This window comes from Arabidopsis lyrata, assembly GCF_000004255.2.
Source record: "Arabidopsis lyrata subsp. lyrata unplaced genomic scaffold ARALYscaffold_3, whole genome shotgun sequence".
In the NCBI taxonomy this organism is placed as follows: domain Eukaryota; kingdom Viridiplantae; phylum Streptophyta; class Magnoliopsida; order Brassicales; family Brassicaceae; genus Arabidopsis; species Arabidopsis lyrata.
The window spans coordinates 2,978,770-3,106,308 of NW_003302553.1; the positions used below are offsets into that span (position 1 = coordinate 2,978,770).

The window sequence follows — 127,539 nt, forward strand, 5'->3', positions numbered from 1 at the left end:
TCTCGTCTCTCTCGCTCTCTCATTGGCGCTGTTTATCTGAATTCGCTACCTTTTTTTGTTTTCTCTTTGGTAAATAAATATCTGATTTCGCTTTTGAATCGACATTGATTGAACAGTCTGACGCCGCTCTCAATTTCTGTAGCTGTGAAGGTATTAATCTTCACGCAGTGTCCTGTTTTTCTCGATCAATTGGTTTGGTGAGATCTTTCTCGTTTACGCTTTTTGTTCTCCTTGGGAAATTTTTCGTTGCAAGAGAGATCTTTGATTCATGGGTATTGAAGCATCCGAGGTAAAACGTATCATTGATCTTAATCAGTGAGATCGGTGAGCTCAAGTTCTGATTTTTCTAATTGGAATTTCGAAGAGATATGTCAACAAAGTTATGGAGATGGGTATTAGGGTTGATGTACCTATTTGCCGTTGCCACGATTTGGATTGCAGCCAGTTTTGTAGTTCAGTCTGTGGTAGAAGCTGGTGTTTCTCCGTTCTTGATCACTTTCATCTGTAATTCATTGTTCGTTGTTTATCTTCCCCTTTTTGAGATTGGTCGATATCTTGAAGATGCATATGGGAGTTTATTGTTTTGGAGAAGCAAAAGGTCGCATTTAATGGAATTGGTCGAATCTGAGAAGGCTGTTTTGCTTGGACAAGATGTTTCAGGTGTGAAATCAGATGCTACTGAGAGTTCTTCAGGGCTTGTTGTGAGAGAGGAAGAGATTAGTGAGGGTGGTAATGGAATTGAATCTGGATTGGAAAATGTAGAGCTTGAGATTAATGGTAGTGTCAATGTTAGTGATGGAGCTAGTGGAGTTTCTAATAAAGGATTAGATGAGAAGGGACGTTGGACACGGATGCGAGTTGCTAAAGTTAGCCTTGTGATTTGCCCGTTTTGGTTTTTGGCACAGCTTACTTTTAATGTCTCTCTCAAGTACACGACAGTTACGGTAAGAACATATTGGAGAAACCTCATCTTGTTGCTCATTCTGAATCTAGTTTTATGTTTAGCTCAAGTTTTTTCATTTTTGTGAATTGCAGTCAAATACCATCTTAAGCAGTGCATCAAGCCTTTTCACCTTTCTTGTTTCACTAATATTCTTGGGTGAAAAGTTCACGTGGTTGAAACTCTTCAGCGTTCTTCTTTGTATGTCTGGGACCATCATTGTAAGTATGGGTGACTCAGAATCCAACTCAAATGCAGTAGCTAAAAACCCTCTTTTGGGAGATATTCTTTCACTGGTCTCAGCTGCGCTATATGCTGTCTACATCACTCTTATACGCAAAAAGCTTCCAGATGATGATGAAAGAAACGGCCGTGTCAGTATGGCTCAGTTCCTGGGCTTTCTTGGTCTCTTCAATTTCTTCATTTTCCTTCCTCCTGCTCTAATACTCAACTTCACAAAGCGAGAACGCTTCAACACACTAACCTTGAAACAATTTGGTTTAGTTGTTGGCAAAGGTATGCAAATCCTATCCCTTGTTTCCGTCATTGTGTCATTTCCGTTGAATCTTATGGTCAATCAATCTCAACTATTCATAAACGCGGGATTTGATGGCGCAAGCAGTAAATTAGGATTTGATGTAGAAATGCTGATTTGAAAGACTCAATGTGTGTTTCATCACAATTGCAGGTTTGTTAGATAATGTGCTTAGTGACTATCTGTGGGCAAAGGCAGTCCTATTGACAACAACCACTGTAGCTACGGCTGGGCTAACCATTCAGGTTCCATTGGCAGCCATTGTAGACAGCTTATCAGGGAACAAACCAAGCTTCACCGACTACATTGGTGCTGCAGCTGTTATGGTTGGCTTTGCAGGGATCAATATTCCCTCAGAGATGTTTTGCAAATCCAAAGAGACTGCTATTGAGTTAGAACCTGGGACTTCGTTCACAGATCCTCCTCCGATTGTGCCGGATAGCATAAGAGTAGATTCTTCATTGACTGTAGTATAATCCTAATTGTTCACAATTCAAAAGCCATAATTTTTTAAAACTGTCTTTCTTTTGTTCTCTTCTCTTTTCCTCTTCTGTGATTAATTTGTAGATCGTCGAACATAATATATCGAAATATAGCTGAAGGCAATAGTGTAATGAAATCGTTCAAGATTCTGGACTCAGTTTTCAATACAGTAAAAATAAAGGGTTTCATTTTGCTTTAAGTATTTACATTGAGTTGTCCATACTTTTGCATGACTCTTTTAGTCGCCATAGCTGCTGCTTCACTTGCTCGTAATGTGCCTTGTGCCATGAGGGCTGCAAATTCAGTTGTAATCTCTTCCTGAATCTTGGCCCTAGCATCACCCAACGGGTCCTCCTTCACCTTCTCTTTACTAGCTGATGGTTGAACAACAGGTGGCACTTTCTCAGTTGCAGCTGAGATTTCCGCTGCCTCAGGCTTAGAGGCTTTCTCAATTTTTGGACCTTCATCTTTACTAAAAGCTCCAAAAGGTTGTGGCTGTGGCCTAAACTGTGGAACTTGAGGAACAGCACCAGCTTTTAGAGTTGTTTCGAGGCCTTGTAACATAGGCACTGCATAATGGGGATACGAAATTACATCAGTAATAGAGCAGAGTAAAAGGGGTCCAAGGAGGGTGTCACAAGTTATCAAAGACTTACTTATAAGACCACCCATGGGGCTGTTTAGAACATCATTGGGAAGCTGAAGAATGTAGTCAGGAATCCCTTTACCCACCAAAAACTGAGCAACCTCGTTGCTGAAGTTGTTGCAATTGTGAGTAAGTAGATTGTAAGATTCAGCGGTGTAACGAGGACTGATTTCTTCCAAATACATCTCGAATACATCTTTAGGAACATGTGATAGACCCAACTCTATCGTTCGAATTGGTGTTCCATATGGAGTTCGTCCAACTGGCAAATGCTGTATTCCTCCTCCAAAAAAGTACTCATTTCCATAGACAACTATTCCTGTATGCCTGGGAAACGGATACACAACTCACATGTTATTTTACTGGTATAACATCCAGGTATATACGATGAAGCAGAAGATTCTTATCCTAAAAGAATACAAAGCGAAACAATTTAAGAATAAACAGGTTCATCCATATTGCTCAAGGAAAAAACATACTCTGGTTGATATTAAAAGCAGAAGCTTAGACACATTCAACTACTCTATAATTCTTAACGCATACATAGAACCAGTCATGCCAATATCTACATTGGGTTAATCGCAACCATGTTCAACAGTTAAAACAATATCAAACCCCATGAATGTGGCACTACCCAGGACAAAAGTTGAAAACAAATTTGGCCTATATAAGATAATGCAGCACGTAACAAATGAGATACGAACATGTCCCAGAGATTTTTCACTCACCATACACCTTCGATAACCTTCCCCAAGAGTGATTGCGAGAGCTGGCGTGCCAAGCCTTGGCTTAGGTCATAGACATTCAACGTTACCTTATGCGCTTCCTGCCATATCACATATTTCACCTCTTTCAATCAAACTAACAACGAGGCAATGCAATTTACTACAAACCAGATATGAAAAAAAAGAGATCGTACCTCAGCCATTTTCGAGTACACAATAAAAGTCCTTGAAACACGTTTACTACCTGAATGAAAAAAAAAAAACAAATCAAAATCAAAATTCTCGCACAAGAAGATTTACAATCGAACAGATCTAAGACCTGAGCTACAAGAATGATTCCGAACAAACAATAAGACGTTAAAAAGAGTTTCCCCGAACAAGAATTCGAAAATCTTAAAGACCAAATCCAAAATCGATTCCGTACAAAACTAGTATCCGCAAATAGAAAATCCAAATCTAGAAACCACGATCAATTGATAAAATTGATAGCGATAAATGAGGGAGATTGATCACATACGTAAAATCGCCGCCGTACTTTGTATCTCCAGCAAGCTCGGAGAATTGTCGATATGCGCAAATCTGGAAGATTTCTTGGACAGCAATGGTTCATAGAGAGGTTTATAAAGGCAAGAGCGATTGGGAAATTCGAAGATTCTTCTACGACGTCGTATAAGCAACTTTGACCCCCTATACCGACGACCGTCTTTATTCTGTAACGTTCTAGAATGTACCACCCAATAAGAAATTAACACGTTTCTTCTCCATCTCAAACCGTCCCGGTTCAACCGACCAGAATCTTTTTTTTTTTTTTTTTTTTTTTTTTTTTCACTCCGACCAGAATCTTTGAATCAGAATTATAGCTGTTTCTTCGTTTTTTTCCCGCATTAAAATAAAAGTCTAGTTGCTTAAGCGCAAAGCCAAAAAGTATTCGGTCAAAGTTCATGCTTAATTATAAAAATGATTTATTTCGATTACCTCATATAAGCTAGGAGGCACCTCAAAATTTAGAAAGATAAACAATAACAGATAGTATAATTCGTATATCCAAATGCTGATTTTCATCCCAATGAAAAGTTCTCATAAGAATATATTAAATTTGAACAGAAGCCATTTTCTTGTTAATAACCCTAATTACGAGATTCATGAACTGTAACTCCCAAAATAAATCTAGTACAGACGCACAGCAACAAAAAATTCGAAAGAGAACCAAAAAAAAAGGCAACAAAAGATTAAAAAACGACTAATCTTATGGGACAAAACCATTCTGGTTAGGCAAATAAAAGCCTAGACTTGAGGAAAAGGTCTACAGAAAATAAATGAAGAAAAATCAAAATAGCACTTCTTTTTTCCAAAACAACACATTAAGGCCCAAGGAAGCAGGCCGCCATGATCCGGCTTAAGTAGAAGATTTTTGAGCTCAAGAGTTCTTCATGGTTACAAAGAGGTGCATCCTGGCATCCAAGAGTTGTCTGAAAATAAAACCGCTTCATAAGATGCGTCGAACATGATTCGGTACTCTAAGCATGTATTGGAAGTGTTATGATGGTATTTTTCCTTACCATTGCAAGCTATCTTAGTTTTGTTGAACTTGGCGGTGAAGTTGTAGAATCCAATCAACATAACCACTCAAACCGCCCATCTGGTCCTCAATGAGATTTCTGAGGAGAAGGAAGCCTTCTCGGGGTTGTTCTCCTTGTCTCACTAGAAAACACATGGGGTGATATGAAGGATCACTCTCCCTCAGTTTCTTTACCAACATCATTAGCTTCTTCGACATTCCATTCTCTTGCTCTTGAAAGGTAACCTAAGAGACCCAACACGAAGAAAGATAAGGGATTCATACAGAATATGATGTTTCAAAGACAGAAACAAAATCAAGGAACCAACATCATGAAAAATACTAATGATGCATATACATCATCGAATATAACGCCTGTTCATATATTCATATGTAAGGATATATGTGGATAAAAATACATACCCTTGAGAGCTCTGCTGCAAAGTCGCCCCCAAGAAGATTTTTAGCAATGTCAGGTGAAAGCATCCGGCCAAACCACAAAACTAATCGAAAACCATCATCATATATGTAAAGGCCTCTAGAATCCAAACTCTCTGCAGCCAGAGGCAATCTCCTTAATACGTCCTTAAAGTCATCGTGGTCTGTTGATGGCTGCAAGCATGTGAATTCACAAATTAATTACTATTTCTTGAACATTGATGTTTGATAATGGACAATGAGATAAAAATACACAAACCTTTAAGAGCCATTCGTCAACACGGAATAAATTGGGATACAAAAGCTTCAATAGCTTTTTGACAGGCAGAGCCATCATGGTGAAGCCTGCAGCACAGCGCTCATCAAGAGAAGTATCAGCAGGCCCACCTAGAAGAGGAGTGGACTTAGTAATTGCCAATCCGTACAATGGCAAGAACTTCAGAGACTCTGGGTATATTAATCTGGACCCCAAGCGATGCTGCACCGCGTGAAGATTACGATATTCTTTGAGGGCTTTAACAATCTTTTGCTGTATTGCATTCCGTGCATCATCCAATTTTGCGGACAAAGATTTCTCAATTGCTGCAGAATTTTAAATTTTCATTAATAGTATCAAAAGTAGCATATGAAAAAAAATTGAATGTAGCTTACCTAATCTAGCATATAAAGACACAATGGAACCAGTGTCTGCTTGTCTATACATCTCCCCAAGATCTGTAACCACTGGTGCAACCGATGTGTGTACCCTTATACGTCTCTCTCCGCAAGAGGCAGTATATCTTAGTTCTGTTAAGGATTACTAAAAGCCACATGATGCGTTGTACCAGCTGAAAATTAAACTTCAAACTCAAGTATGTTTAAAAAATCAACTATTCAAGGATACAGCAAAGCCACTTGGAAATATACAGTCTGGGATGTTAGCAGTGTCTCCTCAAGAGATAGCTGCATTGCATACGCTTTGTCACAGTCAACAGCAGGAAGAGCAAGCAGGTCAGTAGACCTTAGCATGAAGTTCCCATGGTAGGACGAGAAACGAATTCCTGCGTACAAATATATAAGATCACAAGTAGCATACCAATGCATTTAGCAAATATTGACATAGCAGGCAGCAAAAACGAATATACTATCATAAACTATTAAACCTTTTCCACATCTTATTCGCATAACCGCCTCCCACGCAGTTTCCCTTGTAAGGTCTCTAGCCAGCTCGTGTCTTAACTTATCTCCATGAACAGATGATTGGAAACCTGGATAATAGTACACCTGTCCTCCAGTGTATTTTGCCAGAGTCCCTTCAAGAAACAAAAAATTGTAATTACAGGCTCATCTTTTAAAATAGCAATATTCATGGGAGTAGAAAGCACCACTAACTATCACCCATGACTCCAAACACCTGAAATAAACATCAACTGATAACCTTAACGTTCACATACCTAAGGAGGCAATATCAGTGTACTTATCACTGAATGCATAAACATTAATTCCTATCTGGAACTTGGTACAATCGGCAGCCATTTGCTTGTAGAAGGGATCTTCAGCTACCCTTAATGCATATTCTTTGTCAGTTCCATAGACACGAGGATCATCTCCCCGCAACTTTAACCGCCCAGCACCAAGAGAAGGTAACGAGTTCTGGAAAATTAGCAACTTGCCCCCAAGTTGGTTCTGAAATAGAGAGAGAAACAAAGTCAACAAACTGATCCAAATTTCAGATGAGGATTCAAATACGACACCTAACATCAAATGTATTATATGATACTTATTTTGCTATGGCAGGATAGTAACTAACCATAACCATAAATGCCGCTCTGAGAGCTGGGCCAAAAGCCGATTCCACATTGACATTATCTTGAAACATCAAAGGTAGACTGTCCAAAAAGGCTTCCACCACAGTTCTAGATTCAGATAGATTGACAAGGAGATCATCTGGCAATGGGACAAATATATCATCTAGATCTGATACAACCATCATCTGCGGCTGGCTCAAAGATGACTGCATTGCCAAAGTCCACAAATATTAAATGATGGAGGCTAAAGAATTTCAAAACAAAAGTTCCTGTGTGTTCCAAATTCTCTTACCTTCATGTTGTAAAAATGTAACGTGCTGTCATAAGTAATAAATCCAATTTGAGTTCTGGGATAACCAGGCAGGTTATCCAAACAAGACTTAATCGTTTGAGCAACAACCTGCAAAAGGAGCAAAAAGGGAGTGTAAGATCTATATTTTAGGAAAGCTTCCATCTAAAAGAGAGAGAGCCTCTAAGCTAGACAAAGAAACAAGAACAGTCTAGATGATCCATAAATAGTTTAATACGTAGTATATTCAGATAAAATCACACAAGAATTAGCACTTACTAATTATGGCACAAAAATGCCCATATCCAGCAAAATTACAAAGTGGAATATTCAAATCAATCATGCTTACCTCAAGCATCCCACTTTTAGAAGCTGAAATCGAAACATCAATGAGGAAGAAGTAGATAGGTGGCATCGGAGGCCGGACCATGTATTCAGTTGGAGCAATGATTTCAACACTGCCCTTAGTCAGCTCAGGTCGTTGATCCATATCCATTCTTCGGCCAGTAGCATCCAAATGTGAGAAGTATTCACCAGGTACTGAAAAAGAAATTTAACCCATAACTATGAATAATCATCTTATAAACATATGCCTGAAAGTATTGAAGTTATAGCATCATCGATCAAATGATTTATGGAAGAAGAAATTTTGGAAAAATTACCATCATTAAGCATAGAACATATATTACACCGCCACTTTCTTCCAGAATCTGTGAAAGTCACATAAGGATTCACATAGGTACGGCATCTTCTGCAGCGGATGATGCCGGTTGAGCCAAAATCAATAAGTGGTACCTCCTCCTGAACAGATAAAATGACAATTTGCAAAGAAAGGAAAAGTTATATGTGGCACTAGAAGAGTCCCAGATAATCAAAACATGAAAGAATCTAGAAGACATTCTTGTTTAACAATAACAGAAACTAACCCCTTCAGGAGTCTCGGCAAGTGGACAAACCACAGCTCCTAGAGGTAAATGCCACCTCGAAGCCAGAGACTGGGAATTTGGTATAGCACTAGTCGTCAGTCGTAGATATCTAGAATGACAATTCATTGGGTACATTTCAGCAAATGAACTTGGCTCCACATCACCATCCAATGGCCTTGGGAATGATTTATGATCAAGTCCTGGTTCCAGCGATCCAGGAATAGATGAAAGAGATAGCGAGTTAAAATCTTCAGTCAAGCCTTGTACGTTACTGGGAGGAGGTGCATAGCTTGGATGTAGATTCTGCTGTGCTACCATATTTGGGCGCAGAGCAAAACCTCCTGTGTGAGGAGGATATGATGAGACTGGAGGGGGTCCCGGGGGACCTTGAGATGTCTGGAATGGCATTGGAGCCTGCTGCTTGCTGGGATAACCAGGAAAAGATGGCTGTGAACCGCCCACGCCAGGATAAGACGGAGTAACTGGAGCCATCGACTGTTGAAAACCAGGCCTGGCAGGCATATGATAATCTGTAGCAGGGGGAGAAGCATTTGCTCCAGGTAGCCCAGAAGTCATACTTTGTGGAGGAGGTCCCATTGTTACAGGTGCCATTGGTTGCTGTGGGCGAAGAGACGGTGGAGGAGATAAGTGACCTGCAAGAGTTTGAGGTGGTGGTGGACCCTGAGGAGGGTTTTGTGTAGTCGGGAATTGCGGGGATGGATAACGCTGAAAAGAGGCACCACCAGGAGGACCATATGCTGTAGAAGGAAACGAATTCGATGATGGCGGTGGAGGTCTACTCCCTGGAATCTGAGAAACAAAAGGAGAAGGCTGGCCAGGCCTCATCGCACCCACTGGTGGAGCCGGAGGAGGACCAGAAGCTGTGAAAGGTCTTGTAGGTTGGGATGCAGATGGTGTAAAAGGTCTAAAGCCAACCGCCTCTGATCCAGCGGGTGGTCCACCGGATTGAGGAGGAATCCCCGGTGGCGGAGCAGATGCGAATGGAGAGGAGGCAGGTCTAGCTGGAAAATTTGGATAGCCCTGATTCTCCGTACCCATTATTGATCACAACTTATCACCTACAACACTTGTCAAAGTTATAGCCAAACAGGAAGCAAAGAGACCAGATCAATACAATCCCAGATTCTCTTCAATGAGTACCTAGAATCAGATTCATTCACGGAATCTTCATATCCTCTGGAAAAAAACTAGTGTAGTTCTCTTTCACAGTGCCGACCTAGACAGATCCGCCTCTGTCAATCCGTAGCTTTCTCAAGTGATCTAATCAAAATTGGTAACTTCTGAAACACTGTTTCGTCCTTCGGATCAACAACAGATATTTGAGACGATCTTGTACGATGGTTTAGATCTCTTCAAAAACTAAGCCCCTCCGATTCACAGTTCCTTGATTCGATAACTAAGCTTTTCAATTATTTTCGAGCAAGACGATCTTACCAGGTGATAGATAATCCAGTGAGAATCTTCTACGAAAAAGTCCCTCTCCGTAAGTGAATTTCCTTCTGAAAGATCTGGATCAATAATAACCATAGAATATCAGCTAAAATTCAACATCAACATCAATCTAACATGATTAGGGCGCGAAGACTACCTTAAGTGAGAGGAAACTCGAGAAACTGCGCAGCACGAAACTGATTCTACAGCGATCGGCTTCAGATCGTCTGACCTGAAGAAGATTTTCGATACGGAATTGGAGAACCACCAAGTGCAGCGAAAGAGACGATGTGATATATTATTGGGCCACCAAGTGTGGCTATCACTTTTATATCTCTGCAGCCCATTTAACAGTTTCGTCCTATCACTATTTTTTTATAAATATCCTTTTTTTTTCCTTTTTGATGAAGAATAAATATATAAATATCATTTCATTAATACCTTTTTATAATTTATTATAAGCCAAAAAACAAAATTAATACTAACAGTTAAACAAAACTAATACTAACTCTTTCTGATTATGTTTTTCGGAATGAATTAATAAATTTCTACAAATACATATTATCAGTTCTATAATGAAAAAAGTTATAGTTGTACTTGTACAATAAAAAAAACCTTTTCTAAAAATTAATGAGGAATTCATTGATAAACTCTGCCAAATATTTTATCGATTTATTGTGCATACAGATCATGCTAAAACTATCCCAAAAATCAGTATGAGTATAATGCATGACTAAAACCAATTCTGCATATTTTCGAAGGAACTAAGGCAATGCCACTTCCATACAAAAATTCTGATTAAAAACTTCCATAATTAATTTTATGATTTTAAATGATGTCTTCTTATACAGAACAATAATACAGAGAGAGATAAAAAGCAAATAATGTTAACCATAGTCCACAGATATCTTGATTTCCCCCAAACCACAAATCGATTTTCATGGAAATGATGGAGTTTTGATGTAGAATCGAACACCAAGAGCCAAAACAAAGATGAGAAGAGGAACAAGAAACTGAAAGAGCTTAATCAACCACAAATCAAAGCTCCTGTTATCTTGATTTTGCTCGGTCTGATTCGGGGTAGCAGTAGTAGCAATATCATCACTGGCCTTGGTAGAGTCTATGTCACCCACATAAAACTCACTTAACATGACTTTTGCAGATGAACTGTGACCCACTTCTTCAAACTCATGCGTCGCATCTTTCCCTAAATTAGTACAAAACATGTTTCATCACTTAAAGAATTCTCTAGTCTTCACTACCATAATATCATCAAGAGATATTTAGCATTTATCACCTGTAGCAGACAAGAGTACATCATCTCCACCAGGATGGTCCTTCAAGAACTCTGTCACATCATAGACCTGTTTCTCGCAATTAACACAAACTAAAACTCGACTAAATCGAAGTTCCAACAAAACTAAGATACATAACAAAAAGGTAAAGAGAATGTTTTGAGGACCTTTCCTTCGATTAGGAGCCAACAATCATGCCGGCTACTGTGCTGGGAAAGCTCCGACAAGTTTAAAACTTTTCCATTTCCGGCCATCTCTGATTATAGATTTTTCCAAGGTTGTTGTGTCTAAAATTTCAGGGAAAGAAGAATGCTTTTTTATGTTGAGACTTGAGATTGGCTCTATGCCTCTATCATCAACCGTTCCTATCGTATGAGTTCCAGAATCCACGCTTGTCTTGTTGTTGTCACACAAACGCACGTAAGTGAAGTGTATCTTTTTCTTCTTCTTCTTTTCTACTTTCACAATTGAACCCCTATAGTTTATATTATTTACTATCTGCTTCACCCTATAGAGAGAAAAGATGGGCCTGATTATCTTAAACTACATAACCCAACAGACAATTATCACGGCCCAATAAAATGATGCAAAAGGACACCGCAAAACCCTAATTTCAAAACGCTGCTCACTTTTAATCACCCCGGAGAAGTAAGCTTGCGGCTGATCAGAGCTGAGTGAAAATGGTGTCTGGATCAGGAATTTGCGCGAAGCGCGTGGTGGTTGATGCTCGTCACCACATGCTAGGTCGCCTGTCCTCGATTGTGGCAAAGGAGCTTCTCAATGGCCAGAAAGTTGTGGTTGTCCGTTGCGAGGAGATTTGTCTCTCCGGTGGACTTGTTCGTCAGAAGATGAAGTACATGAGGTTTCTCCGCAAGCGTATGAACACTAAACCTTCTCACGGACCTATTCACTTCCGTGCTCCCTCCAAGATCTTCTGGCGTACCGTTCGCGGGTTCGTTACATCTCTCTCTCTCTCTGTTTTTATTATTTTTAGCTAGTGATTCGAGCAACGATATTACTTATTTAGTACTGTGAATAATGTAGCTAATAAAAATATGATTTCATTGAAAATTGCTCTAGGATTGGTGTCAATAGTAGAGAATCCACTTTGATGGTTTTGTAGTTTTATAGAAGTTGGAAATTGAAATGGGTCAAATTCAATGTGGATTTGTTGTTGGAAATATTTTTGGCTAACTTACAAGAGTTTTTATTTGGTGGCAGTATGATTCCACACAAGACTAAGCGTGGAGCTAATGCACTAGCCCGCTTGAAGGTCTTTGAAGGAGTTCCTACTCCATATGACAAGATCAAGAGGATGGTCATTCCTGATGCTCTCAAGTTTGTCCTTTTACTCTTTCATTTTCATTTATTACGTTTCTTTAATCTCTATTTACATGTAGTAACCATCTCTTAAACGTTGAATCTTCCTCTTTGATCAGGGTCTTGAGGCTGCAGGCTGGCCACAAATATTGTCTGTTGGGTCGCCTTTCTTCTGAAGTCGGATGGAACCACTACGACACCATCAAGGTATGATTCACTTCGCTTTTTATTGATCTGGACCTTTTTGGGCATAAGCTGATTTGCATATTGCATGAAAAGCTATTAAGAACACAAGTTCTTGTCCTGTGTGTATTATAGCAATGATATCCATACACCGCATGAATTTGTTGTTTTAGGATATCATAGATACGCTCATGTTTAAGTTAGAACGAGGGATCATAAGCTATGAATGTGTGTTTGATAAAAATGAGCAGGAGCTGGAGAACAAGAGAAAGGAAAGAGCTCAAGTTGTTTATGAAAGAAAGAAACAACTTAACAAACTCAGAGCCAAGGCCGAGAAGGTTGCTGAAGAGAAACTTGGATCTCAATTGGAAGTTCTTGCACCAGTCAAGTACTGAATTCTATCGGTTTATCGTTTTTGAATGTTTCCTCAAGTTTTGCTCCGACATTATACTATCATCTTACGAAGTTCTGTTGTATGCGATTTTGACTTTGTTTTTTCGTAAGTTTCGACTTTAGTTTATTCCTTGAGTTTTTTCTTTCCATGTTTGAGCATGTGCAATAACATGTTTGACTATATCAGAGATCAACATCATGATCATATGCTCCTCCCAACCGTTGCGTGGTTTTAGTTTTTTTCTGCACGTATCACCTCTGAATTGGATCAGTTTCATGCTGGTGTTAAAGAACCTAGAGGGTTTGATTATCGCTAATACTTGGGTTATGTATGCGAAGGCAAGTGTAATGTGATGGATCTGGTAGTTTGTTTTGTGTGGCCAGGTTGAGTAAAAAAAATTTAAAAAGGTTTTCGTCAACAGCAGGGTTCGAACCTGCGCGGGCGAAGCCCAACAGATTTCAAGTCTGTCTCCTTAACCACTCGGACATATTGACTGTTTTGTTAATACAACTTATATGTTAATACATATATCTCAGAAGAACTTAATTTTGACCATTCTTGGATTCTAATGAAATGGTCATAGTAAACAGTAAAAAGTAAAAGCACGTTTTGTTATGTGTCAAATATGAAGAGGCTATATAATTAACTGGGAGTGACGAAGTGTTAAATGTTAGTATGATGAGCAGAGGAGCCAAGTAAGGTTTCAAAATCTTGTATTGTGTGATCACCAAGCATCTAATCAAGCATCCTATTTCTCACAGATATGCAATCCACGATTGTTCTAATTTCTTGGGTTATATAAGTTCATAACAGTTCTCTATCACTTCTTTACTTTCCTTTGCCAAGTGTGTTGCGTCCATCTCCACAAACCTAATTAAAACCGGTTACTTGTGTTATAAACCTTGAATTACATTTTCATACCAAAAAAAAAAAAAACCTTGAAGTACATTTTGATCATCAAAAATAAAATATTGAAAAAGAACTTTCTACCTTCCACAAAAAGATTATAGGGTAATCCTTAATTTAGATCATTCTATTTCACCTAAAGACTCGTTCTTCCTTACTCTTTCTTCTCCATTCCAAAACACTTTTACCCACAAGTTTTCTTTCAATTTAAGGAGGTAAACAAAACAAAAAAGCAAAATTTACATGATAAAAAAGTTAAAACACAATTCCAAATTTTCTACCATTTTTTTTCTATCCATTTGCAAAATACGCAAATCACAATTTTCTTCTTAAATTTCCAATAAGCAAATGCGATGTTTCCCACTCTCTAAATCGATGCAAGAGGTAACATTTCGATGCATGGAGTTAAATGTCGGCGTTAAAGAGCCGTAGTAACTCGTTAGCTGGACTAAGTCTAGACGCTGTGCTTGGCGGCGAGATCGTTATACAACCGTCATCTCCCCCATCGCCACCACCTTTACCATCAAAATCTCTTGTACCGCACCGCGCAACAAGCCAAACGCTTTTTGATATCATACGTGAGGAATACGCCAAAGAAGGGCACAAAGATCGTACCACGTGGCAGATTTTCCGTGAGAAACTCCGTCTCAAACGAACCGGTTCTGCTTGGACCTCGTCTCTTCATATCCCTGCTTCGGATATTCTTATCCCTAATCCCAAACACCTTGGAACAGCGTTCCGATCACACTCCGCCGGTTTAAACATCCGAGATCTGGTTCACGCTATACCGATGTCTGATCCACCTGGTTCTTCAGGACGCGCTATGTTCACACGCGGATCATCAATGCGGGTCGGGTCGAGCAAAAACCCGGACGATTCGCCTGACATCAGCGTTCTTGGAGATGGACCACCGTCTAGGAGTTTTAAGCCGCAGTTATCACGGCACGATTCCGTTAGAGATCACAGTGACGGCGAAGAAGATAACAGACGACGTCATCCGATCGTCACGTTCGTGGAAGAGAGGCAAATGTCGGCGAGAGAAGCGGTTGCTGCTCAAGAAGCGGCGGAAGCTGAAGCGGCGGCGGCTGGAGGAAGCGAAGACGAAGATGACGATGACGAAGAGGATGATTCAGGAGAAACAGAGGAGAGAAAATCATCTTCAGGTTCTGAACCGAAACAGACGATGTCTCTGATGGATCTGTTGGAAGAAACAGATCGACAAATGGGATTAACAGGATCGAGATACGCCATGGATGAAGATGAAGAGTACGAAGAAGACGAAGAAGATGAGAATTACGAAGAAGAAGGAGATGGTCAAGGAGGAGGAGAAGGTGAGCTTAGTTGCTGCGTTTGCATGGTGAAAATCAAAGGCGCTTCTTTTACACCTTGTGGTCACACGTTTTGTAAGCTCTGTTCTAAAGAGCTTATGGCTCAGAAAGGTCACTGTCCTGTTTGCAGCAGCTTCGTCCTCGAGTTCCTTGAGATCTTTTAGAAACTAATTTTGAAACTTTTTGTTTATTTTTGGAGAAATTTTTAAACTTTTATTTTTCTTGGGAGAAACTGTTACATGATCAAAGTCCTAAATCTTTTATTAGACCATCTCTGTTTGAACTTTGAGCTTAACAATGGTTAACAAGGCGGTGGTGAAGCGGACATCGATCAGGTTGTCTGACAATGTAAATCTGATCTCCGACTTGACTGCTCGAGTCTTGATTCCTATACCATGTCCATAGTGCCCATGTCTCGTTCTTCATCTACATAATCATTTTTTTTTTCAATTAGACTTAACGCTAACCTCTGTTTTTATGCGTTTACGAGACAAATGAAACAGTACCTCTAGGATTCCATGGCCAAAGCTGCTTTCTCTCATGGCACTATAATCAGGTTGCCGATCCCAACAGAATTTACCAGACGGGGTGAAGTTCCACGCGCAAAACCCACCCATGACTGGATCCGGCGTGGTTAACGGCTCAGGACATTTACCGGGTTCATCGGCGTGCTCAATCGCCATCTTTTCACGGTTACCTCCATCACCAACCACAATGTAAACCGGACCACACGGGTCCAGTTCGTAATTGTAAACTCTGTTCGAACGTTCATAAGCATGAACCTGGAGAAAAGTTTTCACAAGAAAGCAAAAACGGTCAATCATTGCAAAAAGACAAAGATAAGAGACACAGCTTTTTTGGGTCGGGTCTTACATGTCCGTTAAAGACAATGTCAATACCATAAGAGTAAAGTAATTCCTCCATAGCTTCTTTCATACATTCTGCTTCTCTGTAATGCGCTGTATAAGAACTATACCAAGGTGGATGCCAAGAAGCTACTAACCATGGAGTTACCGATCTATCCACTTTAGCCAAATCTTTCTTTAACCACTCGTATTGTTCCGCTGCAAAATACAAGACAAAAAGTTGTTAAAAGAGAGTGCAAACAGTAAATCTAGAGGTCAGAGTTTGAGAAATATTAAACCTGATTTGTCATAAGCAATGTAGGCACCGAGCATGACAAAGTGAATCCCGCCAGCGTTAAAAGAATAATAGAGCGTAGAAGAAGAGCCGCTTTCTTTAAAAGGGAAAGCGAATCTTGAACTATAAGCTTCAAAGGTCTTGTTCTCGGCTTGCAATTCGATCTCATGGTTCCCTTCAATGACCATCAAAGGAACTTTAGAAGTCAGATTCTCCATAAACCTACCCCAGTAGTCCCAACGTGGCTGATACGTCTCATGTATAGGTGTCTCAGGGAAAGAGCAAGAATAACAATCGGAGCTAGTCCCGTTTGTTAGATACAAGTTTGCATAACTCACATCGCCGATCAATAAAACAAGATCCGGAGAATTATGAATCAAGTGACTAATTGTATCAGTTGTGTTATAAGTGAGACCAAGATCACCCACAACCGCTATTCGACCAGGATAACTTGAGGGACTAGAAACAGGCATTGTCCTGAAATGGTGTATCTTACTCATAGCCCGTCTTGAAGGATCTCCACATCGATAGTAATATATAGTACTTGGTTTCAGCCCTGCGTTTCAGATTCCAGTCCATAATCAAGAATCGAGGCATATATATAGCTAAAATGAAAAAAAGAAAAAAAAGAAGATGAACCTGTAATGCGAACATGGTGTATGATTCCAGAAGTGTAATTAAGGAGACCGTCGAAAGGGTAAAGTTGACTATAAACAAGTGAATGTCCTTTAGCTTCATGACTCAGTGAGTGCCTCAAGGTCCCGAATTGGACAACACTCTTGATACTTGTCGGATCTAATGGCTTCACCTTCTTTCCGATTTGGAACTCACCTTTCAAAAACAACATTTTCTTAAGAAAAAACAAACCAAATTATCTTATAAGTATTTATTATTACCAGCTTTCATCAAGTCACAAGATCCTAACTTTTGGTTGAAGTAACTAAAAAAGAGTTGAGGATAAGATTCTTCCTCTTATGTCAGAGTTAGCATTTATTACATGATATAATACAGTTCTTTAAAAGGAAGAAGTTAAAAAAATAAATATAGAATTGAATTGAAGAGGATTGCAAATTACGTCATTAGCCAAGAATCACGTAGTTTTCAGTAAATAATAAAGTCGATTAAAGGAAGGTAGTAAAATGAACCTGTGATCCAAGAGACCCAGATGGAATCATGATCGGAGGAGAGGGAGAGAGAGATTTGCTCCGGCTCGAAACCGGTGACACGGCGGCGGACGCGAGGATCGGTATCGGGTAAATCGATGGCTTTTCCCCGGAGAGAGGTGTCTAACGGCACCGTCACCGGAACGAACGGTCCGTCCAACGTTGAAGGGATAGAGTCGGCGAAGAAGATTGCCGGCGAGAGAAAGCAGAAGAGCAGAAGTAGTAAAAACGTCATCGTTTCCACAGAGTGGTGGTCAGGGGCGGAGCCAATTAAGAGGGAGGGGGTCAGTTGACCCCATAACATTTTAAAGTTTTGAAATTATAAGGTAAATTATCTAATGATTTTAGATATTTTGGTACAAAATTTTCTAGTTGACCCCTATGTCATGCCATAATTTTATGTCTTTGACCCCATTCATATTTAATTTTTCATTCAACATTAATTTTCTTTCTATGTTTGTTTTGTTTTTTCCTAAAAAATGATTACAATTCTCTAATAGTTTTTTTACATATTGATTCTTTTTCTTTGTATCATCGGATATCTTGTTTTTTTCGTTCTTTTTCTCAAAATTGTTTTGACATATATTTCTATAAAATATCATAAATCAAGATAAAATATATTATTTAATATTAATATGTAATTAAATAAAAATAATAATATATATGACCCCTATAAACAAAAATTCTGGCTCCGCCACTGGTAGTGGTGGCGGAGCTTTTCATTGTGGTGGGCGGGTTTCGGCTTTTTGTAATTTTTTTAATGTTGTCGTAGGGGTATTTTTGGAAACTTGTGCCCGATTAAATAGTCATTATCGTTAAACTAATCATGACTCTCTCTACTGATTATAAGTTTCTTAAGATCAATAATTATTAAGGGATTTAATGATAATATAGTTTTCTGTGTATGTAGTATATAGTACTATTCCAATCTTCGATAAATTACGTGCAGCCGAGGATACCGTGACGTTTTTGGTTTTATGAATTAGTATTCTGATCTATCTTGGATAGTGGAGAAATCTAACCATAATGTTTTGTGCATTTCTGCTTTGTAATTTTTTAGATAGTGGATATTTCCTAGTCTCCCTTCCCAATACGATTATATTTTTTATTGGAGTAGCATGCAGGTCCTAGTTTATTGCATATTTAAGTAAGCTTAGTGTTGTTACTCGATCATTAATTTTTATTACGTTCTCACAACATGGTGGTATTCGTAATTCCTTTATGATATGTAAATCTCAATTTAAATTTCATTGTATAGATCCAAAATCAAAGTATACTATATCTATAATAACAATATTTGAGAAGTGTTTTTGCTGACGTGTCGGACTCTCGGCTCTTGTTGAGCCCTTGATTTTGCGTAATTACTTAAATACCTTCTATTAAATTAATTCGAATATTAATTAAAATTAAAAAATTAACTGACCCTAAAATATAAAAATTCGATATATTTTACATTTAAAAAAATAGTAATATTCTTAAACACGAAAAAATGAAAAAATAAATAAATTTGGATCAAATGTAGTTTACATACCTTTTTTATGACGGTTTATCGTTCGACCAAGAACATCCAATGATTAATCTCCACCAATCTAATCATGGTCGTGAGTCACATACAATTACGTCGGAGAAAGGATTGGTCGTGTCTTCTTATTTTCTCTTCCTTTTCCGTGTTTTTTTTTCCTTTTTGGTTCTTTTTTTTTTCAACAAAGGATGTGTCTCATAATTAATCGTTTAATTATATTTTTGATATATTAATGGTAAATTTATGTTGTGATAATTACAAGCCAATTGTTTTTAAAAGTAAAATTTACTTTTCTAAAATATATAGATATTGCCGATAATATCAAAACAACTATCATATATTCTTTAAATTCACAAATCTGATAAAATAAAAGAAACTTTCTTTTATATTTTATACCGATAATGATGGTGTATCTAAATAAATGTCAAATATAATTGTAAATCTAAAAAAAATTATGTTATTGTTCCATTTTTTAACAAATAAAATAAGGAATATTTTTTTATAATTAATATCCATAGTAGTTATTAATTGTTTTTAGGAATATTAATTGTTTTGATAAAGATTTGATCTAACACAATATATAAATCTTCATTTCTTGTTGTTGTAATTATCTTCAAAAATTAAAAAAATTAGATCGTACACCGCCTTTCAGTTTAATATAAATACCTTCTGTAGGTTTCACTTTCAAATCATAACTAACCCCATTTTTTTTGCTTTTTTTTTTTTTTTGCGTTTTATTTTATTTGGCTTTACACATATGAATTCATGGTGTTTATGTATTGTTATAGGTTACGGATGCAACGTCGTTAAACAATTCCAGGACAATTAAATTGTTGATTCAATCGAACATATGGTGAGTTTTTCACTTTAGTACTTTCATGTTTAATATTTAAATTATGTTTGGTGTATTGAGAATTCTATAAGCTTTCCCATAATATTTTGCGAGCAGCTTAGATTTCATATTCTTCACTAAAAAAAAAAGAAACTTTGATTTTATATTTACCATATTCTTCACTAAAAAAAAAAGAAGCTTTGATTTTGTATTTACATAATTTGATATCAGTTTGATTACTGGTTCCATCATGATGCAAATTACGGCCTCTCAACAACCCCAATAGACTATAATCGTTGGGAACTCTTCTTTTTCTCTTGCTTCTCTCTGATTATCTTTCACCAGGAGTCTCAATTATTATTATTTCTTTGTATTGATGCGATCAGAAGTTTTATCTCTTTTTTTAAATAATGATCTCTTTATGGATTTTTCATTTAGGTATGAACATGGTTTGTTTCACGGGGTGTTTCGGTGTCTTGCCTTGAATCAAGGCGTGTAAAAACGTAAAGCTTGCTTTTATCTATCTTTTTTTTTTGTCACGTCTTTATCCATCTATGTAACGCTTAATCATCAATTATTATATTAAACTTCAATAAAGGCTGGTGTACCAAATTCATGGTTTGTTTTATCTGATTAGTGTACCAAATTCAATTGGAACTATATCAGATCCATGAAATTATTGATTATTGATACATGCAGGTTATGTGTGATCCTTATACACCAGCTGGTGTTCCAATTCCAACCAACAAGAGGCACAACGCTGCTAAAATTTTCAGACACCAATCGTTGCCTCCGAGGAGCCTTGGTATGCTCATCTTCTTGTTTTTTGGCTATACATATTATTTTCGTTACTATAAATTCTAATAGTGTTTGTTTTTTTAAACGATTGTATGTTTTGGATGAATGAAAGCAACCACGATGCATGAAGAAGATTCAGGTGATGTTTCAATTGATCTTTTATCTTTAATTTATCGATTTTCTAATTTTACAAAAATGTTCTCACCGAGTAGAATATACTTTTGAGTTTTGAGTTAAATCTTTCACAGTGTTGTGGATTAGCAACGTTTCAAGCCATATTAACTATTGTGTTGTGGCAGTTCGAAAGATTCATATAAATTGGACTATTGCTACAAAAAAAACAGAATCACAGGTTTAATTCTATCAAAGGAGATAAAGCCTCTTATCTCTACTGTCTTTGAGGGTAAAGATGCTAATGTCATCGCCCACGGAGCAAGAAATTGCGGAAAAACATATCTCCTACATGTATTGAAAGCAATCCCATTAAGGTATTGATTATCAGACATGATACTATAGATGAAAAATGCTAATTATTGTATCGCATGGGTTGTAGGGAAATGATTATGCTCTGACGCTCAAAGGAAACAGACACCTTTGACTGTGTCTGCTACTTCTAGAAAACAGACAGTGCTAAGGGGAAATGTGACAGAGAGAAAAGACTAAAATCAAAGCAAGGTAAATCTTTCAGAAACAACTTTGTATCAACTCTAAGCCTCAATATCCATGATATACCTGCATCTGCTCTGTTGTTCAGTTTTAGAACATCAAATAATGATGATTTTTTTTCTCAATGTTTGAAAGAAACTGTTCCGCGAAGCAAACGATTCAGTGAAATGTAAAAATAGTATGTTGGAAAATTTAATTAATACGTCATGAAGTGGAATAATCTAGATTCTTCTTTTACAAAGAGGTAAAACAGAGGGTATAGAAACAGAGACTAAGAGACCAAGAGTCTTAATTAAGGAGGTTTGGTATACCACTTAACCCTAATCAATCCACTACTTACTTGATAAAGACATATTCTCATCATGTATATTTGATTAGATTAGCTAGGCTCGTAATATGGGACAAAACCCCGAAGATGAGCAAGAAATGCTTTGAAAGATTTTATCGTAGCATGAGTGTCATATCTGCACCCTTCAGTGCTCCCTTGTAAAATCAAAGTATCTGAGTATAGATACTTAATAGGTTTAAGTGTTCTTCGATCTTGGACGATATGTTCCAACTTATACTGATACAGAGGTTATACAGATTTTTGGTTTTTCTAATAAAATAAATTGTTTGCTGAAAGATTGCTATACCTTTAACAATTTTATTTTGTTTGTTAGGGTCACGACATACATACTATAATTGATAGAGAGTATTATCGTCATCGTGGATTCAGGTTTTTCCAAGGACGATAGATACATGGCCGGCCCTATAGACATCAACAAGAAACTTTTGATGTAACCCAAATTTTGTTTCTGAAATTCTTCAACAAAAATTATTTATGAAACAGACCTAATTTTATTTATTTTACTATAATTGGCCCTAAATTTTAAAACCTTTCAAAATAACCAAAAACTTTTTTTTGAGTATTTGGCCCTTCAAATCTCAGGGCAGGCCCTGGATGGATAACACTTAGAGATTTTGATTCATGTTATCGGTTTGCTTAGTCATACTTTTTATGATTTTAAAATTCATTGGAATTTATCAATCTTTGTTTCACATATACCTTCCTTGGGTGCGATTGATTACTGCGCATTCGCATCTTTTAGGAAAATTGATACTTAATTTTGAGTATGTTTATTTCCCTGGTCCCATAATATCTTTTGTTTGGATATTTTATTCTTTGCATTGTTATGGTTTGATCTATTAATTTAAATAATTATATTTAATTGGTTGGGTCGTGAGTGTTAGCAATATTGAAGACGGAAAACCAATAATAAAGTGTGGGATCAAGTTTATGTGGAATTAGAAGATGAATTGTAAGTTATTAATTTAATCAAAATTAGATTTGTTATAGTTTAATTTGGGTAGTATGCTAAAAACTTAATTTTATAATAAATTTACGTCTATAATGTCGACTACATGGTGGATACTGTTGTAAATTTTTGAGAGAACGAAGTAAACAATGTGATAATATCACCATATTTATCATGACATTCACTAGAATAGAAGTCACTCGAGGTATTCGAATATTGTTGTTTTTCATGTATATATAATTTCTGAATATTTATTAGTCGATCACGTTTTTATGATATTGTTTCTTATGGTTTTGGCTACTATTGTTTGCAATGGCACCCGAATGATGCTAAAAATATGTGTGCTGAAAGTTGCAGGAATGCAGAGTTGTTTTGTGCTAAGGATCACAGAAATTTTTATTAGTTACTAAGCTTATCTATTTTTTTTGTTTCCATTTTTCCGAATTATTTTTTTCCTAAACATGTAAATATGATCTAAAATGAAGTTTGAGGCTTTACAAAAGATAAATAATTACACAAAAGCAACCTTGGCAAAAAAAGAGATAAAAACAAGACTACAGTAGAGTAAAGAAAGATTTGGAAATAGATAACGAATCCAAATAAGCATAAGCTTTGTTCATCTCGAAGTGATGATGTTTCATAGCTCCACTCCACCATCTTGAAAATGAGTTGAGCAGCAAGCCGCAAGGAGTTATGGAGAATGTTATTACGCTGTCGCCAGAACTTATAAACCACCACTTGAGATGCTACTTTTCTAAGCAAAGAAGGCACATGACTGGAAGAGCGTCAGGTCCAAGAAAATAGCTCAATCCAAAAGCAAAACAACCTTTGTTTTGGAAAAATCCTAGAGAAAACTAAATTCCACACCTGGAAAGAGCTCACAAAGGAGCAGAAGGTGATCATGAGACTTCGTTACAAAAATGCAAAGACGACACTCATCAGATTGAATTTGTCCTCAAGAAGCCAGTCTTTGACGAGTGGGCAATTATTTAAGTGACTCTGGAGAGGAAGAGCGTTAGGACAAAGAAAGTAACTCAGCCTAAGAGCAAAACAACTTTTGTCGAGAACAAAGCCTAGAGAAAACTAAATTCCACACCTGGGAAGAGCTCATAGAGGAGCATGAGGTGATACCGAGACTCTGTTGCAAAAGTGTAAAGACAACACTCATCAGATTGAATTTGTTCCCAAGAAGTCAGTCTTTGATGAGTGGGCAATTCTTTAAAAGTGTAAGGAGAGGAAGAGCGTTGGGTCCAATAAAGTAGCTCAGCCCAAGAGTATAACAACCTTTGTTGAGGATAAGGCCTAGAGAAAATCAAATTTCCCACCTCAGAAAAGCTCATAGAGGAGCAGGATGTGATCCTGAGACTCCGTAGCAAAAGTGCATAGACAACACTCATCGGATTGAATTTTTCCTTAGGAAACCAGTCTTTAACGACTAGAGAGGATGATTGGAGATTTATTTAAGTGTCTCAATAGAAGAAGAGCGTCAGGTGCCAGAAAGTAGCTCAACCCAAGAGCAAAACAACCTTTGTGGAGGATAAATCCTAGAGAAAACCAAATTCCACACCTTGAAAAAGCTCACAGAGGAACACGAGGTGATCCCGAGACTCCGTTGCAAAAGTGCAAATACAACACTTGCCCCCAAGAAGCCAGTCTTTGATGAGTGGACAATTATTTAAGTGACTCTCGACGGTTCAAGAAAGTAGCTCAAGCCAAGAGCAAAACAACCTTTCTCGAGGACAAAGCCTAGAGAAAACTAAATTACACACCTGGGAAGAGCTCACAGAGGAGCAAGAGGTGATCTCGAGACTCTGTTGCAAAAGTACAAAGACAACACTCATCGGATTGAATTTATCTCCTAGAAGCCAGTCTTTTACGAGTCGGCAATTATTTAAAAGTGTAAGGAGAGGAAGAGCGTTGGGTCCAATAAAGTAGCTCATCCTAAGATTAAAACAACCTTTGTTAAGGATAAGGCCTAGAGAAAATCAAATTTCCCACCTCGAAAGAGCTCACAGAGGAGCATGAGGTGATCCTGAGACTCCGTTGCAAAAGTGCGTAGACAACACTCCTCGAATTGAATTTGTCCCCAGGAAACCAGTCTTTAACGACTGAAGAGGACGATTGGAGCGAGATTTATTTAAGTGTCTCAACAGAAAAAGAGCGTCAGGTGCCAAAAAGTAGCTCAACCCAAGAGCAAAACAACCTTTGTGGAGGATAAATCCTAGAGAAAACCAAATTCCACACCTTGAAAAATCTCACAGAAGAACACGAGGTGATCCCGAGACTCTGTTGCAAAAGTGAAAATACAGCACTTGGCCCCAAGAAGCCAGTCTTTGATGAGTGGGCAATTATTTAAGTGACTCTCGACGGTCCATGAAAGTAGCTCAGGCCAAGAGCAAAACAACCTTTGTCGAGGAAAAAACCTATAGAAAACTAAATTTCACACCTGGGAAGAGCTCACAGAGGAGCAAGAGGTGATCTCGGGACTCCGTTACAAAAGTACAAAGACAACACTCATCGGATTAAATTTGTCCCCAAGAAGCCAGTCTTTTACGAGTCGGCAATTATTTAAGTGACTCTAGAGAGAAAGAGTGCCGGATCCAAGAAAGTAGCTTAGTCCAGGAGCAAAACAACCTTTGTCGAGGATAAAGCCTAGCGAAAACTAAATTCCACACCTAGGAAGAGCTCACAGAGGAGCATGAGGTGATCCCGAGACTCCGCTGAAAAAGTGCATAGACAACACTCATTTAATTGAATTTGCTCCCAAGAACCCAATCTTTGACGAGTTGACAATTATTTAAGTATCTCATGGGTAGAAGAGTGTCGGTCCAAGAAGTATCTCAGTCCAAAATCAAAACAATCTTTGTCGAGGATAAATCCTAGAGAAAACCAAATTCCATACCTCGAAAGATCTCACAGAGGAGCAGGAGGTGATCCCATACTCTGTTACAAAAGTACAAAAACAACACTCATCAGATTGAATTTGCTCCCAAGAAGCCAGTCATTGACGAGTGGGCAATTATTTAAAATAGTCTGGAGAGGAAGAGCATGATATCAAAATTAACGTAAGAGTTTTGACATCAATATCTTTAGGATAATGGAAGGAGTTTCCAAATGAACATAATCTTTAAACTTCAATGTCTTGTAAAAATTGAAGGATTTTGTAAGTTAACATAATATTGTCGATGTCACATTATTTTCATTGTCACATTATTAAATTCGAAGTCAAGAACTATTGGTACCTTCGAAATTTCTGTTGTTTGTAGTTGTGAGCGTCTCCGGTGTCGACTACCGTGGTTTTATGTCAATAAATTTTTCGCTGAGTGGAGGCAATGTATTGATGACATTACCATATGTATATTCAGATTTGCAAGAACTGAAATGAGTGAAAGTATTTTGTTTTGGTTTTGTTATTTAACATGTATTTTTGGGGTTTGAGACATTGAAACTATATTCCTTTGATAATTAAGGTACACGAAGAGGTACTGCTTCATACAAGTGTTCGCAGATTCTATTCAATCATTCTTGTCATGATGTAACGAGGATGCGAGATATCTTTTCCAACAAGAAGAAAGGACAAATGTCACACATCCAATTTTGATCTTTTGATTATCTTTGGTTGTTGATGAGCAAACCAAGACTACTAAATTTATACTTTCTGGTTCTAATGATTTTAGTTTTCTGTTTTGCATTTTACTATATTCAGAGGATAATAATCACTATTTTCTCGCAATAATATATCAAACGTTATGGCGTTTTACCATAATTCTATATTAATGTCGTTATAAAAACTATACTCTTGACAAAATTAAATCAATAATTGTCTAAAACTTATAACCCTAAATGACTAAATCTGGTTTTAATCAACATATAACCCCGCGCCGGGCGCGGGGACCTCCCCTAGTATACAATAATACAACATAAATTTCTATATAGAAATTTGAATTCTTTCATATCCAGTTAAATGCTTGTGACTGATTACGAAGAGTCAAAGATTTTGTTTGGCAAACTGGACGAAGCCCAAACCTTTCGAAGCCCACTCGCCTACAATCCCATTAAAATATCAAACCGAGAGTAAACCAGACCAAACCGAAAATCACAAACTCACAGATCCCAAACCGAGAGTAAACCAGACTCCGATTTTGGTCATCACTTGATTCGTTATCGTTCTTCGCCGGAGCTCAGCGTTAATACTCTGTAATGCTCGATCCGCGGTAACACAAGTCAGTGACCTACTCCGGCGTTCCGATTATGGCTAGCCTTCTTCGATCCTTAATCCTTTTGTTAATTGTGCAATCGTTTTTGTTTGCGATCGCTTTTGGGTCGAACGAAGTTGAAGAATTCAGCGAGGCATTGCTCTTGAAGCCTTTGCCTGATCGAAAGGTTTTAGCTCACTTCCATTTCGAAAACCGAGCTCCTCCTTCAAATTCCCATGGCCGCCATCACCATCTCTTCCCGAAAGCTATTTCTCAGTTGGTAAATAACCTCTTTGTTTTCCCCATAATGTGAACTGAGATTAGCAATTAGGGAGACACTTTTTCTTATTTTAGTTGGGATGCAATTAGGTCATCTCAAATTAGCTGTGTCCTTATCTTTGATCCTTTGCAATTTGAAAAACGGAGGTTTAAGATCTTAGGTGAAGATTCTAATTGAATGTACAAAGTGGTCCAAATTATCTTGTTTAGTGACTTGTTTACCTGTTTAAGTCTAAGTGTTATGCTTATATGTAATCTCTGAAACAGGTTCAGAAATTCCGGGTCAAGGAGATGGAGTTATCTTTTACTCAGGGTCGTTGGAATCATGAACATTGGGGAGGATTTGACCCTCTATCAAGTATGAACGCAAAGCCTGTTGGGGTGGAGCTTTGGGCTGTGTTTGATGTTCCTCAGTCTCAGGTTGATACTTCTTGGAAGAACTTAACACACGCACTGTCAGGGCTTTTCTGTGCTTCCATCAACTTTCTTGAATCTTCCACTTCATATGCTGCTCCTACATGGGGGTTTGGGCCAAATTCGGATAAGCTGAGGTATGGTTCACTGCCACGGGAAGCTGTTTGTACTGAGAACTTGACCCCATGGCTAAAGTTGCTTCCGTGTAGAGACAAGGATGGCATTTCTGCGTTAATGAATAGGCCATCTGTTTACAGAGGGTTTTATCATTCTCAGAGATTGCATTTATCCACGGTTGAGTCTGGTCAAGAGGGATTGGCTTCTGGCATAGTGCTGGAGCAGACTCTTACTGTTGTTCTTCAGCCTGAGACTACTTCTGTTGAATCAAATATGCAGCCAAGTTGGTCCATCAGCTCCCTCTTTGGGCGAAAAGTAGTTGGGAGATGTGTTCTTGCAAAGTCAAGTAATGTGTATCTTCAATTGGAGGGTCTTCTTGGTCACGAATTAAAGAACGTGGATACAGAAATAGAAGCACACGAACTCTGGAAGAATGCAGAGTTTGAATTATCTCTTAAGCCAGAGAGGGTTCTTCGAGAAAGCAGCAGCTTTCTTTTTATCTTTGATATTGACAAATCAAGTGACAGCGAGCCATTTGATCTTGGCCTTACTTGGAAGCTTCCCTCAAAGTGGTCATGTCAACAAGCTCCATTACACGCAAGTCGGTTTTTGATGGGAAGCGGGAACGAGAGGGGTGCAATAGCCATCTTGTTAAAAGCGACAGAATCTCAGGAGAAGTTATCAGGCAGAGATCTCACTAATGGCCACTGTACAATAAAAGCAAACATTTTCCAGATTTTCCCATGGTATATTAAGGTTTATTATCATAGTCTACAAATCTTTGTTGACCAACAACAGACGACAGACAGTGAGGTCTTAAAGAAGATCAATGTCTCCCCATCTACGGATAAGGTGTCATCTGGCATGATGGAGATGATGCTGGAACTACCATGTGAAGTGAAATCTGTAGCCATATCAATCGAATATGATAAGGTGATCTTTCGTTCTCCATACTTTCCAATTCACCTAGCATAATCTGATTGTCAAATTGATTGATCTCGAGTGTCTGAATACTGTTTGTGGTGCACTAATCTGTGTCTGAAAATTTCTCAACAGGGTTTTCTACATATAGATGAATATCCTCCTGATGCTAATCAAGGATTCGACATTCCATCGGCTCTGATAAGCTTCCCCAATCATCATGCTAGTTTAGATTTCCAAGAAGAGCTCAGCAAATCCCCCTTATTATCAAGTTTTAAGGTAGAGGACCGATATAACACTCAAAAGGGTTAAAGAAAGTTTATCTGCCTTTGTCACCTATTTCAACTAAAATACTTTCATTTGTCTTCTGGTCTATTGCAGGAAAAATCTTTAGTTCGCTCTTACACAGAAGTATTGCTCGTACCATTGACAACCCCAGATTTTAGCATGCCTTACAACGTAATCACGATCACATGCACCATCTTCGCATTGTATTTCGGATCATTGCTCAATGTTCTACGTAGACGAATCGGCGAAGAAGAAAGGTTTCTCAAAAGCCAAGGTTAGTCACCAAATGATCTGCGGCCAGATTCAAGATCAGTTGAGGCTCAATTCAGCTGAGAAAACCTTGATTCTAATGTCAAATTTATGATTGTTTCTGTTTTCTCCATCAGGAAAGAAAACAGGTGGGCGGCTTAAGCAGTTATTATCGAGAATCACAGCCAAGATTAGAGGGAGACCAAATGAAGAACAATCATCGTCAGAGTCGCCTGCAGCTCAATCTTCGGTCTTGTCTAGTAAACTTATCTTCAAAATCATATTAGTTGCAGGAGCTGCTGCAGCGTGGCAATATTTTTCCACGGACAAGTAGACTAAACTTTGAAGAAATACCAGTTGTACCATATGTATCAACAAGGTAATTTTTTTTGGACCGTGTAAGATTTGGTTAAGAGTTAAAATTTTGCATTCTCGTTTAGTCAAATATTTAGGGACAAAAAGTATTACAGCCTGCTCATCTTATCTTCTTACAAGATGCAGAAGCAATCATATCATCGTCTCTTGTCCTCTTCAGACCATTATCACTTATGAAACTGCATTTCAACGGCGTTTTAGAACCGCTCCCTCCAAAACTATCATCCATGTTGAGTTTTAGTTTCTTGAGCGAGTGAGAATCTTGAGACAAAAGCTTTCTCTTGTTGCATCCAGAGATGGGTGATTCTTCAACTGATGGAATTGAAAAGTCAGATTAAACTCGGACACGTAGTACTAAAACCACATGATGTGACAAAAATCCTCATACCTGAACACTTATCTTTCAACTTCTTCGTTTTGATTAAGTCCTCCTGAGGATCAGAGTGTGCCCCTGGGAACAGGAGATAGAAATAATATTATCAAAATTGAAATTTTCTTATTGTTTTTCTGGAGAAAACTAAAGAAGAAAGAGACGCACTTTTAGTACCGAGTTTAGAGAGCTTGCCGTGAACTAGCAGAGCATCGGCTTCGTGTTTACCAGTAGACAAGCCTCTAGCAGAGAAGAAAGTGAGCAAAGAGTGCCACGTCACACAAGTGGCGATTAGATCAAAACCTCTGCTAATGAAGTGACCATTGAGCTTCACCGTCGATGGTTCGAGCCCAAACGCTGCGGCTATGGCTCTAAAGTCTATTTTCTCGTCGTTCCAAGCAACCCACTCCACAATCTTCGATACCGAGGGACAAAAAAGTTTGATCTTCCTCCGAGCTGTGTCTCCCGCCATCTCTCTCTCTCTCTCTGCTTAGAAGCTCCAATAACGAATTCTGGAGTTTTCTGGTAAATATGCTCACTGCCCCAACGGTACCTCTATAGACTTCTGAGACCTTCCGACTAGAACCTTCTACTTCCGCCAGCGATTTCTTTCAGAAATTGGAATTAGGTCCCCGTTTTTGGTTAGATGGGCCTGTAGAATAATTGGGCTTTTATTTCTCACGGAATTAGTTATATAACAAATCTAAATTTTTAATCTAAGCCCTAACCACCAACCAATGCTTCCAAAAACATTCAAAGGATCCAAATCACGGATTCGTCAACAACACAGCTCAAACATCTTCCTTCTGAAGAAATACACTTGGATCATAATTTAATGAAAGCAAGTCGAAAATATAACATGCTCGACAATGACTGGATCCAATAATTTTTTTTCCTTTTTATTCAAAACTGCATCCATTAATTATGTTTAATCTTTTACCCTTAATCAATAAATTAACTGTTCCTTGAATCACTTTTTTCCGAAGGCATTTTTACGTAATAACTTGAAGATTCTAGGTTATGTGTTACAAAAGTCTTAAAAAATGCCTAAAACTACAGATACGCTCCCATCATTTTCTACTACTATACTCGGAAAACTAAACACAAATAAATGTATGAGAAACATAAACATATAAATAACAACACTTCCATAATGCCAAGCTAAATGAAATTTTAAAGACCAGAATTGGGATTGTCTCCTGCAAGGATAAGAGAGATCTCCAGACCGCGGCTGAAAGCTTGGTTAAACATCATACGTGTCTGGAAGGTCGACACAAAAGGGAACCACGCGCAGAGAGCAACGGGAAGAAATATGAGCATTCCCATTAATGCATCATATAGCCTTGCTAGGGAACGGATCGATTTCCACATCCCCATTCGCTTTAAAACTGGCTTCCAAGCACACGCAATCTACAACAAGAGAATATTTGTTTGTGAAATTACGAATCTGCAGAGATGAGAAAGTAATGAAGGTATCTGAGGTGAGCAAGAAGAAAAACTTACAGAAAGAATGCCCCATCCTGTCGGTATAAAAGCCAATACGCATGCAAATATGTCTGTCACTGACAACTTTGTGAGCACAACTGCTACGATTATGCCAGCTAGAGCCATCAATAAGGATAGACCTTGTATAAACCTCAGCAAAAGCTGGAAATTGACAGAAATCTTCTGGCTGAAGGTAAAGACCTATTCATAGTTCAAAAGAAAAACATGGGAGATATCTCAGATCATGTAATCAAATTTAGTCAGAGGATCAAAGGTTATTGGAAAATGAAGCATGCTGATGGAATAAACTAACCTTGAAAAGTACTATACTCATCGCAAATGCAACCCATGACCAACCGTACACCTGCAGATAGACAAGTGATATTGTTAAGCACAGAAACTAGCAGACTAAGATACAAGTAGTCAATGAAGGGGAGCGCTGTACCGCAAATGATGTATCTGATCCTTGTAGCTGCAGTTTGTAGACAATACCATACTGGAAGATAAAGAATCGTAGATAAAGAATCGTAGACTTAAAATAGTCTCCATTATTCTCCCACTCAAGGTCCGAATGTGAGACTGTTGGTTGACACACACATATAATTATTATTTTCTAAGTCAGAAAAATTAGTTCTCAGACAAGCAAGAAATTCTTCTGAGAAAAGTTCTTACCATTTCTTCTTCCCACCATGCTTCCCAGCTTTCAGCTCCTTTCACACCAATTCCACCTCTGTAAAAGAGCCAATTTGTCCATTCTTTGAAGTCCTCCACGACTCTGAAAGCATAATTTTATTTTTGTTCAATGAGAGACATGTTACTCAACAAAATATAAATAAGATAGCACCACTTACTTCTGCCACTCAAATCCGGCAGGGTTGAACAGGTACGGAGCAAACAGCCAGGAAACAGCCAAAAACCAGCTGCTCACAGTCAGAAGAATGTAGGAAACCGCACCAGCTTCATCATTGCCATATGCAAGGTAGACAACCAATAAGAGAATAACTTCCATCCTAGAGAAACGAAAAACATATCAATGAATTTTCCATCCTTTACTATGGCTAAACAGGTATACATCAGAAATGTATATACATAAGAACTAAGGAAGAGAAGATCACCCTTTGACAAAATGACTTCTGGAATAAAGACGGTAGTTTTCAGAAAATTTGATATGCTTCACGACGAAGCCTCTTCCAGTGGCTTGGTACTGTTAACATACACTGGTTATCAAATTCCAGACAATTTAGGGAGATTTAAGAACCGAGAATGAGAATATACCCTTGCACCACCATGGAGAATTGTCCGTCCAAAATAATGGGTTCTTGTGCCAAGGGAAAATGTGAAGAAGACAGTACATAGCTGAAATTGCATTGTTATGAAACTGACGATGGCCTACACAATGAAAGATGGAGAAGATTTAAGTTCTATTACCAAGCAAACACACAAAAAGTAAATAATCATTTTGACCAATGACACTATGCCCATATCCAGTAAGGATCTCCTTTTAGATAATCGAGCAAATGAATATGATCATTCAGAACACAAAAGTTCCATCTCCAGAATACAGTGCATAGCTGTAACTGACAATGCCCACCACAAAAGATGGCCTAAAGAGAGACAAATTTCTAACTAACAACAAAACATCAGAAAGAAAACATGTCAATGGATGATCATAAGTCGACTTATAATCCAATCAAAGTATACTGTAGATAATCAAGTAAATGAAAGAGCTAACTCAGTATACGTGTCAGTCTCCCTGCCAATCATATCAGAAAATATGGCTTAACAATATGATATGACTAAAATGGTGGGGAACCAGTACCTGGAGAAAACCCTGTTCCAAAATAAACCCCAAAACCATTGGTACAGCAGTGAAGACACCAATCTGAAACAGAAACTGAGCATTCAAGGCGGCGCTAAGTGCAGTGTCATCCAGAAGAATAGCTCTCTCTCGAATAGTAGCTCCAACTCCAGAAAGTGCCTATTATAAATCAAACACAAGCAGGGTTATAAAGACCTTAATCCAGTATATGCAAGAATTAATCGTACAATAATCATTCATGAAGACAGCACATGCGTCATAACCAACTTTAGTTCACCAGGCTTACCAGATATGCCCTCCCATATAAGAAAATATACACAGTAAGCACTGTCAACTGCAAAAAGCCATGTAAATGTCAATAAATCAGCATGATTTACTGGAAAATATACTTGGAGAAACTTAGAACTTATCAGTAATAGCTCCAGATAAAAGGGAAAAAATAAAGTGACCCACAGAAATTAGCAATGCAAGACTTGTCGTAAATTTCTTTTCTAAAACTGACTGCTAACTGCTAAGTATTGTTACAAAGGTAAAATAAGACCCATGAAGCTAAGACTGCGCTATTTAAACCAGGTAAACATTCAGGAATTGGATGCAGGAGTTAACTTGAAAACTATGGTAAGAGGCAAATAAAATCACTATGATTCGAAAGAGGGTCCACATACCATTGTACATAAATAGAAGCCAACGGTTGTAAAGAAGAATGACATCATTCGGAAGAAATCAAGGAGCTGGCCAAGTCTGTATACATCTCGACTAAGAACCTGTTCACCATTGCCACCAGCAACCTTCCCTTCAAACAGAGCTATTTGATTGAGCCCAACATCTCGCCCTTTGCCCACCTGTATATAGAATTAATGCATATATAATTTTTATCATTTTAATTGTAAAGAGCTAAAAACTACGGACCTGAATATACTCATGATGAGTAACATTCCCTTGACGTAGAGTTGTGTTGAAACCTGGAAGCCATAGCAGTATAGAATCAACATCCATCATGTGTGGAAGAAATTGAGATAAAAAAAAAATGGCTCAACATTCAGAATTTCACTTTTCATCATTCATAAAACATTGAACAGTTTTGAAGGTAGTCAATTATTAAATCAACTTTACCAGCAAAAATATCTTCACTAATATTGATGACTCGAGAGGCCTTGCTGATACCACCACGTGTAATATGAAAAACTCTGTCAAAGACATCTGGATGACCATAATGCATGCGGATCCTAGAATTCAGAAATAATATAAGGATTCCATGTGGGTTCAAGTTGTTCATGGAAGATAAAAGTTATTGGTAGTAACTTACTTTAAGGGTTTCGCCAATACTCGTTGACCTAGAGTTACAAAGCTGGTTTCTTGATTGGACATGAAAGAGGCCAATGAGGAGACACTGCATATTATCGCAAAACAAGTATGTAAGGTAATGATAGAAAATAAGTAAATAGATATACGACTCTCTGGTTCACACCTTCCAGTAAAGACGTGTTCCCTAACTCCAAGAATGGTAGGTGGTCGAATTCCATGGTCCCGGTCAAATTCCTCCAAAAGATTTCTCATCTTTAAGGCTTCTTCAAAATAATTATCCTAACAAATAACGAAATGAAAAAGGTTGAACATGATGCTAGAGGTCTAAAAATGTAAAGGATGTAAAGCACACATGTACACATGAAAGAAGTTTCAGGTACATTCATTCAATGGTAACGAAGATCGAAGATCGAAATCCCAGTTAGGAACAATTCTCTGTTAGAGAAAGAAATTGAAGTATTCCTACTCCAGATGTGTTTAATTTTGAGCGTCAAACATAGAAACAAGGCTAGGAACCACTCTTTGTCAGTGAAATCCATATTGAATGTACTTGATGAAATTATGTATTTAGATTTGGCAAAAATTCCACTTTGGTCTTAAGGAAAGCGAAATTTTGTTAAATCTAAGTTGAATGTCGCATGAGCTCAAATTATGCTGAAGTAAAAGTCTACATAGTGGCACCTAAGGTTTTCTAGTACCAAGAGGAAATCTCGTCAATACATCCAAATAACATGGATTGGACAAGGTATTGAATGATACTCGGTTAACCAAATCAAACTACAGCCACATATGATCAGTTTAAGCTGAATTATCCAATTCTCAAACATCTTCTACTATCAGATGTCTCAACTAGACATGTGCATGAGATATGAAGGACTGTTGTTCTCACGCCATATTTCTAATTCTAAGATCTAAATTTGAAACTATTATTCTTACTAATTTTTACAAAGCCAATGCATTTCAAATTTACTTGATTGAACTTCCCCAGAAACTTAACTATAACAAACCCCACACAAGATCACGAAAGAAGACATTTAAAACAAAAAGATGCCAAGAGACGAAAGAAGAATTGCATACTAACCTGATTCATATCAATAGTTTGGATAGCATTTCCACGAGTAAACACAATGGCATGGTTTTGATTCTCAGGTTTGCCTTCGCCAAGTTTTGGGTCCCCAGGCAACTTTATGGAGTAAATTTCCTGCATAAATAAAGAACAAAGTGGCCATTCCATATAACAAAATAGAAAGACCAAAGAGGAAAAAGGGGGAGGAAACGCAAATTCCCTTTACAGCGTAAGCACAGCTTATCCAACAATTAAAGTATGATCAAGTGTTTCAAACATTAGTGAAACAAGAACACTAGTCTTATGACTGGGTTCACAGATAATAACAGATTACCTTATCTTTTCCACTGATGTCGGCCTTCACAAGTTTTGAATAATATTCCGTATGAGATTTACCCTCTTTTGGAGTATCAACAACATCAATATAAGCAATGCGAAGGGCTTCATTTCTGACAATAGAATGAAAGAGATTAGCCTAATTATACAATATATATAACTGAATGATAACAGACGCACTAGCCCTGGGATAGAAAAGTCCATCTCCTTAACCAAGAGTGGACTTCAGAAAAGTGTCTTCTTACCTTTGCATTAGCAATGCAATGTCAACAGCTTCAGGTTTTTGATCTTCTTTCTGTCTTCCATATATCTGGCATGTGACGACATATGTAAACTTCAGATCTGCCTGGGCCCTTGCTTCTGGAGATAACTCAAAGCCTTCAGCGTCTGTTGCGTCCTCATCGTCTGTAATAGTGAGATAGCCCTAAGTAAAAGTTTGGCCAAAAAATGATATAATAAAAAGGTCTTTAGCCTCTTTACCTCTTCCAGCCTTTCTCTCCAGATAAGACTGAAGCATGAGGGCTTTCCTATAATACATCATCCCGCGAACTGCAGGTATAATATTACTTGCAATGTGAGATCATGAAGTGAATAGTGTATCCCCAAGACAAGAGGTGTAGAGATGCGTTTATTTTACCTGTTCTAGCTAACGTTTGTCCACGGTAAGAGGCCCAAAATCGAAGTTCAATTATGTCTCTTTCATTATCTAGATCGCCTTCTAACGCATTTTCATCCCGTCCTATGCGTGCAAGAAAATTTTTCCACTCATCTGCAACATATCAAATATCGACATTTTAGGCACCTACTATAACGGTAATACAATTAAGTACAGAAAACATACACAAGCAAGTCAACTAGCTAAGATAACAACCGTAAGTAAGAAACATAAAAAACTGGGCAAGAGTCACTAATCTTTAAACGGAATTCACAAGGCTGATATACCTGGATATATTTTCTGAAGGTAAAACAGGATTGATATTCCATCCTCATTTCTCTTGGTGAGTTCAGCCATGCTGTATAGCACAACCTCGGAATAGTATGGAGTGAAGACACTGAAAAATAATACGAAAGAAGATAGTAACTTGTGAAAAGTTTGCTCAGATACTATGCCCAAAGTACGGAGAAAGAAATACCTGAAGGATAACATCTTGCGGACAGACTTAGGTGGTGGCACATCCATGAAAAGAGAATTGGTGAAGAATTGCAGTCTGCGTCTGGCCTCAAGATTTCTAGGAACATGCGCTGCAGAATCTTTGATAGTAAATAAAGAGTACAATCTTTTGACGAGAGCTTTCTGCAAATCAAAGACAATTATCAGACTGACGAAAAAGAATGAATGCACTAATAGCATTGACAACAAAAATCATCATTATACCATCTCAGGATCTTTAGGCCATTTCAATTTTGTAAAAAGCCGACCTTCATTCCAGGCTTGAGTTAATATGTTCCACGTTTCATAATGACCCCTACACAGAGTAACATAATTTAAAAATATATCCTTGTGAACAAGGAAAAGAAAAGAGCGATTGGATTGTTGCATAAAACAAAGCCAAATCATCAACTTTGTATGCACCTCATATTAAAAGTCAATATGTCAAGCCGCATAACATCGTAGAGATCCTGAAGTGCTTTGATGGCCCCTTTTTCATGCTCCGGTGTTTCATTTTCTTTCTGTCCATGCAATTGAGTACAATTTAAAATCAAATATAGAATATCATGCAAGGAAAATAACAAAATAAAACTCTGTCCAATTGATAAAGGGTGAAGAAACTATGGCACGCTCCTCCCACTAATAGGTAAGGACGCCTATAATTCACAATAATCTAACTTTCAGCATCATACAAATTACTACTATTATCATTAAGAGCCGGTAAATAAAGGCATTTCTGACAGACACATAATTAGCAGTGGCAATGCGAATACCAGGATTCCCAAGAATGCAGTCACTCTCGTGATAACAAGGGAGAGCTTGTTCAACTGAAAATCATGATGTATATTTCTCTCCTTTAAGCTGGCCTTGATATCATCAAAGATTCTTTCCACCCTACAAAAATTCACAATAAATGTCATCTTTTTATCCAGCAACAATCGTTCTAAGTGATTTTAGGGCCACAAATCCATTACCACATCCTCCCTTCGGCTTCCAGAGTTTCGGTTAGGACAAGTTTGAGAGTGTGATAGACTTCCTCAACAGCATACTTCATATAGTCATCCCTTTCAATTCTCTCCAGAATCTCCTCTTGCGAATTACTCTCAGCAGCAATCTCTTTGGCCAATAATATCTACAGTAGATTATCAGATAATAATTGTCACTCAGGCGTAACCTCATATGTAATTTTTATGGAAAGCAATGAGGCTAGCGAGATAACACATTAAAACGTTGAATTTAATACAAACGCAGGTAAAGTAACTAACTCACCTTGCTCGAAAGAAGAAAAAGTGGCCATTGAACCAATTCGAGCCTACCAGAATTCTTGGGCATCAAGAGCAACTCCATCTCACTACAAAATGATTCCAGATGAGAAAAATTAAGTAAAAAAGAAAATATATAATTGCAGAAGCTTAGAGAATTACGCACACAGCATAGTTACTGTAGAGCGTAAAGCACTTACAAATCAGTGATGTAGTCTTCCTCTCGTAAACTTTTAATTATTTGGTTCCAAAAAGGAGCAAAGTGTGCTGCATCTACTTTGTTCTTATCCACAGCCTTTGAATTGATAATGACATGCAAATATGAACAACAATAGTGAGAAGAAATAACATGCCAGTCCCCTTGACTCAGCGGGGACAACATTTTTACGTACATTATTTAGCAAAATAGTGATTCATATAATGTAAAATAAGCCAACAGCTATAGAAAAGAGAAGAGGAAAAAAAAACATCACTACCTGATGAGAAGTATCAGACGTCCTGCACATGATATTGAATTATAGGCAAAAGAAAATGAACACGGGAAAATGTTAATATTTAACAAAGATAAAGGGAGAAATAGAGGAAAAATGATGTTCTTAGATAGCAGATGGAAAGGAACCTAACCGATTGGTAAGAGGAACATGAAGAGCCCTCATAAAGGCCCCTGGAAACTCCTCAAAGAGTTTGTGAATTGCTTCCAAAGATCTTATCTGTGCAAATTGCAAGGAAAGTATCAGAAACGTAAGGACCTCTTACAAATAGTGTTGTAACAGTTTTAAATATCTGAATTTTGGCATTTATAAGACAGAAAGGAGTGTAACCACACTTACCTCCCCCAAACGATCTCTTGCACCAAGCAAGAACCCCAAAAATGCAGAGACAATGGTGTAGAATATATGGATGTCTAACAGGTATATCTGCGTTAGATGAAAGACAAAGTTACAATACCATGAGGGAAAACTTCACTGTGAATCCCCAACAGCAACATTCAAAACTTCACCAATTTCAGAATAAACTTCACCAAAATTGGTGAAATAGTTTTAAACAATATCCGCCTATAACTGAAGTAATTCTCCAGAGACAACTACTTGATTCAGCGATTGATGACAAAACCTAGAACAACACAAGTGCCAATTCTCATGAAACGACCATTGAACTTACAGCTACCACAGGAGCCCATAAACTGGCAACAGTCAGCGCATTGTAGTTTTCTGCATCCAGGTAAAAAAGAAAATCAGAGTATGCGAATTTTTGTACACCAAAAAAATTTCACGGAGAATGATATATAATTCAAGATGATCAGAACAGCTATTAACACAAAACCCAATAGTAGAGGTAATAACATCCCTAGAAGGACCTTACTGATGTTTTTGGAGTTCGGCTTTGATATCCTATACCGAAAATAAGCATAGGTGTACAATTCCAGAGAGAACTAACAGACTACACCACAATCCTTCAAGCAACTAGCTTACAAACAATTAAGCATCGTACATGAAAAAGCGATGTCTATGGTCGACTCTACTCACTAAACAAAATCTACAAATTCCATACTTACTTCTTGACACAAAATCATGCCACGAGTACGGAATATTGTTCTGTTTCACTATCATCCTTGTGGGGCTAACAAGCGGCTCAATCTGCAAATTTATCAGCATGAGAAAAATAAGTAATTCAAGTCGTACTTTAACTGCCCAAGCATCTTGCCATGTTTATCAAATAATTACTTCAACATGTGACTACAAGAGATCACAATAAAGAGAAATATCCGTTAATTCTCAGATGAATATTTTTCTTATTGTATTAAAAAAGTCAACGCCTGCATTCATAAATTTACTTCCAACTCTAAGAATTCACCGGATTTGAGCTAGAATCTATACTGAATACAAAAGGATATTCTAGATTAACAGAGAGAAGAAACATATTTGGTACATATGTAGTATTTTATGCATGTAACATGTTAAAATTATGCTTCCAGCAAGAAACACCAACCTGAAGAAAGTACGCAAACGAAAACTTTGCAGACAGAACGACAAGCCAAAATAGCAAGTACCTGTATTGTAAAATTGGGTGAGTAAATTCTTCAAAAATTAAAAACATAAAGACAATACAGGGTTAAGTATGTTGGTATCAATTAAACAAGTATATCTGCTGCTTCTCCCACACAAGTAAAAAAACTACAGTTTGATAATCATTAAAGTTTATCGGAAGTAAGCTTGCCCAAGTCTTAACCAAGTCTTTCTACTAGCAGATATTTCTAGATCAACTTTTGAAATCTCCAGAAAACAGAACTTAAATAAGTAAATGAAAATAGGTGAAGAGACTACTTTATAAAATCAGATGTCCTTTCATACATGCCACGCCCAACATAGTGTCTCTCCTGAAAAAAAAGAAAAAAAGTAATAATCAGAGATTAAAAGAAATTATCCAAGTTTCAAGCATTAAAAACGAAAGAGAAACATAGGCTCAAAACCTGGCGCATCCACTTAAAGAATCGAATAACGGGCCACCGATCACATTTATTAGCAATGTTGTGACAAGTTGGGATGCGCATCAGAATACTAAAGAAGAACTGAACACCACCATAGATGGCTATGACGATCAAATAAAGCTTAAATATGGGTGAGTCAGAATTTGGTTCTTTAAGTGCTTTCCTGCACACACAAAAAAAAAAACTATCAAACAAAGTAATGCAAAAGCTACGCCAAGATAAAGGAAAATAGCAAATGCAAAATGAAAGCTGAAGAAGGTACAAGAAAAGAATGATAACATACACATAGAGGAAAGAGATGAAGACGGAAGCAAGGCCAAACCAAATGAAACGAAGAAAAATGCGAGAAACAGCCAGACGTCTTGTTGTAGAGTAGGCACCATACATCATGATAACATCCAGAACACCTATTAACATTAAACATATGCTTATTCTTCACTAATTCATATCAATAAATGAAGTTAACGTAAAGCGTATGAGATTTAAGACTGACTCTCAGAAAACTTCATCACTACAAAAGTCGGACCCAGGCTGAGAATTTCACGTAATGTCTTTGTGGAAGTAAGGTCATCTTTATTGAACGCAATTATGGCTAATGCCTGTAAAGAAGTTTGTTAGAGTAGTAGCAGGTGAACCCTTGCTCGATACGATATAATCAATACTACCAAAAATAGTTAAAGAGCAGGTTAAACCAAAAATCTTCATAGATAACGCAAAGCAGCTATAAAACAACACAGTCCCAGAAAACAGCAGGCCACCAAGGATAGGCGTTGACTATAAGTATCTTCTGAGGAATATCGCGAAAGATCATTACAACAATTAAACGGAACCCTGAGTCGGGATCACAAACCTGAAACATCATAGCAAGAAATATCCATAACCGATGGAAACTGTGGTAGAGATGCAAAAATGTCCGGTGCTCAACAAAGGAAGTTTTTCCTCGATGTTTTGCCCTGCCGGTTTTAAGCTCATACTGCAACGAAAAAAACAGTCTAATCAACATCAGATACACCTATGAGAAAAAATAGAAGTTTGTATCTAGATTTAGAAAAGGACATTTCTCTAATGCACGTAGCCATTTGTAACCTTCCTTAATGCGCATAGCCATCGCGAAAGTAACAAATGGCTACGTGCATTATAGTAGCAACAAAACCAATATGTATACAAAATTCCTATTACATATATAAGGGGGCATTGCAGACCTTTTTTCTCGGTATAGGTTTCTGAAAGAAAGATGAACTGGTACGCCATGGCCAACCAAGCTCAAAGGAATGAAGCGACCTTGAAAATATAAAATGTAAGCCAGCAGAGGCAATGAAATTCACAGAACAGGCAATAATATTAAATTTTTACCAAAAATATTCATTGAAATCATCATAGTTTCTCCAAGCTGAATGAGGTGCTCGGCCATTGTCATTGTTAAAAGCTTCCTGCACATACCCCATTAAATAACATGAAGGGAGCGGGAAAGGAAAAAATCCCAAGAAGTCTAGGGTGAAAGAATATTACAGAGGACATACCGCTGAAACCACTCCATACAGCGGAGCAATGACATGATCAAGGAATGATACACCATCATCAGAGCCACGACTATCGACTGGCATACAACTCTCAGCTGGGCGAGCAACCTGCTGGCGTAGGATCTCATCCATTTCTCTAACCATCTGTAGAAAATAATTAGCATCAGCACAAAAGACCAAACGAACAACATATTATGATAAATGAATCAGTAGCAAGTCAGAGCGATAAGTAGTTAGGAGATTTCATTCATCTTAAAACCTGTTACATATGGAGAAAAATAAACAGTCAGCATAAACTTACATGGTGGAATATGTAGCACAAACATTCTGGAAGAAACCGTATGTTGGCAGCTTCTCCCCAAATCAGGAAGTACAAAGAGAGGAATAGCAGTTTCTTCTCTCCACTGATGGCTTCTAAACTGCATCTTACGAAATGTTCGGAGTAAGTATGCAAGAGTGGTAGCAGGGAAAATAGAGAAGGGAGAGGGGATCATTTACTTGCTCCACGCAGGTTGAATACAGAGGTAATCACACCACTTAATGTAGTTTTCCAGGGACTTTAAGAACACCTTATGCACTGCAGCGTCATCCAGTTTCTGAGCATAAGAAAATGAAATTATTCATCAGATCTTAAAATTCAACTCATTGCCTTCTAAATAAAGTGCAGAGCACAATTACCACGCATAAGTTTTTAGAATGAACACAAAAATAATTGACTTTAAGTTTCATCAGCTAGAAGTTTTTGCTTTAGTAATATAAACAAACCCAATATGATGAATAATTACTTCGTATCCAGAAGCTTTTTCAGAAAATATCATATGAAAGTGAAATAACTTTGGTACTTACAGGTTCTGTTTCTTCTGGAATATTAAGACGGGATTGCTCATTAGCCAGAAGAAGAACTATATGTTCACGCTGATTCGAGACACTGTCTTTCTGAGGCCATGAAAATTGATATCTTAGAAAATGAAAAACAAAAAAAGCTTTCATGTGCGATATGAAACTGGATAAACGCTTTTCAGATATACAAACCTGAAACCCAAATATATAGTGGAGAAAATCAAGCATATCAGCAATCCTTGTAACGGGAATGGGGAAGTCAGCAGGCAATTTAGGCAAGCCTGGAAAATACTTCAATGCTGCAACTGCAGCTTGAACCTGTTCACATTTTTTGGTCATAAAGCAAGACAAGCCACATAGCGCTGTTATATAGAAAATACCTCACCTCAGGGAAAGTAGTAGTGGCATTTGTCGTGACAGGAGCATCAAGAGGAATAATGTTATATGCAATTGTGTCTTCACTCATTGCAGCATCTGAATCAATAACATGCTTCAGCTGTAGAGGTAAAAAACAAGCAATTATTAGCTGAAAAGGAGTTTAATTGACTTTTTTGGAGAAACATTTCATCCTCACGATTCTTTTTGAGTTCAAAAAATGTAAGAATGAAAGAGATGTGCTAAAATAAATCTACAAAACCTCTTCAGGAATCTCTTTTGCCAATTGCTCCAACACACTTCCCAGAACTTTCAGGGTGGCAAAAACTCTTTTCCTTTTTACTGTTTTCCGTTCCAGCCTGGAAGCCAATATCAAACCATATGGACAACAGTTAAGCTATCTGAGTAATGGAAAAAGGAAAAGTAAAAAGCGCATAGTCTATATACATACTCGTCAGTGAAAGCCCCCGACTCACGGAGCTGCTTTTCCTCCTCCTTCAACGTGTCAACATTGTTCTTTTCTCTGTATAGCCTGTAAAATTCTTGTAGTCGGAGAATATCCTGACTTCTGTCTATGTTCCCAACCTCTCTTTTTGCTAATTTTTGCTACAATTAACACGTGAGAACAAAACATTTGAATGCAAAACCATGGGTAAAAATCACATAAATAAAATTCAACGAAGTCAATCTATAATTCACAAGCAACGCATTTAAGTTTCTAAAAAACAGCTTCGAAATTCCAAATTATCTGCCACACATTAATCATCTAATACAAACAACAGCTATAACAATGACATCAAAGGATTCATGCAGCTTCCAATGACATAATTAACATATTCAATGAAGTGGTCGGTTACAAACTTGTGGATGACTGTATCTAACTTAGAATATACAAAAGAGAAACATACCTTAATAACAGACATCAATCCAGTTTTGAACTGTAAAACACCTCTGCCTTCACTATTAGGATCAAGATTCTGAGCAAGTGAGTAACCATGCTCACATACTGCAGTAAAACAATTGTGAAGAAGATCACAACAGAGTCATTGCACAGAGAAAAGAAAAGCTAAACCCGCTAAAGGAAAAACCCCAAGTAAGAAGAAGAGCTTACAGATCCTTGCAATGTTGGGATCCTCATCCTGGATCTCATCTGCAGCTCTCAGAATGGCATCTATGTCCCTATTGTTCGATAGTGACGAAGGGACATAGCCAACAATACTGCTTTGGTTACCACCAGCAACTCCTCCTGTTCTATCTCTCCGTAAAGCAGCACTCACTAGCCTCTCCCACGATGACTCAGCTCGAGACATTTTCTACAAACAAATTACATCAAAGAACTCAGCCGAGCGCCAACACTATGTAAATGAAATGCAATCAAATCAAGGTATACACACAAAAAAAAATTATACAGATTCGGACAAGTGACCTAGGCGCAACTGAAAATGCAAAATAACCGACCGAAGTTGTAGAGAACAAACGAAACGTTGTTCTTTAACCTGGGACTAGTTGAAATCAATGGAACAAAAGAAAAACAAATATAGATCCTGAATCTGAGCTTCACGCGTCTCAAGTTCCTACGATTGAAACAAGTAGACAACGAAGACATAAAGAGGGGATAAAACCCCCAAGAAATCAAAAGCGAGAGTTACCTAATCAGACGTCAAAAACCCTAGATATGGAGTCGAAGCAGAATTGGATCAGTCATAGAAGAGATGAAGAGAATTAGCCAAGAATTTAGCGAAGAAAGCTTAAGAGCTAGCTCGCTTATGTCGTCGTCTTTCTGAGTTTCAAAACTTTTTCGTTTTTAGGGATTTTTTTTTTTTTTAAATCTAAAACATTACAAAGAAAGGAATCTGGATGTTTTAAAAAAAAGTGAACCTGACAAAACAAGAAAAGGAAACTAAAAAACTTAACCGCGTGTTGACAAAAAAAAAGGAAATTAAAACTTAACCGCGTTGTCAAAGATAAAAAACGAACCGAAAAGTCTTTTTAATTGCCGGATTAAACCGGGTTGAATCACAGATCAATCAATAGATAACCAACACAAACAACTAACAGTCAAACCGGTTGATCGTTTCTTTGTTTTGTTCGGAGCGCATAATCCTGATTCTCGACCCGACCCGACCCGACCCGTTACTTGATTGGATGTTAATTTCCCGATTTCTCTCAACGTAGATCCTCGTGAAGCCAAAGGCGTCGTGTGAAAAATCCGCAGTTTCTACATTAATGGATTGTTTCTGTTCAAGAGCTCCTCTTTCTTCTCTGTGATTTCTGGGTAGATTCTAGGGTTTCTATTTGCATCTCTAACCTGGGAGCTGCTAATAGTCCACACAACTTTTTCGTTTGTGGGTTTTCCTAATTTAGGGTTAGGACAAATTTCTGTATTTTTCATCCAAGAGAGATAAAGGATGTATGCTGATAAATTGGAGGCTGAGTCTGGAAGCAGGAAGGTCGTTAAGGATCGTATCAATGGCGGTTCTGGCGACATCTCTTCTCGCGTGCGACAAGTGACTGGGAAGAGGTTCTAATCTATCTCCCTCTCTCCGTCATAATTCTATTGAGATATAACTTGCTTTCCTCGAGGATTCTTCAGTGTATTAGCTGGGACTCGAAGAATCTTTAATCTATATAGCTATATGATAATCTTCTTTTTAGCAGCCCAAGCTTAGCTCTATGAATTAGAGTATGGAATCCACTCTTTTTGTTAGCTTAGTAGGATTCTCTGATTTGCCCATTTTGAATTGGTAGTTTCAAACAACTTCACTAAATAATCAGATAGATCAGCTTTATGAGCTTCTCTGCTTTGAGTCCCTACCTGAATAGTTGAATCCGATGTTGTTTTTGTTGATGGTTGGTGATTTGATAAGGGTTTTAAGGCCATTTAATTGTGATGAACTTTGTTTGCTTTTGCGTTGGGGAATGGTTTATATTCATCTCGTTCTGTAGTCTTCATTGTTAATTACGTATCAGTTTATCACAAGTTTCTCCTTCCTCGTGTTTTCAGGCAAAGGCAGGACGACAAATGGGAGCATGATCTTTTCAGTAGTGACAAACCTCAACTTTCAAGTATGTTTTTTTCTCACCTATTCTTCTCAGTAGAAAATTAATAATGAGAAAAGTATTTCTGTTTGGTTGTTGATTCTCTGTCGGATGGCTTATTAAGATCGCAGAGTTGATCCTAGAGATCTTCGTTTGAAGCTCCAAAAGAGACATCATGTGTCTCAAAGTGGGCGAGAAGCTGGTTCAGGCGTGCGGGATTTACGGGAAAAGCTCTCTGGGACAATGAATCTGCAACCAAAAAACAGTGATGCGCCAAAACCTAAAGTGGAGGCTGCTAGACCAAGTATGAAGAGCGTAGCGACTGAAACAGAGACTAGAAAAACTTCCACTCAAGCTACCAGGAAGAAATCACAGCAGGCAATATGATTCACTTTTCTTCAACTCTATTTTTCCATCAGTACTTTATTCCTTGGGAGAAACCATTCTTCTGACCGGTGCGAAAATATAGTTAGACTCATAGCTTACAATGTCTCTTCCCTTGTATACATGCCATCCATTAATGTTTCTTTGCTTGTCATCTTTTGGTTCAGGCTGATTCATCGGTTGATAGCTTTCTGGAATCATTGGGTCTCGAGAAATATTCAACAGCTTTTCAAGTGGAAGAAGTATGTAATATCTTCTATTAGGTTGATATTTGTGTTATGTTATTGATGACGCATATATAACGTTCCTATCCTTTTTGGTCTTTCACAGGTTGATATGGATGCTCTCATGCATATGACAGATGATGACCTCAAGGCTATGCTCATACCGATGGTAAGCTTCATATTCAGTTGCCTCGCAACATTTACTCTCACTCACCGTTATATCCTATCTTACACAGATTTTGAATGAAAGCCAATTTCTCTGTTTTGTTTGATCTGTAACACGAAAAAACGACTGATAAAAACTACATTCAGTCTCTTTGTTCAACATTATTACGCTCTCTTTTGACAAGATGTGTTTTCGTTGCAGGGTCCGAGGAAGAAGATACTGCTTGCTTTGGGATCTAAACCCTAAGAGCTTAGTGACTTCTACATGATGGTTTGAAGCTCAGGTGAATAACCTCTGCAGTTGTTACATTAAGAATGATGAGAAATGGTTCCGGATTTGGCTCTCTTTTTCTTGATTGTATTTTGCCCATCTTAAGAGCTTAGAATTTTTTGGGTTAGACATCTGTAATCTTAACATGGTGACACATACACTGTTTGATTGCACGACTTTTGATGTGAGAGAAGCCTTGAGATAAATGCGCCGGAAATCTAGAGTTCCCTTCTCAATGTAACATTGTTATCATAATTTTGTATTCAGTCAACCAAAAACTTAGAAAGTTACAGAGAATCTGTAGTATGCTAAAGAGTCCTAGGCCGTCTTCTTTCTGGTTAGCCATGTCAAGTACTTTGCCTTCTCTTGTTTGTATCTCCTCCATTCTCGTAGTGCTGCAAGGACAACGTGTCCTGCCACGGGCAGGAAAAATGGCTATCCAGGAAAGCAGATTCACATTAGACTCAGAGAAACAAGAAGATGCTAATAATAATAACAGTAGTACAGACAAGGAATCTTACTGAGTACACTGCAAAGCAATGTTCATAAGAGAAGTAGCTGACGGACATGATGGATGGATGGAAGAAGGCATTCTCGGCTAGAGACCTTGCTTCTCTTGATGAACCTTTATGGCACACAAAACCGCAATATCTTGTTAGATTCACCAACACTAAGGTAGAACAGAGTATTTTGAGTATAGGTCAAGCGTCACATACTGGCTGAAGAACTGTATCCTCCCAAAGAAGCATTAGACTGAGCCAACTTTGCTGCTTTCAGAGAATATTTCACCTGGTTTGGGGGAACACAATGGAATGATCAGAACAGAAAAAGGTTTCCAGAAAAGGGTTCTAGTTGAGAAACTTACTTGTTCTCCAATTTCATCCTTGATAATCATCCTGGGGAGTGACCGAACCTGCAAGTGCCAAGTGATGAAGATTAGAAAAAATTGAAATGGAAACACCATGATGCTGCAGCGCGTGCTATAACTATACATGCGGAGTTAATAACACACCAATCTAGAGAGAGAACCGAGGGTTGTTGAACAAGAATGGAGATTGAAGCATGTGTGCTTCCGTGACAAGACATCCAATTCCCTGCAAATGATACACCAGGAAAGACAACACCCATCAATATCCATTCCTCATTAGCATCCCTTGCTTTACTTTGAATCCTTTTTGTCCATAAGCTCACATCAACTTTAGGTTTTATCACATACTTACCACTCTGTAAAGCCTCTTTCACTAGGTAAAATCTTGTAAGTGCCCAATCCACTGGTATAAATGGCTTCAGACTTAAAGCCAAATAGTTGTCGGAATTGTCCCAAGAAAATTTCAACTATTTGCTCGAGATCCTGTTTCAGAAAGTGCAAAATCAATGATAATACTTCAGTGATCGTCCAAGGTTCTGCAAATACTTAAATTAAAAGTGAAAAGGACTATGAAAGTAAAAGTGAGTGTGAAAATATCAAACAATATATAATTGGTGTAAAGCATATTATGACTATGAAAAGAGAACCGGACCTGAGGCGATATCGTGTTCCGACTTGGGCTTTCAGAGTCCTTGTCACAATTTCCCGGGTTCCACACAATCACACCGCCCCACATCTATAGAACAAAATGACAAGATGCCATTGTTTTCACAAAGAAGGTCTACCAACAGATTATGAAAAGGAAAGAAAATATTGATGTGTGGAAACTAACCGGAGATATGAAGCCATTTGTTTTAGATATCTCCCCATTTGGTAACTGCAAAAGAAGAGGGCATTCTTTTCCGGATGGAATATATCTGACAATATGAGGAAAGATCATAGAGTTGAGATATTTCTGTGCAAACATATCTGCTCAGTTTATCAGGAAACAATATAGTATAGTCACAGCATCAAGCAGCATAATAAGCAAGGATGGGCAGAGTAAAATAATATACACCACAAATTGCAGTATTTTGGACCGTCCACTGGCTCCAGCAGAAGTATCCAAGTGCCATTCGTTCGAATTCACCTGGAAAAACCATTTAAGATGATCTTTTAAGCAATCAGTTATATCCAAATTAGCCATGGAGATGGTGAGAAAGGGTACGTACGAAAAAGGGAAGATCACTGGTCCTAAAGATGTAGCTCTGAAGTTTTTTATCCCAAGATGAAAAAGAAGACTTCGGTGTATGATACAAAACCTAAAGACAGAGAAAACATAGATCAGTAGCTCGAGAGAATAGTAAAGATGCCAAAGATTAGGGTCCCGTGGCGAATGCTACCTGACTTTCAACACTTATATTAGCTATAGGTGCTAAGGCCTTAGTCACTGGAGCCAACAATGCCTCGTCTATCCTTTGAAAGTCCCTGTGAACAGAGTGCACAGACAACAGGTCACAGGCAAGTACTTAGTCAAACAAAGACCGGCAAAAGAAACGGTAAACACAAGATTTCTTCAAGGCTAAAGCTGAAATGAATGTTATGATGGCAATACATATTTCGAGAAAAGCTTCAAGTGTATATATATCCAAAACAATTGTGAGAAAGCATAACACTTGGATCATTACCAATCGTAGACCCAATCACGTGGATTAGAATTTAATAGACTGAACGAAAGAACAATCCTCCCATCTGATCCAACAGGCATAAACTCTCCCTGAATTGAGTCTTCGTCTCTTCCACCAGTCATAAACACCTTAACGAAAATCTCAGAAACTCTAGCCACCATGTCACCATATCTTTCTTCTAATCCATTCCCCACAATCCACGCATGCCTTCGCTTGCCCACCACAGCTTTTACCTCATCCCCACCATTGGCATTCTCTTTATTCACCACAACAACACTGTACACTTTCCCACTCTCCTCAGAACAGCCACTAAACACATCATTCAAAGACTCATCCACTGTATCATCCACTCCAACACCAAAAACATTTCTTTTGATCACTCCACAACGGTAAGAGCACGTGGTAGAACTGTGAGCAAGTGTTTCAGAGCATTGGTCATCTCGGTTCTGAACGGTGACAGAGAGGGAAAAATTGCAGGAACCACATTGTGAATTTTGATGAGTTAACTGATTTATACCATCTTGTATCTGAGATCGTAAGTTATCCGGATCCGTCGATGGGAAACCGACGAATACAGCGTGGAAATTGCAAGGGAAACGCAAAGGAGTAGACTCAATTTGATCGGAGAGCGAATCGATGTCGTGGAACGGTAACGGAGAGCGATATATTTCCACTGACTTCCACAGAAATGGCACACCTGAAACCTCCGATATCGGAATTAAGTAAAGGAAAGCAAAGCAAGTAAAATCGAAAAGTCGGAGCTCAAGAGATGAAGAAGACCAAAAATAAAATACCTAAAAGGAATGAAAAGAGTACAGAGGTGGTGATGAAGAGACGCTTCAATCCAGGTTTGGTAGAACGCATAGTCTTCGGATCAAACTCCGGCGTGATTCCCGGATTCAGACGATCGGAGGTTTCTTCCATCGCTGCTTTCCTAGAGTTGAAGATGCCACAACAACACTTGCTCTACTCTCTCTTGCGTCGATTTTGTCAGTGCCTGCGATGTAAAATATACAGTCTTCTCTATGAAGTAGGTACTATTGTTCAAATGGCCGTCTTAGCTCAGTGGTAGAGCGCGTGGCTTTTAACCACGTGGCCGTGGGTTCGATCCCCACAGACGGCGTTAGATCCTTTTTTGTATTCTCCTCTACTGATTGTTCTTTGCTACCTACTATGAAAGTTTCATTGTTTAGATGGCTTCTCGCTCATGTTGTTGATTTTCGTGTAAGTTTTTAACATCTGGAAGACATCATCAATGGGTGAAGAACCAAGAGCAATTCCATTACCTTCCAGCAAAAAATAAACGAGTACAAGAATTCCTCGGATGCCATTTCCGCATTAAACTATTACAACTTACGAGCCATTCGTTTACAAACACTCTAAAACTCTATCAAAGAGTTTCGGGGATTATTATTGTCTTCTGTCTGGCTGCTGTGATCAGCTCTACAATCCAAGGCTCTTAAGAATCTTATATCACTTCAGGTTTTCTTTGTTCCTACCAAAATCTGGCTTTGGAGATTCTGGTTGTCTTCTAGCAATCTGTCATACTCCAACAATAGCTCTGAAGACTGCTTTTGAAGAGCTGTGACATGGGCTTCAGCTGTTTCGAGCTTTGTTTCTTTCTCTTTGGATTCCTTCTCTGCTTTCTTCAGATTCTCTGAAACACAGGACAGTTTTTCTTTCAGCTGCTTAATTTCCTTGGATGTCTTCTCTTCTTTCTCCTTCAGTTCGGTTCTCTCCTTCCTAAGTTGTTCCAGTTCTCCTTTCGATGACCCGACATTGCTTCTTAAAGTGATAAGCTTTTCGAGGTAATGATGTGTCCGGTCAATGATGAAGCCGAAAAAGAGCACAACACCTGCAAGATCATGAGGTCAAAACGTGATTCCAATCATCACAACAAATTTCACTCAAATCCTCCCAAATTTAGTGAACATCAGCAGTATCAAGCACAACTATGGAACCACTGGAATGGACACAATCATAGAGATCCCCCTTGCCAAAAGATATGTATCGCACAAATCAGTTAAATACTTATGTAGGAAATATACCAACAAATTGTTCTTAGTTTTTTCCCACTCACTAAAATCACAGCAATCTTAATTCATTCTTTGCTAATAACTACTAAGATAAGAGCAAGAGCTGAAGTGGGGATTATAACTCTGGGTACAGGGGAAGAAGATAACTAAATTTACCCCAATTTTTCTATCTAAAACATATCTATCTACACTGAGAATCAATCAAAGAAAAGAAAAGAGAAACTGACCCATAAGAGAAGCCTCAAGCAAGTGTGTTCTCCAGAGGACTTGATCCATAGGAGACATTGTCCCAAGTTTGGCACCCTTGTTCTGGATCTTAATGATATTCATGAGATTCGACAGGAGGATCACAGACATGGTTCCAGCGATGGTTTTCACAGTAGCAGGACCTTTCCCCAATTTAAGCTGGTCTAAGCTCTTCATTACAAGCTCCCTTAAAGGACCAATCTTCACCAATAGTAAGAACGCAATCGCACCTTCTACGAACAGAACCAGGAATAGTAACTGAATCATGTCTGATTCCCCCCCTTCCCAGTTCCGACCAAAAGGTAAAGTTTGTGCCTTTAAATCAAAAATTCACTCGCACTGTAAAAACCCTAAACTCTCGTCCTCAATAACAATTCTGGGCATGACACCTTTGGAGCTGAAACCCAATTCCCAGATCGGGAAACGCTAAAACAAAAACAAAATTGGGGGCTCTCTAAAATTCAGTTGCTTCTAAACGAATTCGGCAGCTATATCGTTTGGTACCTCCAAGAAACCATGGATTAGAGAACAAAAAAAAACTTAAGAAATTGACGAAGACGATCAGTATCGCACACGGCAGGGCTAAGGATGTGGAGGAGGTCAGCAGCGAGTTCATAGAGTACGAACGAACCAAGTGTTATTTTGCTTTAACCTTTAGAGAGGTCAATACATTTGTGATTACTGGTTTGACATAAACTTGAGATTATTGTGGGTCTGTGACCAGTCAAAAAGTGGAATTGTACATGTCCGTTGAGTAGAAAAGAAAACACTAATTGTGTGACCACTCTTGGAAAGATCTAATTCTTCTAAAAAACTCGCATTCTTCTTATACTAGTTTCTTCATAAGTTTTTGATATATTTACACTTCTTCATAAATTCAAAATCGCTTTTATGGTAGGTTAAAGATAGTAGTAGAAATGGAATTATGGAAGTGGAGTGGGTATTATAGTTTGGGTATTAAACTTGTTAATCAATGATTTTGCATATTTCGTCGATTTTTGATTACTTACTACTTACTAGCAGTAATCGAGGCTAGAGTATGCGTGTGACCGCGCCATCCCAAACTCTTCTACCACCAACCTTTATTTTTTTAAGTAATGGAGTACCTAATTAATTACACTAAACAGTATTTTCAATATCCGAAAACAAGTGGTTTAAATTTTTAATGTGATGGACCGCTAAAGTCAAATACTCAAAACATATTAAATTTGGTGCTTTTACAAGTTGGGTTTTGTAGCCTTTAGGCATAATACATAGACAGTCATTGAAGTCGTCGTCCCCATTAGGGCATATGCAAAGGTATAATACATTGAAGATTGTTCTTAGGAGAAAAAAAATTAAAATATTATAAAAGCATTAAGTAATTGATTATTGGTAGAATATGTTTAGAACATAGGAAATAATAATTTAATAATCAAAAACTTTAAATGTTTTTTTTAAATTAAAAAAAATATTTGAAATTGAAAACATTACAAAACTAAACACTTGTATTTTTTAGAGTTGTAATTTTTGTTTTGGTATATAATGTACATTTTAGACCGGTTTATTTGTGTGATTGGATTGAAAAAAAAGCCCAACACTTAAAAATGCTACCCACTCAGAGACGGACACGTCACCCGGAGAACACCCTTAAAACAGTTCTCGCCTAAAATCACTTCTTCAGTTCTTAACCCTCGAAACCCACTTTTAATTATTAAAAAAACTGTAAGAACAGGCCCAATGTTTCTCTCATACATCCACGATTGAATTTATATATATTAAAAACATATATACGATAACATATATATCATGTGGTAATTAATTAGATACTAATATAACAAAATACAATAATTACAGTTGTAATCATGTTGGCATTCACCCGCTAACCTCAGAGACGCCAAAATAAATTAATACGATACTAGTTGTTTTTTTTTTCTTTTCTCTCTCTACTACTACATGCTAACAAAATAGTTTATTTTAGAATGCCTCGGATAATCGTACTTATCAATGGGTGTTTAGGAATTGTAACTGCGTAGTTATTTCATATCGAACTATGACCCCAACGTCATTTTCTGCCCGCCAAGTGGTGGGCGAGTGGTAGGACCAGTTCGGAGTTGAGGGTGAAATCCCCGAATCTGGGTTCGATCTTCCTCCCTCGCTGTTATCAACACTTTGTTGGGAAGTTTGGGCTTGGACTTCGGCCTAGACAGTTTACCTGGTAGTCTGGTAACAGGCGATCTAGCTACCCCCGAGCATTAGTCGGAAAGCATTCCAAACTCGGATCAGGCAGTGTGGTAGCCCATCCCTCGGGGTGGTAGTGAGTTCACTCTGTAGCACTCTGGTGCGTTCTTACCGAGGCTGACCGGATCAGCCGATCGGGTATATCTAAAAAAAAAAAAAAAGAAAAACTCACTTCCAATTTAAACATGAAAGGTAGTTAATCATGTGGTTCATGTGAAATCCCTAAATTTTGTTCGTAAGGCGTCTCTCTGGGACACGTGGAAGCGCGTGGCCTTGAGACGCGGCCAAGCCACGTCACACGCCGTAAGGTTTTGAAGGAGTCAATGTAGACTACTAGACTATGAGAGAAGAAAGGGAGACATTCAAACTTTACAGAGAGTAACACGAACCGTCAACGCCTTTATATATACACGCACATTTTATGTATCTCTCTGATATCTCTCTCTGTTTCCGACCTAACCATTGTTGAAGCTTTTCTTCATTTCTCGTTGTGGATCAAGAAATATGGCAGTAAGTTGGAAAACTCTTTTGTATCTAACAAAACTGTGTTATCTCTCCCTCTCGTTTGTTATCATCTCAAATCTTTATATCAAAAAATGTTTATGATGAAACCATCAGAGTTTGTCGGGATTTTAGCTTATCGATCAGAATTTGCCCGTTCTTTTCCCAATGAATGTTTAAATAAGTTGTTTGATCAGATCAGAACAGAGATCTGGGTCTTTGTTTCATATCAGTTGACTTTCGTATATATTCTTCTTCTGAATTCAATCTGTTAAAGTATGTGATGGGAAGCTAGAGCTAGTTCCCATAGTTCTGATTAGGGTTTGTATACATGTCGATGTCTTGTACCCCAAGTTTGATATTTCAAGTTGTCTAAGCTCAGAACCCTTTTGAGTCTTTAACCATTTTCAATGTTGAATGATTGATTGCAGAACCGTCCACACGTTCCAAAGTTTGGGGACTGGAACAACCAAGACCAACCATTCACGGTTGTCTTTGACAACGCAAGGACGAACAAACGACAAGACTTGTACGAATCTATTGAGAAACCTGAGACCAAACCTCAAGAACAAGCTCCTCCGCCTCCTCAGCCTGCTAGTAGAAATCAAAGACCGGAACCCCCAAAACCGGTCAAGGAGGACACGCCGAGAGCACCTCCACCAGCGGAAAAAAACAGAGTCAGAGCTCCACCGGCGGATCAACTCTACGGAGGCGGGGGCAGCGGAGGCGCAGGCAGGAGTGGAAGTGGAGGCGGAGGTGGACTATATGGAGGTTATGGAGGCGGATCAGTCGGGAACCAGCGGCAGCCACCAGCTCCTCGTCCTGCGCAGCCTAGACAAAATCTCAGAGGCGGCAACAACGGAAGGGTATGAACACACACACACACTATATATGAACTTCGATCTTGGTTTGCATTTTGCATTAACATGTTATTATATGATTGAAGAAGAGTCACATAATAATATAAGATATATGTGATATGAATGAATTAGTTTTGCTAATAGTCATTATTATGTTTTGTAGGGAGGGACAACGATACCGCCATTCCCAGGATCACTAGGTGCAGGGGAGAACATGAGTTACACACACATTTTCGACAAAGTCAAAGAAGAGAGAAACGAAGGTGTCAGACCCTACGGCGGAACAGCCGGCAACACTCCTTCTCGCCCCATCAACAGTCAACATGATCCATCTCCCAAACAAACCTCCTCCTCCATGGTAATTTGTTTATTTGCTATACAATGTGTAATTAGAAACACAAATAATCTGATATCGTTATAATTAATTTGTGTTTTACTGTGAATTGGAATGTGCAGTTCTGCTGCTTCTCATGGTGCCGCAAGGGATCTAAATATTGAAGACAATGTACATATTTATGAACTTCTTCTCCTTTTCCCTATTTTAATTGTTTGGGATACATCTTTTTTTTCTTTTGTAACAAAAAGAAAGAGTGAAGGTTTTGGTGACAACGTTGGAGCTTCTACAACTTATTTTTAATTATTTAAAATTTGTTTCTCAAGTATGGATGGTAGTTTGTTCGTGTTGTGTAATTGAATTTTGTTATGAAAAAACTAAAAAGAAAAGAAAAGAATTTTGTCTATTTCAGTTACCGACAAAACATCTTTATAAAAAAAGCCCACGGGCCTTGGTCAATATTTGGGAGGTGTAGTAGTAAGTAAGGCCTTTGGTCTAAGTAACCAACGAATAAAAACAAGTGTCCTTTAACAAAGCGACGACTGTACGATGTGGCATGTGAATTAGTTTGGAAAGTACAAGTTAGGACTAATCGTGGAATTGATGATACTTGATAGTGGTCTCAACCACACAAAAAAAGTGTAATGGAGTCAAAACAAATCTCATACTACTAAAGTAGTGTGATCCAGTGTAACCATATTTCGTCAAAACTCTTTTGATAATTATCCTTTGAACCCTTTCGTTTCTCTCATCTCACTCACTCTCCAATTCTGCTTCATCTTCCGCATTTCAAAGGTACAAGCTTTGAATTTCTGCCTCTCTATGTCTGGGTCTGTCGATTGAGTTCTCTATTTTTGTCTCTTCTGTTTGCTGCTTTTGTTATTTCTTCATGGGTTTTCACTTCCACTGTCACTGGTGGTAGATCTTCCACGCTCAAGTAAACTTTACCGCCTTACTGATCATTTTCAAGTTTGAATTTTTTTTTTGGTTCCGTTTGACTAATTTTGACAAAAATCTTGAATTTTTTTCCCGAGTTCTTATAATTCCTGGGGAAATCTGATGAAATGTGTCAAAATCTTTGATTTTTTTGTTGAGAAGTTAATCTTTGTCCTTTTTTTTGTCCGGAGATGACCTTGACCTAAACTTGAGAGTACCCTAATTCAGTAGTGACTCATACTATTTGTGACTGTAAGGTTGGCTTAACTCTGTGTTGAAAGATGACTTCTCGGGTGGTGAGGACTAATATGAGACTTCGAAGGAGGGATGGTGTGAATGTGTCTCAAAACGAACACCAGGAAGGGACTGAACAAGCTCCAACGGTGCCTCAGATTGTGTCTACTCCTCCTAGGGTTAATATAGTTGCTATTGAAGATGATGATGATGTTGTTGAATCAACTGCATCTGCTTTTGCTCAGGTCTGCTCTCTTCCTTTCCTTTGTTTTCCCCTTTTTTCCAAGTCATGGTGTTTATGTAGAAGATTATAGATCTGTGTTTCATTCTTATTCCAGGCTAAAAACAAATCGAGAAGTGCACGCAGAGGACCTGTAGTAGTTGATGTAGAGTCAGGTGAATTAACATCTTTTACTGTTCTTTTTTACATAGCTAACAGAATTTGAATGGCTCATTTGTGGTGCAGTATCATGTCTTATATAGTTGGGAGAATACAATTGTGTTTGTTTGTTCACTTTTGTTACTGTGATGGTATGAGTACAGGTGGTACTAATAGAGGGACAAGGCGTCGCTCTGATCAAACTAGTGCTGACTCGGTTGAGCTTAACAAGCCGGTAAGAGATGTGGTTGTTTATTTTTTTAAGTTTTGCTGTTTGGAGTTTGGCTCACCAAGTTTCATTTTTCTTGTTCAGAGAAAGTCCAAGGCTGTGGCTCCTCCTGTAGAGGAACCAAAATTTAATTGTCCAATCTGTTTGTGTCCATTTACTGAGGAGGTTTCAACGAAGTGTGGTCATATTTTCTGCAAAGCGTGCATAAAGAATGCGTTATCTCTCCAAGCTAAATGCCCGACATGTAGGAAAAAAATCACTGCTAAGGACCTTATCCGGGTATTCCTTCCAACTGCCAGATGAATCATACAGAAACATCACCAGTACTCATGTAAGTCTAGCTAATGAGATTTGTCTTTTGTGTTGAATTCTAAAAAATGCGCCATTCAGATCCTTTTCTCTCTTCTCTCTTGCAGGGTTAATGGTCTATTGATTCTATCCTCCAACAATGAAGAGATGTTATTGATTCTATCACCCAACAATGAAGAGATTTTCAGTAGTTGTAGTTTGTTATATCAATATCGTTCTGTTTTGTAAGAGAATTATCTAGGAGTCATGGAAGACCTATTTTTCTAATGGAGATCATTCATTGGTGATCTTCATTATTTGAGTAGTTCCTTATTGCTTAGTGATTGTTGAGATATTTTAGGGAAGATACAGTATTGTTGAATCTTAAGAAAACATTCTACATCCTGAGCCTCTGGTATGCGCAGTTATGTTCTCACTAAGGTTCACTAGAAGGCAGTGAATGGCATCTGCACATTTCTCTGTTGGTCCACAGTTTCCTCAAATATTTATGTGATAAGTTTGCACTTTGTGTTATCATTCACATGCAATCATTGACTCTGCAGATCAAAGAACACGCCCAAAAGCCGTGGCCATATTTATTGATCATTAGCTTCACTGTTCATGATAATTGTTTGCAAATGCTCATTACTTGTTCCTCTATGGCCTTAAACAATAGACCCTAACTATGTTCTGATAGCAAAAACGAAAGTACTTTTTAACTTCCAGGAACTCACAATCAAAGATTGCTTTCAGGGCTTAAACCCGATTGATTCAAGATTATATGTTTCCTATTCGTTGTGTTTTCTTCAATATGTCTGCACAAGAGTTAAAATAAATTTGGTTATACAAGAATGAGAGATATCTAAATCTAAACAAAGATGTTTCTCTTTCTATGAAGGTGTGTGTAGCTTTCTCGGGTCTGTATCGACCTCAGAACGCCCATCTTGGTGAAGAACTAATAGCTCTAGGTCTAGGTACCGGTTTGAAAATCTGTTGCTCTGAACTATTGTTCCTTTTCTTCATGATGGATGAGACAGTTGGGCTGTAATAGTCATTACTCCTCTGTGACATTGCTCCTTGTGAATGCATCTTCTTTCCATGGACGAAGCTTCTCTGTTTCTCCAGCATTTCTCTTCTACCATTCGAACTCTTCTGAGGAGTTCCCCATCTGCTGGAGCTCACACAGCTTTGGCTCCTTCCAACTCTCTCATGATGAAACTCGCTTTTTCTTGGAGGAGTTGGGTAGTTTCGGCTTTCTGCTGTTTCTGCAGAATACATCGTCTCTTCCTCGCTGCTGTATCCATGATTGTTATATACATAGTGAGCTGCGGCTGGTGGTGAACTTGAGATGACCTCACTGAGATCACCGTTTACTGAACCTGTCGAAGCAATCTGCGCATCTGATCCCTCAGAGACAATCTCAGCCTCTTCCACTACGTGGTTACCCTGTAGAGAGTTGAGCTCAGGAAGAAAGGTTGTAGCTTTAGGTATCCGTGGAGGAAAGTTGATGTCCAAAAGGTGTACTTGACCAGTCTCATTTCTTAAAGGACCAGAAGTCAACTTTGGCGATTCATATATCTCAGGGGTCGGGATACCCTGTGCATGAGTAGTAGTTCCGCCACCTTGTGGATTGGTTTTTGAGGTTTCTTCTTCTTTTTCTTCCTCAGCAGCTATAGAAGAGCTCGGATGAGTTTGATCTCTAGTGTTAGATGAAGATGGTGTTCCAACATCAGCAGAGTCGTTTGGCTTGAAAACACGGCGCATGGTGAATGAAGTACAAGAACGCTCACTCTTCTGACCAGAAGACATTAACCGAATAAGAGGCAACTTGGGCTTTGAAGAATGTTCATCCAAACTACCTTCCCAATGCTGATTCAGCCAGTCACAGATTACTGGTATTGGTATACCAAACTGCATCATCAGTGGCTTGTTGTTATCTTTCTTCAAAGACGAAGAGGAAGATGTCGAGGTTGAGGTTGGTGATGTCGATAGTTTCCTCGGATCACAGATCATGAATGCGAGATTCCCTTGAACATCAAATCCAGCAGATCCAGGACTCCAAATCATTTCATCAGTCGAGAGCTTGATGAGATTGTCGGTAGCTACAACTAACTTTCCCTCACCGATCTTGAGTTCATTCTGATTGGCATAGCCTAAGAGGTACACCACACTCCCTAGATCCAGGTTTGGTTTGGAACATGTCTTCAGGTAATGTGGCTGTTGGGTTTGGCTCTGGGAATTTGAGTCTCCATCAACAAGGTCTAAGCCAACAATAGTGAGATCAATAACCGAACTTGTAATGAAAAACCTGCAAACGGCACCAAATAAAGATGACAACATTCATTTCTCATAGCTTAAGAACAGAAAACATCATCATTGACCAAACAATCCACAATTCAGATTGATCTAGAGCTTGTTCTTATTATGTTTGATGCAATCAAGAAAATTCCTTTTTGGGAAATATCTGAACAAATGAGTTTTCATGTTCCAATAATTACATAATGGAATATCAAATTTTTGGTTTAAAGTTTATGAAATTAAAATCAAAACTTACCCAAATTCAGCTACAGATCCAGAATCATTACCATATAGCGTAAGTACAGTATAAAGCTCTTTTCTTTAGGTTCTTTTTTGAAAAGCTATGAATTATTTTTTGAAAATTTGAAGAAGAGCCAAAAAAAATTATGGCATTGAATCAAAATTTACCCGGATCGTGCTACCGACAATACATGAAAATCAAAAATCAAATTTGAATCAAACTCAAGAGTAAAGAGAGAGGTGGGACCTGTGAGGGAAGAGAGCGGCGGCGACGCCGTTCTGGAGGCGGACCTCGGCGGTTTCGGTGGCGGAGATGGAAGGGAGATTGAGGTGAGTGGTCAGAAGAAGATTCCGGTGAATAAGGAATCCCGTACCGGAAGTAACACCATTTGGTCCGGAGACAGAGATTCGAGCCATCGCCGGAGCTTTGCCGGAAAAAATGGAAGCTTTCATCTTCTCGCTTTTGCCTACTCCTTTACAAAAGCACCATGAGTCCAATATCACTCCCATTGATTCTGCTCTGAGATGGGTTTTGTTTCAAATTCCCTAATTTGGCAATCTGGATTTTGGGAGAGTGTTTGGATCTGAAAAGGATGGGAATTTAGGAGATAAGTGTGAATTGGTGGTGAGTTAGTAATAATGGGATTATGGAGACACAACACATGTATGTGTCTGTGTCTGTGTCTGTTTGTGCTGTAAAAACATCAACTTTCACCGGATTTGGTCTCGATGAAGACCGGAGAATGGGAGAAAACTCAAGAAGAGGCAAGTGAGAGAGAAACAAGAGACAAGGGAATCGTGAAATGAGTAAAGAGATGTGCTTCTTTAAGCTGGGGACTTCTTCTTCTTCTTCTATCACTTTTATTTTTTCCTTTAATTCAAAAGAAAATGTATAAAAATTGGGGAAAATGATTTCTTTATTTGGTTCAAGTGTGCCATTTTGTAAGAAGAAGCAAACAGAGGAAAAGTCTAGAGTGACAGACAGGTCAGGGAGGATCTTGGTCCATGTGATGAACATGGATGGACTTTTTGCTTATTATTTTTGATTAGTGTCTTTTTTTGCTTATTATGATTAGTGTTTTTTGCTTAACGTTTTCTTTGCTTGTCAATTTGTCTAATCATGGTTTCATTCACTTAAATCTCTCTTTGATATCAATAGATTTGGACATTTATCCAAATTGTTACCAGTTTAACCATTATAGCAAAAAAAGTAAAATCAAAACAACATTTCCATTTCAGAAATCTAGCTTAGAAAAAACTTGAAATAGTTAGATGTTGTTAGATTGATTCAGTTATTGTTACAAGTCAATTTATTATCAGCATTGAAGTCAAACTTTTTTACTTCATAACAAACCAAACTAGAAAATCCAATTCAATCAAATTTTATTTGAGCATTTAAGTTATCTCTCAAGTAGTTTAAACCTAGGAAGCACGGAAGCTCCGTCCGTAGTCCGATTCCCGCTTCGGAAGCTAAAACAGAATCGGAAGCTTCAGGAAGCGCCCGGAAGCATGGTGGAAGCGCGATTCCGAAAAAAAGGAAATCGGAAGCGTTTTGGAAGCTATGATTCCGTTTAGGAAGCGTTCTATTTTTATGCGATTCTGATTTTGGAATCGTTATTAAGGAAATATTTAGGAAGCGTGATATATTTTTTGTATTTCTTAATTAAATATGAAATTAGAAAACCCTAATTACAGTTTACTAAACAAGAGAATATCAATTGTGGCTAAATTTCGTCTTTGGCAAAACTCTTGTTGGGATTGACCCATTTGATTGGCCCTGCAAAAGAGAAAGCTAGGTTAGTGATGATGAAGAACAAGGAAGTTCTGAAGTAGAACAAGAAGAAGAAGCTGTCATGGTTGAAGAAGAAGAGAGGTCAACTAAAGAAGAAGAAGGAGTCAACGTAAAAAGAAGATGTGTTTTGAGTTAAGAGATGGAGTGGGCCTAAGTGGTTAAGGTGTGGCCCAACAGAAAAAAGGTGTTGTCTAATGGGTCTAACTAAACCCCATTCGTAGAAGTAATTATAATGTCCAAGTATAACTAAGCGTTAAGTGATTGTTGAGAGTGTTTGCTAATGGTGATGAAAATGAAAAGGAAGACGATAGTCCAAATCTTTGACTTATGCGTTATGTTTTTTTTTTTAATCTCTAATCAACTTAATTAAGTATTGGATCTCTTTTATTTAAGACAAGAGTTATTTAATCACATTTGAGTTATTTAATTACATTTGATTATATATATATATATATATACACGCTTCGTATCTATATCGTAAATTTTTGAAAAAATCGTTTCCACGCTTCGCTTCCCCGCACCTGCTTCTGATTCCATGCAACTTAGGTTTAAACTTTAAAGGCTAGTCAGCTACAATTTTTGAATTATACCAAGTAACACTAGTTGGATTCACAACTTATTTATTATATACACGAGAAAAAATGTTACAAACGATATTCCAACAAAAAGTCAATTAACTCGAACTTGTCAGAATTGTAATATTGTTCAATTCAATTCATCATGTTTACAACACAAAAATAAATCCAATTGCAAGTCCTTTGCCTTTAGCGCAGAAGAAGTCTTCTGCCTCCGCCATATCCTGCAATATAACAATAGCACCTAAACAAACTAGTACATAATCAACACTAAGAACAGCAAGGAGTACAAGCACTAAGCAATAACTTAATTTAGCCTTAATAAGCTATAAGAATTCGAGTTAACAAAGACAGAAAAGAGTAAAGAAAGTACATGCTGCAGAAAAACTGCTTCTTTAGGACAGGTAGGGAGCTGTATTAGACCGATTCCAACCATTAATAGACTATAGCATCCAAGGGACACTACAAAGTATATAGGTAGCTGGTGCAAAGATATACATTAGTAATATTGACTAGCTCAGAATAGCAATAAGCAAAAATGAGAACAACAGAGTCATTACTCGCCAACAATGTATGGCTCCGAGCAATAATTGCAGCCTACAAAAGAGCAACCAAAAGGTAGAGACTGCTACCAGCAGGCTCAAAATCTTTACAACATGCTTCATTGTCCTTGAAACAAATCTTATGTAAGATTTGAGTATTACAGTGTTAAGGCTATAGATACCTGAAAAGAGGACTAAACTAATGCATTCTCACAATTTCTTGCATATTTGGAGCTGGTCACTAACTCAAATTACTCAACTCAAAATGATACTAGTAAGAGGGTGCCAATAAATGAGATCTTAGAAGTAAATGAGATCTTAGAAGTAAATGACCTCAATGATTCCTTCAGATAACAGAATGCTAATCCCAATCCACTAGGCATAATTTCCACACATCAAAAGCAACGTATGTACAGACCAGAATATAGCATAGTCCTGGTAGCTCATAGAACAATACACTGCAACCCAAAACATCAAAATAGGGGAACAAATTCTCAGGGGCTCCTCAAGCTCCAAATTTTGTCTCAAATACTCCTCAATGGTAGAAAGACAAAATTACCCTTAATGAGGGTTGATTTCGGGTGATAAAGGTTAAATACAATTAAATCGGTAAATGTTCAACGAAAAACACAATAACTCAGTGGTTGCGAGCTCCATGCGCACGCGCGCCCCCCAGAGTTCGAATCCTTTTATTCGGGTTGTAACTGGTACAACTAGGGAATATTCGGGTACAACTAAGTTGTGGTACAACTAGGAGGAGGTACAACTAGGTGGTACAACTAGGTGGTACAACTAAGGTCTGGTACAACTAGGAGGGTACAACTAGAATACCAGTTGTACCACGTATACCTAGTAAAAGGGTAGTTTCGTCCTTTCATTAAAAGGAGGAGAGTATGTAGATTAGAAGAGAGTATATAGATTAATTCTTTGACTCTGAGGAGCAATTGAGATTAGTCTCCAAAAAAAACGACTTCTCACAGTTTCTTGGATCACAACCGTCAGGAACTCAATAGCAGAACCTGAATACATGACTTCTCATAGTTCCTCAGAATTACAACATTCAATCCTCAGGAACTCAAAGCCATTAGACAAAAAATTTCAAAACATTTAAGGCTAAAAGAATTGAAAACCTGAATCCTAAAATTCATTAAGCTGCCCCAAAACCAAGCTTCTACTAACAAACAAACTCCAATTAACTATCCAAATCAAATCATGTACCCAAAAATCGAATTCAAATTTGATATATCTAGCAATGATCAGCAGCCATCAGAATGAATTATTAGAAAATGATTTTGTCACGGTTCATTCAGATCAGAGTTAACCTCCAATCATCCGAAACTCAAAACCCTTGCGCAAAATTTTCAATCATCATTTGGCAACTTATCGATCAAAGCCAACAACGAAAATAAACACAAGACTCATTCTGTAAAACAAAAAAAAAATCACCACCAAAAAGCTACATAAAACCAACCGAGCCTTTCTTCTAAAGCAAACGAAACCAAAACATTCAAACAATCAAAAACATGCACCACTATTTGCGGGAGAGATCGAACCTTTAAGCTCACAGATCTCGCCGCCACTCTCATAGTTTCCACCTTTCGGCTGTTTTAAACAGTCGTGTCATTAGGGTTTTTATTCAGGTCTTAATATCATGGGTATAATCGTCATTTCACAAAATAAGCCTTTATCTTGGATAAGCTAAACCGGTTTCCAAACAGATCTTGCTTCGTTTCAGAAATTATTACGATTGCAATCCCTAATCCCTAATTTAGAAGTCCCGGTGCGCTTTTGATCAAATCGGCGAATTTCACGGCATGGCTACGGCTGTTGGAGGCGGAAGCGATGTGGAGGTTGGATTTGCTAAGCTTCAAGGTGAGGATTTCGAGTACTATATGCAGTCGTACTCCATTATACTCGGCCGGAATTCTAAGAAAGCGACCGTCGACGTTGATCTCTCATCCCTCGGCGGCGGGATGAACATTTCGCGCAACCACGCTCGGATCTTCTATGACTTCACGCGACGCCGCTTCTCTCTCGAGGTCCTTGGCAAAAATGGTTGCCTCGTTGAAGGTGTCCTCCATCTCCCTGGGAATCCTAACGTCAAGCTCGATTCACAAGACCTTTTGCAGATTGGTGACAAAGAGTTTTACTTTCTCCTTCCGGTTCGGAGCATTTTAGGTGGGCCATTGGGACCTAGGCATCACGTCTCAGGGCAAACTAGTGTTGTTCCATACCATAATTATCAGTCAGGTCCGGGTTCTGGGTCGGGTAAAAAGGGTGTCAGGAGTAGAGAGTTGTATGAGTACGATGATGAAGATGATGATGAAGATGACGATGGGGAGGATATCAGAGGCAGTGGAAAGAAAACAAGGAGAGATGGACATGAAGTTTATGCTTCCGGAGGTAAAACCAGATTGCTTATGATAGCTTAACTTCATTGTGTAACTAAATAGGTTTCAGGTTACGATGCTTACTTGATCAGATCATTCATGTTTTAGACTTTTGAGTAAAACTTGTTGTGATTGCTGATTGAAACTTCTTAAAGTTGGATTGCATGATATTGTATCTGCTTCATGTGTGCAGAGAAGAAGAGAGAGGGAAGATCAAAGGTAGATCGTGAAGCTGATGATCAACAAGTTTTGCAGCTGGAGGAAAAAGATGTTGTATCATCTGTTGCCACTGTGCTTTCCGATTTGTGTGGTCCGGGAGACTGGATGCCTATGGAAAAACTTCATGCGGTGGTTAGTTCTTACCTGAAATTTCCATACCTTTTTCTAATACAGAACGTAGTACGAGTAATTGAAACAAGACTTGTGTAGTATCCAGGTTAGAATAAGTGTGAAGCTATGTACTTGTGTTTAAGTCTAGAAAGTATGTCAGTTACTCCACAGATTTTGAATAACTTCTTTGTGATTCAATATAATGGCTAATGCATGATAGTGGGTTGGTCTGTGACAGATATTAAAGGAGTATGGAAACGTATGGCATCACAGTCGAGTAAGAAGATACCTAACACAAGAAGACTGGGCTATCCCTGAAGCAAAGGGTAAACCATGGTACGGTTTGCTGATGCTGCTGAGAAAATACCCGGTGCATTTCGTCATCAACACTAGATCAAAGGGAAGGGTTACCCTTGAATTCGTTTCCCTCGTTACCCTACTCACATGAGAACTTGACCTTAGTGACTCCGATTGTTTGAGATTTAAGAAGCTTTTCTCTCTTTTCTTTGTTACATATGTAAAATATTTTGGCACTGATTAGTAACACGCTGTGTCGGTTTTCTGCACCAAAAACTCCAACTTCTTCTTGGTCGTTGCAGTTGAGGGATTTTGATTTTCTTTTTCTTACTAACGAACGAACCATCGAGATTTTTCTTTCGTCAAAGAGCAAAAATAATTCATGCACATCAGGGGAAAAAATAAACGTACGGATGCAATTCAGAAATCGTTAAATGTTTAGTGGAGTTGGGCCATAAACAGAGAAAAGGCCCAAACTGGCTCAAGTACGTATCCAGACAATATAAAATGGTTGGAATGTGGAAACTTAGGGTTATGCTCGTTTCTGTTGCAGCCACTAAATCAATATTCTGAGATCGAAAAAGCTTTAAAAAAAATCTGTGATCGAAGCTTAACGAGAGAGTAGAGTGAAGATGATCTATGATGTGAACTCTGTTCTGTTCAGATCCTTCCTGAGCCAGAAGGGTAGCTCGTCCGACAAAAGGTACAAAATCTTGTCTTGCCTGATCCAAATATGAGATGATCTCGATGTTGTTCCTAGATCTATCTAGTGATGTTTCATTCTTCTCTTCTTCTTAATCTCATCATCATCTTCGTATGTTTAATCAGGAAAATGGAGGACAAGCCAAGAGAACAGAAGCCCAAAGCCAGCGACAACAAACCTGTTATGAATGAATAGAGTAGATCTTCTTGTAATTTCTCTTTACCTTCTCCTGGTATTTCAGTTGTACGGATCATTTTAATGAATTAAGTTTCTTTCCTTGCAATTGCCATTTGCCAAATGGATTGGCTTCTTTGGGTTATTTATCAACTGAGTTTAGTGGCCAATTTCTTCGAGTCAAATCCCAAAATTCTCATCAAAATATGTCTGACCATTGATACCACTAAAGGAACCAATACATTCGTTTTCTTTTACTGTAACTTCTTGGTCTACTCACAAAACATTCAGTAAGTTCATCTATTGATCATAACGAGTTTCTTTGAGTCTAATTGCAAAACACCAAAAAAAAAAAAAAACCTTTCAATGAATCCTAATATCTCTGAACGTTGTTGTCACTACCAATAACCAAAACTGAACAGTCAGTTGGTAAAAATCACTAAAACCATATATGTGAATGTAAATTGCAGGCTATTATCTACATAACTAGTCAGGTTCAGTTCTGTTCCTGCACTCGCCGAAGCTTCTTCTGCACTTTAAGCTTTCGCTGACCAACCCATAGAGGAGATGCCTGAATAAGATTCATGCAAGCATTAGCAAAGTCAATCTAACACTTATGGCTTCAAGAGATCAAAGCACGTACGTACCTTTACTGCGCTCTCGGCAGCATCTGCGTGCACAAACCACACAAAACCAAACCAATCGTCCTACCAGTTTCATACAAGTACACAAAATCAGTGTTTCCATTAAAAAGAAAAAATGCTTGTTAGTAGATTACTTAATTACACTTACCAAACCAGGGTTAAAAACTTGAACTCCTCCTCTTTTGATTGGTCCAAACTGCTCAAATGCATTCTCTACCCAGTCAGTGGTTGCATTTGGAGGAAGGTTTCTAACGTGAACTGCACAACTCTCATATAACGCTGATACAAACAAACAAAAAGGTTAAATACAGTGATTCATACATCTGCAACTCAAAAACAAGACCAAAAACAAATCAAAGGTATATATTTTACCTTGAGACTCTTGATTATTCTCATTTCCAGTATCATCATCCTCTGGTTCATAAACTCTCAGTGATTCTTCATCTGCAACTTCGTTACCTCCATTTCTTAGACACTTGAAAATATGGAGGCTGCTTATAATAATCGAACTGATTGTCTTGTTACCCACCATTATTACCAGGATCTTTTGTTACGCTCATTTCCTCGCTTCTGTATATAATTCCTGGTCCAGGGGATGGAGTTTCCCAGTAACCTGATTCTCAACCAAACAAATCCGGATCCTTGAGCACAATTCTTTGACAATTAACCGAGACTATTATTTACTAACACTCCCACAAACTCACCTATATAGTCAGGTCGCTTCTTCTCCACGTAAACGCTACGCCAATCAAACATTACAGGAGAAGCCTGCATAAGATTCATGCCAAGTGCCAACAGTATCAAAACCAATCAGACAATTCTAAAATTGAACCCCAAGTAGTCAGACCAAAATGCTAGCGTGTACCTCTATTGCTGCCTGGGCGGCACTTTCTTCCTTAAACTCCACAAAGCCATAAGAAAAGCTCTACCAGTTTCAAGAACACAAATTAGTGTTTTTGTTTACCCCATTAACGATGCTTGTTAGTAGATTAGTTAACATTTACCCTTTTGTGCCTAACTTCAACTCCACCTCTTCTAATTTCTCCAAACTGCTTAAATGCATCCTCAACTAAGGTAATGGTTGCATCAGGAGGAAGTTTTTTAACGCAAATGGCTGCACCTTCAGTTATCGCTGGTAAATAAACAAAACAAAAGGTTTTAGATAAAGACACCGAAATATTGAAGCTGCTTTGTTACTCACCATCATTAGCCTCGGAGATGATGTCAACAAACTTGAACATGTCAGTCAAAACAAAGTAGCCTTTTTCTTGGGGAGCAAGAAAGAAGTTTTGTGTGAAGTTCCTTGCAGGTCTCTCTTGTGAAGTGAAGTAGCCATCAGCAACGACGAGGATACCCCCACTATGAGATTCTTGGGAGATGAAACTGGTTACCTCAACCGTATCAAAATCACTAGAAGATAGCATATCAAGATCCTCAATCATATCCTGTTCCAAGATAAGGAATCAGTAACAGACCAAAGTTACTTGAAAACGACTCAGGGTCAGGGATCATGAAAAGTATATAACCTGTAGGGTAGAGGAACGCATCGTTCCATCAAGTCCAGGCCGTGTAATCTTACTGACATCTTTATAGTAGCGAGGGAGAAGCTTCGGGGAGTTTTGCAAGGTCTTATAGTAGTTCTCTGCAAATCCATCCCCTAGCTATACGTTTTATACAGAGAGTTATAATCACAAGAAAATGAAATCCGATGGAACAGAGCATACAGTTGATTAGATTTACTATACCATTTTAGCAGAATGTTGTGCAGCAGGATCCATTGGTTCAGAGAGTTAACCAATGCCCTGAATCTAAAGATCAAATGCCAAACTCAAGATCCTTAAATCTAGCCAAGTACATAAGCATATAACCAAAGAATCCAATCTTGAGCAAAAGATTGTTAAGAAAATGAAGGAAGAAGCAAAGATTTTGCCTTTACGTTTCACCGAGGTCTGCGACACCAACTTCAATGGCGGTTTCTAGGGTTTATTCGCGAGAAGGAAGAAGCAGGTAAGAGACGAAGAGCGTGAGAGAACTTTTTTTTGATTTGGCTTTCTCGTTTCGTTTCAGTCGCAGAGAGTCCTATTTATGCAATTTCGTAAGATGTACATATTTACATTTGTTGCCACTGAGTCTGAGAGCAGCGCTAAAACGAGTCTACGTCTAACCGTTGACGCGTTGACCGTTTTATTTTGAAGGAATACAAAAAAATATATTCGATGTTGTTGGTTATATAATCTGTAATGTTTAACCGAATATGTTTATCGGTTCAAGGGCCAATGCTCAAAAGGGCAAATGACTTCCGAATTTTTTAATTCTCCTAAAACGACTAGAGAAACAATTTATCGTTAGCCTAAATTTATCTCCTTTATTGGTCACACATCCAGATTTTCAAGCTTCTCTTCTAAAACCTTAACAAAAATCCCATTCATTGATTCAAAATATGTCTTCAAGAACCAATATCTCTACGTGTTCTTTTACTGTAACTTCCTAGTCATCTCACAAATCAATCATTATAATTACATATCTAGTTTTGATCATCTTCTTCTTCTTCTTCCTCCGGAATTTGACCAGCTCCTCCTGTTTCTTTCATTTGCTCCCTTGTATATCTGTTTTGATTGTATTGTCGCCCTTCTTCCTCCTGAATCTTCCCCTGTTCCTCCGTTAAAGTCTCCCAGTTTTGGTTCTCTTCTTCTTCTTCTTCTTCCAGACCAAATTCTTCTGTTCCTCTCACTTCCTCGCTTGTATATCTGTTGTGATTGTATTGTCGTCCTTGTTCCTCCTGAAACTTCATCTGCTCCTCCGATTGATCCATAATCTTTTGCCAGTTGTGCAAGTCATAAACTTCTGTTCCTCTCGATCCCATCATTAACTTCTGCCAGACGTCTGTTTCTCTCACTTCCTCCATCATCTTCTGCCAGTTATAAAAGGGGTTACCTAGTGATCCTCTCACTCCCTCGCCTCTGTGTATGTTTCCTGGTCCAGCGGATGGACTTTCACAGTAACCTGATTCCAAACCAAACAAAACCGGAGCCTACTTGAGCACAATTCTTTGAACGTTACAGAGACTAACTAATACCTTCCACATACTCACCTTTAAGGTAAGATCGATTCTTCTGCACGGTAATTCTGTACCCAAAAATACTTAGAGGAGACGCCTGAATAAGATTCATGCCATCATTATCAAAACACCGATCAAACAGTTAAACAAGGGTCATCAAGGTCCAAAGCGCCTACCATTATTGCCCTGTTGGCGGCCTCTGCTTCCTCAAACTCCACATAAGCATATTTCCCTTTATATCTCTACCAGTTTTATACAAGTAGACAAATTAGTGTTTCCATGAAGAAGAAAGTGTTAAAACAAAATGCTTGTTAGTTGAATAACATTTTACCTTTTTGCTTCTAAGTTCAACTCCACCTCTTCTAATTTTTCCAAACTGCTTAAATGCATTCTCAACCAAGGCAACGGTTGTTTTTGTAGGAAGCCAATGAAGATAAATGCATGCCTCAGATACCGCTGGTAATAAACAAACCAAAGGTTAAAGAGAGTGTATAACTTAAACAAACAGGATAGATAAAGATAAAATAGGAGAAAATCAAATTTTTTACCTCGAGACTCCTGACTGTTCCCATTTCTAGGTTTTATCTCTGGAGAATAACCACAAGACGAAGAATGTTGATGATTGGAGTGTCCACTTACAACCGAGGCATGAGATAGCTTGGGAACATTTTCAAAACCTTGACTTGGTTCGGAAACTCTCAGTGCAGCTTCCTCCGTTTCTGGAACTTTCTCCTCCGTGACTGAACCATTCACATTAAATCTAGGTCTTAGACACTTACTTCCTTGCAAAGCAAAACATGGAGGCTGCTTAAAATTGAACTGTTACTCACCATCATTAGCAGGTGGAATGGCTGCATTAACCTCGGGTATATCAACAAACTTGAATATGTCGGTCAAAACAAAGTAGCCGTCTTCTTGGGGAGCAAGAAAGACACTTTGTGTGAAGTGCTTTGCAGGTCTCTCGTTGAAAGTGAAGCAGCCATAAACAGCCACGAGGAAACCCTGCTCATGAGAATCTTGGGACGTGACACTGGTTATCACAACCGAATCAAAACCATCAGAAGATTGCATTTTAAGATCATTCTCATCCACATCCTGTTCCAAGATTAGGACTCATTCAGAACCAAGATTTCACCAAAAGTTACTAAGTCGATCAGGAAAAGTATCTTTACCGATAAAGTGAAGACACGTATCGTTCCATCTAGTCCAGGCCGTGAAATCGTACTGTTATCTTTATAAAACGTATAGAGATTCTCCGGGGAGTTTTGCAAGGTCTGATAGTATTGCCTTGCAAATTCATCCCCCACCTACGTTTTATACAGAGAGTTACAATCACAGGAAAATATAAATGAAATCCGAAGAACAGAGCATACAGTTGTTGGATTCTATACAATACCTGTTTTGCAGAATATGAATGAGGATCCATCGATACAGAGAATAACCTGTATCTAAAGATAAGTTCCAAACGCGAAATCGTAAAAGAAATGGTGAGAAGCAGCGGCTAACACAAAAGAAATGGCTACTTGTTAAGAAGACGAAGAAAGAATCAAACAATTGTAAAGACTGTCTTCGCGTTTCTCTAAATCCCCACAACCAAATGCAAAAGATGCCGAAATCGTTGAAAGAAGACTCACCGCGAGGGAGAGAGAGAGAGAGAGAGAGATGTTTGTGGTAGTGAAGAAGATTGAATATGAGTAGCTCCAAGTTCTGCGAGACCCACGTTAATGGCGGTTGCTAGGGTTTATTCGCAAGAAAGAAGTAGCACAATGAGAGACGAAGAGCGCGAGAGAAAGAAGCTGACAACTTTTTTTTGATTTGGCTTTCTCGTTTCGGTTTCAGTCGCAGAGAGTCCTATTTATGCAATTTCGTAAGATATACATATTTACATTTATTGCCACTGAGCAGCGCTAAAACGAGTCTACGTCCAACCGTTGACCGTTTTATTTGGAAGGAAGAGTAAAAAATAGTCAACGTTGTTGGTTATATAATCTGTTATTATGGTTAACCGAATATGTTATCTATGTAATTATATTTATGCTCACATTAAACGTAATTAAAGTTTCTATGTGGATTATACTACTGTATTTAGCTTAAATTTATCTCCTTTAATGGTCACACACCCAGATTTTCAAGCTTTCTCTTCTAAAACCTTCACACAAATCCCGTCCATTGATGCCACTTTAAGAACCAATATCTCTGCGTGTTCTTTTACTGTAACTTCCTAGTCAACTTACATATCAATCATTATAATTACATATATAGCTAGTCAAAATTAGTTTGGATTCTCTTCTTTTTCCTCCGGAATTTGACCAACTCCTCCTGTTTCTTTCATTAGTAGCCAGTTTCATCGAGTCAAAATTCCAAAATTCCTCATGAAAAATCCCATTGATTGATCCATAATAAGTCTGACCATTGATGCCACTAAATTAAAGGAAACAATCAGTAAGTTATTTTATATATACTGTATGATCATAAAACACCCAAATAAAAAGCCTCAATATCTTCTACATAACTAGTCAGGTTCAGTTTTGATTCCTCTTCTTGTTCCTCCAGAAACTTCCTATGTTCCTCCATTATCTGCTCATAGTCCCAAGAATGAACAACTTCTGTTTGTCCCGCTTCCTCCTGAAGCTTACTCGCTGATAAATAAACAAAAGATATATGTCAAATAGAGTTGATAAAATATGAAGGCTGCTTACAATTGAACTGATACCATTATTAGCTTCGTGAGCTTCTGTTCCTCTCACTTCTTCACCAACTCCTCCTGTTTCTTTCGTTTTCTCCCTTGTATATCTGTTTTGATTGTATTGTCGCCCTTCTTCCTCCTGAATCTTCCTCTGTTCCTCCGTTAACTTCTCCCAGTTTTGGTTCTCTTCTTCCTCCAGACCAACAACTCCTTCTGTTCCTCTCACTTCCTCGCTTCTATATCTGTTTTGATTGTGTTGTCGTCCTTCTTCCTCCTGAAACTTCATCTGCTCCTCCGATTGATCCATAATCTTTTGCCATTTGTGCAAGTCATAAACTTCTGCTCCTCTCGATCCCATCATTAACTTCTGCCTTACGTCTATTCCTCTCACTTCCTCCATCATCTTCTGCCGGTTACAAAAGGGGTTACCTAGTGATCCTCTCACTCCCTCGCCTCTGTGTATGTTTCCTGGTCCAGCGAATGGGCTTTCACAGTAACGGCCTGATTCTAAAACCAAACAAAACTAGAGCCTTCAGGGCAATTCTTTGATCGTTACATAGACTAACTAATACCTCCCACATACTCACTTTTATAGTAAGGTAGCTTCTTCTCCACGTCAGTTGTATACCCATCAATATTTAGAGGAGACGCCTGAATAATATTCATGCCAGCATTATCAAAGTCAATCTAACACTTGTGGTTTCAAGAGATCAAAGTGAATCCTTAACCAAGATCAGAGCAAATGTATAAAAAAGGTCCAGGTCCAAAGCACGTACCTTTATTGCCCTCTCGGCAGCATCTGCTTCCTCAAACTCCACAAAAGCATACCAATAGTTCTACCAGTTTCATACAAGTGTAACCAAATTAGCGTCGTTTCCATTAATAAGAAAAATGCTTGTTAGTAGATTACTCAACACTTACCGACTTAGCAGGGTTTCTAACTTGAATTCGTCCCTTTTTAATTTGTCCAAACTGCTTAAATACCCTCTCAACCAAGGCAATGGTTGCATTTGGAGGAAGGTTTTGAACACAAATGCCTGCAGCTTCCTCAAATTTTTTACCTTGAGACTCCTGACTGTTCCCATTTCCAGTATCATCACCTGCATCAGCTTTTATATCTGTAGAATGATCACAAGACGAAGAGTGTTGACCTGATTCTGAACCAAACAAAACTAAAGCCTTGAGAACAATTGTTTAACAGTTACAGAGACTAACTAATACTCACTTTTGTAGTAAGGTTGCTTCTTCTCCAAGTAAATTCTGTACCCATCAATACTTAGAGGAGACGCCTGAATAAGATTCATGCCAGCATTATCAAAGCACCGATCAAACAGTTAAACAAGGGTCATCAAGGTCCAAAAGCGCCTACCATTATTGCCCTGTTGGCGGCATCTGCTTCCTCAAACTCCACATAAGCATATTTCCCTTCATAGTACTACCAGATTTATACAAGTAGACAAATTAGTGTTTCCATGAAGAAGAAAGTGTTAAAAAAAAATCTTGTTAGTTGAATAACATTTTACCTTTGTGCTTCTAACTTTAACTCCACCTCTTCTAATTTCCCCAAACTGCTTAAGTGCATTCTTAACCAAGGCAATGGTTGCATTTAGAGGAAGATTTTTCACACAAATGGCTGCACCCTCAGATACCACTGGTAATAAACAAACCAAATGTTAAAGAGAGATTGTAAATAAACAAACATGATAGATAAAAGATATAAAATGGGAGAAAATCAATTTTTTTACTTTGAGACTCCCGACTGTTCCCATTTATAGGTTTTATCTCTGGAGAATAATCACAAGACGAAAAATGTTGACCTTGACCTATTCGTATTTCCTTCATCACCTTCACGTATTATTAATTATATGAGTACCCAAATCCCGAAGTTAAACATGTAGATTATTGTGGAGTGTCCACTTACAACAGAGGCATAAGATAGCTTGGGGACATTTTCAGAAACTCTCAGTGCAGCTTCCTCTGTTTCTGGAACTTTCTCCTCTATGACTGAACCATTAGCATTAAATCAAGGTCTTAGACACTTTCTTCGCAAAGCAAAATGTGGAGGCTGCTTAAAATTGAACTGTTACTCACCATCATTAGCCTCGGGTATATCAACAAACTTGAACATGTCGGTCAAAACAAAGTAGCCTTTTTCTTGGGGAGCAAGAAAGAAACTTTGTGTGAAGTTCCTTGCTGGTCTCTCGTTGAAAGTGAAGTAGCCATAAACAGCGACGACAATACCCTTCTCATGAGAGTCTTGGGACGTGACACTGGTTACCTCAACCGAATCAAAACCACCAGAAGATTGCATTTTAAGATCATTCTCATCCACATCCTGTTCCAAGATTAGGACTCATTCAGAACCAAGATTTCACCAATGTTTAACTAAGTCAATGAGGAAAAGTATCTTTACCGATAAAGTGAAGACACGCATCGTTCCATCGAGTCCAGGCCGTGAAATCTTACTGTTGTCTTTATAAAGCAGATAGATATTTTCCGGGGAGTTTTGCAAGGTCTGATAGTATTGCCTTGCAAATTCATCCCCCACCTACGTTTTACACAGAGAGTTACAATCACAGGAAAATGAAATCCGAAGAACAGATCATACAGTTGTTGGATTCTCTATAATACCTGTTTTGCAGAATATGGATGAGGATTCATCGATGCAGAGAATAAGCAATGCCCTGTATCTAAAGATCAAGTTCCAACGCAAAATCGTTAGATCTTGCGAACATAATCATAAAAGAAATGGCTTATCTGTTAAGAAGATGAAGAAAGAAGTATAAAGATTGTCTTCGCGTTTCACTAAATCCCCACAACCAAACGCGAAAGATGCCGAAATCGTTGAAAGCAGACTCACCTGAAATTACACCGAGGGGGATAGAGAGATGTTTGTGGTAGTGAAGAAGATTGAATATGAGTAGCTCCGAGTTCTGCGAGACCCACGTCAATGGCGGCTCCTAGGATTTATTCGCGAGAAGGAACAAGCACAGTAAGAGACGAAGAGCGCCAGAGAAAAAGATGCTGAAATTTTTATTTTTATTTTCGTTTCACTCGCAAAGAGTCAGCCCTATTTATGCAATTTCGTAAGATGTTTTTTTTTTTTTTTTGATAAACAATTTCGTAAGATGTTTATATTGACAATCAGTTATATACTTAAATCTGTTATGGTTAACTGATTTTTTTTTTCGTTTTCTTTTCGTAGAGAAGCCGAAAGATTTTCAAGTTTTTCATGGGACCAATTGCCGGAAATTGTTAAATCTTTTAAATGTTTCTTTTACCAAAGAATATTTGTTGACGAATTCAATCAAATCATATGAAACCGAATAGACAAATATATATACTCCCTCCGTTTTCGAATAGTTGTCGTTTTAGAACTTTTTTTTGTTTTAAATTAGTTGTCGTTTTAAGGTAATAATGTAATTTATGCCAATAACTACCCAAATTACTCTCATTTTAATTGAACACAAATTATTTGTAAATAATTATTTGTCATTTTTATGAGGTTAATATAGTCATTGTATACATTTTCTTAATTTGTCCAAATACAGTTAAAACGACAACTTTTAAAAAACAGAGGGAGTATGTAACTACGAATTCTTCATTTTTACTAATGCGTTAAGAAGACGTGACAATGCAACAAAATTAAGTGTTAAATTAGTTGAAAAATGTTAAGAAGAAAAAACAAAAATCTAAGAAACCACCGATAGAGATGAAACTCAAAATGTCCATCAGTGAAACATATATACATAAAAAGTAAAAAACACAAGACAAAGAGTATAAAGATGAAGCTGTAGTTCACAAAGTTGAGGGAACAACAGTTATATGCCTCAACGGATGTGACACATTAGTCCCACCGGCGTGAACGATGAACTCAGCCGGCGAGAAAGACGTTCCATGGCAGACACAGATTATACTGATCTCTGATTTTGAGTACCGGTATAGAAAGCCATTTACGGTTTTGCCCTCGGGACCGTTGCCGGTGCTAGTCACGCAAGGCATCTGAGCAAACGGAAGCAAACTGCCGTTACCGTTACTGTTGGTATGCGGTTTTGGTGGCTTCCCAGTCTTTTTTGTTACAGAGTTGGACAATGCTTGGGTCTCCACTACCACCGCATCTTTTGAACCGTCTGTGCTATGCACGGTTTGCTCTGTACCAATCCCAATGTTGTTAACCGGAGGTCCAACCGGTTTGGTTTGGCCAGATTGTGCCCCAATATCGCCACTTCCACCTGAAGATTAACCATAATTGATAATTCCGAATCATCTTCATGCACATACCATAATTTTCGTGAATCAATAGAATCAACAAGAACTGTAATATCTTTTGACCCAAAAAAAAGCTATAATAACGTTATATAATACTATAAAAGAGATGCTAGGAAATATAATTTTTGTATTTGTTGGGGTTAATTAATATTAAATCAAATTCAAACCTCATCAAACATTTTGTTATTGACAATTTTTTTTCTTTTTCTAATTTAAGTTTTGGAAAGTAACATTTTAATTAAAAAGATTGCAAATATAAACGAAGTTAATTAAAAACATTGTCGATAGAAATTCAAAAATTTTAGTGTATACTTATATGTATCCCTTTCAAATAATCATTAAATATAATTAATCTTATTTTCCTATAGAATCCCGACTTTGTCCAAATATTTATAGAGATACCAATTAAACATTAATTATAAAAATGTAGTTATATACCTTCGTGGCGAGAAGAGCTGCTGGGATCGGATACGTCGGAGGAGGTGCAAATGGGTGACCCAATCGTAACGTCTTTACGGTTTTCCTTAAGTTGACCCGACCCGTAACCGTTACCCATTTTGCTAAAGCTCAAATCCATATCCTCGCCGTTAGTAACTCCGTTACATTCTGTTCTCATCCTCTTGCACTCTTCTTCTTCTCCGCTTCTCTGCTGCTGCTTCGCCTCCCGCTTCTTCCGCGTTTCCTTTATCCTCGTCACATTCGTCGTTTCATCCTCAAGATTAACGCCGGTACCCTTTGCGCATTCGACGGATTCAGATGGTCCTATTGGTTTAGATTTCTCTGTTTTCTTGAAAGGACCTCCCAGGGAAAGACATAGCTCTAGCTCGACGTCCACATTCTCATCTTCTCCAAACTTCGTTGTCATTGATAAAGATTCAACAAACATATAATGTCAAAAAGAAAATCCAAAAAGAAATGGTTTCTTGTCTTCTGCAAAGTTGTTCTCTTGAAGGGTTTTGAAGCTTCGCCAACTTTTTGTAAGAGAAAGGAATATTATAAGAGGCGGAGATAATTAAAAAGAGAAGGGAAGGCTTTGGAACATGACACATGTCCGATAAGGATAGTTGGACATGGGCGGTTTCAAATTACACGTAAGATTCATAATGAATCTGTTAATTAGGAGAAAGGTTAAGGAACTATATTAGCGCTACAACTTCGGATTATCGATAAACGCTTTCCATTTATTTTGTTGGTTTTCTATTTCCAATGGTTGTAAAAATCAACGTAAAATTATGACGAAAAGTACCAAGGCCGCCACGTGTAACACGTGCATGAAAACAGTTAACACGTGTACTTTGATATCCTGCTGGCTTGACGAGGACACGTTTGAGTTTTCAGTTTCTCTGTCTCGTATCTGACTCCGCGAATCTCGAGCACGAACACGACTCCGTGATTGACACGTGTCGAGCATCTTCGATAGACAGTGTAATATGTTAGACAGTCCAGGTCAGCAAATGACGCCGTTACGGTTAATCTCATCTGATGTGTGTCCACGTGGTTCATGTTGGCCGGATTCATGGGCACGTGGTAGATGACAAATGGCGGTAAAGAAACTATGTGGTGATAAATGACTCGTGTCTTGCTTCGAATCGTGGAACAGCTTGTTGAAGTTGCTTATAGCTTAGCTATCAAAAGTTCCAGCCTTCCTCTTGCATGAATTGCACCTGGAAAGTGGAAAGAAAGAAGATTCTTTGAATATATATTCGAAAAATAGCAAAGTTAATGTTCTTTTTCTTCTTGTGATTTTTAATTTTATTTTTAAATTGCAAACAAAGATTTTAGAAAAAGAAAACCATGCTTAACTTTGCTATTTTTTTACCAAAATGTGACGGTATTTTTATGACCTTTCTGTTTCAAAAAAAAAAAAAAAACGTTTAATTAGCTAAGGTTTTCGATTATTATTATGCTTGGTCTTTATTTATATCATCAAGTATTCAAGTCCTTGATTCAATTGTCTTCTAGTATAAGTTTGCTTTACCCGCGGTTGATGCTCTATATTCCTTCCAATTATCACATGATTCATATTTCATGTCATGCTTAGAGCATCAGCAGTGCGGCACTCAAGAAGATAGACGTGAGGCAAATTAAATTAGTAAAATAAAGTTAGAGAGGAGAGAGGAGAGATGAGGAACAGAGGAGGAACACAGAGGAAAAATGAAAAATTGTTTTCATCGAAGGAACAGAGAGGAGAGATAAAAACAAATTTTTAATATAAAAAAATCAGAACCAACCAAACAAAGACACCTGCCCCTCACACTCGGTTGTAAACTAACACTCGCATACATATTCCAAGTGCACTGTTCTCTTACTTTTAATTATTTTAATACTCACACCCATACACAAAATTTACCATTGTGTATGCTCTTATCAGATAAGGTTTGACAAAATATTACAAACTAATAAGTCATGTGTTTATGGACATTAAGGGGGGTGTATTGGAACTATAATTTTAGAAGATTTGGTGGAATTTGAATATTTTAGGTTTTTGAGAGATTTGATAAGTTTTAAAAATATTTGGGTTGATTTGTTAGGCTATTTATTTTTTTAAATGATTGGTGATTTGGTGAGATTTTGAGGGGAGTTTATTATTTAACTTTGAGTGATTTGGGATACTTTAGAACAAAAAAAAACAAAAAAAAAAAAAAGAAAAAAAACTAACTGGGTTTCACGAACGAAATTGTGACCAATCAAACCCCACCATTGAATTGTTTTTTTTGGTGAATCCACCATTGAATTGTTTAAACGGTGCTCTGCTCTCATGATCATCTTCTCCTCTCCGAGGATTATTTGGTGTTTGTGATGTTGTTGTGGCGTTGATCTCATGTGATGTGCCCATTGAGATTTTTAATCCTACATATTCTACCAACAAATATATCGGAATAATGTTTCAGTTTGGTTGGGTTTCATAACTTGTGTGGCTTCAATTCTGTCTCGTGAAGCAAAAGATATAAACATAAAACCAAATGAAACATCATAAGAGAAACCACACATAGGACTAACTCAAACTTTAGATGTAAATATGCAACTTTTGAAGCTAAGCAATAGTAATTTGATATTTGACATTGGTGCAATCTTGTGTGGCACCAAGATTGCATGTTTGCTAAAACGTCACCATGTCTGCATAAACAAAATAACAAGAAACCCACAAAACCAGCTTCTTAAATAGTGCTCTGCAAATTTTTTATGTATCCCCTAAGGTTTCATGCACCTTTAATAAAAAAGAAAGACCTGATAACATTTGAGAATCAGAACTTAGAGAGGGAAAGACCATTACTGATTTTGAAAATTTTGTATCTTGATGAATTATATCTGAACAAAAAGTTACTTAGGGGAAGTCAAACAAGCAGTTGAATTATCCCCTAGTATATGTTATCTCGTAGATAAGAATCAAAACAAAAAGCTACGAAACTTCTAAAGACCAAATCAAAACAACAAACCAAACCTTCGGAAAAGCTAAAGGACGACTGACCTGAGTATCCTTTCCTTTTAACTATATACTATAACACCATTGAATTGTTACTACAGACAAAAACATAATTGAACTTTCACTGAATGAAGTGAAAAAGGGAGCAAACAACCATTTGTAATCTCTGATTCGTTTCCAATTTCGCAACATCAGTCAAGAGCTTGACACCAAGTTCATCGAGAACCGTTAATTTCAGAGACTCTTCAAAAAACTTTATGAGTTGCTATCTCAAACTTCCTATGAATGTTCACTTGCTGTCACGAAGTTACAATAACGAACGAAAAAAAAGATCAGAAGGAAGAAGCATAAAGACAAGAGCGGAGAATGATCAGAGTTTCTACATTCTCGAGTTTAGATTTTGCCTGTGAAAAACACAGAATTGGTTGGAGAATCGGACACTAGGGTTCAATCGGAAATTGAATTCGTGTATGGATTCGATTACTGGAAGCAATTAGTTTTTCACAATCGATCGATCAATGCAGAATCAGAGTGTGAAACCCTCTTTTTCCAAGAATATGGAATGAAAGACAAGAGAAGGACGATGAGGATATGTTTGCAGAGTTTTTCTGTGAAATTTTAATTTTATCAAATCCTTGTGAATAACACCTCTAGAGGTGGGATTTTTTCGTGCTATTTTTCAACTAAAAATTTATCCAAAGTCACCCAGAATCAGTGATTAGTATTTTATTAAAAAAAAATTTGTTAAGTTTGAATAACAATAGATTTGATATGAGTTTTATAAATTCTTGATTGAATAACAGGAGATTATGAGTTATTTTGAATGATTTTATATAAATTTCAGTTTTAATAACAAAGGATTTGAGAAGATATTTACAAATCTCAAGTTGAATAACATGTCATTTTAAAGAAAAACCAATATCTTCCAAAATCCTACTTCCAATACACCCCCTAAGATCCGGTTGAGTTAATGGGCTTATGTTCTTAGCGAGGCCCAAATAAAGCTGTTTCTTTTGTTGGGTATAATAATAGTCATTTACCTGAAGAATATTTTTTCCTTTAACCGAAAAACATAACTAAACTGACTATCCATATCCAAGATAAGCTAAATCGGTTTCCAAACAGGTCTTATTACGATTACAATCCCCCAATTTGACGGTCTCGATCCTTTTTGATATCTCCGACTTCAAAACCGATCAAATCGGAGAAATTTCCCGGCATGGCTACATCCGTTGGAAGCGGGAGCGATGTGGAGGTCGGATTTGCGAAGCTTCAAGGTGAAGATTTCGAATACTATATGCAGTCATACTCCATTATACTCGGCCGGAATTCTAAGAAAGCGACCGTCGACGTTGATCTCTCATCCCTCGGCGGCGGAATGAACATTTCTCGCAACCACGCTCGGATCTTCTATGACTTCACTAGACGACGCTTCTCTCTCGAGGTCCTTGGCAAAAATGGCTGCCTCGTTGAAGGTGTCCTCCATCTCCCTGGGAATCCTAACGTCAAGCTCGATTCACAAGACCTTTTGCAGATTGGTGACAAAGAGTTCTACTTCCTGCTTCCGGTTCGGAGTATCCTAGGCGGGCCATTGGGACCCAGGCACCACGTCTCAGGGCAGACTAGTGTTGTTCCGTACCATAACTATCATTCGGGTCCAGGTTCCGGGTCGGGTAAGAAGGCCGTCCGGAGTAGAGAGTTATATGAGTACGATGATGACGACGACGATGGGGAGGATATCAGGGGAAGTGGAAAGAAAACAAGGAGAGATGGATATGAAGTAGTATATGCTTCCGGAGGTAAAACCAGATTGCTCATGATAGCTTAATTTCATTGGGCAATTTCAGATTATGATGCTTACTTGATCAAATCAGGCTTGTTTTAGACTTTGAGTATAAGTTTTACTGTGGTGATTGCTGATGGAACCTTGTTAAACTTGGATTGAATGATAGTGACACCACGACATTGTATCTGCTTCTTGTGTGCAGAGAAGAAGAGATCAAAGGTAGATCGTGAAGCTGATGATCAACAATTTTTGCAACTGGAGGAGAAAGATGTTGTATCATCTGTTGCCACTGTGCTTTCCGATTTGTGTGGTCCGGGAGACTGGATGCCCATGGAAAAACTTCATTCGGTGGTTGGTTCTTATGAGAAATTTCCATGCCTCTTTGTTATTTTACAGGATTGTTTAATAGGTCTTTAACAATCTATACTAGTTAATGGGAACATTAGGAGCATATCACTGGTGGGATTTATCCATTCAAAACAAGCTTGCATGGTGTCCAGGTAGATTTGTGAGAATTAGTGCAAAGCTAGGTCCTTGATCAGTTTTCCGATGGAATTGCGCTACTTACTTTTATATAAGTCTAGAAAGTGTGTTAATTACTCCACATGTTTTGAATAACTAGATTTGGCAACTAAGGCCTGTTTCTATAAATCAAGCTCTTTGTGATTCAGTATAATGGCTAATGCATGGTAGTGGTTGGTCGGTGACAGATATTAAAGGAGTATGGAAACGTATGGCATCACAGTCGAGTAAGAAGATACCTGACCCAAGAAGACTGGGCTATCCCTGAAGCAAAGGGTAAACCATGGTACGGTTTGCTGATGCTACTGAGAAAATACCCGGAGCATTTCGTCATCAACACTAGATCAAAGGGAAGAGTTACACTTGAATTCGTTTCCCTCGTTTCCCTACTCCCATAATCACCAAGATGATTATGCTACTATTGTTATTGCAGGATGATTGTTAGTAGTATATCTTTAATGTTTCCACGAAATGAGTGTAGAAGTGGGGTTACTGTTTTGACCTTGGTGACTCGTCGGATTATGCTTTTCTCTCTTTTCTTTGTCACGTTTTATATGTTAGAATGACTATGACATTTGATGAGTAAAAAAACACTCTCGGATTTAACTTTTTCTATCTTTTCTAATACAAGAGATAGCATAAGCTATTTAGTATTTACAGCCATGCTATTCAATACCTTTTAGTTGTTTCTGTATGGAGAAAGCTGATTTAATTTGATTAGCAGATTTTCTACTTTAGCGATAACGAAAGGAAAAATAAAACGAAAATATATCACAATCCGAAAGTAGTAAGAAAAAAAAAAAAAAAAAAAAAAAAAAAAAAATGATTTTGTTTCACTTTTCTTTCAACGATCGGCACGTCAGCTTGCTGCTGCTTGTTACTCTAGAGGATCCCATGTTACACACAACACATCAAGAGAGATATCCCAGATTAAAGTTTATTTTACAATTTACAAATTCGAGCCTATTAAGTTTTAGCCTAATGAAAACGCTTTATTCAAACCCAAAAACCTACTTTCTTCTCTTGTTTGATCGTCGGTGGTCAAGATCTTAAGCTGTTCGCAATAACATTTGTTTTTTGTTTTTTTTTTTTTTATTTTAACAATTTTGTTTCAGTTATAGTTTGGCGCTGCTGCACCAACTTGCGGTTTTTTTATACATGGTTTGGCGCTAGCTGCTGCACCAACTTGCGGTTTTTTTATACATGGTTTGGCGCTAGCTGCTGCACCATGTGTCTATCAACTTGCCTTTCTTTTTTTTTAACTTAAGACTTAAGAGCAATAAATAAAGAAAACTCCTTAGATTCTTGTTTTTCTTGATTGCAACTGGCGCGCAGTGGGACAGTACCGCAGTGGCATAAGTTTTTCTAAAATTCGTCGAAAATATTAGATAGAAAAAAAATGCAAACATGCAAGCAAAAAGCCTTAGATAAAAAAAAAACTATAAAGTAATAGATTTTACAGTTTTCACTCAAAACTATTAACAAAAGATAATCCGTTTTTCACCGACTATATATTTGTAAATTGTAATAATTGATGTGATTTATCATGAATCCATTGAAAACATATATAAAGTCTTTGATTTTGAACATACAGAGTTTTTATTATCATTAGTGACTAAAGTTGTTGAAATACGTTAACAATAATCCATATGCTTTACAATAATTAAAGAACCATAACCTGGGTTTTAGTAATCCTTGTTTTCTCCTCCAAATTATTAACGTAAGATATTCTATTCATTGTTAACGTAACATAACCTCGATATTTAATTACTGTTTAGTTTGGTCAGATTCTTTAATTTTTGGAAAATTTGGAAAAATAACCCACATAATTTTATAAATTAGGTAAGTAACTAAAAAAACAAAAGTGATATTGCGTGTATAAATTGTAAATCGGACTCTTTTACCCTTTTCTCTTTTCAGATGCATATATATACACAACACAATACTATACATGTCCATTTCTCTCTCCATACTCCAATGCACACCAAAACTCAATTTCACACTCATACAAAAACAAACATTGCACAAGCCTCTCAATTTCACGTTCATGGTTTCAGCTCTCTTTTGTTTTACCAGAAACTCTCACCAGAAGGTCAAATCTGTTACTCACCTCACAATTTCACCACCACTAACAACATATTTGCCAGATTGTGTCCATAATCTTCACTTTTCCACTAAAGTAATTATGAGGATTGTTAGTTTTAGAGATCCATGAGTATAAAATTAAGAATTTGAAACCACTAAACTAATGATGATGAAGCTTACGAAGCTGAAGTCGCCGCCACCACCACCAATTGGTGGTCCACTACCGCTGTTGTTGTCGTCACCATCGCCACCGACGCTATTGCCGTTACCATAGCCACCACCACCACGCTAGGCCACGCTTCTCTCTCTTCATGCGTGTCCACAAACCGAAGCGAGTGTGAAGGATCACGTCACTCTCCTCTTCACGCGCGTGTCCTCATGCATTAACGAGGAGTTATTTGACTTTTCATCCCTCTCTAGTGTTATTTACTTAATTTTGTACACAAAAGTACTATATTCTTAAATTTTTTATGAAAAATGGTTATTTCTGCAAACCATTCTTAATTTTTCCTTTATAATAATAGAAAAAGACTGATGCTTTGTCCAAAAAAAAGAAAGTAAGGAAAAGAAAAGAAAAGACTGATGCATGATAAACGTGAGTGCGAAAGTTGGTGTTTAGACCATTTCTATTGGTCATTTTTTTTGTAAGTGTGTTTAAATTTTTTATAATTAATTTTAGTGTTATTTATTGATGGATGTCTTTATAATGTGTAAAAGCTATGTTGTATGAAAATGGAAACGGAAACTTGGAAGCGAAATGTTTCAGAAATGGGAAACGATTTTTTTCTAAAATTAAGGATTTGGAAACGTATACACATACATATAAAATATATGTATATATATATATAACATTAACATAAAACTATAAAAATGGTTTAATTAAACAATACAAATCCAAAACATTAATATTAAATAGGTTAACTAAAATTCTAAAAGATAAAGATTAAAAGATTCAAGTTCAAATATTTAATTAGACCAATATTTTCATTCTCATTTTTATTAGTTTCATCATAGATCATATACAGATGTTTCCAAATCTAGTTTGTCGATAGAAAGATCTTAAAACTCAGAATCTTCCAAAATTAGTTATATGTATTATAAATCTTAATATTTTTAATTTTTATTTATTAAGTTTCCAAAGTCAATAAAAAGAATTTGTCGCGTGAGTTTCCATCATATTTCCAAACATAGATTTTTAGGAAACGTGTTTCCGAAGAGTTTCCGTTTCCAAAACGTTTCAGAAACGGGAAACGGACCACGAAGAGAGTTTCCATGCAACATAGTGTAAAAGTGTCTTTAAATGTCACATTTTCACACACTTTAAAGAAACACAACAATAAATAATATTAAAACTAATTAAAAAAAAAAAAACTAAAAACACTCATAAATCATCACTAAAAATCTAATATAGTTGCTAGTAGCGCCTTTTGATCCGGTCTTTTGTGTTTTAGCCTTCGTCTCGTTTAGCCTCTCACCAGATGTGGTGGTTGCTTTAGATTCTATCTGGTTCGATCTCTTGCCGTTTATCTTGTTCGAGTGTGATCTGGATTGATTTGGTTCTCCTTGTCTCTACTCTAAAGATCTGGTCCAAAATCTCATCTGTTCATTGGTTGGTTTCTTTCGAGGCGTTAAACAATCATATTCTTTGATTTCGCCGCTTCCGAGAGTGTTGGTGTGATATTGATGTCTTTGGTCTAGACCCCCTCTTGCCGGTATGGATTCCTTAGAACTCGTCTATGTGAGGTAGTAGTCTTCATCGTAATAGGTAGTACCGCTGTCCGTTTGGTTGGAAGTTCCTTACCCCCTACGGAGTGGCTCGTCGTAAAGCTTTTCCTTTATTTTGTTTGGTAATGGGATTGACGAGATGTTGTGGTTAAATGTCGGGTTATATTGAACTGCTTCTTTGTTTCAATTTCGGAATTGTTTTCATGTTTTTCTAAGGCTTGTTTTACCTTGTTGTTTTCCTTTTCTTTAGGCTTTGCTTCCGAAATTATCTCTTTAATCGTCTGCTTAAGTTTCTGGGGTTATTTGTTAACCATCGGCTTAGTGTTTCATCCTTGTATTTTATCTTGATGGCTATAAAAATCTTTCAGACGAAAAAAAAAAAAATTTGTTAATATATATACATCTGCTTTACAATCATTGAGTAAAGTTTTTTTTTCAATCTTCTGCTGCAGTCACAAACGTAAAATGATTGCAAGATCGAAGTTTGTTTACAGACTGAATTACCCTTGCTATAAAATAAGATTATCATCAAATTTAATTAGTATATAAAGTAGGTTTTGATAAGATTCTTTTGTTTTCTTTTTTCTTTATCACCTCGAGATTTCCAATTTTATTTGATTAAATAAAAAGGATATATAAAAATTAGCCTAAAACTGGCTCCTTTAATTATTATTTTATCACACATTTTTAACCATTTTGAACATAGTTGCTTCTATCTACCTAATTAACTCAATAATTAATTACTATTATATTTCTTTAGAATGTAAATGAAAAATTATCATAAAATAACATGCAAATATTTATGTTGATGCATAAAAATACAATATATTTTCTTATTTGTCAAAGATAAAGTAATTTTTATACACACTAAAAAAAAATTAAACACCATTAAACTTACTTTTATGTAAATGATATCTAATCATTAAATGGTATAGGTGGATAATGGTGTAGATATATTAAGATACTGTCTTTATGTCTCTATATAGCTATATATATATATATATATATATATATATATATATTGATTATTATTTTAGTCTTATTTCTGTCTACATGTCTCCATATGAATGCTCTCACCAAAATAAACTCTTCTTCCTTTTTTTCTCAACACATTCCTTATGAACTTTGTATACTTTGGCTATATATATCAACTTAAACCCAAAGAACTAGAATGCACAATATAACAAACCATTCTTCTGCCATGGATATCAAAGGTACTTTCCTGGTCCTATCTTTCTTCATTATATTACACAATCTTTTTATACATTTGATATTTACAAATTAAAATGCATTTATATGTAAAATCAGTATCAATGCTCTTCCACTATCGATTTGGTAGTTTTTCTTCTCCAAACCATGTTGCAATTATATATAGCTTTGCAAAGAGAGGATTATCTCCATATGTGTTTGAAAATCTGTTAATCTTTTTTCTTCCTACATTATGGTTTTCTCGGTGGGCTTGAGGAAGACAACGTTTTCCACTTGATCTAATAAAATATTCATCTCAAGCTAACAAGAGAAAGCTTTTTTTTTTGTCCTGAAACTAAGACTTATTGAAATCTCTAATGATTTCTTATCCATATACTCGTAAACGTATAACAGTAGAAACTTATGATACAAATAGTTTGTTTCTTTGATTACTTTGAAAAAATGTTAGTTTGAAAATTCACTGATTTTGCTTAATCAATGCTGAATCTGGAATTTTGTTTTGCTTTTGTTTACATATAATATCGTTTGTTTCAGTTAGAGTATACTACTCCCTCTGTTCCTAATAGTTTGATGTTTTAGAGTTTTCACGCATATTAAAAATTCAATCATTGTTTAATCATTTGAACATTAATTTTAATATTACATATTTTAAAATAATTATCAACCAATAGTAATTTAAGAAAGTTAATTATTTTCAATCATTACGCCTTGAAGTTTACGATTTATTATTATAAATCAATAAAAATAAAGAAAAAAGCTAGAAAATCAATCTTTGTGGAACAAATAACAAAAGCTAGAACATCAATCTTTTAGGAACGGAGAAAGTAATAAAGTAGAGCAACGACTGATCTAAAGCTAGTCTACTTCAGTAGATTGGTTAGGTAGAGTCTTTAAACATAATCTTGCAATATTGGAGATTTAAATTGCATTATACATAAAAAGAATTGGTTTAGAGATTATGATAGTTTTGTTCCATCTACGGTAATAGATTATTTAAACCCACATGGAATCCAATAGGTGAAAAGGGAAAAGAATCCACTAGGTTGGTCGGTAATAATACTCCACTAGATTATTAGGGATGGGACAAAACAAGTTGAAAGGTTTGGTGAATTCGAAAAGTCTTCGCCGCCTTACCTTTCTTTTGAATACTGTACTAATTAGGCAAAAAAAAACACATTTATTTACTGGCAGATGCTCTGAAAATTACGCTTTCCGATATCGCGAGAGCTCCTTAATTAATGCATATTATAAAATGAACGATTTTACGAATCCACATATTCCTGGGTCAACGGGAACCCTTCGTTTCTTTCTTCCCACCCTCGTATTATCCTGTTTCTCAAATTTCTCAGCTTTCCGGGAAAATTCACCTTTTCTTTTTTGTTTTCCTGGGAAGGGAAGATTCGTTGTGGTGTGAATTTTTGTGGGCATCTTCAAATTTTCGATTTTTATTCCTTACATCAAACGAGTCACCAACTTCTCTCGTTTTGGGGATTGATTGGAAACCAGCTTTGGATCGAGATTATTTGCTGATTTTTGTGATTTTATTGTTTTTGGGTACTTTCCCTTTGTGGATCGGATCTGGTTGGTGGCTTCTCAATGGGCGCTTTAGATGAGGGACATTTGAATCTGGACCTTGACATTGGAATGAAAAATGGCTGCATTGACCTTGCTTTCGAGCTCCAACCTGAGACTTTAGCAATCCAAGACGCTGTCAAACTTCTCTTGCAAGCTCTTCATGAGGATGTCAATCGGGAAGGCATCAAAAAGACTCCTTTCCGTGTCGCCAAGGCCCTTCGAGAAGGGACCAGAGGTAATCATATGAATCTCTTGCTCTTTTCTTCATCTTATAAGTTACTCTGTTCTTGGTTATTGATGTTCCTTATAGTAGCTTGTTACTTGACTGATTTGTGGTTGAATTTCTGTTGTTATGATCTCCCTTAAGTTATAATGAGGAAAGTATCAATCTGGTGGCTTGTTTTCTCAGGTTATAAGCTAAAGGTGAAGGACTATGTACAGAGTGCTCTGTTTCCAGAAGCAGGGTTGGATGAAGGAGTTGGGCAAGCAGGAGGAGTGGGAGGACTTGTCGTTGTCAGAGATCTCGATCATTACTCTTACTGCGAATGTTGCTTGCTTCCTTTTCATGTGAGGTGTCACATAGGTTATGTCCCATCGGGCCAACGAGTGTTAGGACTGAGCAAGTTCTCTCGAGTCACTGATGTTTTCGCCAAGCGGCTCCAAGACCCTCAGCGTTTGGCTGATGATATTTGTTCAGCTCTCCAACATTGGGTCAAACCGGCTGGAGTCGCTGTTGTTCTCGAATGCTCTCACATTCACTTCCCGAGTTTGGACTTGGACTCTCTGCACTTGTCGAGCCACCGTGGATTTGCGAAGCTACTGGTTTCCTCGGGCTCAGGAGTTTTCGAGGATGAAAGCTCGAATCTTTGGGGTGAATTTCGGAGTTTCTTGATGTTCAAAGGTGTAAAAACGCAAGCTTTGTGCAGAAATGGCAGCTCCGTGGAAGAGTGGTGCCCGAGCGTTAAAAGCTCGTCTAAATTCTCACCTGAAGAAGACCCGGAAATGGTTTCTGCTGTTGTTTCCATCCTGAAATCACTGGGAGAAGATCCGTTGAGGAAAGAACTCATTGCTACACCAACTCGATTCCTCAAATGGATGTTGAACTTCCAAAGAACCAACCTCGAGATGAAGCTAAACGGCGTTAACTCTGCCAAAGTCAACGGCGAGGTCAAAGAGAAAAGGCTGCACTGTGAACTGAACATGCCCTTCTGGTCAATGTGTGAGCATCATTTGCTTCCTTTCTATGGAGTTGTTCATATTGGCTACTTTTGTGCTGAAGGATCCAACCACAATCCTATTGGAAGTTCACTCATGAAATCGATTGTACACTTTTATGGGTTCAAGCTTCAAGTGCAAGAGAGGATGACTCGACAGATCGCTGAGACGCTATCGCCTCTTGTTGGCGGGGATGTGATTGTTGTGGCGGAAGCTGGGCATACTTGTATGATCTCTAGAGGAATTGAGAAGTTTGGAAGCAGCACTGCAACAATCGCAGTTTTGGGTCGGTTTTCGAGTGACAATTCCGCAAGAGCCATGTTTCTAGACAAGATTCATACAACTAATGCCTTGAAGACAGATTCAGGCTCTCCATTTTGAGATGGTTTCATGTCTATTTGTTGTCTTTTTTATGCTTCTGGTTGTCTTTTTTCTTTTCTTGTATGATAAACACTTTGGAAGTCTCTAAACTTCCGAAGCAAACCAATGATTTCTTGGTTTTTGATTCTTCTTCATGGCTTCGTTTGTTTCGACATGGAAAATGAATATCTATCTTTATGTTAGGTGTGACATTCTCTTAAAATATATATAGATTTTGTTAGCCATACTGTTACTATTGGACTTTGTTAGCCATTTCCCTATCCTGTCATGTTTCCAGAGCTTTCAATATAAACGTCTCTCTTTCCAAAAATGGCACTAAGACAAAAAGGATAAAGACAAAGTAATCAGTACACGAGAGAAGATCAAGATTTGTATGGATTCCAAGAATACTTGCGACCCAGAAGGGAAACAAAGTAGATACAATTGTAATGTATTAGTGGGTAATTTATAAGATCTCTCCCCTATTCTCTATATCCTCTCTAATATACAACTTAATGCTAAATCCATCTTCTGATGATGACACAGCCGAATCAAAACTGAACCAAAAGTCTATCAGATGCTTACCGCAGATCTCATTTCCAACAATCACACTCTCGAAAAGATTTTACTCTAAAACCTACACAGCCCTTACTAACTTGAATTGTTCTACTAAGGAAGCCTTTCTCATCTCATGAAGCCAACCAGTCATACCGCAACATCTCCCATTCCAATTGTGCATCAACCATCATTGGGATGCTTAACCGAGCAAAGAGTCACAACAATGTGATCTGAGGGTGGACCTTTCTCGTGTTGAAATCAATGAACACCACTAGTCAAATCTAGAATGGAACAACATAGGGAAGAGCTACAATATCAGCAGATTCTATTCCAAGAGCCTGGTTCCAAACTTGCGGATTCTCAACCAGTGAAGTATCAGAATCTGCTCTTTGCTTTTTTAAGAATTTACCTGACTGACCAAATAGCCATTCTTGTTCAGCATCATCAACCTCATGCAATTCCTCCCTTTTTGGTACGTTCAAAATCTGATCCAAATACTTTAAGTCTGAATGAGGCCGCTTCTTTGCAGATGCTTCATCGTTTTTTTTTACTTTCACTGCAGAAACCGGTGGATGGCTTTTGGGTTCTTGAGAATAAATGAATCCATTAATCTTGTGCTCTTTCACCTCTGGATTAGACACTGTTTCGTGCAACTCAGAAGCAAGCTTTGGATGTGTTTGGCATGCTCCAAAATTTCTTCCGTTCTCCACGGATGATATAGGAGAAACAACTGGCTTATGTATCTTGTTTTTCCTAGATCCATTCTCTGCATAACAAAATTAAAGAAACTCATGCTAATAGACTTTTAACATAAGTAAAACACATTTCCATTTCATATTTAGCACAAAAAACAAAACCAATAGTCCTTTCATAAACACTGAGTGAAAATGAATATACTAATATATATATATAGACATAATGAGTTATCAAGAGTAAGATATAAGGAACATCACATATAATTTTTTCTTTTTTTGGACGACAAGGCATATATATTATCTATCTCAACTGAAAAAGAGTTGGATCAAGGAAAGGACTCACCATACAAGAATCCATTTGTCTCAAGATCCTTTCGTTTGCCAAGAATTCCCTCAGCAGTAAGGTTCTTGATGCCCGCCCTTGAAAACTCCTGCTCTCTAAAATCCCTAGTACCCACAACGTCTTGTTCTCTCTCTTTTAATCTGGGTTCTCCCTCTACAAACTTTGGTTTCTCCTGAACATTTTTCTTTATCATCTCAGTTTTCTCCTCTTTCTTCTCTTTACCACTTACATTTGTTATGTTTTTTGGTTCACTTTTCCTTATCCCTTCATTATCCAATGGCTTATCACTCTTTGTCACACTTTCCCTGCGGTGATTCTTTTCTTGTGGTTCCCTTTTCTTTGCCTGATCATTTTTCTCCACTGGTTTAAATTTAACCTCAGCTCCTTTCTGATCCATGCAAGATGATACTCGGAGAACCGCACTTTCAGACCCTTTTGAAATAGCAGAGTTTTTATGGGTACTGTTTCTCTTTTTGTCAACTTTCGTATGATTGGTTTGAGGAACTGGGCAGGAATTGTTAGTCTCTGTAACTCCACAAGGAAAATCAATCTTTCGTGTACTTTGACTTTCTGTAGCTTCTTCATTTCTGATCCTTCTTGCCAGGTCCTGTATAAACTTAGACTCTCCGTTCCCATTATTCTGCAAGGTATTTGTTACAAGTTTTTCTCTGTCCCCAGTGTTCGGCAAAGCAACAGCAGTTTTTTTGTCCTCCGAAGTTCTACTCTTTTCTTTATCTCGATCTTTGTCTTTCCTATCTTTATGTTTCTCTTTTTTCTCCTTCCGTTCCTTATGTTTATCTTTGCTTTTTTCTTTATCCTTTTTCTCCTTTCCTTCTTTCTTTTCTTTATCCTTCTTGTGCTTCTTCTCCTTGTGCTTTTCCTGCAGTTTAAGTTATATAAGTGATGATTAGAAGAAAGGCATACAAAGAATTAGTTACCTTCACTTGTCAATTCTTGGGTCAAACCTTTATCAAAAAAAGAGTCAATTCTTGGGTCAACTTAAATAAGTTTTCAGAGAAGAAACTTTCAAGACGGACAACCTCCAGTAAGTTGCTAGACTGATATATTTAGCTCAACATACTAATTCTTAAGCTCCTTATACTGCTCTTCCTAATTACATTTCCTGCAGCATCTTAAGATGCTACACAAGCAACTACTCCTCGGAAAGTATTCCCTCAAATTCAATAAGGAGTTGACAGTAAGGTTCAGGTCATATAGACAACCCCTTACGCCAGTAATCATTGGAATACAATTATATAACATCCAACAAAACCACCAGCCACAGAAACACATATTCACTTCAATATTATATGTCAGCATCTCAGCATTCTAAGTTAGTCAAGGATCCTGCAAAGCTTGCTGTGTACTTAAAACAATCATAAGAAAAACAAGTGGAAGGGCACTTATGGTTCTCTCATATGAGGTAGTTTAAGTCCATCAGCATTGATGATTCTCATTACAGGTATCAATTCCTCTTATCACTACATAATTGTTTTGGGTGACAATATCTAAGACTCCACCAACTTAAACAGAAATGCTACATTTATAAAAGAAACTTATCCTGAAACAGTCTCTATGACCCTAACTCCAACAGTAAATATTTCCTAGAAAACAACACAAAGGCACCAACAAATGCGTCCATTTATCAGAACCTCTAGTGTCATGATTTGCTAAAAAGCCTAGAGGCAAAACGTGTTACCTAAGTACTCTAGTCACTCTCCAACAAAAACAAGCTTAGAAACACCAGAAAAGATCATTGATTTTCAAAGAATGTAGAACCTTTAGTAAAGAGTCTGATGCCTCGGTTCTAATCTTCTTGTCATATCCTGGAGGTGGAAATGGGAAGCAACGAGACATGACCACTACTTATCCGTCAAAACACGTTAAAGTGGTATACTTTTAAACCACTCAAGTTACTTTCTCGCTCCTTTATCCCAGCTCCTGACCAGATCAGAATCTATGATCCAGTCCACCATATCAATAAAATCACTTACAAGCTCCAAACTTTCTTTATCATCTCCCAACTTTCACTTTAAATATCCTAAATACACTATAAAATTAGTAATTTTGCACCTCAGAGAACCTCAAGATTTGTCGATAACCTGCAAGAGAATCAAAATCATCTCTCAAATTTCCTAACTCAAATTAAAAACTTTTGGAGTTCATAAAGATATATGAGCAGCTCAAAGCACCTTTTTATCGGAAGCCGACAACAAGTTGGCCTCTTTCCGATTGAATCAACAGATACAACACTTATTCCAATTTTCAATCCCACAGACTCTTTTGACCGCAATTATCAGGGCCACGATCCAATCAAACCCTAAAAAAAAAACAATCGCAAACCAAATCACCAGCCCAGAAGAGAAATTGGTAAGTGCACCAATTGCACACGCAAGAAGAGGTTAAGTAACAGAATTAAAAAAAAAAAACGAAATCTCCAGATAGCACTAATAACGTAAATTAGCTCAAGTATCGTCGGATCAAAATTTCAAACCTTTGTGGGGAAAGACAAAAATCTGAGTTTTTTTATTTTATTTTCAGCTAATGGAAAAATAGAAATCGACGGTGTTCTTTAAAACGCAGCTTCCGTTATTTTTATTTATTGAAAATCATATACAAGAAAGAGAGAGAGATTGGAAATCTAGATGAGAGAGAGAAGAAGAAGATATACAAACGAAGAAGAAAGTGAGAAATATCTTCTCTTCTCTCTCTCTCTCTCTCTCAATCTCCATGTGTTGGCATATGGGTGCGTATATATATACCTTCTCTTTCTGTATATATCTGTAATGTTCTTCTGTGTCTTTTTTTATATTTACGGGCTACTCTTTTATTTATTTGTTCTTCAACGAGAAGAAGAAGATTCTCTCTCTCTCTCTCTCTAAACCCCAGCCAATCAAACTGAAACTTTGGTCTGAATTTCGCAAAATGGGATTTATATTTTATTGCAATTCAACATTTGGGCTGACCCGAAAGAAAGAAGAATGGTAACACAATGGTCAATGGGAGAGGATTTTCTTTTTCTCTTCCGTATGGAGTTTTACTAATCCACATTGACCCGAAAGAAAGAAGAATGGTAACACAATGGTCAATGGGAGAGGATTTTCTTTTTCTCTTCCGTATGGACGAAAGAAAGAAAAGAAGAATGGTGGTAACCTAGAGAGGCCAATAAGGCTTCCCACATACATTCCAAGGCTTTGCAAAAAGAATATTGTAACTTACGGTCCAACTTACCGCTTTGGTCGACAATAGCTGCTATGCTTTGCCAACGCCATATATGACTTAACCAGCTCATCCATTGCAAACCACTCTTCTTCCAGCTCATCCACTACGTCCTTTGGCACGCCACTCTCTGCTATTCTCTTCATGAAATAAGATCTTCTCCTCCTGAGAGCGTCTCTTCTCTTACAGGAGGAGCAAGTACCGGCCCCCCCAAATACATTTCTTGTCTTCATTCCCCAACGAACGGCCCAATGATTACAAAAAGCGGGTCTATTTTTAATATCTTCCAGGCCCAGCCCAACTAGGATCCTAAGTACTAAACTTTCTTCTATTCAACAAAATCAAGCACACGATTGATTGATATACATATACTGTACGAGGTTCTCATCCACACTTATACATTCAAAAGGATTATCTTCTTCGTACAAGCAAAAAAAAAGCTATACAAAATCTTAAAGAGTAATAGTTTTAGAAGGTGGGTCTTTCTCTGCTGTGCAATTGATCCACCAAATCTATGACTTCACTGCAATCACCAGTTTCCATGAGACACTCAACATAAGGCAACACTCCACTTTTCTCTACAACTCCATTCGAGGTAAGAAGCTCCATTACGAGCTCACGCGCCCGCTCTGTATCTCCTTCCTTCTTCAAACCTTGAATCACTAGGCAGAAAGATTTGAAACTCGGGACAAACCCGGATTTGAGAACAAGTGTTATCAGCTCCACACACTTGGTGTGTTTCTTCTTGCTGCAATAAGATTCCATGATGATGTCGATGGCCTTCTCGAGAAAAACACCGCTCTTGAGTATAGTTTGGACTAGACCGTTGGACTCATCCGTTCTTCCCTCTTTGCATAACCGTGTGACCAAGAAAATACATAACCCGCTGGTAGACCCACCAAGTTGTTCTACCACAGATATGAGTTCTTTGATACATTCAGGATCGGTTTCTCTAATACCTTTTTGAGATAAGACAAATCCCCGTAACAAAGAAGAATAGATACGGTCATTTAGTTCATATCCTCTTTCAACCATTGCTCTTACTGTTTCAAGAGCACGGTCTAGTTTTCCATTATTGACATATCCTTTCACCATAACGGTATAAGTAACATGGTTTGGTGAAACTCCTGAATCTTGCATAGCAGAAAGAAGCTTCTCTGCTTCCTCGACTCTCCCAAATTGACAAAGACCATTGATGATGATTGTGTATGGATAGACATTCGGCAAACAACCACTTAACTTCATCAGTTCTAGCATCCTGAAGGAACCGCTAATATCACCTGATCGAATCAACCCATCAACCAATGTTGTGTAAGTCACTACAGAAGGAACTAAACCAAGCTTATTGATTTTCCCAAGCATTGCTAATTCCTCCTTCAGTTTACAACCTTTACTGAGCATATCAAGAATCACGTTCAGGGAGTGAGGAGTTGTCAACATTCTCATTTTAACCAACGTCTCCAGGATAAACAATGCGTCACGGGTTTTACCGACATTGCAGACACCATCAATAAGAGTTGTACCTGTTACTTCATCTAGGCTTATTCCTTTTCTAAGCATCAAACCTAAGAATGCGCTAGCAACGTCAGCCTTCCCTTGTTTGCAGAAAGCATTTATTATAGCGGTGAATGTAAGACAATCAGGCTCAAGGTCAAAGGAGTTCATCGAGGTAAGTAGCTTGTACGCCACATTCATATGGCCTTCTCTACAAAGCCCATCGATCAAAACATTATAGCTCACAATGTCAGGTGACAGGCCATTGTCCAGCATTCTCTTCAAAAGGTGCACGGCCTTGTACGGTTTCCCAACTCTACACAACCCTTCCATAAGCTCGTTAAAAGTTCTTACATTTGGTTTGCAAGCCCTCTTCTCCATTACAGTAAGAAGCTCAAAAGCGGGAACAACCCGTCCATCTTTGCAGTAGCCATTTATCAACGCATTGTAAGTTATTACACTGGGAAATATCCCGTCTTTAACCATCTTTCGACAAACCCCATTAGCCTCTTCAATCTTTCCGTCTCTACATAACCCATCAATCAAAACGGTGTAAGTGTGAACGTTTGGTTTGCACCCTCTAGCAATCATCTCATCAAACAAGTTAAAAGCTTTATCAATCAAACCTCTATCGCACAAGGCTTTAATAAGCACAGTATATGTACGTGTGCTTGGTTGGCAACCTTTCTCACCCATTTGATCTTTTAAGCCAAAGGCTTCTTCAAGTCTCCCTACTTCACACAACCCGTGAATCAAAATGGAGTAACTAACAGAGTTTGGTGCACAAGTTCCCTCCCTAGACATTAAATCAAACACCTTGAGTGCATCTCTAAGGTTCAATCCACGGCAAAAACCCAGCAACAGAGAAGTGACTATATGGGAATCTAACAGAAACCCAACTTTAAGAATCTTACACATGAACATCTCAGCGGCTTCCGTGTATCCATTCTTACACAGAGCATTGACAATGGTTCTATAATCAATCATACCAACAACAAATCCGTCAGCTTCCATTCTTCTGTAAGTCACGTAAGCTAAAAATCCTAAATCAAGTTTAGCCAAGGACATCAAAAGAGAGCTGTAACAAGGGTAATTTAACCGGAACCCAGAAACCTCTCTCAGCTCATCAAAACAACTTATTAGTTTCAACATCTCTTTCTCGCATCTACTACATTCCCTGATCAACGCAACAATAACATCATGCGCAACTCGAAACAATCCGGAAGAAACAATCAGTTTCAAAAGCTGATTTTTCTGAGTTGGGTCAAAACAGTACGACGAATGCTTGCAGACCCACATGAAAAAGCGAACGCAAATGTCATTGTCACTGCGTTGAAGCGAAATGACCTGTGAAGCGACATTTGGGCTCATGTGAGAGACTAGAGATTTAAGAGAACTGTTCTTCTCCCAATTGGGGCTTTTTAGTAAAGATGCAACATTGTGAGCCGCCACTTGGTCCGAGGAAAACTGAGAAGGTCGAGAAGAGACGGAGAAGAACGCATTATAAGGCGGAAAAACATGACGCCTCAAAGCTAAGATCTTTCGAGGAATTCTGATATGTATCAGCATACACAGATTGAAGGAGCCGGAGAGAAACAATAAAAGTGATTACTTTAACTAGTGGGTTTAGGGTTTTATCGCTCTGGCTATTGAATGAAGAACAATGGGGGTTTTTGCAGGTGTTGTCTGTCTGAATCTCGATTCTCACGGAGACGATATAGTGTTCCGGTTATGGCTAATTGAAATTGAACCGCACCGAACCAATGCTTCATCTCATACTTATGAATTTTTGGTTTTCAATATTTCCATGTTTTTTTTGAATTTTAGTAACTACTTTGATTTTCTCCTTCATATTAGAAGCTAAGTAAAATTGCACCCAAAACTTTAGTTAGTTAAAAATAAGATGTCCTGTCCACCTCCGGTGGTAATTCTCGTATTTGCAAATACAAAAGCCAACGAAAGAAAATTCTTGTGTTGAGGAAAAGTATATCAAGTAACAATAGACACCATTGAGACTGAGCTAAAGGAATTACCGAATTATACTCCCAAGACACGGCAAAAATAAACTTGGCCTGACAAATTTCAGACACAAAGATGTTTCTCCTTCTCTTTCACAATCCTTGAGCAACTGTTTTTGTGCAATGTACATATATTCTTCAATTGTGAATGACCGACTATCATCAGACTGACTCTTGTATAGTTCCCACCAAGTGACCAAAAACTAATCCTTTATCGCTACATCACCAAATCATCAGCAGAGTAATAGTCCGCAATAAGACGGTACATGTAGGATGGATTGTGTCCTCCCCTGTAACCAAAAAGGTAACGCTATCATCAACTCTTTATCCAAACAAAGTAATGCCATGAAAATGGACCAACCTAAAAATATAGAAAATAGAGGAAACCAAAGATATATATATATATATAGGAGACTTACGTGTCCGTTATAAAGAGACTAACAAGGTTTGGTGGGACATAATCGAATGTTGGGTTGACAACTTGAATAGACCCGGAACCCGCTCCAAAATCCAGGCAATCAGAGAATTCACCAAAATCCAGCAGTTCGGATGGAGATCTCAGCTCATTTAGTAATACTTCCGGATTGTGAGGGTAGAGTGGACACAACTGTGATTACATTAGAAACCAGAAGTCAAGTTTTGAGAGCAATCAGCAGTTCGAGAAATTAAACAACAACTCCAAACCAACCTTGTGACTACCGGCTAGAACCACAAATGGGACTGCGTGCTTTTGTGCTGCAAGAGCAGCCATATTGACACCAACAGGTCCTATAACCCCACCATTAGCCATCACTGCATGAGCTCCAATTATAACCTGTGCATTATCACATCATTTGTAATTTATTTAATGGCCAGGGAAAAGAAAACATAAAGTTGGACAAAGATTGTATCTGTACCATATTCACTCGTGATATCATCGCAAACACTGCAGAATCAGTGATCACAGTGGTCTGCAAACCTCTAGCTACCAATTCTTTTGCTAAGAGATGGCCCTGATACCTAATATAATACAGCTGAGTTAGATGGACATAACAGAGAGAACATGAAATTGTTGTGCAAAGCAGAAAAAACTAACAGTGGTAAGGATGAAACATATAGTAAAAGAAGAAACCAAACCTTGGAGCACCTTCGGCGACAAATACACGAAAAGATCTTTTTTTCTCCTTGGCAGCACACATAAACTCAAGAACTGTTCTTGAGCTACCCAGGGTTAGGATCACCTCACTGACAAAACAGAATTTAGGAATACAAAAGTTGTCATCATGTAAAGACACTGACAAACGACCATTTTCGTTCTCCATGTATTGCATGTTACAGATAATGAATGCTATAGAAAAGAAAAGTACTTTTGATGTATATGCTCTATAGCTTGTTCAGCGATCTGCTCATGACAACCAGCAATCTCATGAATAAGTTGATTCACTCCTTCGATAACATCATGCTTCAGCTTCCGAGTTAATGAACTTTTATCAGCAGCTAAATCAAGGGTAAAGTACACCATTAATATCAACCAGAAATTATAACTTATTTTTGCTGCCATATAAAATTTTGACCTATGCTTCATTTAAGATAAAATTCCAATAGAAGTGAGACGAACCACCAAAAAACAGACTGATAAGAACAGATATGATTCCCATTTATCTCTTTAACTCAGTAACACAACACAAATTCACCGAGAATTCCAGCAACAAAACGACAGGTAATAGGGTTTACAAATTACAAGGTCCCAAAGCAAAACAAAAACCACTTGACAGCTAAATCTGTCTAAGATGGCTAAAAAGAAAACCTTATGTATCTGCTTGTAAAAGAGACTGTGAGCCAACATTATTATATTCCTGCCATAACACTTATCTTCATGGCTTACCAATAACATAACTAAAACAGGCGGCATAAGTAAGGATCTAAAAACAGCATGTGGAAAGGAGAGCCAAAGGCAAGGAAAAGGTACATTTACTTTTGCTTTCGGAATCAGCACCGGATGAAGATGTGTATGGAACAGTTGCAGATTCAGGAGTACCCTCGAGAAGCGTTTGCAAAGATGGAGGGCGTAACGTACTCCTAGCTGCAGCTGCAACAACTGCTGCAGACATTGCAGGATACCCAATTCCTTTGCAATTATCTACATCATCATCATCACTTGCATCCAACAAGTCCAAACCACCCATAGCTGCTGTAGTGAGAGAAAGATCTTCCTCCCTTATAATATGCAAAACCCGTCTAACTACATTTCCCACCGCAAGCTCTACAAAAATCATATCCGAATATATCAATTCCTTTCAGACTAGAAGAGAAGAAGCAAAAAGAGAATTTTAGAAAACATACCAACAGGATTAGCAGCGACCAATTGCTCACCAACGGCTTTCACAGCATCGATAAGAGCAGCAGCTTGGTTTGCGTGAGGCACCCGCTGATGCGAAATCACTGACCTAAGTAGCTCTACGGTGCATTTGGCTGTAGCTTGTGAGCCCTCAATCTTACTGTATCATATAATGATCAAATCAGCAACCATTTTCACAAAGGGTTTTACGAAATTAAGCCGCAAACAAAGAATTTACCGTTTTCTGAGCTTGTTAACAAATTCCACCACCGTTGATTGGACGTCCGGCATCTTCCTTATCCGAAATTAACGAGAAACTTGAAAGAAAAAAGCGAAACCTGAGGCGTTAGATTTCATAAACCCTAATCACGCGCAATTCGCGGCGGGAGGAAGAAGGAAATGGGAGGAACCTAATGTTAGAGATGAGGAAGCAAAATGGATATGCTTACTGGTGAATATGTGACGGTGGGGGACGATAAGGAGACGAAGTAGCAAGAATATTCCGGCGAGAGAGAAACGGTATTGATAAAAGGAGACCAGATTTTTACATTCATTCGCTCTAGTGAGAGAATTGAAGGTTTTGGTAGGTCTAAGTTTTGGGCCGAAATAAGGTGTTATTTGGGCCGGAAGAGAAGAACAAAGCCCAAAACGAAAGCACCTTTAGGTGTCTCCTTCCCTTTGAAAAGCTTCTTTGGGACCCAAATTTTAGTCTTGTTTTCGAGTGTTCGACAGAAGGAGAAAGATCAAATTGAACAAGGAAACTTAACAAAAAAACATATAAAATTGAACCCCACTTTCTCTATTCCTTATAACCACCACATTATTATTCAGAAATCAAAATATATCTAAGCAAGATCTATACACTGAACAATTGCCTGAGAGATTGGGCAGAACATTTCTCTATATATACACTACCAGAAGATCATGAAGCTTTTCTTCTAAGTTCTAACCAAACTGGTTCATCATATGCTTCTCTTTCCTTCTTGTTCTTCTGCATTCCCATTATTCTCCTTGAGCTTATATGCACCATCTACATACAATTCCGTGTCCCACAGGAACGTCCCAAACGCCACAGCCTCGAGAACCAACCGCTTCAAACTCGAAAACGATGTCACGATGGTCTCATCACTCTCTTCCGTGCCAAAAAGGGCCAAACTTTGCTTCTCTATCAGATTCCTTGCCTCCTCTGTCCTTGGTTTTGCGCATCTCTGCAGTGTCTCGGGATCGAAGCCTGAGATGTAATGTCTCAGCTGCTGCTTGCTGGAGATCTGTGCAGTGCTCGTTGTGAAAGAGCATCCAAGGATGGGACTTTTCAGATATCCGCTTCCATGGAGATCTGATAAGGAACACTCAAGCTGATGCCTTAGGGAAGCCGATTTCAAGAAGTAACCGTACAAGATCGAGGCAGCGTATACTTTCCTGAGATGCAATTTCTGTATCTGGGTTGTTGCCCAATTGTCCGTCACACATGAATTAACCCGTAACCCGATGACTGCGCTTACGTGTTCTTTGATGATCTCAAGGGTATCGCAGCTGTGAATCGACTCTAACTCCCAGTCTTTTGAAGGCCAGATCTCGAGTCGTCCATTGTAGATGCATCTGGATAGCTTTGGAACAAGAGGGACTCTTATCTCGGAGTATTTGTAAAAGATTAACATGTACATTATGTCTTGGACTGCAGTTTTGCAGTAACGTTCCTTGAGTTGAGCTATCCTTCTGCCAACCATGGAATCAGGGTGTTAGTGTTCGTAAAAGAGCAGAAAACAGGTGGGAAAATGTTCACAAACAGAGTATAAAATGACCTGAGCTGCAATTTAAACTTAACAACGAGCTGCATAAACAGGACAATAAGTGGACTCAGAGAGTTAACACAGGCAAGAAACTAACACAGATGAATAAATCATACTGAAACTAGTTAACGAACTAAAACAACACTGAATGTAAAGGCAAAAGCTTGATTAGGTGAAACCAGCCCTTATCGAGCACTAAAACAAAACTTGCTTCACAAGGCAGAGCATGAGGAAGCACCAGAAGATCATAACTACAGACTTTTCTTGTTTCAAATCAGCCATATCATTAGTATGATTCTTCGATCACCATAAACACCATCAAACTACTATAACACACGAATCAGACAACTCATATAATCTGACTTTGCAAGCTTATGTGGTTCTGATTTGTGAGAGATTGGATAAGCGTATGTAAGTAATGATTTACACAGAAATCTTTGTATGTATCCAATTCAAATAATGTTTACGGATTTTTGAATTGTGAGAGATTAGATAAGCAAAGGTTTAAGGGACCTGTGGAGAGAAGCCTCATCGGAACCAGAGCTGAGAGACATACGAGCTAAAGCAGCTTCCCTATCATCAGCCAGTTGCTTAAGCTCATCAGCGGCGGCGTAATGAAATAGCTGTCGTTTGTTTAGCAACACGCTTCTCAGAAACCTCCCCTGCGCCGATCGTGGCTCAAGCGGCGCATTAAGACTGCTTCCAGGCTCACACCGGCTTGGTCCCGCCGCCGCAACCACAACCATCGAACTATACTGGATCTTCCTCTTCGCCGGAATAACAAAACCACCGCCTCCCCCATCGCCGCTCTGTCTCCTGGAACGCGACGGGAGAAACTGAAGTGCCGTTTGATTAGAGAGACAACTACTATCCATTGATCAGATTGAGCGATGAAAAAAACCTAGAAACAGTGGAAAAACCCTAAGGATCTGTGATTTGAGAGAGTTTCGGGAATTTGTGAGTGAGAGAAAGAGGAAGAAGAATGATTTAGCGGATTAGTGGGAGAAGTGGTGAAGATTGGATAAGGTTGAAGAGTATCTTTTTATTAAATTATTCCATTTCCATTTTTACATAAAAATATTTGCTTCTGTTTTTTCCAATGGGCTCCTCAATTCGGTGTGTGGTTATTTGTTTAATTCCAACTTGACAAGTGCAATTATGTCATTGGCTATTATGTAAATCTTATTTTCTTTAGCTTTGATATGAGCCACTTATTGGAAATTTCTAGTATCCTACTATCCTAGATTCAAACGGACTCGGCATAAGTCTAATTTACCAGGATTAATAAAACATAAAATTTGGAAGTTTAGTAAACCTCAATTAATTGTCTAAGAGAAATTGAATAGTGTTCGTGAATAATTGTTTCAAAGTCGTATAGTTTACGTAAATTAGTTTAGTCGTATGATTTTCATATTCATTATAGTTAGGTGGTTGATGTTTACAGATATTTGTGTATATGCACACATAAGTAATAGTATAGTTTATGCCTTTAGGTTATGTGTCTAGATTGATACCTTATCTCAATTATTGGCAATTTTCTAAACAAATGTAAAGATGACCCATCGTGTTCTGTGCCTCTGAATATTATAGGATTGGACCGATTGGTGGTCCTCTAAAGCCAACCAACTTAATTTACATGTAAAAAACACCCCTAGTTTTCTTCAATCATCCATCGGCTAACAATTTGATTATATGTTTTTTTTCCCCCTTGACAAAAGAGTTCCAAATTTGAACCTTTAAATCTTTCTGAACAAGGGTTCATTGTATGTTGATTAGGATATTTATTAGGTTTAGTGTAACACTAGTCTATCAAACTACAATGATACTTGAAATGTATGTTTTCACTTGTATCTAAATTAAAATTTCAAATTTTGTATTTTATAGATTTTTAGACAGAAGTTGATACTATTTACAAATTTCATCGGCAGTATTTTGGATCGAGGTGTGGTAAAAAAAGTGGTTAGAATGAAAGAGCAGATTCAAGATTTAACTATTTTGGTTTTAATCAACTTCTGGCCGTAACAAGTTCATATAATGTTTGCTTTGTTGTTTTACTGCTGCTTCAAAAAAAATGTTTTCCTGGTTTGGAAACATATACAGACACATATACAAAGAACAACAGCGTCGCGAGATAGCCATGACTCGTGCGATGTTTTGACTTTGAGTGAATGGCAGACTCATGAATCGTGATATTGAATATTAATTGATAGGATAAGTGGAAGCACCTATCATAGCGGCGTGTACATTGTTTGCTATCACTTGGGTGGTCCACAACCTAATTTAGAGTTTTCAACCCATCATCTTAAAAGTTGGATTTCAAATGTGAATAGATGAGACGACGGCAAATATTTAAATCTCTAAGTGTATGTTCGATTTTTAGCATGTAAGTGTCAAATATAGTCGTTAAACTAAACTCTTCTTTTAAAATTTACTCTTTTTGTTACAAAATATAGGATGTTTTAGTTAAAAACACATATTATAAGAATTTTGTTTTTTCTTTAAAAACTTTCATTTAATATTTAATTTAAGAAAATGCAACTAATGATATAAAAGACTGCAAAATATAAATGATAACAAAATATAAAATCATATAAATGAAAGGAGTTTCCTTTAAGCCCAAATAGGGATGTCAATTATTCACCAAAAAAAAAATAGGGATGTTAATTGGGTTGACAACATACGATCCTTTATACAGAAGAGCAAAGTAGAGACACATGTTCATGATTTTTACTTTTTAGCCGAAAGGTCAAAAGATTTTTTTTGCAAAGTGAGAATCATGCTCATGGGTCCTATTCTCTCGATGCAGTAGAGAATCATGGCATCCGATTCTCAATAGCTACATGTGTTTTTCAAAAGTAATATCTTTATATTACTGTCACTACCACTAAAAATCCTATATCTGAAAATATGTATACTCCACCCGGTATTAAAGTAGATGATTTCGTTAATTTTTTGTCCTCTAACAAGGGAAAAAACAGTCTGAAACTTGCTATCCATTTTTCCCATCAGAACATTAGTTAGTAATTTTATTGTTTTGTTCAGCTAAACAGATAAGAGACTGATTGCATTACCGGAAAACGAATTTATTACACTCACTCATGAGTTTTCTTTATTCGCGGGAAGAGAAAAATAAAATAAATAAACTGCAAATGAATCATAATCACGTGCCGTTTCTAATAATCAAGATACGTAACATCGTACAGAGTCACGTGCTGTTTCCATTAATGAAAGCCGTAACATCGTGCGGTTTTCCCTCGTGTGTCTCTTCTCGACCTTGCACTGTCGTAAATCGTAAGTCTTCACAATGTCACGCTCGGAAACTCACAGCGTCCGTAGCCTGGTTTCAAAGAACAAGAGTACAAAAACTTAGCATCCGGTTTTAACATCCTGATATCACTGAACCGGAACTAATTTATGAGTCGGTTTAATTATGATATGGAATTCGACTTACTTGGATCTTTAATGGTTTGGGTGGCTAGGCCGTTGAAAGAGCAAGTCCCACCGGTCTTACGAAATTGGGCCCAATAGGAGCTAAAGGCGTAGCTGGCGTGCAAAACGGTCAAATCGGGTTTGTGACATGGGCCTCCGCGTTGAATCGGGTCACAGGTATTATTCCCCTGTGAGCAAGCGTACGATAGAGCATCACCTAGCTGAGTCCAATTCGCTCCTTTAGCCACCACGCACCAAATCTTCCCTTTGTAAAACTCGTTATTCTCCGGCGCCGGCAACGATTCCTTGTACTCCGTCGTCTTCCCCGACAAATCAATCCCGTAGACCTGAGTCCCGTTGGGATGTAAAAGTCCGAAATGCCGCTCCGTACCCGGACCCGTTTTCTGATTCTCGTTGTAAAGCGCGAATACAAACGCCGGTAGAACCTTTCCGGGTCGGGCGGGCGTACCTACGGGCGGGTCAGCGGCGAGTTTCTTGACAACATTGCGATTGTAAGTGGCGGCGTTGTAAATATTCGCTCCAATTTGGTCGTAGTCACCGTTATTGGGCCAACCCGTTTCCGCGACCCAGATCCGAAGATCCGGATACCCGAGTCGTTTCATAGCGAAGACGAAAGCGTCAATCATCTGATCGAACAGGTTGTGGTAGGTCAGATTCGTGACTGGATCCGTGACGGTGACGTTGGAAGATTCGAAAATGGCGTAATCGAGATCCACATGGGTCGGATCTTGAGCCCACGCGAAATACGGGTAAACATCAACGAATAAGAAAGATTTGGTCCGGTTTAAGAATTGGAGCATCGGTTTCATAACTAAACCGGAGATATCCGACCGAAACTCGCCGCTAGACGGAGGAAACGAAGATTGGAGAACGTCGACGGCGAGTGTAGTCCCTACTTTGACTTTCTTAACGCCGAGAGACTTTAAGGACCGTTGGATCTTGCGCATTGCGGGAACGAGTGAAGATTTGAGCTCAGAGTCTGGAAAAGAGAGGATCTCGTTGCCGACGAGGAGGTAACGGATCTTGGTGGTTGGGTAAAACGGGAGGATGTTGGATCGGATCCAGTCGTCGGAGAGTGATTCGGATTTGGAGATGTTGACGATTAGCTCGTTTGGGACCATGACGGAGACGGTAATGTCGGTGCCGTTTAAGGCGGTGAGGATTTTTGGGTTAGCGTCGTAGAGTTTGACTCGTTTTGCGTTTAGGGATTTTATGAGGTTGACTGAGTCGGCCGGAGATGGGAGGTTGTTTCCGAGCTGGCCGTAGTTGACTCCTGGCCGGCCGGAGAACTTTGCTCCTGTGGAAAAACACAGAGGATTAACATTTTGAATGAAATACTAAGCCGCCATTAATGTAGGTGAGTCGAGCTTACCTGAAACAGAGATTAGCAGAGACAGAGCAAGAAGATGTAGAAGTCTCATGATGATAAGCTCTTCTTCTTCTTTCTTCGTCTCTGTTTGAGTTGTTTTGAGAAGGAGAAGAAGAGAGAGAGGTTGAGTAATTTGATAAGAAGAGCGAAGAGTGGAGATATTTAATGGCTAGTGTTACGTGTTCCCCATAAAAAGCCTATGGTTTCGAGTATTAAATCAACTAAAGATACAATGTATTCTTGTATTTACGTGATCTCTGAGCACATTTGTTCAATTTTGGCGTAAACAATGACTATGACTTCGTCTTCTTTTTTGTTAGTCTTAATGATTTTCGTAATTGTATATAATCAGATTTTCATTGTTAATTGAATAGACCCTGTTTCTTGCCAATTCTTGTATTTACTAATGTATTCAATTTTTGAAGTGTACGGTAACTAGGACGTCTTCTCTTTTCTTGTTAGTCTTAAGTGTACCGTAAGCATATCAATTGAAAAAAAAAAAACTCCTTTTCTTGCCAATTCTTGAAGGCCTGTCTTTACAATAAATTGTGTTTTACTTAAAACCATTATTTCTGTTTTGGTGATATATAAAATTTTAAATCTGACTGATAAAAACTATTGCTAAAATATTTCTCGGAGCAACCACAATAGTTAGAAATAAGTTTTGAGTTTTTTATATTTTAAATATTAATATTTTAATATAAAAATGAATAGACCACTAAAAAGAATACAAATGTACAAAAGGTTTCTAAAAGGGTTTTGTGCAAAAATACCCTCCAACTCGCCCATTTTTGCAACTTTACCCTTCATCTTCGAAAAATGCAGATTAATACTACGAAGTCCCAAATAATGTGCAATATAACCCTTATTCATTACCGTCAAGTTCGTAAAATTTTGACAAATAATATATCAAATCGAAGCCCTCGCGATGAAGAGTTCAACTCTACTTTTAGAATTTTAAAAAACCAATATATATGACCGAAAAAACGTTTACAATATACGAATAAGGGTTATATTGCATATTATTTGAGATTTTGTAGTATTAATCTGCATTTTTCGGAGATGGAGGGTAAAGTTGCAAAAATGGGCGAGTTGGAGGATTTTTTTGCACAAAACCCTTTCTAAAATGTTTAGAAACATTTCTTATATAAGGTATGTCTCTTGTGGTCTCTCCTCTTTCTCAAAATTTTTTAAATATTTTAATGTTAAGGTATCTTGTAAGAAACCTCTATTGAGGTTGCTCTCACATTTTGTCTACAGAAGTTAGTAATCAACATGTCGTTGAAATAATTATATGGGCGCTATGCTTCGTGGGAAATGAGGTAGGTGGGTTAATGAAGAAGAAGAATGGTTCTCAATGGATTTTTTAGTTCAACTCTCATTGTTTATGAACGGGAAAAATTATTAACAGATTCTCTCTCACGAAACTCCCATTGTTCATTGTAGTATTAACGTTGATTCCTAGAAAGTATTAAAAAAATGTGATTTGTCGGGTCTCTAAACGAGTTTGCAAGAAGAGATTTATGTGACGAAAAGGTTATGTAAGTGAATTAGTACAAGACTGTTGATTGGTGTCTTATTTCTAAACAAATCTCAACGGTCGTCTTGTAATAAAGAACTAAAAGTTTAATGAGCGTTGAGAAAAACGAAAAAGTAACGTTCTCATGCTTTAATGATGTGACGTGACATTATGCTCTATTGCTCTAGATCTCATTTTTCTTATAATAATGATATAAAAAAAAATCATGAATATAGGCAGTACATTTCTGGTCCGGTAAATCGACCAACCCATATCCGACCGGAATAATCCAGAAATTTATAGGTCTGATAATTTCGATTAATGCGGGTATGGATACGTGTACCGTGTACGAGTCGACTCTATAGTATCTGAGAGAAATTTACCATCGAATTATTCGAAAACAAGAAACGACATTATTAGTCCCTCTCGGACAAGCTCTTTCTTTCTTCTTTCTTCTTCCTTTTGTCCTTTTATCCTTTTTTTTTTCCTTTTATCTTTTTTCTTTTTCTCTGAGATTTCCACTTGCTTAGATATTTTACCTGCTCCTGAGTACATTTAATAGGTCTGTGTTTTATATCTGTCAGGAAGGAAATATATAATTATAGCATATGGTCATCAAAAAAAAACTTTTGATAAGTTGTTTTCAACAGTGTTTTGTTTTTTTTTATAAGAACATCTCCATCAGTGAGAAACTCTAAAAATTTCTATAAAAAAAATTATTATTTTAAAGTTATATTTTTTAAAAAAAAATTTTATTAATTGAACCAATAGGATTATGACATATGACAATGAATCATAAAAGAGTGTCTCACAGTTTCCGAAATAAGAAACGTATCTGTTTTATTTCCATTTTGTATCTTCCTTTTATTATTTTTTATTAATTAGTGTATACTCAAAACATTTGAAGATGGTCTAAGCGATTGTCTTTTAAGTATGCATTTACTTATCTGGTTTAAGCCCTCGAGACAGGAATGCATGGAAGATATTGATAATTAATGTCATGTGCTACGTTACCCTCTTTGGACTTGCAAAGGTCGAGCATATGTGTGTATGTTATACATTTTGCAGTCAGACATTAACATATCTATGACGTTATTCAAACACAAAACTGTGCTTGATCTTCTAATTGGGAGAGCTGAGAGAACTTGGGCCTTAAATCATACAAGGGATTGTCAAACAGATTAAGGGCCTTAAAACATGAAGAGGCCCAAAATTAGTTAACTAAAACATGGAGATAGCAGATTTGCAAACATCCGACTAACATTCAGCTCTTCTTTTTGTTTTTCCTGGAAAAGAAATAGCACATTCAATTCAAAAGTATCTTTTATGTATATAATAATAAATGAACCCATAAGAGAGAAACAACAACAACAAATTGCTCAAAAGAATTTGAGAGTGGCATTAGAGCAAATCTTAAAAGATGTTTCTGCCACATCATCCGAAACAAAAACGAACAACCTAACAACAATTTTTGCACAACAAAAAAACCAAGTTTTGGCTTAATACCACAACAAAGACAGGTAGGCAAGTCTTTGGAATCCTCTTCGACGGCTCTTTCTGCCATTCTCTAATACTATCCGTAAAAAAAGGAAGAATCTAAACCAACCCAAGTAGAGTATAAAATCATGTTCCCAAGACAGAAATTTTAAATGAATTGTTTTTATGTATCTATCTGTAACGATAAGACCTGCGAGTGAGTTGGTTCGTTCCTTCCTGACTTGGTCTTTGGGTCTTGTTCGTTCTTCAGGTGGTATGGTTCAATGTAGTTTTAAACTGAGAAAAAAGGTTAAATAAACTAACTGACCTGTTCCCCGATCAAATCTAGACCGACAACAACGAAAGTGATTCCTTGGAACAAGAGGAAGTAGAAATGGATCCCTTGCGCAGACAACAAGCTTCTCACCGAAGCTGCCAAGAGGATAAATGCAAGTGCGATTTCTGTTCTGTACAGACGGTTTCTTTTGGTTGTGCCAGTTTTCTTTGCTGCTCCTAGTTTGCTAAGCTCGGTCAGACCTGAATCAGAGGATGATCTTTGGATGGTTGTGGACTCGGCCAGAGAACCTGACTCTGCGTATGCAACCAGATCAGCCTCAGAGGATCTCCCAAGCTTTTTGGTGACTACCCACTCGTAAGAACTTCCAAACTTGAACAAACCAGAGATCATGGCTCCAAATTTGGTAACTGACATGGTGTTTTCGAAAAGGAGATATGGAACTATGAAAGGGAAGGATCTTGGGGCTGGGATGATGTTTAAGATGGACATGATCCCAGGGATGTAGCAAACAACCCAAGATGGTAAGTTAGCTTCTGGGAAGAACATTGTTAATGGAAGAATGACGCAGAAGAGCGTGAATGAGTAGAATGGCAAGATAAGCTTCCGTAGCAAGAAGAAGAGAAATATCATATTTGCTTTCTTGGCAACACTCACCTGTAGTAAAGAAAAAAATGCCAAGTTAAGATCAGACCGAGCTATCAATAAGAAAACCTCATGAACATAAAATATTCTCAAGTCAGAGCAAAAGGAAAACAATGTCAATATAATTCTCAGTCTCACCTTTGACCGAAGAATGTCAAAGAAGCACAAACGGAACAATTGCATTGGACCCGAATGCCAACGGTATTGCTGTTTTTTGTATGCCTCATAGGACTCCGGAAGTTCACAGAGACACTGAGTAAGGGAAATACAGATGAATGAGATCAAAAAGTTCTGTTTTTTTAACATCTTGTTAAATAAAGGAAACTTCTGAGGAATTTAGTTAACATAAGTACCTTTACATCATTCAGATAAATGAACTTCCATCCGCAAAGATGCGCACGAACGGCAATATCCATGTCTTCAACAGTTGTTCGCTCCAACCATCCCCCACAGTCCTCGAGGGCTTTGATTCTCCAAACACCAGCAGTTCCATTAAAACCAAAGAAGTTAATAAAGACACCATTAACCTGCTGTTCAACTTCAAAGTGGAAAGACAAATTTATGTTCTGGAGTCTTGTAAGCAAGTTTTCGTCTTTGTTCACAAAAGCCCACCGTGTTTGGACCAAGGCTAGTTCATCATTACCCTGAAAGAAACACAGAAACTGTCATGTGAGATAGGCTAGTGCATGGCAAGCATACTGTATCACAGTTCCCGGTATAGACCTTCAGCTAAAAAGAAAGAAATCCGTAGCTCCAAGGACGAAATCAAAAGTTATGTCAAGCCAACGAAGAAGCCTTAAAAGTCCAAGCACAGTAGATTACTTGGGTTCATACTTCATAGTTCATCCCATGTGAAAGGCCAATATAACGAATTTATGATGTGAGCAAAAATTATACGTGCAACCAAAGATGGAAAATTTGACTGGTGTCAATGGTTGTCCCAAGGCTGTGGCAATTTGATAACCTGGGTTTTGATGGAAGGTTTCACCAAGCTGGTGTTGACTAAAGAATACAATTTTACAGAGGCAAATTCTCTTCATTTCCGTGTTAGATGTTCATCCTAGAACCACTGCAATGAAGAAAGACATACCCTAATAGTGGTGGAAGACACGCTACGCCATTTGTCATTTTTGCAACTGCCAATTTCTAACCAAATACCATTAAGCTCAGGGTATAACCACTCTCTATAGTTTTGAAATGGTTTATCAATATCCTTAAATCAATAAAGCAAACCGGTCATATAAGATCTCCTATGAACATGAGACCAGAAAGACATGATTGGTTACCTTAAAGTGAGGCACAGTTTTCTTCAAGAAATCCGCTGGTGGCTGGAAATCCGCATCAAATATGGCAACAAATTCGTAGTCTTTGACGTATTCACAGTTCATTGCAGCTTTAAGGTTTCCAGCCTTGTAACCAGTACGTATGAGACGGTGTCTATACACTATCCTTACACCCCTTTGTTGCCATTTCTGTACTTCAGCTTTTATAAGCTGCTGAACATCTAACTCACTGGAGTCATCAAGAACCTGAACTAGCATTCTTTCCCTTGGCCAGTCGAGCATACACACAGCTCCAATAGATTGTTGGTAAACCTGCAAGTGCCACCAACCAAAATCAACGAGATGAGATAACAGAACCGGAACTGCAACAACTTAAATACGAAGAAGCAGGCATAAGAAAGACTTAGATTACGAGTGAACATAGCAACAAATCCTACCTACAGATGCTTGATTCCCAATTCAACTTCAAACAGCAAGATACGACTAAGGATTAGGGACCTACCTACATACATGTTCTTACCTCCTTTTCATTGCACATTGGAATCTGAACAATCACCATTGGATAATCTTCCAATCTAACTCCTTCTCCAACCAATTTAGTCGGGTACGCCATAGATGCAACAGGCTTAATGCGGCGGAGCTTGATCCAGAAGCATCCAAGCACAAGCACCAGACGGTCAACCGATTGAATCAAGAAGAGAACTATACATACATTGGTCAAGCTCTGAAGCGGCGGCGCGAGATAAGACGCCCTGATCTCCAACCACCAGGCGTAAACCACCTCCACGGCGACCTCGGCGGAGGCGACAGAGGGAGGTGTGAAGTGCCATCCCTTGAAATAAGCGGCGAGCTCGAAACAGAGAAGAAGCACAACAACAACGAGAAATCCCTTGATTAGACGGTACAATCTAGCGGAGGAGGAGACAGATGGAGGATTATCGTTGGCAATGCGGCGATTGGCGGTGCGAATAAGGTAAAGGAAAGAGTTACCGATCCAGACGAAGGAAGATGCGAGTTGCTTGAACTTGAGGAGGTAGAGACGAGAGAGCTGACGAGCGGTACGAGTCCGGATCCGATCTTTATCCGGGTCAACGGTGGCCGGAGTACGGATTTCAACGGTGAGGAATGCTTCATCGTCGCCGGTGTAAAGAACGTCGTGATTGTTCCTATCTCGTTGCTTGTTCCACCATTGTTGAAACTCCTCGTTCTGGGAGCGAGACATTCAACGAGAAAGGAAAAGAGAATCTCTCTCGAAGCTGATGAAATCAGGAGAATCGATCTGATTAGATCTGAGAATTTGGGAGACAAAGGCAGAGAGGACACGATTGGGCTAAAACTTACTAACAATAGAGAGAGATGACGTCGTCTTTCGTCCCACTGTCTTGCTCCCATTTTTTTTTTTTTTTTTTTTTTAAACATATATGTAGAAATTAATACTAGTACTAATAACTAATAAGTGATATAATTAATTAATTAATTAATGGTGGTGGAGGCGAATTATGTGTTAGATACTTAAGAGGGTTTCCATTACCAAACAGATAAAGAGTTTTAAGTTTCTTTCTCACCCGCTGATTGCGGTATCCACCTCTCAAATGATCCTTAAGCATATGATAAACTTAGGCATCGCGATCTGCACAATCCTCCATGAATTTATTATGGAATTAAAATATATGGCATAAGTACGCTTCGTGTCCATTTTCTTGAAACTATTCCTTAATAACCATGCCGTAACAAATAAAGTAATTTGGAAAAAAATAATAATAATAATAAAAGAATTTGTTAGCGTGTGTTTTAGTTGGGCCGCCAAATACAGCATCACGCAAAAGAGCCCATTAAACTTCCTTATATTAAAAAGTTTTAGTCCTAGCCCATAATACATTTAAGGTTCGTAAATTTAGCTTTCACAGGTTTAAATTGTGGCCCATTCTAATGAATATTTCAATATTTTTTCAAGCAGGATTAAACGACCAACGTTACGATTGGTATGGAACGGCTATTTTTCTTTTTAAAGTAAGTAGATAATGATAAATGTGATCCGCTCAACTCCGTCGGGACCGATGTATTTCCAGTTTGTCGAGTATCCATCATGCGTTATGTTGTTTATGATTATGTAAAATATTATCATCAACTTGGAAGAAATGCTTTTTGATTAGACATATTTTTTTGCTTGATTTGATGAATGCTTATTGCGGCTTCTCTTTGCTATAGTAGGTAAATAGAAAGAGACGCTTCTGTGTTCTACATACTTTCCATAAATCACGGCGTGATCGCTATACAAAAATCTTAATTTATCAAATTTGTTTTTTTGCTCATAACCACTCATATTAGACTTTCTAATGTATCTTTTTCTTGAATAACTCCCACAAAGACAATAGAGAAAATGACAGAACACCTTACACAGCTGGTTAACACTAGCAACGATCAAATCAAATATCAAATATGATCTAACATTGAAACTGACGTTAACGAGTTATTAAGACTTAAGAGTAAAAAACTAAAAATAGAAAAAGTCAAGCTTAGCTAAGATTTGATGTTTGTGAATATGCTATAGTACCTGTTATTTTTTGGAAATAATATATTTGAGCAAATTACGCACATGTAATTTAGCACAAAGATAGATGTCACGCTATGTGCCGAAAAAAGCTCAATACCAACTTTTTGGTTTTAACATTTCATACGATTTAACAAATAAATAAATAAACTACTAAATCTCATCTAACAAACCGAAGCTATATAGTTTTGATAATTGAAACGAGAAAATTTACTTAGCATCTATCAATTTTTGCAAGATAATTGTAACAAGAAAATTTACTTAGCATCTATCAATTTTTGCAACACACTTTTTCTTTAACCTAGATATATACTTATGGGAATGATCTGCCCTTGTTTACTTTTTAATTTTTCGCTTTCAAGAGTTTGATGTTGTTTTTGTTAACAGAATTGAATGGATTTGATAAAAACAGTCTTGTTGTTCGGAAGAATTATAGCTATAGTATTTGTAGTGAGGTTAAAGCTTACAATGATATTAAATCCAAACAATAAAAGCTTAAAGAATCTGATAATAATAGAGGATAACAACATGACAATACAATTGAGCACCATAAATGAATCAGAAGGATAAAAAGAAGAAGTTATGTATATCAAGATGATTATAGAAATGAATTCGCAAATGGTGTGGTCCAATTCAAGCTTCTTGTTATGTACACCCATCAATCCTTTTCTTACTATCTATCCTCGAGACCTTTAAAACTCCACTATTTTTTGTAAAAATGCAAATAATGGTTGATCAAAGTTCAGCTTTCATGTGCGACGGTACTTGCTTTGATGAACCTGCATATATAGTACAAATTATACATCTCAAAATCTAAATTATCTTGTCTATATAATGAAATTGAAAACAATATATGATTTAAATCTCCTTACCATGGTTTAATTCGTGGAGCCGGTTTTGCGCAAAACCCATTTGAATAATGCTAGTTAAATCATCTTCGGAAAATGTTGAATACTGAAAACAAAACCGAAAAGGGAGGGCTAAGATCGTTTGAAATTGAAATATAAAAATTAAGAAAAGTGATAGAAGAAAAAAAAGAAAAAAAAAAAACCTGAGAAATAGAGTCAGTGAAATGGGCAAGTGTTGGTAAGTGAGAAATGAAGCTTCTAGTTTCAGAAGTTTCTGAAGGGTTTATTATGTTATTACAAGAAATATCAGGGTTCAGCCGCAAATTATTATTGTGATGATCACCCAATAACGTTTCTGCTGAAGAATCTAATTGAAGTACATGTTGATGATGCATTAGATTGTTGCTTGAAGGAAATATCTGTCAGAAAACAAAAGAAATTGGTTTAAACAAACACACGATTGGTTCACAAATACACAAAGTAATTATTATTACAATAATGTCAATTATAATTACTATTAATGTTGTTTAAAGTTGTGACGGTGACTTACATCCTTAGACAAGAGAGCGTCCATGTTAAAGTCCAGCCTGGTGTTCACCGACGATAACTTCATCGACAAGAACTGCACCATAATTGAAATTTAAATTAAGAAAGAAAAAAAAAATAGAAATCGTTTAGTTGTTTTAAAAAGTGATTATGAAATAATGGAAAGAGTTTAAAGTGGACCAATAATCTAATGAGAAATTACCTCAACTTGTCGTTGCAATGATTGGACATAGTTTATAATTTCATCTAACATCAGTGCTTTTCCAGTAACCTTTAATAAGAAAAATTTATTATTCTAATCACAATTACATTACAACTAAAATTAATTGATTAGTTATTTAATCAAACTCCCACCTTGTTGCAACCAGGGACAAGATCTTGAAGCAGCTTCATTCTTTCGCTTATTTTCTCTCTTCGAACCTTACAAAAATCATGATTAATTCAATTAATTAAGAGATAAATTAATCTTAAGATTAAAATCAAGAAATTCGGTGGTTTTGGTAATGGTAAAAGAAAATAGGAAATTGACTGACTCGTTCGGCGAGACTATGACTATCGGTGGCTTGGCCTCGTCGAGCTCGAACATGAATGTAATCTTTGTAAGGATCAATTGATTTTGTTTTGTCTCCATTATCTTCTGATTTTTTGCATCTCTTTGGATCAGAATCTTCCTTCTCTTCAATCTCCTGATAATAAACCTAAAATTAGTTTTTTATAAAAAAAATTGGGGTTATTCGAATGAAAAGCTTTAATATGAACCTTTGATGGTGAAACTGTAGAAGGAGAATTCTGTTTGGATTTTGCTTTTCTTTTCCGGGAATATTCACCGGACGATTCGCCGGCGGGAACATGAGACACGAGAGGCTTAAGAACTGGGCTGCTTGATATACGTGGCATTTTCTCATTGGTTGCGACGGGTTGTTCGTTATTAATCGGAAACGGCGAGTTTGTTCTGCCGTTGAAACTCCGGCTACCGAAACACGAGAACCTCGCCGCTCTCTCTGCGAATCCCGGATCGCCGGAAAATTCTGTTATCGGCATCGTCGTTTTCGTCACCATCATACGTCCAGGCGTTGGAGAGCTCATCGGAGTTGCGTAACACGAGCCAGAGACGTTTCCGTTGCTCGCCGGAGTTCCATAGATGTCGCCGATGTTACTCAATCTCCCGATGAGTTCTCTGATAACGACATTTTCTCCACCGGAAAAGTTAGAATTTGACGGCGTCGGAGAAGAGACGAGTGAGCTAAGAGCCGAATGGAAGATGCTCTGTTCCGTTGACTTTTCCCAAAACAGATTGCAACCGAGACTTGGGTCCACTGGCTGAGTCTCCATTGAAACCCAGTTAAGCATCGCCGGCGAAGAAGACGGTGACGTCATAACCGGCGTATGCGAAGAAGCTCCTGCATTCATAAACAGCTCGTTCTCCATGATGCTCTGTTTTAGGGTGCGGAAGATGAAAATCAAAAGTACAGATTTGAATTCAGGTGAAAACTCTTAAATTAATGGTGACTAATCAAACCCAGATCAGAGATTCATCCAATAGAACAAGATAAAGTTTGTAATTTTTCTTAAAGTGAAGAACAGAGGAAAAGGGAAGCTCGTTAATGGCAGTAACGAGGAGTTTATATAGTTGTTTAATAGATTGCACCAATCAATGACTTTCTTCCTAATAAATGGATATAAAATAAGTGAATATTAAACAATATTTGTGTCGGACCGGACCGTAACGAGTGGAGGGATTAAGAATTTAGGAGGGCCTTCGACGTTAATCGATATCGCTAAATTACACGGCTTTACAAGTATAAATAATATGAAGCAAGCTTGATGTTCTTTAAAATGTCAAAAACAAATCTGATGATATCAAAAACCGGTCAAATAATAATCTAAAGTATTTCTAACAAACTAATTTTGACGAATGGGGTTCCCCTTGTCGAAGTTCCTTAACTATCGCCGGTTCTTTCGTTGATTTGTATGTCAAGTAAGGTGTTGAACTCTTTCTTTGATCGAATCAAGCAGAAGACACTGAAATCTTTTCTTTCTTTTTTTGTTAAAGGATAGACACTGAAATCTTGATTCTATCATATGCTCAAGAAGGCAGTTTCAATGAGGCAATTGGGTTTGTTTAAAGGAGCTAAATTTTTTAGTTATATAGTTTTTGCTCTTTATTGCATCACGAGCATCTCTTAGATTTTTACCATTTTGGCAATTTAATTCTCATATGGATATTTAGATAAAAAGGTGTGATGAGAAGGATTTTCCGTTCTATGTAGATATACATATATAAACTAGTGCCTTGACTCGGTGAGATTTCTAAGTGACCATAATATTAAGACCTTATTAAGTTGCTAGTCTGAAAATAAGAAAGTCTACACAATACATATGATGATATAGTATCTAAAGTGTACTTCAGTGTGTGGCTCACTTTGGTTGTGGGCTTCCTTGTCATTTTTTGTCACTTTTACGAAAACTATTTTGATTGTGTTACTTACAGTTTACAGTGATCTGCAAAATAGATTGGCCGAGTTTAATTGAAGAACTCCTTGATTTCAAACAGGTTCCAGATCATATTTATGCGTTTGCGTTTGTGCTGACACGTTTCAAGAACATATCACCGACTTTATATATATATATATCACACCATCAGCGCCGTCAAAAGAAGAAAAAGAAAAAAAGATAATATGCACGTTGAGCTTTTCTTCCACACAGCTTCATGAAGAAAAAGAAAAAAAGATAATATGCACGTTGAGCTTTTCTTCCACACAGCTTCATTCAGATCCACAAATAATATTTTCACACCCCTACGTCGACTGCAGAGTGAAATACTATTTAGCTGGGCCTTCAACTTCTACCATAGGTATGGGCCTTCAACTTCTAAGCCCACTAATGAATTTAAACGGGCTCCTTCCACGGGATAGAATTTAATTGGGTTCCCCTAATATCAATTATTTACAACAAAAATTATTACATTGATTTACAATTTGATAAAATACTAATCATCATTGGATCATAACTTATTGGTTTGTACTATTGTTACTGGTGTGTCATAATGCTGATGGAAATCTGAAAGTATACTTTATGTGTAAACGATGAATAAGTATGGATACCAAATTTTCATTTCATTTTGATATTATTTAGTGAAGATATCTGTATAAAAATTGTTTAATAGATAAAAAATACACATCACCACTTCCACAATCAATTATGTAAGGTGATGCATAACTGTTTTGCAAATTTCCTGTTTGTAGTATAAACAACAGGATTTAGGAAAAATGCTTGATTTTCGTATGTATAGAGCTTTTTTTTTTTTTGCATTATCCCTAGTATTTTATTCTAAAACTAGCAGAATTTTCACGAATTCATTAAAAATTAAGAATTAAGAATAATCCATTGACTCTTCGCGGTTAAATAAAATTCCAATAGTGTACAAAAACGAATTTGGGTCATTTTAATACTATTAGTATACTGCATGGGGCGACGAGCATAAATAGACACCAAACAACAAAACCCACTTGTCATGTTCTTGTTCTTACAAAAGATTACTCCCTCCGTTTTCGAATAGTTGTCATTTTAGAGAAATTTTTTTGTTTTTAATTAGTTGTCGTTTTCAGTTTTTGATGCAAAATTTATTATTTTTTTATTTTTTATATTTATTTTTATTATGCAACTTGATTTACTATTGGTTAAATTATGTTTAGGTAGATAATTAATGATATTTTTATATTGAAAAACTAACAACATTAATAGTTTCTTAATTTGTGTGCATATAGTTAAAACGACAACTATTCGAAAACGGAGGGAGTATTAGATATTGTCACTTGTTCGTTACCTCATTTAGGCCTGGGCAAAATACCCGGAACCGAATACCCGAACCAAAAAACCCGAACAATACCCGAACCGAACCCGAACCCGATTTTTAAAAATACCCGAATGGGTTCTAACCTCTTACCCGAAAAAAACCCGAACCGAACCCGAACCGAATCCAATACCCGAATGTACCCGAATACAAATATACACCTATAAATATTAGCTATATTTATATTTATAATACCCGAAATACCTAAAATTACAATCATAAATCCGAATATATTAGGTATTTTAGATATTTTTGGTTATATTTGGGTAAAGAGTAACCATTGTATTTTCTATAAATCGAGTATTTCGGTTAGATTTGGGTATATATGAGTTAAAAACCCGAACCCGACCCGAACCCGACCCGAACCCGAAAATATTTCGGGTATTTTTGGTTATTTTCGGGTATTTTGCTTTTTTTATTAAAATACCCGAACCGACCCAAACCCGAACCGAACCCGAACCAAATTTTTAGAATACCCGAATGGGTCTTGACCCCCTACCCGAATAGATCCGATACCCGAAAAAAAAGAACCGAACCCGAACGGGTACCCGAATGCCCAGGCCTAACCTCATTCTAAAGAACACTTCACCCCTCCCAAATCCCAACTTTTCCTTCCATTAAATTAACAAAAGTTGTTCGCTCTTCAGGTTCTGTTTCACTCCAACATGAGTTTCTTTCCCTCAGTTGGTGTATATTTCCCTCTCTTCACTTATGTTGTTGGCGTTGTTGGTTAAAAAAAAAAATCGAAAAGTAAAAATATATTGTGATACCCCAACTAAATCAATGATGATTGTGTAACTATACAACTTAAATGTTGGCCTTCTTGTTTGTTTGAGCTATACGTTGTTCCAATTACTTAATTTGTTTCAACTATTGTATATAAAAACAGCAATTTCAGCGGAAGGCGATTTACGATTTATATGATTGAAACTAGCAAAATCGGAAAAACTACGACAATGGTTAAAATATCATTTGAAGTAAGACGGATGATTTTGGTGCGTGTTTAGTCGACACTGCCTTTATTATATAGTTGTTCTCTCACTCTCCCACGAAATTGCTTGCTTCGTAATACCGTGGACTGTGGAGAGTATACCTCATACATATCTTAAGTTCAACCGCCAATGAGGACCGAGTCTTTAATGGACTTATTCTTCATTTCAACCACAATTTTCTTCTAACCCAAAACGGATCATTAATTATGCTTGGCATAAACAAGGAATTAAAAATACGCTGCAACACCTTTCCCTTTCATGAAGAGCCAAAAGAAATGGATTAAATCAAGAAAACAGGATAGGGGGACAAAGGTGAAAGGCTCTTTGGTTGGTTCTTGGCCCTACGCTTCTTTTCGCAATCATCTATCTCTCGACCTATTTGGCCCCCACCATAATCATATTCCCATTTTTTTCTTCTCTGTCACGTGTCCTCTTTTCCTGTAAATTCTATCTTTATTTTTCTCTCCTTGTGCATGGATAACCCTTTTCATAGTTTCATACTTTCATTCATCCATTGCAAGACAAACTGATAAGTTTATGATTTTATCACATCTGTCTTGTATTTCCTTTTTCTGTTTGAATAAATTTAAAATCAAAAGTAAATTAATCTAGAGATTTCTAAAGTATTTCAACCATATCAACTATTTACATTCGTCGACATTATATAAGATTCGATTCCTAAAAACCAATAAAAATTTGAACCACTAGACTGCCATAGTTATTCTTCTTTTTTTTTAATTATTTTTGGAGGGTGATGTAAATCTTGAGTATTTTGTAGTTTTATGATAATTCGTCGATTTGATAATTCTGCGTCAAATTTTATGTTGAAGATCTATGTATTGTTTTCAAATCAAATGAGCAGAAGATAAAATTTAATTTTTGGGTCAAATGGAATTAGGCGTAGCATGGGTCATGGAGTTGTTCGTTTTTATTAATAAACACACACACATCCCTTTTTTTTTTTTGAAAATGATTTTTTATTAATTTACACCTATTAAATTAAATATTTCCTCTGTTCCTAGTTATTTGAAGTTTTAGATTTTTTATTTATTATACCAAGTTTGATGTTTTGTAAAAATATTATTATTATTTTTGTTTGTGACCAATAGTGAAAAAAGAAAAGTAAAAGTAATATTATTAAACTAATAAAATAATAATTAAAAATATATAAAAATTATTTTTTCTTAATTTACGTGTAAAACTCAAAATATCGTTGTTTTAGGAAGAGAGGGAGTATGTTTTTTCTTGCATTTCTATAATCAAGATCTTCTTAGTTTCATGTTCTGTAAAACAATATGTGTAGAAGAAATTTCTATCGTAAAATACATAAAAAGAGTCAAATATTAGGATTGTAAAATTTAAATAAAAGCGTGATTTATGTAAGACTTTAACTTGGTATGTATTCACAGCCCATCTCACGACACGTGGATGTCGCATCTATGAGAAACCTTCCTGGGCCAACATCATCCAGAAAACCACTCCAAGTAGTAAACGAGAGAGAGAGTCTAGTGTATGCAGTTGTTAGATGAAAATTGAATGTATGACACGAAGTGACACGCACAACTAATTAGAGATCGTACGAAAATTATTCATTATTCTAATATTTCAAAGTTAGCTAATATTTTGTTTTTTAATTTGATAGCATGTTATGCATTCGTTAGCCATGCTAAACCTGCTGCAAGCTTTATGGTCCTTGACTCCTTTCGAAGGGTCGTCGGTGGTTGGTCTATCGAGCCCAAAATCCAGCAATCCAAATCTAAAAAAACTTAAAACTCTTATTTTACAACAATGTCCGTAGGTTTTAAATTTTAAATAATGAAAGCGTGACAATTGTAAAATGCGAATAAAACCCTATGTACCCATTTGCCTGTTGGGATATGCCTTTGTTTGCCTAACCATCGGGCCAAAAGTCGTCATGATCATTAGTAACGAAGAAGTGGTATATCCTCCGGTTCTGCTTTTCCCCATTATTACGTGTCTTCTTATAATAATATCTACTTACATTTGAGTTATTCTTTAATTTTTCTTATCCATATTAATAATATAACTATAGCTTCTCTGCGAATATTCGGAGCCCAACTCCTCTCTCTTCACGCATTTTTCGTTGTCAAAAAGAAAGTTCTCTCCTTTTATAAAAACCCATCTCCTCCTCCTCGCTATCTTATTCAAACTTCTCTGAGAAAATTCGAGTTAACTATTTGTTTTATACATTCTTATATGGGTTTCTCTAGAGCTAAACGTGTCACTGATCCACTCGCCGACGAGGTTAGGGCTCGTCTCGTTGGATGCAGCTTTAGCAGCGGCAGCGAACATACCGGCGACGGAATCGAAGACTACGAAGACGACGACTCACCTTGTCTCTCCGATCTCGTACAAGGCTTCTTGGAGGATGAAGTTGAGACCGTTGTTGATGAGTCACGGTGGTGTGATCAAGACTCCGGTTCCGACTCGGATTCTGACTCGGAACTAGTCGAGCTCCCTGACTTTGCCGACGATATTGCCAAACTTCTGAGGAACTCTCTCAGGGAAGATTCATACGGACGAACGGTGCTGGTACACGTGGCGAGAGCGATGGAAGTGTTGTCGTCTCTTGAATCTCAGCACGAACAACGTGCCGTTTTCCAGCGTAAGGTCATGTCTTTTCTTAGAGAACTCGGCCACAATGCGGCCATCTGCAAAACTAAATGGAGATCCTCCGGCGGACTCACCGCCGGAAACCACGAGTTCATCGACGTCATGTATACACCTTCCGCCTCGTCTCAGCCCGTCCGTTACATCGTCGATTTAGATTTCGCGTCGCGGTTTCAAATCGCGAGGCCAACTTCACAGTACGCGCGTGTGCTTCAATCGCTTCCGGCGGTTTTCGTTGGAAGAGGGGACGATCTGAAGCGGATCTTGCGGCTCGTATGTGACGCTGCGAGGATTTCTCTTAGAAACCGCGGCCTCACGCTACCGCCGTGGAGGAAGAATCGTTATATGCAGACGCGGTGGCTTGGTCCTTACAAACGCACCACCAACTTAACGCCGTCATCTACCGCCGTTAACACCGTCATATGTCGTGCCATCGGTTTCGATAATGCCGTCGGTGGCCGTCTATTTGTGCGAACACGATAAAACCAGACCAAAAAGGCCACGTGTCATTTTTAACTTGGATTTTTTCAAAATACATTCTAGAGAATAATAGTATAATTCATTATTTAGAAATTCTCGTTTGAAATTATATAAAAAAATGTGATTCAAAAACAAACAAATTAAAGCCAAGAAAAATCCAGATTTTACGATGAAGAAACAATTCTATGCGGAAAATGAACATCGTCCAGGAAACACACAAGGTTCAGAGAAATCATCGATTGCGACAGGAATACAGATAAGGATTTAATTTACAGCTGTTAGATCTGATCCAATAGTGAGATCCAATAGTGAGAAACTTGAATAGATAGATCAAATGGACTTGAGATTTTGATGTAGAGGATAATGTAACATATTAAAATTATGTGTCGACCTGGAAGTAACACGTAACGTAGTTCTCTCTCGCGTGCATTGAATGTGACTTGGCGTAACAAGACAGGTCCAAGTCTAGGTTCTAGGTGCATGGCTTTGTCGTCTAGTTTCGACCACACCTGATAAAAGCCTTAGGAGAGAGAGAATAAACCAAAATTAGAGCACGTGGTATAGATAAGGTTTATTAATATTTTTACATTTGTTTTTATTCTTTTGGTTTTATGCGAATATTCGGTTTTTCTTTTTCAGACCAGATTTTGCTATCCACAACTGACCTAATCCTTACTGTCTTTGATTTTTTTACGATTTTTATCCATCGTTAATTATAATTTTAAAAAGGTATTGTTGTATTTAACTAATGATTCTATTTCGACTGTTCCGTTATGCATTAATTAATCATGTGATGCTGCAAATCGAATGGTATAATTCCCGAGAAAGATATTAGAAGTAGGTCTAAAAGATCACGACTCATGAGTCGAACGAGTCATTACATAAAGTTGGTCGAAATTGATCTCATC

At 37.7% G+C, this 127,539-nt stretch overlaps 33 protein-coding genes, 3 long non-coding RNA genes and 2 other non-coding genes across 52 annotated transcripts in view; 15 read left to right on the forward strand and 23 right to left on the reverse strand.

Moving 5' to 3' along the window:
* LOC9320691 (uncharacterized vacuolar membrane protein YML018C) overlaps positions 1-2,115 on the forward strand; it is a 2,201-nt gene extending 86 nt beyond the window's left edge. Inside the window, exons 1-3 of the mRNA XM_021031871.1 lie at positions 1-944; positions 1,036-1,456; positions 1,629-2,115. The exon at positions 1-944 is cut by the window's left edge and continues 86 nt beyond it. Coding sequence (XP_020887530.1) covers positions 369-944; positions 1,036-1,456; positions 1,629-1,951 — 1,320 coding nt within the window. The 5' untranslated portion in view covers positions 1-368 and the 3' untranslated portion in view covers positions 1,952-2,115. The remainder of the gene's footprint in view (positions 945-1,035; positions 1,457-1,628) is intronic.
* Positions 2,059-4,114, reverse strand: LOC9318578 (desumoylating isopeptidase 1). 2 transcript variants are annotated; one of them, XM_021031872.1, is made up of 5 exons: positions 3,847-4,114; positions 3,524-3,573; positions 3,333-3,430; positions 2,615-2,931; positions 2,059-2,527 (listed from the first exon to the last, which is right to left on the reverse strand). In XM_021031872.1, exons 2-5 carry the CDS (start codon positions 3,530-3,532, stop codon positions 2,154-2,156), a joined length of 798 nt encoding a protein of 265 aa, XP_020887531.1. In that variant the 5' UTR covers positions 3,533-3,573; positions 3,847-4,114; the 3' UTR covers positions 2,059-2,153. The 2 variants fall into 2 exon arrangements, with proteins under 2 accessions (XP_020887531.1, XP_002884625.1); XM_002884579.2 differs by having other exon boundaries at positions 3,524-3,569; positions 3,847-3,940.
* Positions 4,115-4,419: 305 nt separating this feature from the next.
* On the reverse strand, positions 4,420-10,132 carry LOC9320692 (protein transport protein Sec24-like At3g07100). 2 transcript variants are annotated; one of them, XM_021030792.1, is made up of 15 exons: positions 9,937-10,079; positions 9,489-9,856; positions 8,328-9,406; positions 8,064-8,202; positions 7,751-7,941; positions 7,405-7,512; positions 7,115-7,318; positions 6,759-6,990; positions 6,468-6,617; positions 6,209-6,365; positions 5,977-6,104; positions 5,585-5,907; positions 5,311-5,499; positions 4,889-5,133; positions 4,420-4,798 (listed from the first exon to the last, which is right to left on the reverse strand). In XM_021030792.1, the coding sequence occupies exons 3-14, from the start codon at positions 9,384-9,386 to the stop codon at positions 4,903-4,905; spliced, it is 3,111 nt and encodes a 1,036-aa protein (XP_020886451.1). In that variant the 5' UTR covers positions 9,387-9,406; positions 9,489-9,856; positions 9,937-10,079; the 3' UTR covers positions 4,420-4,798; positions 4,889-4,902. The 2 variants fall into 2 exon arrangements, with proteins under 2 accessions (XP_020886451.1, XP_020886450.1); XM_021030791.1 differs by having other exon boundaries at positions 8,328-9,856; positions 9,937-10,132.
* A 442-nt stretch (positions 10,133-10,574) lies between these two features.
* LOC9320693 (cytochrome b5) lies at positions 10,575-11,518 on the reverse strand. Its single transcript, XM_002884581.2, has 3 exons — positions 11,242-11,518; positions 11,077-11,143; positions 10,575-10,986 (listed from the first exon to the last, which is right to left on the reverse strand). The coding sequence occupies exons 1-3, from the start codon at positions 11,326-11,328 to the stop codon at positions 10,718-10,720; spliced, it is 423 nt and encodes a 140-aa protein (XP_002884627.1). The 5' UTR covers positions 11,329-11,518; the 3' UTR covers positions 10,575-10,717.
* Positions 11,519-11,618: 100 nt separating this feature from the next.
* On the forward strand, positions 11,619-13,175 carry LOC9320694 (60S ribosomal protein L13a-1). The gene is made up of 4 exons (XM_021031954.1): positions 11,619-12,026; positions 12,296-12,412; positions 12,514-12,601; positions 12,829-13,175. Exons 1-4 carry the CDS (start codon positions 11,755-11,757, stop codon positions 12,970-12,972), a joined length of 621 nt encoding a protein of 206 aa, XP_020887613.1. The 5' UTR covers positions 11,619-11,754; the 3' UTR covers positions 12,973-13,175.
* Positions 13,176-13,383: 208 nt separating this feature from the next.
* Positions 13,384-13,465, reverse strand: TRNAS-UGA. The gene has a single exon. It is a non-coding gene; the product is annotated as a tRNA-Ser (tRNA).
* A 753-nt stretch (positions 13,466-14,218) lies between these two features.
* LOC9318579 (E3 ubiquitin-protein ligase RNF34) lies at positions 14,219-15,395 on the forward strand. Its single transcript, XM_002882466.2, has one exon. The coding sequence runs from the start codon at positions 14,287-14,289 to the stop codon at positions 15,367-15,369; it is 1,083 nt and encodes a 360-aa protein (XP_002882512.1). The 5' UTR covers positions 14,219-14,286; the 3' UTR covers positions 15,370-15,395.
* Positions 15,377-17,792, reverse strand: LOC9318580 (purple acid phosphatase 15). The gene is made up of 6 exons (XM_002884582.2): positions 17,491-17,792; positions 16,985-17,176; positions 16,350-16,901; positions 16,079-16,269; positions 15,712-15,987; positions 15,377-15,631 (listed from the first exon to the last, which is right to left on the reverse strand). Exons 1-6 carry the CDS (start codon positions 17,741-17,743, stop codon positions 15,497-15,499), a joined length of 1,599 nt encoding a protein of 532 aa, XP_002884628.1. The 5' UTR covers positions 17,744-17,792; the 3' UTR covers positions 15,377-15,496.
* Positions 17,793-19,802: 2,010 nt separating this feature from the next.
* On the forward strand, positions 19,803-20,890 carry LOC110229757. The gene is made up of 3 exons (XR_002333143.1): positions 19,803-19,883; positions 20,301-20,365; positions 20,562-20,890. It is a non-coding gene; the product is annotated as an uncharacterized LOC110229757 (long non-coding RNA).
* A 633-nt stretch (positions 20,891-21,523) lies between these two features.
* Positions 21,524-22,173, forward strand: LOC110229756. The gene is made up of 2 exons (XR_002333142.1): positions 21,524-21,902; positions 21,989-22,173. It is a non-coding gene; the product is annotated as an uncharacterized LOC110229756 (long non-coding RNA).
* Positions 22,174-26,604: 4,431 nt separating this feature from the next.
* LOC9318581 (GPI transamidase component PIG-T) lies at positions 26,605-29,685 on the forward strand. 2 transcript variants are annotated; one of them, XM_021031321.1, is made up of 6 exons: positions 26,605-27,100; positions 27,367-28,563; positions 28,687-28,830; positions 28,933-29,113; positions 29,226-29,467; positions 29,590-29,685. In XM_021031321.1, exons 1-5 carry the CDS (start codon positions 26,876-26,878, stop codon positions 29,420-29,422), a joined length of 1,944 nt encoding a protein of 647 aa, XP_020886980.1. In that variant the 5' UTR covers positions 26,605-26,875; the 3' UTR covers positions 29,423-29,467; positions 29,590-29,685. The 2 variants fall into 2 exon arrangements, with proteins under 2 accessions (XP_020886980.1, XP_002882514.1); XM_002882468.2 differs by lacking the exon at positions 29,590-29,685 and having other exon boundaries at positions 26,606-27,100; positions 29,226-29,519.
* Positions 29,501-30,682, reverse strand: LOC9318582. Of its 2 annotated transcripts, none has more exons than XM_021031324.1 (3): positions 30,011-30,682; positions 29,852-29,914; positions 29,501-29,775 (listed from the first exon to the last, which is right to left on the reverse strand). In XM_021031324.1, the coding sequence occupies exons 1-3, from the start codon at positions 30,303-30,305 to the stop codon at positions 29,564-29,566; spliced, it is 570 nt and encodes a 189-aa protein (XP_020886983.1). In that variant the 5' UTR covers positions 30,306-30,682; the 3' UTR covers positions 29,501-29,563. The 2 variants fall into 2 exon arrangements, with proteins under 2 accessions (XP_020886983.1, XP_002884629.1); XM_002884583.2 differs by having other exon boundaries at positions 30,002-30,552.
* A 125-nt stretch (positions 30,683-30,807) lies between these two features.
* On the reverse strand, positions 30,808-45,307 carry LOC9320696 (callose synthase 9). Its single transcript, XM_021031320.1, is given in 53 exon segments — positions 30,808-31,243; positions 31,337-31,519; positions 31,632-31,682; positions 31,764-31,835; positions 31,838-31,897; positions 31,991-32,093; positions 32,170-32,328; positions 32,434-32,522; positions 32,594-32,707; positions 33,138-33,296; positions 33,424-33,471; positions 33,803-33,979; positions 34,047-34,099; positions 34,251-34,363; positions 34,444-34,527; positions 34,606-34,721; positions 35,524-35,643; positions 35,843-35,957; positions 36,090-36,249; positions 36,325-36,393; positions 36,482-36,613; positions 36,787-36,896; positions 36,978-37,138; positions 37,220-37,310; positions 37,418-37,515; positions 37,768-37,888; positions 37,969-38,126; positions 38,264-38,345; positions 38,457-38,551; positions 38,733-38,754; positions 38,881-38,966; positions 39,087-39,173; positions 39,418-39,467; positions 39,812-39,893; positions 40,246-40,306; positions 40,581-40,633; positions 40,727-40,907; positions 41,028-41,151; positions 41,238-41,343; positions 41,595-41,717; positions 41,947-42,025; positions 42,098-42,174; positions 42,265-42,408; positions 42,566-42,683; positions 42,763-42,860; positions 43,111-43,200; positions 43,297-43,422; positions 43,490-43,600; positions 43,742-43,838; positions 43,931-44,085; positions 44,388-44,485; positions 44,591-44,792; positions 45,129-45,307. Coding segments are annotated over 52 exon segments (5,697 nt in total). The 5' UTR covers positions 44,790-44,792; positions 45,129-45,307; the 3' UTR covers positions 30,808-31,006.
* A 345-nt stretch (positions 45,308-45,652) lies between these two features.
* Positions 45,653-47,779, forward strand: LOC9320697 (ankyrin repeat and SAM domain-containing protein 6). Its single transcript, XM_002882469.2, has 6 exons — positions 45,653-46,000; positions 46,484-46,545; positions 46,643-46,896; positions 47,070-47,144; positions 47,233-47,295; positions 47,494-47,779. Exons 1-6 carry the CDS (start codon positions 45,888-45,890, stop codon positions 47,536-47,538), a joined length of 612 nt encoding a protein of 203 aa, XP_002882515.1. The 5' UTR covers positions 45,653-45,887; the 3' UTR covers positions 47,539-47,779.
* LOC9318583 (GPI transamidase component PIG-S) lies at positions 47,769-51,088 on the reverse strand. The gene is made up of 13 exons (XM_002884585.2): positions 50,892-51,088; positions 50,098-50,794; positions 49,813-49,897; positions 49,642-49,731; positions 49,486-49,559; positions 49,263-49,347; positions 49,083-49,166; positions 48,783-48,913; positions 48,575-48,656; positions 48,428-48,475; positions 48,279-48,351; positions 48,084-48,187; positions 47,769-47,997 (listed from the first exon to the last, which is right to left on the reverse strand). The coding sequence occupies exons 1-13, from the start codon at positions 51,019-51,021 to the stop codon at positions 47,881-47,883; spliced, it is 1,800 nt and encodes a 599-aa protein (XP_002884631.1). The 5' UTR covers positions 51,022-51,088; the 3' UTR covers positions 47,769-47,880.
* Positions 51,089-51,148: 60 nt separating this feature from the next.
* TRNAK-UUU lies at positions 51,149-51,220 on the forward strand. Its single transcript has one exon. It is a non-coding gene; the product is annotated as a tRNA-Lys (tRNA).
* A 135-nt stretch (positions 51,221-51,355) lies between these two features.
* LOC9320698 (B-cell receptor-associated protein 31) lies at positions 51,356-53,134 on the reverse strand. 2 transcript variants are annotated; one of them, XM_021031323.1, is made up of 3 exons: positions 52,361-52,968; positions 51,554-51,952; positions 51,356-51,495 (listed from the first exon to the last, which is right to left on the reverse strand). In XM_021031323.1, the coding sequence occupies exons 1-2, from the start codon at positions 52,644-52,646 to the stop codon at positions 51,576-51,578; spliced, it is 663 nt and encodes a 220-aa protein (XP_020886982.1). In that variant the 5' UTR covers positions 52,647-52,968; the 3' UTR covers positions 51,356-51,495; positions 51,554-51,575. The 2 variants fall into 2 exon arrangements, with proteins under 2 accessions (XP_020886982.1, XP_020886981.1); XM_021031322.1 differs by having other exon boundaries at positions 51,356-51,952; positions 52,361-53,134.
* A 1,841-nt stretch (positions 53,135-54,975) lies between these two features.
* Positions 54,976-56,619, forward strand: LOC9320699 (RPM1-interacting protein 4). The gene is made up of 4 exons (XM_002882470.2): positions 54,976-55,109; positions 55,532-55,966; positions 56,124-56,318; positions 56,417-56,619. Exons 1-4 carry the CDS (start codon positions 55,104-55,106, stop codon positions 56,456-56,458), a joined length of 678 nt encoding a protein of 225 aa, XP_002882516.1. The 5' UTR covers positions 54,976-55,103; the 3' UTR covers positions 56,459-56,619.
* A 259-nt stretch (positions 56,620-56,878) lies between these two features.
* On the forward strand, positions 56,879-58,771 carry LOC9318584 (E3 ubiquitin-protein ligase RNF4). Its single transcript, XM_002882471.2, has 6 exons — positions 56,879-57,089; positions 57,488-57,709; positions 57,803-57,860; positions 58,008-58,078; positions 58,157-58,403; positions 58,489-58,771. Exons 2-5 carry the CDS (start codon positions 57,512-57,514, stop codon positions 58,373-58,375), a joined length of 546 nt encoding a protein of 181 aa, XP_002882517.1. The 5' UTR covers positions 56,879-57,089; positions 57,488-57,511; the 3' UTR covers positions 58,376-58,403; positions 58,489-58,771.
* A 298-nt stretch (positions 58,772-59,069) lies between these two features.
* Positions 59,070-62,014, reverse strand: LOC9318585. The gene is made up of 2 exons (XM_002884587.2): positions 61,146-62,014; positions 59,070-60,668 (listed from the first exon to the last, which is right to left on the reverse strand). The coding sequence occupies exons 1-2, from the start codon at positions 61,406-61,408 to the stop codon at positions 59,291-59,293; spliced, it is 1,641 nt and encodes a 546-aa protein (XP_002884633.1). The 5' UTR covers positions 61,409-62,014; the 3' UTR covers positions 59,070-59,290.
* Positions 62,015-62,265: 251 nt separating this feature from the next.
* Positions 62,266-65,354, reverse strand: LOC9320700. Of its 2 annotated transcripts, none has more exons than XR_002333112.1 (3): positions 63,639-65,354; positions 63,245-63,489; positions 62,266-62,320 (listed from the first exon to the last, which is right to left on the reverse strand). It is a non-coding gene; the product is annotated as an uncharacterized LOC9320700 (long non-coding RNA). The 2 variants fall into 2 exon arrangements; XR_002333113.1 differs by having other exon boundaries at positions 62,306-62,320; positions 63,245-64,052; positions 64,141-65,354.
* Positions 65,355-65,471: 117 nt separating this feature from the next.
* Positions 65,472-67,158, forward strand: LOC9320701 (FHA domain-containing protein FHA2). 2 transcript variants are annotated; one of them, XM_021030489.1, is made up of 3 exons: positions 65,472-66,210; positions 66,391-66,466; positions 66,749-66,845. In XM_021030489.1, exons 1-3 carry the CDS (start codon positions 65,622-65,624, stop codon positions 66,843-66,845), a joined length of 762 nt encoding a protein of 253 aa, XP_020886148.1. In that variant the 5' UTR covers positions 65,472-65,621. The 2 variants fall into 2 exon arrangements, with proteins under 2 accessions (XP_020886148.1, XP_002882518.1); XM_002882472.2 differs by having other exon boundaries at positions 65,519-66,210; positions 66,391-66,548; positions 66,766-67,158.
* A 178-nt stretch (positions 67,159-67,336) lies between these two features.
* On the forward strand, positions 67,337-67,816 carry LOC110229728 (wound-induced basic protein). The gene is made up of 2 exons (XM_021030491.1): positions 67,337-67,527; positions 67,653-67,816. Exons 1-2 carry the CDS (start codon positions 67,457-67,459, stop codon positions 67,720-67,722), a joined length of 141 nt encoding a protein of 46 aa, XP_020886150.1. The 5' UTR covers positions 67,337-67,456; the 3' UTR covers positions 67,723-67,816.
* Positions 67,817-67,915: 99 nt separating this feature from the next.
* Positions 67,916-70,500, reverse strand: LOC9318586 (putative G3BP-like protein). Its single transcript, XM_021030488.1, has 11 exons — positions 70,091-70,500; positions 69,872-70,006; positions 69,547-69,790; positions 69,350-69,477; positions 69,211-69,270; positions 69,050-69,113; positions 68,875-68,958; positions 68,718-68,789; positions 68,494-68,624; positions 68,349-68,408; positions 67,916-68,272 (listed from the first exon to the last, which is right to left on the reverse strand). The coding sequence occupies exons 1-11, from the start codon at positions 70,121-70,123 to the stop codon at positions 68,198-68,200; spliced, it is 1,086 nt and encodes a 361-aa protein (XP_020886147.1). The 5' UTR covers positions 70,124-70,500; the 3' UTR covers positions 67,916-68,197.
* Positions 70,501-70,599: 99 nt separating this feature from the next.
* LOC110229727 lies at positions 70,600-73,143 on the reverse strand. The gene is made up of 9 exons (XM_021030490.1): positions 73,038-73,143; positions 72,800-72,851; positions 72,576-72,710; positions 72,234-72,498; positions 71,952-72,143; positions 71,735-71,859; positions 71,580-71,645; positions 71,437-71,500; positions 70,600-71,348 (listed from the first exon to the last, which is right to left on the reverse strand). The coding sequence occupies exons 2-9, from the start codon at positions 72,827-72,829 to the stop codon at positions 70,870-70,872; spliced, it is 1,356 nt and encodes a 451-aa protein (XP_020886149.1). The 5' UTR covers positions 72,830-72,851; positions 73,038-73,143; the 3' UTR covers positions 70,600-70,869.
* A 432-nt stretch (positions 73,144-73,575) lies between these two features.
* LOC9320702 (putative G3BP-like protein) lies at positions 73,576-77,173 on the reverse strand. Of its 2 annotated transcripts, none has more exons than XM_021030486.1 (14): positions 76,950-77,173; positions 76,721-76,779; positions 76,503-76,637; positions 76,181-76,424; positions 76,011-76,093; positions 75,835-75,934; positions 75,613-75,740; positions 75,459-75,524; positions 75,315-75,378; positions 75,011-75,207; positions 74,866-74,925; positions 74,677-74,740; positions 74,117-74,596; positions 73,576-74,042 (listed from the first exon to the last, which is right to left on the reverse strand). In XM_021030486.1, exons 2-14 carry the CDS (start codon positions 76,748-76,750, stop codon positions 73,873-73,875), a joined length of 1,821 nt encoding a protein of 606 aa, XP_020886145.1. In that variant the 5' UTR covers positions 76,751-76,779; positions 76,950-77,173; the 3' UTR covers positions 73,576-73,872. The 2 variants fall into 2 exon arrangements, with proteins under 2 accessions (XP_020886145.1, XP_020886146.1); XM_021030487.1 differs by having other exon boundaries at positions 73,886-73,980.
* Positions 77,174-77,676: 503 nt separating this feature from the next.
* On the reverse strand, positions 77,677-79,495 carry LOC9320703 (ninja-family protein 6). Its single transcript, XM_002884591.2, has 2 exons — positions 78,797-79,495; positions 77,677-78,321 (listed from the first exon to the last, which is right to left on the reverse strand). The coding sequence occupies exons 1-2, from the start codon at positions 79,242-79,244 to the stop codon at positions 77,888-77,890; spliced, it is 882 nt and encodes a 293-aa protein (XP_002884637.2). The 5' UTR covers positions 79,245-79,495; the 3' UTR covers positions 77,677-77,887.
* Positions 79,496-82,869: 3,374 nt separating this feature from the next.
* On the forward strand, positions 82,870-84,699 carry LOC9320704 (FHA domain-containing protein FHA2). Of its 2 annotated transcripts, XM_021033403.1 has the most exons (4): positions 82,870-83,581; positions 83,771-83,919; positions 83,999-84,068; positions 84,279-84,460. In XM_021033403.1, the coding sequence occupies exons 1-4, from the start codon at positions 83,002-83,004 to the stop codon at positions 84,356-84,358; spliced, it is 879 nt and encodes a 292-aa protein (XP_020889062.1). In that variant the 5' UTR covers positions 82,870-83,001; the 3' UTR covers positions 84,359-84,460. The 2 variants fall into 2 exon arrangements, with proteins under 2 accessions (XP_020889062.1, XP_002882519.1); XM_002882473.2 differs by lacking the exon at positions 83,999-84,068 and having other exon boundaries at positions 82,877-83,581; positions 84,279-84,699.
* A 4,225-nt stretch (positions 84,700-88,924) lies between these two features.
* LOC9318587 (GTP cyclohydrolase 1) lies at positions 88,925-92,462 on the forward strand. The gene is made up of 3 exons (XM_021030865.1): positions 88,925-89,114; positions 90,719-90,919; positions 91,094-92,462. The coding sequence occupies exons 1-3, from the start codon at positions 89,072-89,074 to the stop codon at positions 92,278-92,280; spliced, it is 1,431 nt and encodes a 476-aa protein (XP_020886524.1). The 5' UTR covers positions 88,925-89,071; the 3' UTR covers positions 92,281-92,462.
* Positions 92,463-92,638: 176 nt separating this feature from the next.
* On the reverse strand, positions 92,639-93,092 carry LOC110229857 (the record flags this gene model as incomplete). Its single annotated transcript, XM_021030910.1, is given in 4 exon segments — positions 92,639-92,948; positions 92,951-93,003; positions 93,006-93,044; positions 93,047-93,092. Coding segments are annotated over 4 exon segments (234 nt in total), but the record flags the coding sequence as incomplete, so codon positions are not given.
* LOC9318588 (myb-like protein X) lies at positions 92,639-96,723 on the reverse strand. 2 transcript variants are annotated; one of them, XM_021030864.1, is made up of 5 exons: positions 96,618-96,723; positions 96,048-96,175; positions 95,635-95,957; positions 93,856-94,735; positions 92,639-93,583 (listed from the first exon to the last, which is right to left on the reverse strand). In XM_021030864.1, the coding sequence occupies exons 3-5, from the start codon at positions 95,710-95,712 to the stop codon at positions 93,099-93,101; spliced, it is 1,443 nt and encodes a 480-aa protein (XP_020886523.1). In that variant the 5' UTR covers positions 95,713-95,957; positions 96,048-96,175; positions 96,618-96,723; the 3' UTR covers positions 92,639-93,098. The 2 variants fall into 2 exon arrangements, with proteins under 2 accessions (XP_020886523.1, XP_002884638.1); XM_002884592.2 differs by lacking the exon at positions 96,618-96,723 and adding an exon at positions 96,350-96,539.
* A 677-nt stretch (positions 96,724-97,400) lies between these two features.
* Positions 97,401-100,381, reverse strand: LOC9318589 (pentatricopeptide repeat-containing protein At3g07290, mitochondrial). The gene has a single exon (XM_002884593.2). It carries the CDS (start codon positions 100,135-100,137, stop codon positions 97,543-97,545), a length of 2,595 nt encoding a protein of 864 aa, XP_002884639.1. The 5' UTR covers positions 100,138-100,381; the 3' UTR covers positions 97,401-97,542.
* A 57-nt stretch (positions 100,382-100,438) lies between these two features.
* LOC9320706 (translation initiation factor eIF-2B subunit beta) lies at positions 100,439-103,472 on the reverse strand. Of its 3 annotated transcripts, none has more exons than XM_021030896.1 (10): positions 103,353-103,464; positions 103,142-103,220; positions 102,909-103,063; positions 102,541-102,828; positions 101,933-102,062; positions 101,703-101,810; positions 101,483-101,585; positions 101,275-101,400; positions 101,006-101,193; positions 100,439-100,876 (listed from the first exon to the last, which is right to left on the reverse strand). In XM_021030896.1, exons 2-10 carry the CDS (start codon positions 103,192-103,194, stop codon positions 100,804-100,806), a joined length of 1,224 nt encoding a protein of 407 aa, XP_020886555.1. In that variant the 5' UTR covers positions 103,195-103,220; positions 103,353-103,464; the 3' UTR covers positions 100,439-100,803. The 3 variants fall into 3 exon arrangements, with proteins under 3 accessions (XP_020886555.1, XP_020886553.1, XP_020886554.1); XM_021030894.1 differs by having other exon boundaries at positions 100,452-100,876; positions 102,535-102,828; positions 103,353-103,472; XM_021030895.1 differs by having other exon boundaries at positions 100,452-100,876; positions 102,535-102,828; positions 103,314-103,456.
* Positions 103,473-103,665: 193 nt separating this feature from the next.
* Positions 103,666-105,803, reverse strand: LOC9320707 (UV-B-induced protein At3g17800, chloroplastic). The gene is made up of 2 exons (XM_002884595.2): positions 105,207-105,803; positions 103,666-104,619 (listed from the first exon to the last, which is right to left on the reverse strand). Exons 1-2 carry the CDS (start codon positions 105,566-105,568, stop codon positions 103,866-103,868), a joined length of 1,116 nt encoding a protein of 371 aa, XP_002884641.1. The 5' UTR covers positions 105,569-105,803; the 3' UTR covers positions 103,666-103,865.
* Positions 105,804-107,736: 1,933 nt separating this feature from the next.
* LOC9320708 (probable glucan endo-1,3-beta-glucosidase A6) lies at positions 107,737-109,816 on the reverse strand. The gene is made up of 3 exons (XM_002884596.2): positions 109,516-109,816; positions 108,145-109,440; positions 107,737-108,030 (listed from the first exon to the last, which is right to left on the reverse strand). Exons 1-3 carry the CDS (start codon positions 109,562-109,564, stop codon positions 107,993-107,995), a joined length of 1,383 nt encoding a protein of 460 aa, XP_002884642.1. The 5' UTR covers positions 109,565-109,816; the 3' UTR covers positions 107,737-107,992.
* Positions 109,817-112,341: 2,525 nt separating this feature from the next.
* LOC9320709 (probable xyloglucan glycosyltransferase 6) lies at positions 112,342-116,146 on the reverse strand. 2 transcript variants are annotated; one of them, XM_021031831.1, is made up of 6 exons: positions 116,072-116,131; positions 115,251-115,986; positions 114,734-115,042; positions 113,801-114,091; positions 113,586-113,699; positions 112,342-113,459 (listed from the first exon to the last, which is right to left on the reverse strand). In XM_021031831.1, the coding sequence occupies exons 2-6, from the start codon at positions 115,950-115,952 to the stop codon at positions 112,827-112,829; spliced, it is 2,049 nt and encodes a 682-aa protein (XP_020887490.1). In that variant the 5' UTR covers positions 115,953-115,986; positions 116,072-116,131; the 3' UTR covers positions 112,342-112,826. The 2 variants fall into 2 exon arrangements, with proteins under 2 accessions (XP_020887490.1, XP_020887489.1); XM_021031830.1 differs by having other exon boundaries at positions 112,386-113,459; positions 115,251-116,146.
* A 1,586-nt stretch (positions 116,147-117,732) lies between these two features.
* Positions 117,733-120,493, reverse strand: LOC9320710 (transcription factor bHLH62). 2 transcript variants are annotated; one of them, XM_002884598.2, is made up of 8 exons: positions 119,435-120,493; positions 119,209-119,361; positions 119,030-119,095; positions 118,878-118,946; positions 118,680-118,751; positions 118,333-118,548; positions 118,154-118,235; positions 117,733-118,060 (listed from the first exon to the last, which is right to left on the reverse strand). In XM_002884598.2, exons 1-8 carry the CDS (start codon positions 120,101-120,103, stop codon positions 118,017-118,019), a joined length of 1,371 nt encoding a protein of 456 aa, XP_002884644.1. In that variant the 5' UTR covers positions 120,104-120,493; the 3' UTR covers positions 117,733-118,016. The 2 variants fall into 2 exon arrangements, with proteins under 2 accessions (XP_002884644.1, XP_020889015.1); XM_021033356.1 differs by having other exon boundaries at positions 119,209-119,358; positions 119,435-120,447.
* A 4,737-nt stretch (positions 120,494-125,230) lies between these two features.
* On the forward strand, positions 125,231-126,987 carry LOC9320711. Its single transcript, XM_021033755.1, has one exon. The coding sequence runs from the start codon at positions 125,738-125,740 to the stop codon at positions 126,632-126,634; it is 897 nt and encodes a 298-aa protein (XP_020889414.1). The 5' UTR covers positions 125,231-125,737; the 3' UTR covers positions 126,635-126,987.
* The last annotated feature ends 552 nt before the right edge of the window (positions 126,988-127,539 follow it).

Bases quoted from the DNA above. Each gene is read 5' to 3' on its own strand.
- LOC9318578 (XM_021031872.1), bottom strand. The intron at 2,932-3,332 runs GTGAGTGAAAAA...TCCGTTTCCCAG, and splicing joins AAGGTTATCGAAGGTGTATG to GCATACAGGAATAGTTGTCT. The intron at 2,528-2,614 runs GTAAGTCTTTGA...CCCATTATGCAG, and splicing joins CCCCATGGGTGGTCTTATAA to TGCCTATGTTACAAGGCCTC.
- LOC9320692 (XM_021030791.1), bottom strand. From the start codon at position 9,386: ATGGGTACGGAGAATCAGGGCTATCCAAATTTTCCAGCTAGACCTGCC. The intron at 6,105-6,208 runs GTATCCTTGAAT...AACAGAACTAAG, and splicing joins TATTTCCAAGTGGCTTTGCT to ATATACTGCCTCTTGCGGAG. The intron at 5,134-5,310 runs GTATGTATTTTT...TGGGTCTCTTAG, and splicing joins TTGCAGCAGAGCTCTCAAGG to GTTACCTTTCAAGAGCAAGA.
- LOC9320693 (XM_002884581.2), bottom strand. From the start codon at position 11,328: ATGGCCGGAAATGGAAAAGTTTTAAACTTGTCGGAGCTTTCCCAGCAC. The intron at 11,144-11,241 runs GTCCTCAAAACA...TGCGAGAAACAG, and splicing joins GGCTCCTAATCGAAGGAAAG to GTCTATGATGTGACAGAGTT. The intron at 10,987-11,076 runs GTGATAAATGCT...GTACTAATTTAG, and splicing joins TGTACTCTTGTCTGCTACAG to GGAAAGATGCGACGCATGAG.
- LOC9320694 (XM_021031954.1), top strand. From the start codon at position 11,755: ATGGTGTCTGGATCAGGAATTTGCGCGAAGCGCGTGGTGGTTGATGCT. The intron at 12,413-12,513 runs GTTTGTCCTTTT...CTCTTTGATCAG, and splicing joins GTCATTCCTGATGCTCTCAA to GGTCTTGAGGCTGCAGGCTG. The intron at 12,602-12,828 runs GTATGATTCACT...AAAAATGAGCAG, and splicing joins ACCACTACGACACCATCAAG to GAGCTGGAGAACAAGAGAAA.
- LOC9318579 (XM_002882466.2), top strand. From the start codon at position 14,287: ATGTCGGCGTTAAAGAGCCGTAGTAACTCGTTAGCTGGACTAAGTCTA.
- LOC9318580 (XM_002884582.2), bottom strand. From the start codon at position 17,743: ATGACGTTTTTACTACTTCTGCTCTTCTGCTTTCTCTCGCCGGCAATC. The intron at 16,902-16,984 runs GTTCATCTTCTT...TCTGAAACGCAG, and splicing joins ACACCATGTTCGCATTACAG to GGCTGAAACCAAGTACTATA. The intron at 15,988-16,078 runs GTAAGACCCGAC...ACTTTTCTCCAG, and splicing joins ACATTGTCTTTAACGGACAT to GTTCATGCTTATGAACGTTC.
- LOC9318581 (XM_021031321.1), top strand. From the start codon at position 26,876: ATGGCTAGCCTTCTTCGATCCTTAATCCTTTTGTTAATTGTGCAATCG. The intron at 28,564-28,686 runs GTGATCTTTCGT...ATTTCTCAACAG, and splicing joins TATCAATCGAATATGATAAG to GGTTTTCTACATATAGATGA. The intron at 28,831-28,932 runs GTAGAGGACCGA...GGTCTATTGCAG, and splicing joins CCTTATTATCAAGTTTTAAG to GAAAAATCTTTAGTTCGCTC.
- LOC9318582 (XM_002884583.2), bottom strand. From the start codon at position 30,305: ATGGCGGGAGACACAGCTCGGAGGAAGATCAAACTTTTTTGTCCCTCG. The intron at 29,915-30,001 runs GTGCGTCTCTTT...TCCTGTTCCCAG, and splicing joins CTCTAAACTCGGTACTAAAA to GGGCACACTCTGATCCTCAG. The intron at 29,776-29,851 runs GTATGAGGATTT...CAATTCCATCAG, and splicing joins GTTGAAAGATAAGTGTTCAG to TTGAAGAATCACCCATCTCT.
- LOC9320697 (XM_002882469.2), top strand. From the start codon at position 45,888: ATGTATGCTGATAAATTGGAGGCTGAGTCTGGAAGCAGGAAGGTCGTT. The intron at 47,145-47,232 runs GTATGTAATATC...GGTCTTTCACAG, and splicing joins CAGCTTTTCAAGTGGAAGAA to GTTGATATGGATGCTCTCAT. The intron at 47,296-47,493 runs GTAAGCTTCATA...TTTTCGTTGCAG, and splicing joins AGGCTATGCTCATACCGATG to GGTCCGAGGAAGAAGATACT.
- LOC9318583 (XM_002884585.2), bottom strand. From the start codon at position 51,021: ATGGAAGAAACCTCCGATCGTCTGAATCCGGGAATCACGCCGGAGTTT. The intron at 48,657-48,782 runs GTAAGTATGTGA...TATCATTTGCAG, and splicing joins GAAAGAGGCTTTACAGAGTG to GGAATTGGATGTCTTGTCAC. The intron at 48,352-48,427 runs GTAAGTTTCTCA...CCCCCAAACCAG, and splicing joins AGGATGAAATTGGAGAACAA to GTGAAATATTCTCTGAAAGC.
- LOC9320698 (XM_021031322.1), bottom strand. From the start codon at position 52,646: ATGATTCAGTTACTATTCCTGGTTCTGTTCGTAGAAGGTGCGATTGCG. The intron at 51,953-52,360 runs GTCAGTTTCTCT...ATGATCTTGCAG, and splicing joins GCTTGAGGCTTCTCTTATGG to GTGTTGTGCTCTTTTTCGGC.
- LOC9320699 (XM_002882470.2), top strand. The intron at 55,967-56,123 runs GTATGAACACAC...TATGTTTTGTAG, and splicing joins GAGGCGGCAACAACGGAAGG to GGAGGGACAACGATACCGCC. The intron at 56,319-56,416 runs GTAATTTGTTTA...TGGAATGTGCAG, and splicing joins AACAAACCTCCTCCTCCATG to TTCTGCTGCTTCTCATGGTG.
- LOC9318584 (XM_002882471.2), top strand. From the start codon at position 57,512: ATGACTTCTCGGGTGGTGAGGACTAATATGAGACTTCGAAGGAGGGAT. The intron at 57,710-57,802 runs GTCTGCTCTCTT...TTCTTATTCCAG, and splicing joins CTGCATCTGCTTTTGCTCAG to GCTAAAAACAAATCGAGAAG. The intron at 57,861-58,007 runs GTGAATTAACAT...GTATGAGTACAG, and splicing joins AGTAGTTGATGTAGAGTCAG to GTGGTACTAATAGAGGGACA.
- LOC9318585 (XM_002884587.2), bottom strand. From the start codon at position 61,408: ATGGGAGTGATATTGGACTCATGGTGCTTTTGTAAAGGAGTAGGCAAA. The intron at 60,669-61,145 runs GTCCCACCTCTC...TGCCGTTTGCAG, and splicing joins GCCGCTCTCTTCCCTCACAG to GTTTTTCATTACAAGTTCGG.
- LOC9320701 (XM_002882472.2), top strand. From the start codon at position 65,622: ATGGCTACGGCTGTTGGAGGCGGAAGCGATGTGGAGGTTGGATTTGCT. The intron at 66,211-66,390 runs GTAAAACCAGAT...TCATGTGTGCAG, and splicing joins TGAAGTTTATGCTTCCGGAG to AGAAGAAGAGAGAGGGAAGA. The intron at 66,549-66,765 runs GTTAGTTCTTAC...GGTCTGTGACAG, and splicing joins TGGAAAAACTTCATGCGGTG to ATATTAAAGGAGTATGGAAA.
- LOC110229728 (XM_021030491.1), top strand. From the start codon at position 67,457: ATGATCTATGATGTGAACTCTGTTCTGTTCAGATCCTTCCTGAGCCAG. The intron at 67,528-67,652 runs GTACAAAATCTT...ATGTTTAATCAG, and splicing joins GGTAGCTCGTCCGACAAAAG to GAAAATGGAGGACAAGCCAA.
- LOC9318586 (XM_021030488.1), bottom strand. From the start codon at position 70,123: ATGGATCCTGCTGCACAACATTCTGCTAAAATG. The intron at 70,007-70,090 runs GTATAGTAAATC...TAAAACGTATAG, and splicing joins CACAACATTCTGCTAAAATG to CTAGGGGATGGATTTGCAGA. The intron at 69,271-69,349 runs GTAAATGTTAAC...TGAAACTGGTAG, and splicing joins TTGAAGTTAGGCACAAAAGG to AGCTTTTCTTATGGCTTTGT.
- LOC110229727 (XM_021030490.1), bottom strand. From the start codon at position 72,829: ATGGATCCTCATTCATATTCTGCAAAACAG. The intron at 72,144-72,233 runs GTGAGTAACAGT...TGAATGGTTCAG, and splicing joins CATTCCACCTGCTAATGATG to TCACGGAGGAGAAAGTTCCA. The intron at 71,860-71,951 runs GTAAAAAATTTG...GTTTATTACCAG, and splicing joins GAACAGTCAGGAGTCTCGAG to CGGTATCTGAGGCATGCATT.
- LOC9320702 (XM_021030486.1), bottom strand. From the start codon at position 76,750: ATGAATCCTCATCCATATTCTGCAAAACAG. The intron at 76,425-76,502 runs GTAAAGATACTT...ATCTTGGAACAG, and splicing joins TGCGTGTCTTCACTTTATCG to GATGTGGATGAGAATGATCT. The intron at 76,094-76,180 runs GTGAGTAACAGT...CTAATGGTTCAG, and splicing joins TATACCCGAGGCTAATGATG to TCATAGAGGAGAAAGTTCCA.
- LOC9320703 (XM_002884591.2), bottom strand. From the start codon at position 79,244: ATGTTTGTTGAATCTTTATCAATGACAACGAAGTTTGGAGAAGATGAG. The intron at 78,322-78,796 runs GTATATAACTAC...GTTAATCTTCAG, and splicing joins CAGCTCTTCTCGCCACGAAG to GTGGAAGTGGCGATATTGGG.
- LOC9320704 (XM_002882473.2), top strand. From the start codon at position 83,002: ATGGCTACATCCGTTGGAAGCGGGAGCGATGTGGAGGTCGGATTTGCG. The intron at 83,582-83,770 runs GTAAAACCAGAT...TCTTGTGTGCAG, and splicing joins AGTAGTATATGCTTCCGGAG to AGAAGAAGAGATCAAAGGTA. The intron at 83,920-84,278 runs GTTGGTTCTTAT...GGTCGGTGACAG, and splicing joins TGGAAAAACTTCATTCGGTG to ATATTAAAGGAGTATGGAAA.
- LOC9318587 (XM_021030865.1), top strand. From the start codon at position 89,072: ATGCACAATATAACAAACCATTCTTCTGCCATGGATATCAAAG. The intron at 89,115-90,718 runs GTACTTTCCTGG...TGGGCGCTTTAG, and splicing joins TTCTGCCATGGATATCAAAG to ATGAGGGACATTTGAATCTG. The intron at 90,920-91,093 runs GTAATCATATGA...TTGTTTTCTCAG, and splicing joins CCTTCGAGAAGGGACCAGAG to GTTATAAGCTAAAGGTGAAG.
- LOC9318588 (XM_021030864.1), bottom strand. From the start codon at position 95,712: ATGTCTCGTTGCTTCCCATTTCCACCTCCAGGATATGACAAGAAGATT. The intron at 94,736-95,634 runs GTTCTACATTCT...CTTAAACTGCAG, and splicing joins CATCAGACTCTTTACTAAAG to GAAAAGCACAAGGAGAAGAA. The intron at 93,584-93,855 runs GTGAGTCCTTTC...TTTGTTATGCAG, and splicing joins GACAAATGGATTCTTGTATG to AGAATGGATCTAGGAAAAAC.
- LOC9318589 (XM_002884593.2), bottom strand. From the start codon at position 100,137: ATGCTGATACATATCAGAATTCCTCGAAAGATCTTAGCTTTGAGGCGT.
- LOC9320706 (XM_021030894.1), bottom strand. From the start codon at position 103,194: ATGCCGGACGTCCAATCAACGGTGGTGGAATTTGTTAACAAGCTCAGA. The intron at 101,194-101,274 runs GTTGGTTTGGAG...ATGTAATCACAG, and splicing joins TTCTAGCCGGTAGTCACAAG to TTGTGTCCACTCTACCCTCA. The intron at 100,877-101,005 runs GTAAGTCTCCTA...TTTTGGTTACAG, and splicing joins AGTCTCTTTATAACGGACAC to GGGAGGACACAATCCATCCT.
- LOC9320707 (XM_002884595.2), bottom strand. From the start codon at position 105,568: ATGGATAGTAGTTGTCTCTCTAATCAAACGGCACTTCAGTTTCTCCCG. The intron at 104,620-105,206 runs GTCCCTTAAACC...CATGGTTGGCAG, and splicing joins GATGAGGCTTCTCTCCACAG to AAGGATAGCTCAACTCAAGG.
- LOC9320708 (XM_002884596.2), bottom strand. From the start codon at position 109,564: ATGAGACTTCTACATCTTCTTGCTCTGTCTCTGCTAATCTCTGTTTCA. The intron at 109,441-109,515 runs GTAAGCTCGACT...GTTTTTCCACAG, and splicing joins TCTGCTAATCTCTGTTTCAG to GAGCAAAGTTCTCCGGCCGG. The intron at 108,031-108,144 runs GTAAGTCGAATT...CTTTGAAACCAG, and splicing joins CCAAACCATTAAAGATCCAA to GCTACGGACGCTGTGAGTTT.
- LOC9320709 (XM_021031831.1), bottom strand. From the start codon at position 115,952: ATGTCTCGCTCCCAGAACGAGGAGTTTCAACAATGGTGGAACAAGCAA. The intron at 114,092-114,733 runs GTAACCAATCAT...TGTTTCTTTCAG, and splicing joins AAACTGTGCCTCACTTTAAG to GGTAATGATGAACTAGCCTT. The intron at 113,700-113,800 runs GTACTTATGTTA...TCCCTTACTCAG, and splicing joins TTTATCTGAATGATGTAAAG to TGTCTCTGTGAACTTCCGGA.
- LOC9320710 (XM_002884598.2), bottom strand. From the start codon at position 120,103: ATGGAGAACGAGCTGTTTATGAATGCAGGAGCTTCTTCGCATACGCCG. The intron at 119,096-119,208 runs GTCAGTCAATTT...GATTTTTGTAAG, and splicing joins GTCATAGTCTCGCCGAACGA to GTTCGAAGAGAGAAAATAAG. The intron at 118,061-118,153 runs GTAAGGAGATTT...CTATATATGCAG, and splicing joins GCTCCACGAATTAAACCATG to GTTCATCAAAGCAAGTACCG.
- LOC9320711 (XM_021033755.1), top strand. From the start codon at position 125,738: ATGGGTTTCTCTAGAGCTAAACGTGTCACTGATCCACTCGCCGACGAG.